This window comes from Macaca nemestrina, chromosome 6 (assembly GCF_043159975.1).
Source record: "Macaca nemestrina isolate mMacNem1 chromosome 6, mMacNem.hap1, whole genome shotgun sequence".
Taxonomy (NCBI): domain Eukaryota; kingdom Metazoa; phylum Chordata; class Mammalia; order Primates; family Cercopithecidae; genus Macaca; species Macaca nemestrina.
In genome coordinates, this window is record NC_092130.1 from 6,077,811 (window position 1) to 6,221,989 (window position 144,179).

General features: G+C 44.4%; 1 long non-coding RNA gene across 1 annotated transcript; it reads right to left on the reverse strand.

Moving 5' to 3' along the window:
• Positions 1-47,536: 47,536 nt before the first annotated feature.
• LOC105480905 (uncharacterized) lies at positions 47,537-112,434 on the reverse strand. Its single transcript, XR_986661.2, has 4 exons — positions 111,898-112,434; positions 52,300-52,385; positions 51,368-51,481; positions 47,537-47,744 (listed from the first exon to the last, which is right to left on the reverse strand). It is a non-coding gene; the product is annotated as an uncharacterized lncRNA (long non-coding RNA).
• Positions 112,435-144,179: the final 31,745 nt, after the last annotated feature.

Sequence of the window (144,179 nt, forward strand, 5' to 3'; positions counted from 1 at the left end):
GATGCATTATTCCTGTCTGAGAGGGTGTCTGAGGGAGATTAGCATTTGAATCAATGGGCTGAATAATGTGGTAAGGTACCATCCACTCTGTTGAAGGACCAAAGAGAAAAAAGTTCGAAGGGTACATTTGCTCTCTTTGTGTGAGTGGGGACATCTGTCTTCTCCTGCCCTCGGACATCAGTGCTCCTGGCTCTCAGGCTTGCAGATTCAGACCAAGGCTGATCCCCGTCAGCCCCCAGATTCTCAAGCTTTCAGACTCAGGCTGAATGACCCCGCCAGCTTTCTTGGTTATCCACTTGTGGATCACAGATAGTGGGATTTCTTGACCTCCATAGCCTCGTGAGTAATTCCTATTTTTTAAAAAACACCTTTATCTATCTATCTATCTATCTATCTATCTATCTATCTATCTATCTACCTATCTATCTATCCATTTCTCCTATTGGTTCTGTTTTTCTGAAGAAACCTGACTAATACAATCCCTTTGTGTCTCATCAAGGGCTTAGAATACTTGGCAGTGCTCCCTAAATAGCTGGCAAATGAAAGACTGAATCAGTAAGCTCACGAGGGAAAGAAGGAAGGAAGGAAGGAAGGAAGGAAGGAAGGAAGGAAGGAAGGAAGGAAGGAATGATGGAAGGAAGGAAGGAAGGAATGATGGAAGGAAGGAATGACGGAAGGAAGGAAGGAAGGAATGACGGAAGGAAGGAAGGAAGGACGGAAGGAAGGAAGGACGGAAGGAAGGACGGAAGGAAGGAAGGAATGATGGAAGGAAGGAAGGAAGGAAGGAAGGAAGGAAGGAAGGAAGGAAGGAATCACAGTAGTAGCAGCCACCATGGTTAAGACCCCTGAGTCGTTCCAGCCTCTTCCAGCAGGCAGGGAGACAATCCACTCTCCTGAAGCCACCGTAAACTTTATCTGGGCCCCACAAGGGCAAGGAGAGAAGCCAAAATCATTTCCAGGAATGTGGATTGACAAGACCAGCAGCCGGATGCAGGTAGTGTCCTCTCACATCTGTCCGTCAGGGGCCTGCAAACAAGAGGCATCGTCAGGAGAAACCTGCTGTTGTGAGGAAGTCAGGAGGTCCACTGTCCTGGAAACCAACTCTGCAATTGCTCAGTTTCAGAGGGCAGCCCTGCGGCTGATGAGTAGGAGACAGTGATTCTGAGAACTCCAATTCCATTCTGATGCCAGCAGCGGGAGCAGAGGGAAGGCATCTTCCCTTTCAACACAGGGACCTCTGAATGTGCCCCAAGGACTTGCCAATTTACAGGGATGGTGAACTGCAGAAGGGTAGATATGGGTGCTAGTGAATGATTAGATTTAGTCTGATTAAGGGAGGTGAAAGAGAAAGGGAACTTTATTGGGTTCCTGTGCTGTGTGAAGCTCTTGGAGTCCAGGTTTATGATCCCTGGTTTATAGATGGAAAAACAGGTGGAGTGAGTCAGAGTACTTGGCTGCAGGAACCCAGCACACAGGGAGCAGTCAGCTGGATGCCTCACCCACGCAGCCAAGCTGACCCTTGATCATGCTGCCTCCTAAGCAGGCCATGCAAGGACCCTGAAGAGGGGCCGGCTGGGAGGAGGCTGCCCGCTGCCCAAGGGGCCGTGGGAGCCAGCCAGTGATCTCTACTCTCATCACCAACTGGACCAAATTGAAGCCCAGTTCTCCTCATATTGACTTGAGCTAAGATTTGGGAAACAAATCTCCTCAGTTATGCCTTTCTTTGAAGGTCCTGATGAAATCAATGGCTTTTCTCTGCATCAGCACTAACTGTTTAGAAGTAAAATAAAAAAGAAAACACAGAAATGAAATTATTTACTTCAGAGACAAATTATAAAATATCTAACCACAGAGTTAACAGAACAAATACAGCACCTGTATGAATAAAGCTACCTGTGTTATTGAGAATAAGCCAAGAGAAATTTTAGACTCCTGAACAGAAACATGGAAAGCCACAAAAATGTTCATTCTTGACAAATTAACACATACATTCAATCCAATTTTAGTTAGGATCCCAACAGTTTTGGAAAAAAAATACATTTTTTGAGTTCTTAATGGAAGAACAAATGTCAAAACAATGCAATATATTCTTGAGGAGGGAAATTATCTAAACTTACTGTAAAGCTACCATAATAAAAACCATGTGGCATTACCACAGAAGCAAACAAACAACAACAACAAACAACAACACAACAGATAACAAAGATGAAACAGGGCAATGAACCACAAGAGAACAATGATACAGGATAGAATACTGAGAAACATACCCAAGTTTACAAGGAAATGTAATACTTATAGTGCCATTTTATTTTAGTGAGAAATAAATGGTATTATATATCTGGAAGAAAATCTAAACTGGACTATATTAATCACACCATTTTAAAAAATATTCAAAGTGAATTAAGAATCAAAATGTAAAAAGCAAAGTGAAAAATAACAGAAGGCATTTTAGGAAAACAATATTGGATGGAGAGAATCTTCTTAGGCAAGACAGGAAACCTAGCTGCCTTAAGAAATAGGAGAAATGGCTGACTTTGCAATATACTTAAATTTTTGTATAGCAAAGAAACCATAAATAGAGTCAAAAGATTTGAGGGGAAACATTGCACATAAGACCAACAGAGTTAATATTTTTCAATATATGAAGAGCTCCTATAAATTGATAAGTAAAAGGCAAAAAATGTCATCTAAAATGGACAAAGGATATTCAAAGACAGATTCATCTTGTCACAGGGAAATGCAACATTTTAAAAATGCAATATTGTTTTCACTCATTAGACTCACAATGCTCAAAAAGAGTGGGACATCTCTGATGTGGGGAAAATGTCATTCTCATACACTGGTGTGGGAGTGTTGATTGCTACAACCATCTTGCAAGGAATTCTGGAAATATTTATTATACATTCACAAACACCTTTCAGTACAGTAACCTCACTCTTTAAAATCTGTTCCTTAGATTTTAAAATATGAGTATGAAGATGTTCAGCACTGAATAAGGAAAAGGAAAAGATAGAAGTTGCCCTAGTGGTCTTGAGTGGGATGTGGTTGAGCACATCGAAGTACTCCCTTGAGTGCACAGTCATGCACCTGTTACAGAGCATGCACCTTCTGCCTGGGCTGACCTAAAGAGATGGCCATGATCCTTAAGCAGAAACAGCAAGTTACAGAGAAAAGGATGGGGCACCATCTTGCCTTTTGTCAAAAAGGCAAAACAAACAAAAAAACCAAATAGATGTCAATGTATGTATGAGCACACACACAAAAAATATTTAGGAACTTAACCTCAAGACTGATGAGATCTGAGGCCCAAGAACAGTGAGTTCCTCAGACAGACTCTCAATGTGGGTGGTGCTGGGGCTGGAGCTGTGAGCTAACTGTGAGCATCTCTTGTGAACTCTGTGCTCAGTGACCTCGCGTTGGTTCTTTGAAATTGGCCACGTTGGTAGCATTTGCACCCCTGAAGTTGGCAAATGCCGCAAACCAGGGTTTCCTCCCTTCAAGAACCCGTTGTTAAACCTTTATCAGCATGTCGCTGCCACAGGACTGAAAATGCCGCTTTCGCTTCGTCTCCAGAAGCCTACGCTCACATCCCTGCTTACTCTTTGTACCGGGAAACGCATGGGCATAGATAACTTGAGCGCACACAGGAGACCCTTCAGTTCTAATGTTCCAGGGGTCTCTGGCCCCTGGCGGGGAAATGACATCCTTTCCTGAGGACACTGTCGTCTGTGCAGCCTGAGACGGCGCTACGCTGCATCTTCGCCACTGGAGAGCAGTGTTGCCCCAGGCAAGCCGTCTGCCCAGCCAGGAACAGTTGGGAAGAGCTTCCAGTCTCAGCAGTGAGCAGGCAGCCTCTCAGCCCTCAGGGCCCTGGGACCCCTCTGGGGGGTGGAGATGGGGGAGAGGGAGGAATCAAACCTTAGCATCCTTACACACAAAGAGCATGGATTTCAAGAGTGGGAGTAACAATGAGACATTCAGCACATTACCATTCAGGCCAACGGGCTCTGATACCTACAAGCAGTGTGAGAAGTTAATACCCCACTAGCCTCAGTTTCCTCATCTGTAAAACGGGGCACACAGCAGTATCGACTTCACAGGGATTTGCAATGATTAACTGACATGGTGCCCTTATGCATTTGACAGGGCTTAGAAAGGTGCCTGGCGCCTGGAGACCCCCAGGAACGGCAGCTCCTATTATGATTGCTAACACAGTGTGTTTAGGGTCTCGTTAATATTTGTGCCCATCCTCTGAGGTATGAACTATAATTTTCCATTTTAGAGTGAACACTGAAGACACAGGGGGAAGGCTATGCAGTGACTGGGGGACAAGCAGGGCCTTGAATCCTGGCCTCAATGATGCCATGAGGCTCCCCTTCCTCATTTGGCACAGCAGCGACAATGCAGAGGGTCTGGAGCCTGCAGTGGGGTCTGAGCTCTCTCCCCAGCCCGGCCCGTATACCTGTGCAGGCTGCTGAAGCTCAGCATCCCCTCTCTGAGCTCCTGTAAAATGCGACTTGCACTCACTACCGCAGAGTTACTGTGAGACCCAGTAACACAGCGAATACGAAATTCTTCAAAGCAAATAAACCACCCATTGATGTCTTCATTCAACTCATGCTTGTCGCACTCCAAAGGTATGCCAGGCCCTGGGCAAGGCTGTTTCGTGAAGCCCCAGGCTTTGCCCAGATGGGCTCACAGCCTGTGAAGGGAGGGCTGATGCAGCCTCAGTTTTCTCCTCTGGCTACAAACAGTTTTACCCGGCAGGATCTGGCATTAGAGAGGGTAGGCAGGGCACCCTTCCAATGTCCCACCACCACCACACACACAGGCACACACTCACAAAGGAGGTATTGGGTCTTCACTTGTGGGCTCCATGTTGGGGAGCAACAGAGGTGTCTGCTTGTTGACAGGCAGCGACTCAGCATGGCAAGGACTTGTCCGGGGAGAGGCTGGAGTCCGTCCCATGTCCAGCTGCAGCAGGAGCGCTCTGAGCTTTCCCCATACTTAGGCGGTGTTCGTTCCCCAGCAAAGTTCTTGGTGTCCATTGCTGTCCCCTGGAAAGAGGCCACCGGCACAGGAGGCCACAGTCAGGCAGCCATGTCCAGTTCCTGATCCTGGCTTTCCCACCTTTGAGTTGGGGACAGCACCAGCCCCTACACCAGTATCGAGGACTGACTGAGGTTCTGCAAGCAGCAGGCCTGGAGCCCAGGGAGTGCTGGCAGGACAGCGGATGCCCACATGGTCACTGCTCGTTTACGAGACTCCGCTCCCAGCTCCCGCCCGAAGCCCAGTGCCGCTTCTCCTTTGCAATGTCTTATAAGGTAAACAGGTGCTAGTGATCTCCACCTGTAGAGCTGTCTGAGGACTGAATGAGGCAGACGTGAGTGCCAGGCACATGGTCTGGCAACACAGAAGCCAGACAAGACCCAACCTCTGAAGCTGGCACCTCCACCCTTCCTGGTGCTCAGGCCGAAGCCACACTTCCACCTCAATGCCCTCGCTCCTGTCCCATGCCAGTTGGTCTGCAAAGGCAGCTGCCTCACCTCCAGCCTGACTGCTACTCCCCTACATGCCCTTCCAGTGCCAGCCATGTTATCATCATGCCTGGGCCACGCCAGTGGCTCCCGGGCCTCCTGGCTTCACTCTCCACGAGGTGGACAGAGTGGTTCTTTTAAAGTCGAAATTTGATCCTGTCTGTCCCCTGCTCCGAGCCCTCCAGTGGCTTCCATCTCACTCACATGGAATAAAATCCAAAGCCCTCACCTGGCCCTACAAAGGCCTCACCACTTGCTTCTTACCCACACCTCGGAGACTCTACACCTTCTGTTCCCTGTGCCCAGCACACCCTTCCCCATGCAGCCACAGATGGTTCCTCCATTCACCCCGGTCTCTGCCACGGCCGCCAGGACAGAGCTGCCCCTTCCTTCCCTGTTAGGTGGAGGCTGCTCTCCCCTGCACTTCCTTGGGACTTCCCATCTCTTCACCTTGCTGTCTGGTTCCTTTTAGCACCCAATGCCACATGACGGGTTTAGCACCGTCACCATGCCCCTTGTCACCATGCCCCCTGTCACCATGCCCCCGTCACCATGCCCCCCGTCACCATGCCATCACCATGCCCCCCGTCACCATGCCCCCGTCACCATGCCTCCATCACCATGCCTCCATCACCATGCCCCCCGTCACCATGCCCCCTCACCCGTGAAGCTCCAAAAAGGCAGGGGCTTGGTTTTGTTTTGTTTTCTCCAAGCCTCCGCCTGGCACTATTCACTAGCCCTCCGCCTGGCACTACTAGTAGGCACTCAATAAGTACCTCTTGAATGAATAAATGAATCAGTAAATGCAGGATTGAGTGAGTGAATGAATGAAAAGCGCCCCATTAACCCATGGATGTGCTCTGAAGGACTGGTTCAGAATCAAAGGATTTTGGTCAATTACCCCATAGGTACCAGTGTCCTCTCCAGACCCAAATTCCTCCAAAGACAGACTCACCTCTCCTTAGGGACACACAGAATGTTTACTCCTAAACTCATTCCAGAAACTCTGGTGGTTGGGTCAAAGAAAATCAACCCGGAAGGGCCCAACCGACCTCCCGTAAATGGAGCCCCTGGTGACCCTGCCCTTCCTCTCGGTAGGTGGCCTTGTGGAGGGAGAGTTAAAGACTCTACTGACACAGTCCTGGGTCATAGTCCTTCTTTCTCCAATCAGTGTGACTCGGGCCTGTCGGAGCCTCAGCTTCCCTCTACGGATAAGGGGCATGAGCCCACTCCACATGCCTAGCTTGCGGTGATGTTGAAGCAGGAACGGGGCCGTTTTGGTGACAACCTGCCATATGCTGGGTGCACGCAGAGCACTTAGCCTCTGGGGACGTTCAGCAAATCTCAGCTCCCCTTCTCCACTGTGGCCCCAGCCATGGCGTTCCCTAAAAGGGGAAGCGAGGGCAGGAAAAGAAATCGCTTGCCTAAGGTTATGGCGATATTTTGCAAAGCTGGGGCTGGATGAATCTCAAATTCCTGAGTCTGAGCCCAGAACTCACCCACTGCCACCCACTGAATGTGTTGACTTTTAAAGGCTGTCTGAAGATGTGTTTCCCCTGCTGAGCACTGAGGAGGGGAAAGGATGAGGAAAAAAACAGTGCCCAAGTGAGCTCCTTGCCTGAAGAAATCTACTGAGGCTGCAGTCGACTTGGGGACTGGCATCAACTTGCCCCTTGGCATCAACTACTTCACTTGACTCAATTCTAACACAGCTCTGGGCAGTAGGCATCACTGTGCCCATTTCACAGAGGTAAAGCTGAGGCTCCAGGAGGGGTAACCACATGCCCAGAGTCATACACAACTTGCAGATGGCAGAGATTAGATTCAAGCCCAAGTCTGCCTAAGTCCCAGCTTCCCTGCATTGTGCTGTCCACATCCCCAAGTCCTCTGATCACTGCCTTTCCAGCCAAACCAGCCAGGACTGAGACACATGCTTTCTTCCCACAGCTGGGTCTCCAGCTCAGCTCCCGGAAGGTCCTGGGCAGGTGACAATGGTGTGAGAGGGAGCTGACAGTCAGTGTGGGGGACCGCAGAGTGAACACCCTCTGAAAATAGGCTCCACTCAGTCTGAATGTTAACCCAGGGTTCTGTTGTAAGAGGAAAGGCAAATCCAAGGTTTCATGGAAAATCTCCCGACTTTTCCATGTTGTCAGTTACGTTGGTGCTTGGTTTTGGGTCCTTGAGCCTCCGTCCAGTCACTACGGCACCCAACACTGGCAAGACCAACCCTGGCACCAGCCAGTGAGGATTCTCTGTTTCTGTTTCATGCTTTCCGTTATGGGCTGAGTCATGTCCCCCCCAAATTCCTATGTTGAATTCCTAACCCCTGGTACCTCAGCATGTGGCTGTATTTAGAGACAGGAAGTTTAAAGAGGTGATTAAGTTAAAATAAGGCCATCAGTGTGGGCCCTAATCCAAAATGACTGTTGTCCTTATAAGAGGAGATTAGGACACAGACAGGTACAAAAGGAAAGACGGCGTGAGGATGCGGTGAGAAGGCAGCCATCTGCAAGCCAAGGAGAGAGGTCTCTGCAGAAACTAACCCTGCTGACGCCTTCATGGCAGACTTTTAGACTCCAGAACTGTGAGGAAATGAAGTTCTGTTGTTTAAGCATTCAGTCAGTTTTGTCATGATAGCCCTAGCAAACTTTCCTTCCTTCCTTCCTCTCTCTCTCTTTTTTTTTTTTTTTTTTTTTTTTGAGACAGAGGCTCGCTCTGTCGCCCAGGCTGGAGTGCAGTGGTGAGATCTCAGCTCACTGCAAGTTCCAGCCCCCGAATTCATGCCATTCTCCTGCCTCAGCCTCCCGAGTAGCTGGGACTACAGGCGCCTGCCACCACGCCCCGCTAATTTTTTTTGTTTTTTTTGTACTTTTAGTAGAAACGGGGTTTCACCGTGTTAGCCAGGATAGTCTTGATCTCCTGACCTCGTGATCCACCCGTATCGGCCTCCCAAAGTGCTGGGATTCCAGGCGTGAGCCACTGCACCTGGCCCTTTCTCTCTTTCTTTCCCTGTCTCCCCTCCCCTCCCCTCCCTTCTCTTCACTTCCCCTCCCTTCCCCTTCCCTCTCCGCCCTCTCCTTCCCTCCCCTCCCCTTCCCTTCCTCTCCCTCCTTTCTTCCTTCTTCCTTCCACGCCTCCTCTCTCTCCCTCTCTCTTCCTCCTATACCTGGTGGGACATAATGTGATCAAATTAAAGAAAGAAACGATGGCTGCAGGCTACATTGGGGCAGACCCGTCTGGAAAAACCGGTCCGAAGCACAGATCCACCCCCACGCGCTTCCATGAGACATTCCACTCAGCTTCCTTCAGGGACCAAGGTGGACTGTGCTTGGGAACAGTGCAGGGGTGAAGGGCGAGGCCCGAGGGCATGTTCTCTACAATGATGGCTGCAGGGCAAGGTGGTGGGGCTCCGGAGGGCTCTTGTGAGCAGGGCTGAGGAGAGAATGGAAAAGAGAAAGAAGGGTGGGGAAGGAGAGGCAGGAGATGCCTGCCTCCCACCCCCAAATCTCTAAAATTCTACTCAGTGTCACAAAAGGGTGCGTGTGAGTGGATTTCTTAATGGTGCTTACATAGGGGCTGCCATCAGGGTCAGGGGGAGACAAAGACCCCGCAAGCTGGTGCAGGAGGTGAGGAGCGGGTCTGCGGGGAAACTGGATGGGGCAAGCCGCTAGGAGGCCTCCACCGGCGCCCGAGCCACGTGTGCACAAATACCACCACAATCAGCGCCCCCACACCCAGTGAACCGGTGCGCGCTTCCTCCCATTGCAGCAGCGGGAGACTCAGGCTCTGAGCAGGATGGGGAGCCGGGCCTTGCCGCCAGCGAGCTGCAGGGCTGGGACTCGACCCGCGTTCCCCGCGCAGCCCTGACATCGCGGCCACCCTCTCTGGAAACCAGGGCTTCAGACTCTAGCAAGCTTGGGCCGCAGAAGCCGGGACCGCAAAACAAAGAAGCTCGCGTTTGCGGGGAGCGGCCTGGCCACCAGGGGGCAGCGTGCGCCCTCCGATGCCGCCGCTGGGCCGCCTTTGTCGCGGTGCAGCCCGGCCCGCACCCAGCAGCCGCCCGCCCAGGGACCCTCACAGGCCCCCGCGCCCCCGCGCCCCCGCGCCCCCGGGTCTGCCGCCTGCGCTGCTCCTGCCGCCAGCGCCTTCTCTCCTTTGACTGGCGGGTTGAATGTCGGCCGTCCCTCTGGGCCTAACTGGAAGATCTGCCCACGCAGCCTTCCTTCGGCTTCCGCATGCAGAATCGGGCATCCTCCGCCGCCCGGCCGCAGCCCACGCGCCCCTCCGGCAGCCCCCGCTCTGCGGTGAAAGTCTTCCCAGCGTCCAGTCCAGCACGAATGCAGATTCTAGCATCCCAGTGCCGTCTAGATGGAGCCCAGACGCCTGCAGAAATACGGGGGCTGCCGGGCCTCCTGGGTCAGGAGAGCTGTCAGGGCAGTGTCTGTCCCATGCTGGCCACACCGGGCTGGGGGCTGGGAAGGTCCCTTTAGTTTATGGATCTTTCTCCACCAGCCCACGGCAACCTCCTCGGGCCAGGACCACGTCTGAGTCGCCCCTGCCCCCCAGGCCCAGCTTGGTGCTTGCTGGTCGAGACCTCTGTGGGTTCCCAGGGGTGCCCTGGGGTCCCCTCTCAGGCATGCCCGCCCTCCCGTGTTTCTCCTGGTCTGGGGCGCCTGTGCTTCGAGTCCTCTATGCACCCAAGGAACCCTCCCCTGAGACAACATGGCAATCAGCAGAGCTGGGATCTCAACCCAGGCTGGCTGTTCCCATGGGTGCTGTGAACCCCAGCCTCCTGTCCCCGCCCACGGGCCTCCTCACACACAGAGGGAAGAGTGTGCTGCTGCTCTGCACTGAAGCTTACACCCAGCCGGAAGATGTCCTTCGTGTGCATTTCCTCATTTCACCCTCAAAAAGCCCCACAAAGTCTAAATGCTGCCACGCCCATTCCACAGATGAGGAAGCTGAGGCCCAGAGCTGGGGAGAAACCTGCGCAAGCTCAGCCTCCTGGAGGGGCCTCCCAGAGCTCTGCCCCCTTCCTGGAGCCTGCCCACCCCCATTTGCTGTCCCCTGCCCTCTGATTCTGAAACATTCTCCTGCCCTCTCTCCTAGCCCCCAGCCTGTTTCCTGAGAGGGTGACACAATATGTTCTTGTATAGTTTTTCATGACTGCTACTGCCTGTCTCTCCTCAATTCTGAGCGCCATCCAGGCAGGAACCATGCTAATTTTGTTCACCATCCTATTCCTGCTCATAGCAGTTTGCCTGACACATAGTAGCTATTCAATGAAATGTGTTGAACGAATGACTGAAAATTCAAAACATCCTTGAGGGAGTATGTTATATCATCCTCATCACCATCCTATGTTACAGATAAGGAAGGAATCTGAGCTCGGAATTAGAGCTAGAATTAAAAAGAAGGAAAATTTCTGAAACAAATTAATCAAGAAGTCTATCCAAGTATTGTATTTGGTTAAAGAGTTTATAAATATGAAATTACACATATGTATATTGCAAATACCTGGCATGTGTTAATAACAGAAATAGAACGGACAAAAATCGTCAACTTTATGAAATGCACCACATGAAGACAGAGGTGATGGACGGAGGAGGCTTTGGAGCATTTACGTTGCTGTTACAGTAGGTGTGCTGTGAGCCAAGAACACAGTTGGAATTTGACCAAGTAGAGCAGAGAGCCAGGCTGAGGCTAAAATGTCCCAGCACTGTGCAGGCTTCCCTGGTCATGCCCCACCTCCCTCCTCCTGCTAATGGATTTATGAAAATAATAACACAAGCTACGGGTAAATAAAGTAATCAGGGGGGCCCTGCCAGCCTTAGCCTTGCTAGCTACACCTAGAGGAGAGGTTGGGAGAGTTTGCAGTGAATCTGAGTTGCTCATGAAATGCCTGTATTCAAAAGTAGGTTTGGAGCCCTTAAGAGACCCCATGCCTGCTGGGCATGGTGGCTCACACCTGTAATCCCAGCAGTTTGGGAGGCTGAGGTGGGCAGATCACGAGGTCAAGAGATGGAGACCATCCTGGTCAACATGGTGAAACCCCGTCGCTACTAAAAAAAATACGAAAATTAGCTGGGCATGGTGGTGCACACTGTAGTCCCAGCTACTCGGGAGGTTGAAGCAGGAGAATCCAGGAGGTGGAGACTGCAGTGAGCCAAGATTGCGCCACTGCACTCCAGCCTGGCGACAGAGCGAGACTCTGCCAAAAAAAAAAAAAAAAAAAGAGAGAGAGAGAGACAGAGAGAAACCCCGTGCCTGCTGGGGCACCCTCTTATACATTGCCCTGTGGAAAGAGTTCAGATTGTCTCCATTTATGAGTGAGAGGAGGTCATGGAGGGAGAGGGGTCAGCAAAGAGGGGCCTCCGCTGGCCTTAGCCTCACAGCAGGTGGCAGGGAAAGGGCACCCACCCAGCTCTGCACAGCCGCCTGGGCTGAAAACTGTTTCCGGGGCAGGGCAGGAGCTGAATCCTAGCAGGCTTTGCCGTCTCCAGCTCCAGTTGTGTGCCATTAATTATTCGTCCAGCATCAGGGACACCGTCCAAGCCTGGCGACATCACCGGTTTTTAAATTATGATGCTTCCCAACAGGAGGCTGCTGGAGACCGAACTGTGAGCCACCTGGGAGAGCACGGCGTCCTCACACCCTCTGCCCATTTGTCGACCCCGCAGCACAGGCCAGGCCCTGGGCTCAGAGCTCCGTGAGCAGCCTCAGGGGAGACAAAAGAGCTGAATTCAGACCTCTGATTTGCCTCTTACTGGCTGTGTGATGTGGGGGAAGCTACTTGGCCTCTCTGGGCACTTTTCCTCATTTGAGAAACGGGCCAACTACTCACAAGGCTTGGGTGTCATGTAGATGAGAAATTGTATGTAATATGGAAATATGCCTGATGTCATCAAGGCAAAAGGACCACTAGGCTCCTGGCCCGCAAGCCAAGGCTTTCTACAGATCAAAAAGCAGAGATAGTAGCGGTGTGGGGAGGGGTGGGTGACAAGCCTTGTGGCCTTTGAATGCTGGGCACTGAACTTGGATTCGATCCTAGGGGCCAGGGAGTGTTTGAAAGGAAGTGTTCAGATTTGCATTTCAGGAAAGGCTCATGGGAGGCTGGAGTCTGGGAGAGGCAGGCACGGGAGATATGCAGGTAGGTGTCTGCCAGGGTGATGGGGGAAGCTGGGGGACACAGGAGCAGGGCCAAGAGCCTCAGAGCTGCTCTGTTTCCATTCATGTCCCTTTTATGGGTCACATTTGTGCTGCGCCCGTGAAGACCCATATCCCCTGGCTCTCTGCAATTTGGAGGCCTCCCCACTTGGCTTTTATCCTAATCTTTGAACCTGCCTCTTTCTGCCCATTCCCAATGAAACATCAGAATTCAAACATTTTCTTTTGAAGGAGGCTGTGTGGTATCCAGAAGGGGAACTGAGGAAAATGTTGTCCTGAGTTTCACTCCCTGCCGTTCCTACTACTCACACTGTACCTTGGGCAAGCACCTCGAGTTGGGAGAGTATCCAGGTTAGCCAGGGCACCCAGTGGCCTCACAAAGGCCCTCCTGAAAGGCAGGCAGGAGAGAGAGATGAAGATGCTGTGCCGCTGGGCTTTGGAGATGAAGGGAAAAGCCACGAGCGGAGGAATGTAGGCGACCTCCAGAAGCTAGAAAAAGACGATGGAAAGCATTCTCTCCTAGAGCTTCCAAAAGGAACGTGGCCCTGCTGATACCTTAATTTTAGCCAGTGAGACCCCTTTTGTACTCCTGATGTCCAGAATTATAAGAGAATAAACGGATGTTGTTTTTAGGCAGTACATTCATATGTTACAGCAACAGTAAGAACATAATGCCTCCTATCTCTCTGGGCCTCAGTTTCCCCACTGGGGTTGTGGACACAGGGCATGCTTCATGCTCAGGCTCTGTTGAGTGGGACCCAAGGCTGTGTGGAGACCAAACAGACCTTTCCCATTTGGGAGACCCGGACTGTCCCAGTGTCCACCATGGTAAAGGCCGATGCCTGTCCCATGGGTTGTGGGTGAGAGGGACAATAGGGACTGGCAGGGCCTGTGGAAAAGCACAGAGCAAAGGCTTTGGCTACCGGGTCAGCCCCATGCATGTGGCCAGGTGAGAAGTCAGGCCTCAGGTGACCGGATGGCCCAGCTCTGCTTAGAGAAGCCAGAATGATTGGTTTTCATGTGAAATCTCTAGCCCTTAGATGTTGCCAACCAATGAGAAAGAATTCAACACTGAGCGAGCCAAGCCAAACACATCTGCAGCCCAACCTGGCCTTGGGGCTGCAGCAACACTGCCTCCAGCCTGTCCATGCAAACTCTGGGCTTTGGAACCAGCCAGACTCGGGCTGGGATTCCGGCTCTGCCACAGCCCTGTGTCCTTGGGCAATGTACCCACCTCTTTGAGCCTCAGTTTCCTCATCTGTAGAAAAAGGGTAAAACTGCCCACCTCACTAGGTCGGATGAAGAATAAATTGTGGAGTGCATGTGAAGTGCGTGCAGTAGGCCCCAGCTGGGAATTCACTGGCTGTGACATGTGCGTCATTGTCACTATGATTATTTTATTGTGTGGGTGGGAGGACAGCTGCCCATGCCTCTGTACCCTGTGCTGGTCCTTCCGGTAAGAAGGGCCTCTGTGTCAATTCATGACGGCAACTTAGAGACTGGGCCCTACAGGAAAGAGCCCTGCAGCCCGCTGTCTCTGAGTTCATACCTCGGGGGACGTGGGGAGTGTAGTGAGCTCACAGCACACCCAGCCGAGTGCGGGAATACTGTGCGGGAAGGTGCTACAGACAGCAAGGCAAGTTCACTGCTGCATTGAATCCCAATAGCATCCATCGGCATCCCTATCTGTTCCTTTACAAAGCAGCACTTTCCCGCCTCCTCAGATTGCCTCTGCCCCACCAGGCAGACTGATGGACAGCTCTGTGGCCGCCACGCCCCCTCACCCCAGGAGGTAGCGTTCTCAGTGCTTCCCAGATTTTATCCATTACACTAGAGCCAATGTCGTCTTCTCCAATCTTTTACTTACTATTTTACTTTAGGTTGACTCATTTCTTATATACATTTAGCTCTATCTTAGCAACGCCACATGTAAAATAATGAGTTGGATGAGTACTTTTTTCTTATGCATGTTGAGACCAATGCATCTCTGTTAAAATTTACAATTTTGTCATTGGAAGATCAGCCCGCCTGCCCCCATGACGGCGGGGGCACTTGCTTTGGGTTGGGTGTGATGTCACCCTCCCTGTTTCTCCCTGTGGGGTTTTCTCCCATCCTTGGTTGCTGCCGCGGCCCCTGCCTTGGGGACTGAGACATCAGAGGGAGCAAGTAGAGACAGTGATCATGACAATGTTCCTTCCGGCATCCTCATCTGTTCTCGATTCTTTAAAGATGGATTTTACAGTGCGTTTGACTCATTCATTCATGCCTTCCGCCTGTAAAATACTTTCCAGTCCTTTCATTGCAATTAAATGTGTGAACTAAGTATGTGGCTTCTAGAGCTCCCACTGCCTGTGAGACAGTGCTTGAGCTCTGCGCATGGTATTAGAGGCTCTCCACGGCCCCCTTCCCAGCTCTCTCTCCTCCCATCATGTCCCCGTTTACTGGTTGTGTTCCAGCACCATCCAGCCACTCAGAGTCACCCTTGTGGAATCTCACACATGCTGGCCTCATCGTGAGGAGAGGCCCCTTAGCCTTCGCTTGCTGAGCAAACTCCTACTCAGTTTTGAAAACCCTACCAGCACCACCTCCCTTGTGGAGCCTTCCATGACTCACTGTTTCTCCAAAAATACTTTGGCTTTTTGGCATCTCCTTTGCCAGTACTGTGGGCTGAACCTACAATATTTGTTACCTGGCTCTAATGATAGTCACCTCCCCTCCACCCCTCCAACTTCCCCTCCAATCTGATCTCCACTGCCAGAGGAACCCTAGAAAGACATCAGTTGGAGCATGTCATTCCCCTGTTTAAAATCTTCCAGCAGCTCCCATTGTACACAGAATGAAATTCAAGCTCTTGATAAAGGCCCCCAAAGCCTCGTGTCACCCGGCCTCTGCCTCCTCTCTGGCCTTACCTCCAACCTCTCTCCACCAGCTCCCTGGCCCAGTCTTTCTGAATTAGAGAGAGTCTGCAACTGCTCTCTAATCTAGAATGTTCCATTCCTCCCTGACCTCCACTTGTGTACTTTCCAAGCCCTGTCCTACACACACCCTCTTTATCCGCTGGTCATCACTCGGTCTCACCTGGACTACCACCCCTCCTCGGTGACTTCTCCAGTCTGCCTCCCCCACCTGGATGGGCCTCCTGAAGGGAAGGGGTTGCATTGCATTCATCTGCATGTCCTCAGGCTGAGGACCAGGTAAGACTCATTTACCTGTGGAGACAGGCTCTGCCCCACTAGTCCCAGAAGCAAGACCAGCTCCTCTAGTGACGTGGTCCTCAGCCAGCCTTCCTGAGGGCTGGTGGAAGTGAGCATGAGCACCCCTGACCGCGTACAATGTCCCTTCTCTATAGTGGTCATTGGGGGTTTGACGCAGCCTACCTGGAGATCAGGTAGTGGATGTACCAAGAGAGCGGCCAGCATGCTGATCTGGGTGGTGGAGACACATCCCTTTGAGATCAGCCAGATGTGAGCAGAACAGTCACAAGATAGGGAGCCAGGAGAGCCAGGCTGCAGACCCAGCTCCACTCTGAGTTTAGCGCAGCCCCGCAGGTGCCCTGCCTTGCTGGGTCCATTTCCTGGAGGCCAGGTTGGAGTGTGCCAAAGGCCCTCCCAGCGTGGGGCTGGTACATCTCAAATTTTCTAGACCCTTCCTTCACCCAAAAAATGGGGACTGTATGCCAACCACACCACCAATGAATAAACAGGGGCAACACACACAAAAGCCTCACTCAGGGCCATCCCAAGGAGCCAGGACCCCTCCTGGGACTTCCATGGGCCCCAAGCATTCTTGCCTTCATAGGCCCCTTCCTCGAAAAAAATTTAAAATGTATATTTTACAGCTGCACTGGTATAAAGACAAATATAATTCAGGCTGGATGAGAGTCACTATTCTCTTCTTGTTTTAAGTAAACGGAAACATTTTTGTGGGCCCCTAAGAGTACCTACTTCTCCTCCCCGCCCCCCTGCATTTCATTTCCCCCCTAACCCCCACAGCACAGGGTCCTGGGCTTTGTGAGGGGGCTCTGACTTCAGCATGGCAGATGAGGGGTCAGCCTTGCTCACTGCCTAGCAGGTGGGAGAAGGCAGCCCTGTGGCAGGTCTGTAAATGAGCTCAGTGTTTATTGAGCACCTGTGCTCTCTGGTACAGCCAGTGTTCATTTCTCAGTGCTATTCACTCCCTTTGTTTTGGCTTCATTCATGTCTGCCTGAGAAATTGGCCTTATTTGAAATAGGGCTTTTGAAGCTGTAACTAGTCAAGGGCTGTAAGATGAAATAATCCTGGCTTTAGGGTAAGGCCCTAAATGCCATGATTGGTGTCCTTATAAGAAGAGGAGAGGGCCAGGCACAGTGGCTCACTCCTGTAATCCCCAGAACTTTGAGAGGCTGAGGCCTCAGGTGGATCACCTGAGGTCAGGAGTTCGAGACCAGCCTGCCCAACATGATGAAACCCCGTCTCTACTAAAAATACAAAAAATGAGCCAGGCGTGGTGGCAGGCGCCATGTAATCCCGCTACTTGGGAGGCTGAGGAGGCAGAATCGCTTGAACCTGGGAGACGGAGGTTGCAGGGAGCCGAGATCGCGCCACTGCACTCCAGCCTGGGTGACAAGAGCGAAACTCCATCTCAAAAAAAAAGAAAGAAAGAAAGAAAAAAGAAGAAGAGAGGACACAGAGAGACACAGAGATAAAGAGGATACAAGGATGGAGGCAGAGGTTGGAATGACACCTCCACAAGCCAAGGAATCCCCAGGATTTCAGCAGCCCAGAAGCTGGGAGAGAGGCCAGAACAGTTTCTTCCCTGGAGCCTCCAGAAGTAAGCAACCCCGCCGCCACCTCGGTTTCTCACGCCTGGCCTCTTGAGCTGAGTGAGAATACATTTCCGTTGTTTTAAGCCACCCAGTTTGTGGCCATGTGTTATGGGAGCCACAGGCAGCAAATCCGCTCAGCTAATCCTAACCGAAGCCCTGTCTCTGAGGGGCCGTCCTGAAGGTGCTCTAGTTTAGAGATGGGGAAAGAGGCTCACAAAGGTTTGGTAGCTTGTCCAGAGCTACCCAACACATCAGACGCTGGCCAGAACAGGACCAACACGCAGGGACTTGAGGAGCTCAGGGCAGCAGATCTGGAAGTGGTGGGAGCTGAGTACCCGAATGTAATTCAGTTAAGACAAAGGACAGAAAACAGACGTGGAACTGACAGTCTCTTCATCTCTTCCCTCTCCCTTCCAATCCAACCTCATCAGATGCACAGAGAGAAAGAATAGGGGCGCCTCTGTGTGTGGGGAGACAGGAGGGGGGTGGGTGGGGGCCTGGTTATTTTTTGGCAGCAAGGGAACTTAATTAAGAATTGAGTTCACAGCTTTCCTGCTGAGAGTTAGCCGAGGGGTGCAGGATGAAGAAAAGGCGTGGAAGCCAGAGCAGCCTGCAGACAGTGACTCCAAAATAAAGAAACTCACACAGAGCCTTCCAGCAGGACAAGGGAGGGGGCGTGGATACTATTTTGGGACCTGGTCATGCATCACAAACCCAATTTGATGATGCTCTGTTTTCACAGGCAGAGTTCTTTCTGAGCCTGAGCTAGAACAATCTGGGGACTGTTGTCCTTGGTAGCAGCAGAGACTGTCATTGGACAGAGGGTGTTTAGGCAGAGCCTTTCATTCGGTGAAGAGCCTTGCCCAGGGAGTCAAGATTCCCTGGAACCCTCCCCAGTCCTCCAGCAACTCCTTATCTCTACTACCAACTTTCTCCTCAACCAGGCCTTTCCCTGTGGTCTCCTGAGCTCTGGAGGCCGTAGGTCCTTGCCCCCACTTTCAGATTTCAGAAAGCTTCCTGGAACATCTATCAAAAACAGGCAGCTCTGCAATGAATGCAGCTTAGAGAGAAGTTTTGTTTGGCCTGCACTGCTTTAAAATAATGTGAACCAATATTCTGAAAATGTGAGATTGTATGTAGAAAGGACAGCTGTGTGGCAGGCCCTGCGCTAAGTGCTGAGGGTACAGTGAGACCGAATAGAAGCCCGGGCAGACTCATGGCAAACACGTGTGTACGCACACCAGTGACTGTATTTGGATGCTGATAAGGGCCACACAGGGTGATTAATAAGACAGGAAGAAGTGGCTACAATACACTGGGTGGTCAGAGAGTCTTCAAGTTGAGGAGGAGGCAGACAGGTAAAGGAGAGAGGAAGGCATTTGTTACAAGTAAGAGCCGGTACCAATGGAGAAAGAAAAAGGAGGATATCAATTTCAGGTAAGGGCATGCAATCTGTGGGGCTGGAGCTTTGCATTCAGAGGGAGACCAGTGAGAGAGGAGGACAGACAGACGGGTGAGGTCAGAGGACTGTTGTCCTCAAAGTCACAGGCTCTATGGTCAGGGCTAGGAGTGCAAAAGATGGAGGGACTACTCTGGTGCCATAAAGAGGTCATTGTTGTGAATTTCTTGTCATTGTTATCACTGTAACTGTTATATTAAACAAGAATGCCTTTCAGAAGGTGGTCAAAAACCACCTTTCTCTGTGTCTCCTGAATTAGAAGGAAAGTCCCCATGCCTCTCCTGCCACTCCCTCCTGTGTGGCAGAGGCAGACCTAAGCCACTTAAGTCCCTAGCCACAGCCTCAATCCAGGAACTAACAGTGTCCATCCATGATATTAATCAACCTCTCCCTCTCCTCTCAAAGGTAAAGCTGCTGCCCCTCTACCCCTTCCTCAGCTAAAGCCAACCTCAGTGGAAGGGACAGGTGGGGTCAACCAGTAATCTTCTCTGCTGACTGCACCTGCACCTCCTCTGCACTTGCCAGCTGCTCTTTCATAACCCACTTAGGATGGAAAGGAGGAGAGGGAAGGGGAGGCGACATTTCCTACACAACTAGGCAGCTTTGCATTCTCTGGTTGGGGAAGGTGTTAAAGCTGAGATTGTCCACCGAGGGTGTTTCCATGGGTTCTCTGGGGGCTCCTCTGCTGGGATCCTCTGCTGGAACTCATATGATAGAGATGCCTTTCCTTTTGCTGTCTCCAGTCTCCTTTTAGGCCCTTGTCCCTTAGCCATCCCTTTATTTAGTGCTAGCTGCCCCTTCCAGTAGGTCCTCCCAGCAGAAGTTAAAGCCGTGCCCAGCTGCCCTCCACATCTGGTTCAAGGAAGTACTCACACATTTCTTGGCATGCCTTAAGGTAAATCAGTTACATCATTATCATCATCACTGTCATTGTCACCACCATCATTATCATTGTCATGATTGTCATCATCATCATCATCATCATCAGTCTAAACCACATTTGTCTAATAGACAAACATTTTCTTAAAAGTCCAGATAGCAAATATCTTAGGACTGGCTGTCCATTATGTCTCTGTCATAACTACTCAGCTCTGCCTTCACAGATCTGCTTACTAATCACAGACACTAAATGAATGATTAAATGAATGAGTGTGGCTGTGCTCCAATAAAACTTTATTTCTAGCCAGGCGTGGTGGCTCATGCCTGTAATCCCAGCACTTTGGGAGGCCAAGCGGGGTGGATCACTAGGTCAGGAGATCAAGACCATCGTGGCCAACATGATGAAACTCCATCTCTAATAAAAAATACAAAAAATTAGCCAGACGTGGTGGCACACACCTGTAGTCCCAGCTACTCAGGAGGCTGAGGCAGGAGAATGCTTGAACCCTGGAGGCAGGGGCTTCAGTGAGCTCAGATTGCACCACTACACTCCAGCCTGGGTGACAGAGTGAGACTCTGTCTCCCAGCATGGTGTTTGAGCATGGTGTTTAAGCTCTGAGGACAGACTGCCTCCTCAAGTGGGTCCCTGACCCTCGTGCAGCCTAAATGGGCGACACCTCCCGTTAGGAGCTGACTGACACCTCACATAGGCAGGTGCCCCTCTGGGATGAAGCTTCCAGAGGAAGGATCAGGCAGCAATATTTACCATTCTGCAATATTTGCTGTTCTGCAGCCTCCACTGGTGATACCCAGGCAAACAGGGTCTGGAGTGGACCTCCAGCAAACTCCAACAGACCTGCAGCTGAGGGACCTGACTGTTAGAAGGAAAACCAACAAACAGAAAGGAATAGCATCAACATCAACAAAAAGGACATCCACACCGAAACCCCATCTGTAGGTCACCAACATCAAAGACCAAAGGTAGATAAAACCACTAAGCTAGGGAGAAACCAGAGGAGAAAAGCTGAAGATTCTAAAAACCAGAGTGCCTCTTCTCCAAAGGATCGCAGTTCCTCACCAGCAACAGAAAAAAGCTAGATGAAGAATGACTTTGACAAGCTGAGAGAAGTAGGCTTCAGAAGGTTGGTAATAACAAACTTCTCCGAGCTGAAAGAGGATGTTTGAACCCATCGCAAGGAAGCTAAAAAAACTTGAAAAAAGATTAGACAACTGGCTAACTAGAATAAACAGTGTAGAGAAGACATTAACAGACCTGATGGAGCTGAAAACCATGGCACGAGAACTACATGACGCATGCACAAGCTTCAATAGCTGATTCAATCAAGTGGAAGAAAGGGTATCAGTGATCAAATTAATGAAATAAAGTGAGAAGAGAAGTATAGAGAAAAAAGAATAAAAAGAAATGAGCAAAGCCTCCAAGAAATATGGGACTATGTGAAAAGACAAAATCTATTTTTGATTGGTGTACCTGAAAGTGACAGGGAGAATGGAACCAAGTAGGAAAAAACTCTTCAGGATATTATCCAAGAGAACTTACCCAACCTAGCAAGGCAGGCCAGCATTCAATCAGGAAATACAGAGAATACCACAAAGATATTCCTAAAGAAGAGCAACCCCAAGACACGTAATTGTCAGATTCACCAAGGTTGAAATGAAGGAAAAAATTTTAAGGGCAGCCAGAGAGAAAAGTCGGGTTACCCTCAAAGGGAAGCCCATCAGACTAACAGCAGATCTCTTGGCAGAACCTCTACAAGCCAGAAGAGAGTGGGGGCCAATATTCAACATTCTTAAGGAAAAGAATTTTCAACCCAGAATTTCATATCCAGTCAAAGTAAGCTTCATAAGTAAAGGATAAATAAAATCCTTTATAGACAAGCAAATGCTGAGAGATTTTGTCACCACCAGGCCTGCCTTACAAGAGCTCCTGAAAGAAGCACTAAACATGGAAAGGAACAACTGGTACCAGCCACTGCAAAAGCATGCTAAATTGTAAGGACCATTGATGCTAGGAAGAAACTGTATCAACTAACAGGCAAAATAACCAGTGAACATCATAATGACAGGATCAAATTCACACATAACAATATTAACCTTAAATGTAAATGGGCTAAATGCCCCAATTAAAAGACATAGACTGGCAAATTGGATAAAGAGTCAAGACCCATCAGTGTGCTGTATTCAGGAGACCCATCTCACATGCAGAGACACACATAGGCTCAAAATAAAGGGATAGAAGAAGATCTACCAAATAAATGGAAAGAAGAAAAAAAAGCAGGGGTTGCAATCCTAGTCTCTGATAAAACAGACTTTAAACCAACAACAATCAAAAGAGACAAAGAAGGCCATTACATAATGGTTAAGGGATCAATTCAACAAGGAGAGCTAACAATCCTAAACACATATATGCACCCAATACAGGAGCACCCAGATTCTAAGCAAGTCCTTAGAGACCTACAAAGAGACTTAGACTCCCACACAATAATAATGGGAGACTTTAACCCCCCACTGTCAATATTAGATCAATGAGACACAAGGTTAACAAGGATATCCAGGACTTGAACTCAGCTCTACAACAAGCAGACCTAATAGACATCTACGTAACTCTCCACCCCAAATCAACAGAATATATATTCTTCTCAGCACCACATCACACTTATTCCAAAATTGACCACATAGTTGGAAGTAAAGCACTCCTCAGCAAATGTAAAAGAACAGAAATCACAACAAAGTGTCTCTCAGACCACAGTGCAATCAAATTAGAACTCAGGATTAAGAAACTCACTCAAAACCACTCAACTACATGGAAACTGAACAACCTGCTCCTGAATGACTACTGGGTACATAACGAAATGAAGGCAGAAATACAGATGTTCTTTGAAACCAATGAGAACAAAGACACAACATATCAGAATCTCTGGGACACATTTAAAGCAGTGTGTACAGAGAAATTTATAGCACTAAATGCCCACAAGAGAAAGCAGGAAAGATCTACAATTGACACCCTAACATCACAATTAAAAGAACTAGAGAAGCAAGAGCAAACAAATTCAAAAGCTAGCAGAAGGCAAGAAATAACTAAGATCAGAGCAGAGCTGAAGGAGATAGAGACACAAAAAACCCTTCAAAAAATCAATGAATCCAGGAGCTGGTTTTTTGAAAAGATCAACAAAATTGATAGACCACTAGCAAGACTAATAAAGAAGAAAAGAGAGAAGAATCAAATAGACACAATAAAAAATGATAAAGGGGATATCACCACCAATCCCACAGAAATACAAACTACCATCAGAGAATACTATAAACACCTCTACACAAATAAACTAGAAAATAAAAAAAAAATGGATACATTCCTGGACACGCACACCCTCTAAAGACTAAACCAGGAAGAAATTGAATCTCTGAATAGACCAATAACAGGCTCTGAAATTGAGTAATTAATAGCCTACAAACCAAAAAAAGTCCAGGACCAGACGGATTCACAGCTAAATTCTACCAGAGGTACAAAGAAGAGCTGGTACCATTCTTTCTGAAACTATGCCAATCAATAGAAAAAGAGGGAATCCTCCCTAACTCGTTTTATGAGGCCAGCATCATCCTGATACCAAAGCCTGGCAGAGACACAACAAAAAAAGAGAATTTAGCCCAAAATCCCTGATGAACATCGATGCAAAAATCCTAAATAAAATACTGGCAAACCGAATCCAGCAGCACATCAAAAAGCTTATCCAACATGATCAAGTGGGCTTCATCCCTGGGATGCAAGGCTGGTTCAACACATGCAAGTTAATAAACATAATCCATTACATAAACAGAACCATCGACAAAAACCACATGATTATCTCAATAGATGCACAAAAGGCCTTCAACAAAATTCAACAGCCCTTCATGCTAAAAACTCTCAATAAACTAGGTGTAGATGGAACATATCTCAAAATAATAAGAGCAATTAAGGCAAACCCACAGCCAATATCATACTGAATGGGCAAAAACTGGAAGCATTCCCTTTGAAAACCAGCACAAGACAGGGATGCCCTCTCTCACCACTCCTCTTCAACATAGTGTTGGAAGTTCTGACCAGGGCAATCAGGCAAGAGAAAGAAATAAAGAGTGTTCAATTAGGAAAAGAGGAAGTCAAATTGTCCCTGTTTGCAGATGACATGATTGTATATTTAGAAAATCCCATCATCTCGCCCAAAACCTCCTTAAGCTGATAAGCAACTTCAGCAAAGTCTCAATACACAAAATCACTGTGGAAAAATCACAAACATTCCTATACACCAATAACAAACGAACAGAGAGCCAAATCATGAGTGAACTCCCATTCACAATTGCTACCAAGACAATAAAATACCTAGGAATCCAACCTACAAGGGATGTGAAGGACTTCTTCAAGAACTACAAACCCCTGCTCAATGAAATAAAAGAGGACACAAACAAATGGAAGAAATTTCCATGCTCATGGATAGGAAGAATCAGTATTGTGAAAATGGCCATACTGCCCAAGGTAATTTAGAGATTCAATGCCATCCCCATCAAGCTACCAATGGCTTTCTTCATAGATTTGGAAAAAACTACTTTAAAGTTCATATTGGAAACAAAAAAGAGCCCACATTGCCAAGTCAATCCTAAGCCAAAAGAACAAAGCTGGAGGCATCACGCTACCTGACTTCAAACTATACTACAAGACTACAGTAACCAAAAAAGCATGGTACTGGTACCAAAACAGAGATATAGACCAATGGAACAGAACAGAGGTCTCAGAAATAACACCACACATCTAAAACCATCTGAACTTTGACAAACCTGACACAAACAAGAAATGGGGAAAGGATTCCCTATTTAATAAATGGTGCTGGGAAAATTGGCTAGTCATATGTAGAAAGCAGAAACTGGATCCCTTCCTTACACCTTACACAAAAATTAATTCAAGATGGATAAAAGACTTAAATGTTAGACCTAACACCATAAAAATCCTAGAAGAAAACCTAGGCAATACCATTCAGGAAATAGGCATGGCCAAGGACTTCATGACTAAAACACCAAAAGCAATGGCAACAAAAGCCAAAATAGACAAATGGGATCTAATTAAACTAAAGAGCTTCTGCACAGCAAAAGAAACTACCATCAGAGTGAACAGGCAACCTACAGAATGGTAGAAAATTTTTGCAATCTACCCACCTGACAAAGGGATAATATCCAGAATCTACAAAGAACTTAACTTTACAAGAAAAAAACAACTCCATCAAAAAGTGGGCGGCGACAGAGCAAGACTCTGTCTCAAAAAAAAAAAAAAAAAAAAAGTGGGCAAAGGATATGACAGACACTTCTCAAAAGAAGACATTTATACAGCCAACAGATACATGAAAAAATACTCATCATTACTGATCATTAGAGAAATGCAAATCAAAACCACAATGAGATACCATCTCACACCAGTTAGAATGGTGGTCGTTAAAAAGTCAGGAAACAACAGATGCTGGAGAGGATGTGGAGAAATAGGAATGCTTTTACACTGTTGGTGGGAGTGTAAACTAGTTCAAGCATTGTGGAAGACAATGTGGTGATTCCTCAAGGATCTAGAGCTAGAAATACCATTTGACCCAGCGATCCCATTACTGGGTGTATACTCAAAGGATTATAAATCATGCTACTATAAAGACACATGCACATGTATGTTTATTGCAGCACTATTCACAATAGCAAAGACTTGGAACCAACCCAAATGTCCATCAATGATAGACTGGATTAAGAAAATGTGGCACATATACACCATGGAATATTATGCAGCCATAAAAAAGGATGAGTTCATGTCCTTTGTAGGGACATGGATGAAGCTGGAAACCATCATTCTGAGCAAACTCTCACAATGACAGAAAACCAAACACCACATGTTCTCACTCGTAGGTGGGAACTGAACAATGAGGACACTTGGACAGAGGGTGGGGAACATCACACACTGGGGCTTGTCGTGGGATGGGGGCAGGGGGAGGAATGGTATTAAGAGATATATCAAATGTAAATGACGAGTTAATGGGTGCAGCAAACCAGCATGGCACATGTATATCTATGTAACAAACCTGCACGTTGTGCACATGACCCTAGAACCTAAAGTATAATAATAATAATAAAAACTTTATTTCAAAAAATAGGCAGCCATAGTCTGTGATTCTGCAGACCCCTGATCTAAACAGACTTTGGAAGTAACATTTCCTGATTGCATGAGAATCCAATGACCAAGCGGCCCTTCACCACAGGACACAAACCTGCCTTGTCATAGACCCTCAGTCTGGGCAAATGTTCACACTTAGGCAGAAGCAGAGAAACTAACAGTGATCCTCATGTGCCCACACTTGGCTTCAGCTATCAGCTTTCTGCCATTCTTAAGACTGTCTTAAAAGAAAAAAAAAAATGAATGGCAGTGGTGGAGGCTAGGAGAGAGCCAAGTAGAATGTAAGATTAAAAGGAAAAAAAGAGCATCCAAGAAACATCTTCCCTCTGTTGGAGAAGCTTGTAACTGTCTCTTTAAGTCATTTCAGAAGCTCTGATGGTTTGAGGTCAGGGAACTCCTAGAGCTTCAAACCTCAAGGCACAGATATTTTCTGACACAGCTGCCTGGCCTTGTCTGGCTTCCTAGAATAGCTGAGGAGAGCTGCCAGGATGAGTCTTCAGTGTAAGTTAAATGACTTCGGTGATTCTTGCTGATGGTGGCATCTTGGGGCCATGGAAAGTTCCAGGGGCAACTGTGAGTTGGGACACCAGACCCACCACCTGTCTGACCTTGGGCAAGGCACTTTGTTTCCTGAGCCCCAGTTTGCACATCAGCGCAATGGGTTAATAGTACCTGCCCCCAGAGGGTGGTTGTGAGGATTGAGATAATGAACATCACGTAACATTTTCTTGGATGTTCCGAACTCCGAGGAGTATAAACGTGAGGCTGTTGTTTTTCTCCCACTCCTGCGTTCAGCTGTGTGTGGTTACAACTTGGTTTTCCATCCTTTGTCTCCATCTCTGGCAGATGATGAATATTACGAGTTCCTTTTCCCTGGATACAACCCAGCTCGTTTTCTTTTGATTTCTCTCCCTTGCAAAGCCACTAATGCCCTCATTTATTCATCGCATAAACGCACACTGGCATCTGTTCCATGCCATGGGTACAGTGATGAGGCAGACAGGTTCCCTGCCATCCGAAGCTCGGGCCGAGAAGGTGGCTGCACAGGGCCAACTGACCGGGGCCCTTGGATGGACAAGATTTGCCTATCCTTATGGGTTTACTAAGAAGGGTGGAATTGGCACCACAAAGCCACCTCAATCCTATCCCATACCTGCCCTACTAGCTAAGCGGAAGACAGGAAGGCAAGGAAGAGAAAATCTTGGGGACTTGGAGTCATTCATCTGCTAAATGCAGACTGCAGGGGCTCTATCCCTCTTCTCCTCCAGGCCCCACACATGTGTCCCTTGAGAGCCACTCCAGCACCTTCCACACTGAGGCCATCAAAGCCTCATTAAGTGTTGGCCAGAAACTCTGGCAGTGACAGCCAAAAGATTGAAAAGGACAAGAGCGTTCAGCAAGCAGAGTCATTTCTCCTCTTCCCTCTTCCTCCTCTTTCTTGTCCCCAGAAGAGGGGGCAGGCTGGAAGTGTCTCCAAAACAGGTGGCTGCCGCTCCTTGTCGTACAATGTAAGGGAGGGCAAGAAGGAATAAAAGAGTAGCCTGCACCCTCTTCCCCCTCCAAGTCCCCTGAGCCTCCAGCCTGGCAGGTGAAAAGGAAAAGCCGGGGGGAAAGGGAGGAAACGGAACTTATATCAGAGACGAGTTTGTACTTCCACCCAGGTGAGACTGGACTTTGCAGATGGCGTCCCACATAGGCCTCACCACAAACCTTCGTATGAGTCAGGACTCATGGTGGCTAGTTAAGGAAACCTAATTCAAATGAGAGTAAACAGAAAGAGGACTGATTACTCTCATAGTTGAAGAAGAAGAAGCAGTTAGCTCTTGAAGGGGAGGCTGCAGGAGCCAACGCTCCAGGAATTAATACCTCCAGCTTATTTCTCGCTCTCTCTCTCTGCCACCCTGGACTCCCAACTCTCATCTCTCCCTCTGCGTCTCATTGCATAATTATTTTATATTATTTGCTTGTTTTCCCAACAGCACTGGGCAGCTACTTAAGTGTCTATATTATTAATAGTTTCCTTTTTTTTTTTTTTTGAGATGGAGTCTCCCTCTGTTGCCCAGGCACGAGTGAGGTGGCACCATCTTGGCTCACTGCAACCTCCGCCTCCTGGGTTCAAGTGATTCTCCTGCCTCAGCCTCCTGAGTAGCTGGGATTACAGGTGCGCACCACCACACCCGGCTAATTTTTTTATTTTTAGTAGAGACAGGATGTCACCATGTTGGTCAGGCTGGTCTCAAACTCCTGGCCTCGTGATCTGCCCACCTCGGCCTCCCAAAGTGCTGGGATTACAGGCGTGAGCCACCACGCCCGGCCGATTATTGCCATAACAAGGTCTCACAAATTTGGTGGCTTACAGTAATTTAAATTTCTTCTCTTAAAGTTCTGGAGGTCAGAAGTCCAACATGGCCTCACTGGGTGAAGGTCAAGATGTGGGCATGACTGTGTTCCTCTGGAGGCTCTAGGGGAGCATCTGGTTCCCTGCCTTTTCTCGCTTCTGGGGCTCCCCTGTATTCCTCGGCTGCTGCCTCTGTCCTCCATCTTCAAAGGCAGCAACAGCCAGTTGAGTCTTCACATCGTATCACATAAGACCACTCTGACACAAACTCCTCTTCTACATCCCTTTTCCACCTTGAAGGACCCTCGTAGTGTCATTGGGCTCACTCACACACATCATAAAGAACAGTCTCCTTATTTTAAGGTCAGCTGATTAGTTACCTTAATTCCATCTGCAACCTTCATTCCACTTTGCCATGTAAGGTAATATATTCATCTGTTCCAACGATAAGAATGTGGAAATCTTTAAGGCCTATGATTCTGCCTGCTGTAATGTCTCCCAGGCCCCTCACAATTGACAAGTTCATACCTGACCCCTGCTCTTCCCCCCGCAAAACTGCTCCGCCTGCAGCCTCGCCAGTCTTACCAGAGGGCAAGTTCAGCCTTCTGGATGTGCAAGTCACAAACTCTCAGCTCCCCCCTCTTTCTCACATCCTGTCTCCAATTAGTCAGTGAATCCTGCTGGCTCCACCATCAGCGTCTCACCAGAACCTTCTCACTTACCAGCCCGAACAGTGGCCACCCTCTTACCCCATGCCTGCCAGAGCCTCTCCTCAGGTCTCCCTGACTCTACTCTGACACCTGCAGCCCATTCCCAACAGAGCAGAGAAAGGGGCCCCTTTAAAGCCTACATCAGATCACACCCCTCTCCACAGGTTGCCTCATATGATTCCTGCACTTACTGAGAGGAAGCTGTGTTAACTGCATTTCCAGCTTCTGTGCACTTGAGGCTTTTCATGTTTAACCTACACATCTATGCCAGGGACGCCTGGTTCTGGACAACCCAACAATATACCTGAGTCACCTCGCCTTGGCCTCCAGCCTCCCTCATTGCCTGCCACCCCCACCCCTCCCCTAGGGAGGAGCCCTGCTCCCGAGGACTCACCTTTCAAAATACAAACCAAATCAATCTGGAGTTCACAGCCCCAAACGCCTTCTTTACCAGGCACTCACATTCTGTCCACTGTGCATCTGCCCTAATCACCCAGGGCAGGTACCAGACAACTAAGATTGCCCCAGTGCCCCAGAGCCCATGGAAATTACTCAAACTGGCCAATCCTGAACTTGCTTGCCCTGCCTCCCCCATTCCATCCCACAGTGACCACAATAAAGGTTCCTGCCACAGGCCCCCTCTCCCTCTGCCCTGTGACCAACCCTGGTCTGCTTCCCCTTGCAAACCCCTGTGGCACAGTATGCTTGCTCCTTTTGGGAACTGTGAATAATAAAATATCTTTTCAATGGTATTTATTTCCTGATCTGCTGACTTCACTATACCTCAAATTTTCTACTAATACATTCTATTTTAGAACATAACTAGGAATCAGCAAGGTGAAGATTAAAGTGCAACTTTATCACCGATTAAAGCTATGCTAGGTGGGGCTTAGATGTGACAAAAAGTTTGTTAAAACTCCCCTGAATTGAATGTCAGTGTCCCCCTCTGAAGGGCAGAGTTCCGCTAAGATGGCCAAGCAAGCCGACCAGTATACTATCTTTCCGTAGACAGGCAAATGTAAAGGAGAGAAAAGAAAAAAAAGATATGGTTCAGCATCATCTCTCCAACTTCCCACCGGGAAGAGGAAGTAAGGGATGTGGAGAGGGGCCACTAATGCTCACAGAAATTCTCTCCCAGGGAAACAATACAAGTGGGGAATAAATGTTCCTTCTTCATTCTTACTGATGCTTTGGCATGAAGGGACTTGTTTTCATGGCCCACAGAGAAGCATATTTCTGCACCTAGATCTGTCTGGGGAGGGGGAATGGATATAGACCATGGAGGCATGGGTACTAGGGGGTACTGTGGAGAGCTGAGCCTTTGTAATATATGCCAAGGTGTGGGAGGCATTTCTGGCATGGCTTAACTGATCCCCATTTCCTGGTATCACCCCATTGTGTAATCTTCCCCCACTGAGTGCAGGCTGGACCTAATGACTTGCTTCTAATGAAATGAACATAACAAAAGTGTTGGACTATCATTCCCAAGACAAGCTTACAGAAGATGGTAATGTTGTCTCCCTCTCGTCCCTTATGCTTGGCCTGATGAAGCAGGTGTCATGTAGGAAGAGGCCCACATGTCAAGGAACTGAGAGTGGCCTCCAGTCAATAGCCAGTGAGAAACTGAGGCCCTCAGTCCAACAGCCTAAGTGAAATTGAATGCTGTCAACAAGCACATGAGGGAGCTTGGAAGCAGATCCCTCCCCAAGTGAACCTTGAGATGTGACAACCCTGGACAACACTTTCAGTGCAGCCTGTGAACAACCCTGAAACAGAGGGCTCAGCTAAGCCATGCCCAGGTTCCTGACCCCTAGAAACTGAGATGATAAATATTTTCAAGTGACTGTTTTGGAGTCATTTGTTGTGCAGCAATGGCTAACTAATACATAATTCCTTAGCACAATGCATGGCATATAAATGCTCAAAACAGATGCTGTTTTGTTATATCTGACTCCAAGATCACTTTCCCAGCTATCCCTCAAGAGTGGCTGCTTTATTTCCAAGATTAAACACATTTTCCAAATATTAATATTTTACTTTCTGTGGTTCTCAGCTGTCTGTCTCTGAGTCTCAAAATATTTAGGACAGAGGGTGAAGAAACGTTCTTCTTCCCTTTAGATTGAAAGGCATCAAGAGACCAAAACTTAATGGGTGATTTTCCCCCTTGCTGTGATTTTGCCGGTCCTGAATTTCCTCCTCACTCCCTGAATTTAGTTGCCACCCAGATTCAGCCCAAGCTAAATGGCTCTAAAGTGGTGCCAGATAAAAACAGCACGGCCCACATAGAAACAAGCCTCCCATCCCCACAGTTGCCATAGAAATAAGGGAAAAGGTGACTAATAAACAGCCTTGGCTGGATCTTGGTAAAATGGACCCCGTAATGATGTCTGTGAGATTGCTCTCATACAAAACCTCTGGAGCTTTATTCAGATGAATAGTTCCAAGAAAACTAGCTCCACTGGGCTCCCAGAAAGGTCACGGATAAACTCTATAAGACAAATCATGCTCTAAAGGTATCTGAGTGGTTCTTTTTACATCTAGTCATAATTTTCCTTGAGGAGCCACCCATTCTGCCCTAGGCTGTATCACTGATTCCAGATAGGCACATTCCCCAAGGCAGCATGTGAAGTTTCATTCTGGAATCAACAGTCACTTCTTGATTTGTTCTTCCTTTTTTTACATTCTTTCTTGTTTGTTTTGGTATAAATGTAGATTTCTTTCTTTTTTGAAAGTTCATTTCAGTGGGTCTCCTTGTTGGGACTTTCATATTATATCCCTGTTTTGTCTCCCAGCAAAGGTAGTTTCCTTCATTCTTCTCCATTCAGCCTTCTTCATGGGAAGGGTGACTGACAGATAAGAAAAGCTGTCAGACTGATAGACTACTGGAAAGGGGATTCAGTTCCCACTTGACAGCATGAATTCACCTTGGAAAATTGCTTGTTAAGGGCATGGAAAGGAAGATGGAGACAAAACTTTTGGCATTTTCTCCATTTGGTTATTGATTTGCACGACCTCATTCTTCTTAATAAAATGGGTGGGGCGTGCAGACTACTGACTCTCCTTGTTTCTGTCTCTTAGAGATTCCAGGGAGGTGTTGTACTTCCTTGGGAATTGTTGAAATGGGACAGCCTGTCCATGAGCATTCCCTGGGAGAATAAGAGGGAGAGAGGAGGAAAGGTCCCACACAAATAAAACTGCTAGATTATGGATCAAAAGAATTAACATTGTTGCTATTATTGAAATATTCACCCTACCCAAGGCAATCTACAAATTCAATACGATTTCTATCAAAATCCTAATGACATTTTTCACAGCAATAGAAAAAACAATCCTAAAATTCGTATGGTCTTCCAAAAGCCCTGGAATACCCAAAACAATCTTGAGAAAGAAGAACAAATTTAGAAGCATCATACTTCCTGATTTCCAATTATATAGAAATCAAAACAGCATGGTAGTGGCATAAAAAGTCACATAGACCAATGGAACAGTCTAGAGAACCCAGAAATAACCCAAACATATAGAATTTTTGACAAAGGCATCAAGAATACACATGGGGAAATGATAGTTTAATAAATTATGTTAGGAAAATTGGATATCCACCTGCAGAAAAATTAAATTGGACCCTTATCTCACACCATATACAAAAATCAACTCAAAATGAATTAAAGACCTAAACCTAGGACTTAAAAGTATAAAACTACTAGAAGAAAACATAGGGGAAAAGCTTTTTGCCATTTATCCTGGCAATGATTTTTAAAGATATGGCTCCAAAAACACAGACAATAGAAAAAAACTAGACAAATGGGATTAAATCAAATTAAAAAGATTCTGCACAGCAAAGGAAACAATCAGCAAAATGAAAAGACATACAGAATGGAAGAAAATATTTGCAAGCCATATTATTGATAAGGGGCTAATATCCAAAACATTTAAGGATCTCAACTAAATAGCAAGAAAATAACCCAGTTAAAATAGGGCAAATGACCTGAATAGACATTTTTCCAAAGAAAACATACATATGGCCAACAAAAGACATGAAAAAAAATGCTCACACCTGTAATCTCAGCACTTCGAGAGGCCTAGGTGAGAAGATTGCTTGAGCCAAGGAGTTTGAGACCAGCAACATAGGGAGACTCTGTCTCTACAGAATTTATATATATATATAAATTATAAACTATATATATAATTTAACAGATGGCAACTAAATATGACATACATAGTTTTGTTCAACTTCACTAATCATCAAGAAAAAACAAATCAAAACCACAATGAGATATCATCTCACACCTGTTACAATGGCTATTATTAAAAAGAGAAAATATAAGTGTTGGTGCAGAAAAGGAAATCTTTGTACATTGATGGTAGAAATATAAATTGGTACAGCCATTATGGAAAATAGTATAAAGGGTCCTCAAAAAACTAAAACATGTCATTCTCCCTGTGTGTATGTCCCCAATTTTGTCTTTTTATAAAGATATTAGTGATATTAAAATAGGACCCACCCTAAAAAATAATGTCTCTTTAACTTATCTCTGTAAAGACCCTATCTCCAAACCACGTTACATTCTGAGGTGCTGGGGGTTAAAACTTCAATGTATGAATTTGGGGAGGACACATAATTCAAACTCTAACAGTCCTATGATCCAGTTTGACTAATTCTTCATATGAAATGATCCAAATTTCAACAAAGAAAAAGGTTGAAAACATGTGCGCATGTCTCTGGTGGTCTTTATGCAAACATTCTGAAGGCAAATCCCTGTCTTAGGCAATGATGGGCAATTGTATATTCCCAGATTCAATGGCAGGTGTATAGTCTTACCCATATAAGTCTGTGTAGTCTGTGACAGTCTTACCCATATAAGACCCTGACCACAAGTATGGCTGCTTTGCAAGCTTATTTGGGAGGCCAGAATGCCAACTTTCAGTATGGAGTTATTGTTGCACAAATGATTACAACCTGGCTCTTCGAAGTTTAAGTAATTAACACCTTTGGTGATTGTCTCCGAAGGGATATCAGCTTGACTGAACATGATGGATTTTTAATTAACTCTTACTGTTGGCAACATGGGATTTCCCCATTAGTGTGGGCTTACAGAGAGGTGTTCCATTATGTTGCTAAATATGCTGTCACCTTGCTGAACTATGGTGAATCCACACTTTCGCCCTGCCATGTAGAAAATGAGAGTAAGTCCAGATGGCTTGCAGGAGTGATGCCAATGCAGATGAGCTTGTCCCGTGGACCAACAGGGTCAGGGAGTATATGGTACCACCCAGCTAAACTACTGTCATTTCCTGGGTAGAAATTACAGTGGGACTCCAGAGATAGGCCAGTGTGGAGGGAAGGAAAACATATTTGGTGTATGGAGGTAAAGAACAGACCCAATTATAATAGTAGTGAAAAATATAATATTAGCTATCTTTCACAAAAGGAAAAACTCAACCTCAGAGATGTTAAGAGGTTCGCTGGAAGTCACATGCCTTTAAGCAACTGGGCCTGAATTTAAACTTTAGTTTGATGCCCCATAGTTCTTTTTACCGTATAGTACAAGTCCAGCCCTGGAGTGGCCATTTGTTCTGTCCCCGGGTTTTTCTTTTGAGAATCACCATTCCTTCACTCTTGAATCATTGGCTCAAGTGTGGCTGACCTCACCTCTTTCACTATAGGGTTGGACACATGACACTGCCTGTTCAATCAGAGTCATGATAGTTATTTCAGAGGAGGTCATGCGACTCATCCAGGCCAATGCAATCTGGCAGAGGGGCTCTCTTCCCATGCTAAATTTGGAGCTGCTAGTGGCCATCCTCACTTAGGCTTGGGTGAGCAAGCCTGTCTAGAAATGGATTATGAAAGAAAATAGTCATGGCTAAAGTCGGAGTTACCCCTGGACTTTTCAGTTAGTTGAGCCAATACATTTTCTTTTTTTGCTTAAGTTTGTTTAACGTTTTTGATATTTGTGTTCAAAAGAAAGAGTTGAGATTAATTCAAGTCTTTATAGCTTATGTCCTTCAATGCATGTGATTGAATGGTACCAGAGGGATCAATCTGATAAAAAGGGACCATGAAGTGTAGGCAATGATGACACTGAAGGTGGCATTGCTGGTTGTGTGGTCTCTTGGGGCCTGTCCTGTGGTTGGCACAAGCTGACAAGTGAACTGGGCTTGTAATGAGTGGGGAGGTGCAAAATGGACCCCAGCCTCACTTTACCTGGTGTGTCTGATTTCATGAACACGGTTAAAACAGGATTGTGGTTCTAATAGTTACATCAGGCAGTTCCATATCACTTTATGCCTTACTCTAGAATTCTAGAAAACTTTCAATCGACATGTTTTAAAAATTCCTGGAATATTATTTAATGCAGGGGTTTAACAGTACCTGTTCCAATAGCCTTAAAGATTTTTTTTAAAAAACTGGAAAATATTAACATGCTAGTGGAGCCCATTTACATTTATTAACACAATTAATATGTTTGATCTCAGTTCTAATTATTTATTTATAAGATACATATATTAAACGTTTTCTATGTATGATCTCTGTTCTTTTTAAATTACCTTTGTATTTCATTTGTTATGTAAGAAGGTTTGTATCTGTGTTTTAGTGATTACCTTTACATTATTATCTTTACGTAATGCGTAGAGTCATTTTCCTTTAGACAATATCTGCTGGCTCTCTACTTTGAGGGACAATATTAGATTGCAATCTTTCCTTCTTTCCTCTCCTCACTTCTTCACCACCCAATAGAAAAATGTTGATTTCTTCTGTTCTTAACTAGACTTAACCTTCAGTTATTTGGTTTGTCCACTTTACATGACAATCTTTGATTCTCATCTATCAACTTTAGGGCACACAATTAGCTTATTTCATTCTCCCTCCCTCTTAACCTCCTTTCTCTCATTTTTAAAGTCATGTTTTTTTTCTATTATATGAACATATTTATCATACACATGCTATTCCTCTCCCTTCCTCCACTTGGCTCTTTTCATTTTAACACTTCAGGTCAATATATTCAGTGTTTCTCATCAATCATTTGCCAACATTGATTGACTACTTTGCTGTCTTGTAGATTCTTTACGAAGAATCCAAGGGTACAATTGTTCTTGAGTTTGTGCATATTGAAAACTATTTTTCTTTAGCCTTGATACTTAAAGAACAGCTTGGTTGCATTCACAGTTCTCCACTCACTCTTTCTCTCCTCACTTATCTTATAGATCTTATGACTGTTACTCCTTGGATTTCTTGCCATAAAGTCTGCTCTTAAGAAAACTAATGCCAACCTGACTTTTCTAATTTTGAAAGACGCTTTGGTTTTTCTCTTTCTTCCTCCCCTTCCTCCTTCCCCTCTTTCTCCTCCTCCTCCTCTTCTTCTTCTTCCTCCTCTACTAGGATATGTTTTGGGTTTAGCCTCTCTGAATTAAATTTTTGAATATTAGTTATGCTTCAGTGTTTCACTTTTCTTCTGGAATTCCAATTATTTATATGTTGAATCTTCTTCGTGTGTCTTCTATATCTGTAACTTTCTCTATAATCTTTTATCTATATTTATTTTTTAACTTCTCAGCATTTCTCATTTCTATATTCTAAGTCCCTTCAGAATTTTTTGTCGTATTTATTCTTCTTATGGTAATTTAGTCTTTGACTCTGAAATAATTTTGTCCTTCTGTTTCATTTGTTTAAAAAATTGCCCGTTTCCATTTGACATCTTTCAGTGGGTCTGTTGTAGTTCTGTTCTGTGCTGTCCTTACGTGGCTGCAATTGCTTACAGAATTATTTTAAACAGGCTAGAATATTATGCTGCAGCTTTCCTCTGCTTCTTCATGAGATTTTTCTGGTGTTTTTTTTCTTTGTCTGTGGAAAATCTTTTATTCTCGTTTTCTGTCATTTTTCTTATAACATTTTGAAGTTTTATGTGTTTATTTTGATATTTGAGTGTGTTGGATTTTCCTGAACTGGTTAACATTGGTTTCTATGGCAAGAGTGGTAGAGAAAGAGGCATTTAGGTGGCTTTTCCAGTTTCTCAATTCCAAGGTTCCTTCTCCTGATTCATAGTGAAAGGGCAGTTTCTTTAATATATGGCACCCCTGTGTTGAGAACTAGCTTCTGAATTTTTCATTCTCTTTTGTACAGAAATAGAGTGACCAACCTTCTTAAGTTGTCCAGGATTAAGGGCTTTCCCAAGATGTGAGACCTTCAATATGAACATTGAGAAAGTCCTAGGCAAAATGAGATGAGTTCCTCAAAAAATTAAATAGAGTTATAATACCCAGGAATTCTATTCCTAGATATATGCCCAAGAAAATTGAAAACATATGTCCACACAGAAACTTGTACGCAGATGTTCCCAGCAGCATTATTCAAAAGTCAAAAGTGGAATCAACCCAAATGTCCATCAACTGACAAATGAATAAACAAAATGTAGTATGTCCTTACAGTGGAATATTATTCACCATAAAAAGGAATGAAGTATTGATATATGGTACAACATGTATGAACTTGAAAAATACCATTTGAAGTGAAAGAAACTAGACACAAAGGACAAAGAAGTCTCAATTTGCCTAGGATTTCCCAATGTTCATATTGAAAGCCCTGCACCTTGGGAAAGCTTCCAGTAAGCTCATCCACCTTAGACTCAGAGGGCTCTTCTGCCCTCCACTTTCCTTCCTTTATTAGGACTCTGGCATCTAGGAACTCCAGCATCCTCAAGGTGCTTTCTTCTCTTTTCCCCCATGCTAGTGCGTTCCTAAGTCTGTCCCTTTAGTCTTGCGTAATTTCCATGCCTCTCCCTTTTGCTCACCCACCACATTTCAAACTTGATCTCAGTTACTCCCACTGAGGGAGGGTCTCTTTCCTCCTGGGTAAACCTTGGTGACATATTCTTTATATTATATGTTCGTTATATTCATGACCCCTATGGTTCTCCTTGCACTGGTCTGGGTTAGCCTCCAGCTTTTATCATTCAAATGTCTGTTTCTTGTCTCATGTATAAATTGGAGTTTGCAATCCTCTCCTCCTCTTAGCCAAGCTGCAGTCATATTTGAAGACTAATGATGTTTTATTTTCTCTTCTGGTTGGTTTCTGGAATTTTAGGAGATGTGGGAAGATAGAAATCCAGAGTGGTCTATCCAAGAAGGATGCAATTCTATGCATCCTTCAAATTCAGCTCAAATGTCATCCTTCTTTATGAAGCTTCTCCAATCCCTTCCCCTCATCACCACCAACTGATTCTGCTGTGTTACTGCATCTCCCCTGCCTATCCCCCAGGAACCCAAATGCCCAGAAAGATGGAAAATTTTATCAGACTGTTGATGGATCTCACACTCCGATGCCACGGTGGACATTGCTGTTGAGATTTGAAGAGCCCAAGCATCCTACCCAGCCAGTCAATCTGGCAATTACTCTCAGGTGGCAGACTCAGGAAGAACTATTCACCAGGCATCTTAGCATTGCCAGAAAGTGTATTAAGTACTTTCATGCCTGCATGCCTTTGCTTGTGCTGTTATTTCTGCCTCAAATATCCTTTGCCTACTTTGTCATCTGGAAAAATTCTATGCATCCTTCAAATTCAGCTCAAATGTCATCGTTCTTTACGAAGCTTCTCCAATCCCTTCCCCTCATCACCACCAACTGATTCTGCTGTGTTACTGCATCTCCCCTTCTGCTGTGTTACAGCATCACTTGGCTGAAATCCTCATGTTGTAATGCTTATTCTGTGGGAGGCGCCGTACACTCTCTCCCCTCATGGACCCTGAGTTTTTCCAGGTCAAGTAACATGCCTGGTTCTTCTTTGTGTCCTAAGCATCCAGCATGGTGCTCGACGTAGAGTAGGTGTTATCAAACCTTTATTGCATGAATGATGAGTACAATATCTTAAGTCAGGTTTGTGTCTAAGACAGCTCGGTGGTGTAGACAGCATTCACACAGGGCTTCTCTCATCATTCACAAAGGCACAGCTGACATTGCAGACTCAGGCCTCTAGTTAGGAAGCACGGGGCTCTTTTATTCTGCTTCATTATTTTTTTTTTAAAGAAAACAATATGATGCATCCTTAGTGCTCCCCAAAGCACACCAATCAGCATACTAATCACCCTGAAGTGTCATCTGAATCTTTCAATTTCATAAATTTGCATATTTTCCAAACAGTCCGTAGTTCCCCTCCCCCCTTTTATTAGCTATTCTTGGAAGAGCTGCACTCCCTCCATATTGCTCAAACTGACTTGATTTTTATTTCCCTTTGTAAAGACAGATTTGTGAGATGATGAATTAGTCATTGCCAATTTCATGCGTTTACGCTCTGTGCGTTTACACCTTATATTTATTCTGCCCCATTCTCCCCTTCTGGCTCCAGATGGTGTGGCAATACAGCCTCGGGTGTGGAAGGCGGAAAACTAATTCTCTCTCCCTCCCTCCTCCCACAGTCTCAGCTCCAGCATGACCGTGCCAGGTTTGAATGGCACATCACCCTCTGGCAAACATGGCTTTTTTTCTGCAGATTTCACTGGCACTTAGGAACCGGGAAATGCTAGCGAGACAATGGGAGCCGTCAGGTACAGGCTCTTGTTGCTCTCTCCACTGTCCCCCTCCCAGATGAAACCACAGTGGGACCATATTTTGATATAGTCGCAGATACGTTTTTTTTTTCTAAAGCCTTCATTTATTCAGGCATTGGGCTGCAAGCGTCTCAAGAGAAGATTGACACAATGGAACTATGAAACAAAAGAGTCAAATATTTAGGTTTTCAAAAGCCAAAAGTCCTGGTGACAGATGAAAATGATTTGGAAGAACATGTGATCAGGCCAAATCCGCTTTTTCTTGCCCTTTTATGCCTGAAATAGGCTTCAAGATAAATACATCAGACAAGGAAGAGTGCAGGTAGAAGAAGCGCGTCAGAGACGAAGATGTTTGTGATCTGTGAGAGGTGCACCATATCCTTCCCCATCCCCCAGAGCTAGAGCCAGAGGGCAGAGCAGACCACAGGCATGGAAATCCTGGGAGATTATTGGGAATATCTGAGCGTGGACAAGATCTGTTCCTTGCATTCTGTATGGGGCCAGGGAGGTGGCAGTTTTGTGTGGCTGCTAGCCCCCAGGTTCCGTTGAGGAGAAATGGTGACATGTCACATCTATACAAAGACCAGAGATAAACAGTCAGAATCTGCAATTAGAAATTTTCCTATTCATTCCCATGAGATGGAGGCAGGAGCAGCTAATGGGGGTTGGGCCTGGTGAGAGTGGGAGTCAGGAGTCAAGGAAGACATCACCGATATGGCAAAGGTGTATGACCGAGGATGATTTCGAGTGGTGGACTCTCAGCAAACATCAGCCAGGACACAGCACAGCCCACAAACAGATGACCTGCTCTCCGCAATGCCATGGCCCTACATTAGCTCCAAGAACACAGACATGGTAGGGGCCAGGGGAGCAAGGAAGCCCCTGACTTAGCCGAAGAGACCCTAAATTGATTGAGATGATCTGGAATCAGCTGAGATGATCCAGAATGAACTGCAGACTAGAGGCTGGAGGTAGCCATTAAGGCTAATTATAGGGCAAATAGGAAAGGTTTACTTCTTGCACATCCATGTTTGGGTTTGCAACTTACAAACTATCTATGCATTACCAAGCAAAAGTACATGGGTTGACTTCAACGTTTCTGTGAATCCTAGACTCGTAGAGGGAAACATAGAGATCATTCAGGGCAAACATATATTTTAGGGATTTGGTCACTTTAAACAGTGATCCTGCCAGTACCCCACTGCCACTAAAAAGAGGAACTGAATCTTCTTAACCTGCGAGTTTTCTAACACCTCCAAAAGTCATCGATTGTATCAGAAAAGCTGGTCATATTTCTCAACACAGGTGTCCACACAAAAACATTTTACAGGGGTGTTTTAAAGTGTCTGTGGGGTGTGTGTGTGTGTGTGTGTGTGTGTGTGTGTGAGTTTTTGCGGAAAATGAAGGGTAGAATGGCCTCTGGGAGCAGAAGGTCTTCAGCTTGTTTAGATGGTGGAGTTTCTGCAGGTCGTGGGCTCCTCACTATGAAGACGGGACAGCTGGACTAAGAATGATATTGGCAGGAATATGACCACTTATTTAAAGCTGTTAGTAAGGCTTAAATATAGTTACATTTTCAGGCTGTGAAACATAATGAATTATAAAAAGAATGGTCAAATTAAGCCCAATTGTCTCTTCCCAAGTTTTCTCATTAATTTTCATTTGCTCTCTTTGCATCCCATATGTCATCTATGCACAAGGCCAGTGGAAACTGGCATGGAAGGGACAGAGAAAGTGTATGGGAAAAGTGCCAGCCACTGTTTTCACTTGTTCTGCAAAATGGAGGTGGGGTAAGGAGGGAAAACTAGATTATTTGATTTTAGAAGCAATTTTCTTTAATTTGGTAAATGCTCATTGGGCACAAACTCAAAGCCAAGAACTCCAGCTGGCACTGAGGAACTAAGACAATAAGGGTGTCTCCATCCTGAGGACCTGCAGGGCTATAGTGGCAATGACTCGAGGGCCAGACGGTCTGGCCTGTCTGGAGACCCTATGGGGTGGACAAAGATACTGGAAACAGAGGGAGAGCAGTGCTAGCACCCAAGGAGGCCAGGGAGAGTCATGGATGAAACATCATTTGTCAATCACCATTTCTACCACTTAGGCAGAGGGAGGACTCCTTTACTGTATAGGCATAAATAAAATCCTGGGTCTTGGCCATTCTAAACAAGGTCTAGATAGCATATGATCATACCACTTTGGTACGGTCTCAACTCCTAGAGGGAGGAAAGTTAGAATAATTGCGTTGGCCCACAGTAGATTGCCAGCCAAGCTAGACTCCTACCTACCTTCCTGAAAGCCCTTTCAAAAGGCAGCTTCTTGCTGAGGCTGCACACGGGAAGGGACAGAGGAGGCATCTCACATGGTTGTCATAACCGCAGACTTTCCCATTCCGATGCAGGCTGGGAAGACTTCCCAGTGGTGGTGCAGGTCTCCCTGGATTCAGCTCAGGTTGCTCCTATCACCAGAGCCCCTGGTATTGGGAATGGTGGGGATGATGTGGAGATCAGTTTGCAAGGAAGCTGAAGTGTGAGCCTCTCATCACAAATGAGTATGGAGAAGGAGAGCAATTTGTTCACTGTTTCTGAGCTCAATAATAGGACACAGAAAAAGAAGGATGACTTCAGCAGCCACAAACTAAAGAGTCTGTGAAGAGGTCAATGCTACAACTCACACTTTCCTCCTGCCTGAAAAAGTTCCCACAACATTTGTTTTTGGTGGTGGTGGCGTTTTGAGACGGAGTCTCTCTCTGTCTCCCAGGCTGCAGTACAATCGTGTGATCTTGGCTCACTGCAACCTCCACCTCCTGGGTTCAAGTGATTCTCCTGCCTCAGCCTCCTGAGTAGCTGGGATTACAGGCGCGTGCCGCCATGCCCAGCTAATTTTTGTATTTTCAGTAGAGACAGAATTTCACCATGTTGGCCAGGCTAGTCCCGAACTCCTGACCTCAAATGATCAGCTTGCCTCGGTCTCCCAAAGTGCTGGCATTACAAGTGTGAGCCACCGCACCCACCCTCCACAACCCTGATTCTTGAGGATGGACTATCAGAGACACTGGCTGCTCTTTCTCGAATGAGTGAAAGCTCAGCACTACTAAGGCAGCTTATGCAGAATCTCTTCCTCTATTATAACCAGAGTGCCTGAGACTCGTCATTTCACCACTCTGAGCCTCCATTTTCTTTTCTGTGAAATGGGTGTGTTAAGCAGGGTTCAGTTGTAGAAAACAGAATCTACTTGAGCACAAATGGTTAGAGTACCTTTAAGTGGGTTGAAGAAATGAATTCTAGAGTAGATTTTCAAAATACCTGTGGAACTGGCCTGCTCAGGAAGCTGCTGCCTCTGCCCGGGGAGGAAAGGATAGAATCTCGAAGCTCTTTTCCAGGCTGGGATCCCACGACACTCCAGCTCCAGAATCATGTTGCCTTGGCCATGATGCACATCTGCAAGATGATGCCCTTGACCCCATGTAGCTTGGGTGTACATGCTAGAACCATTACTACAGCTGCCACAGAAAAGCCAAACACCCCCACCTTGCAGCCTCCAGGCAAAAGCGCACAAGTGGCCAAGTGCAGTCCCTGCTCCTGGTGTGCCATGTCTGATCTCAAATCCTGTTGCTTCTTGGCCAAAGGCAATCACATTGGGAATGGTAAATTGCCTATTGGAGATTGTCTATTTTAGGGCCCATCCTCTGTAGGTGGATGAGAGGGAAATGGGAATGGATGTTGGGAAACAAACCCACAGTTCTACCACCAGACTGCTTCTCACAGAGCCATGTAGGTAATTCAGGGGGATGATGAGGAGTGTGCCTGGAATGCTATAGGTTCATAGCCAGCAGCAAGCCCCTTCTATTTCCCCTGTGAAGAATCCCATCAGATTTGTTCTGGAGGTGATCAGGGATGCCTTGACCTATGGTGTGAGTGACTCAATGAAAAGGTGAAAGAGGTTCTGTTCAGGTAATAAACAACCATTACAAAGTCTTGCATTTTGTTTATTTATTTTATTGTGAAGATAGTAGCCCCTCAGTTCTGGCAAAGAAAATCAAATGTAAAATAGAGCTGCAGGCCAAGTACAGTAACAGCCCTGAGAGGTGATAAGAGATGGGAGAGAGAAGAGAAAGGAGAGAGAAAAGAGGAGAGAGAGACAGACCTGCAATGTTAGCAAGCAAAATACCCCAAAGAGAGTTTCATAAAAACAAGTTATACGGGACATAAGTTCTCTATACCTTAACTCACATTTTACCATTTTGTCCTTACTTCAATTAAGAAATATTGGTTGAACTCCTACCAGAACTGGGCACTGTGCAAGACTCAGTAGACGCAGTGGTGATGGAGCCACAACTATTGTTGACAGTGTCAGCTATCTCTTCCCCATGCCTGCAATTGGTAAACCTGGTTGGCCTCCAATCCAGGCTCCCCAAAGCTCTCCTCCTTGTGTCTGCGGCAGCAAAATCCCAGTTGCTAGTGCTTTAAAAATGCTGGCTTCCACTTCCTAAGAGATCCAGACTGAGGCTGACAACTGAAACCCCACAGGTGTGAGGATACAACTTGGCTTAATTTTTCAGAGGTCAATCTCTGAGCCCAGATTCAGAATCGAAGAGGGACAATAATAATGTGGGATGGTATTTTCTGTAGTAGAAGTTTCATTTTGTCTAGTGGAAATATAAAGGTTTATCAAATGAGATTATGCCTGAGCTGAGTTCTCAGAATGACTAGGAGTTGTGCCAAGGAAGACAGGCTGGAAGGGTGTTTCCAGCACATCCGTAAAGGCTCAGAGTATGAGACAATAAGGTGAATGTATTAGGGTTCTCCAGAGAGACAGAACTAATAGGATATATGTATATTATATATATATATAAAGGAAAGAAGTTTATTAAATATTAATTCACATGACCACAAGGTCCCACAACAGGCCGTCTGCAAGCTGAGGAACAAGGAAAGCCAGTCCGAGTCCCAAAACTGAAGAACTTAGAGGCCAATGTTCAAGGGCCCGAAGGGGTCCAGCATGGGAGAAAGATGTAGGCTGGGAGGCTAGGCCAGTCTAGACTTTTCACATTTTTTTCTGCCTGTTTTATATTCTAGCCACGCTGGCAGCTGATTAGATGGTGCCCACCCAGATTAAGGGTGGGTCTGCCTTTCCCAGCCCACTGACTCAAATGTTAATCTCCTTTGGCAACACCCTTATAGACCGTCCCAGGATCAATACTTTGCATCCTTCAATCCAGTCAAGTTGACACTCAGTATTAACCATCACAGTGAGCTAAGCTGGCATGAGCCAGTCAGGAAAGTATAGAAGTCCTTGTGCTACTCTCCTGATTGGCAGACCCAGTCATAGGCCAAGCGAGGACTGGCTGGGAACCTCCCAGAGCCAACAAGAGCTGAGAGGACTCAGTACTTCTGCATCGAAGCACTGGTTTATCTTTACTCCAGTTAAGTGCCTGAGAGTTCACTTGGTGTCCACTTCGGGCCTGACCCTAGATCAGAACTTTGAATTCAGAGAGGGCAGAGACCCAGTCCCAGCTCTTAGGATTCTTTCTGTGATGGTTCATTCCGGGTATCAACTTGACTGGATTAAGGGATGCCCAGATAGCTAGAAAAGCACAATTTCTGGGTGTGTCTGTGAGGGTTCCTGAAATAGATTGGCATTTGTATCCATGGAACGAGTAAGGAAGATCCACTGTCAACACAGTAAACATCGTCCAATCAGCTGAGGGCCTAGATAGAACAAAAAGCCTGGAAAAAAGGAGAACACGTGCTTTCTCCCTTCTGAGCCTGGAATATCCTTCTCCTACCTTGGACATCAGAGATCTAGGTTCTCCAGCCTTTAGACTCTGAGAGGTGCACTGGTGTCCCTCAGTTTCTCAGGTCTCAGACTGTGAGTGACACCATCAGCTGCCCTGTCTCTCAGCCTTGGGACTTGGGCTGAGCCATGCTGCTGGCTTCCCTGGTGCTCTGGCTTGAAGATGCCATATCGCAGCCTCCATAACCATGTGAGCCAATTCCCCCAGTGAGTTGCCTATTACATATCTGCTTCAATCTACATTTATCTTACTGGTTCTGTTTCTCTAGAGAACCCCAATCCCCAGTCTGGTAGGAAAAACAAATAGGTGGGTCAGTGCACAGTGGAGCATTAGGGATAGAGCCAGAGGCCAGGATCAGTCATCCTGAGAAGTATTTCAGAGAATAAGAATTGCCCCTGAGGACCAGATATGACCCATAGCTGTATTATTTGGGGGTCACTATGTTTTCACATTTAAAAAATGTAATTGCCTGTATTTTAAACTTTGAGCTGTCAAAGAAAAATGCAAATTCCTGATCTCTCTTGAAAAATTAGAAAGTTAAGTCCAGAGTGGCCCACCTTCTACTACAGTCCACGTGTTTTCCTGGAGCTGTGTAGACATCTCATTCAGATGGGGCACTTTCTCTTCACCCCGCCTCATCTGACTTTCCTCTTTCAATCGCATTAGCGGCGTGGTCCCCACTGTCACCTGCATTTGAGATCCCCGCACAAACCAATCCCCAGCCAGGTGCACGACACACCACCAGTGGGGACTTGGGATCATGGTCTCATTAGTGACCATGGAGTATCCCCCCTTCTTTTCACTGATAGCCTCCTGTGCTGGCCCCAACCCTTCTGACTACCTTCTTGTGCTCTGAGAAATCGGATGAACACTCAGACTTTCATTTAAGCATCAGAGGCACAAGTGAAATATCTGAGAAGACCCCAAACTGCAGTACACAGCCTCTCAATGACTCATGTTCAAGTTGCCATGAAGGGAGGGAGTACAGGGAAGATGTCATAGTGAGTACAGCAAGTATGTGCCCCAGATAGGTCCTAGCAAAGAAGTCACAGCATAGAGGCAACCACTGCAAGCAAAACAGAGGGTCACAGCACAGCCCATACATTACTTTTGCAATAAGCAGAGCCCAGTTCCAGCTAGGCTGGGTCTATTTTGTAGCAAATGAGTACATTTCTGACAGAGCCAAATATGGCTCCTTTCTTGGGTCTCATCTATCCAGACACCTGTTTTGCTCCATCTTCTTCCTCTTATCAGCATCCCTGGGGAGCAACTCAGCAATTAAAGCTTCACTACTATCCTGAGGTCTCTTGTTCCTCTGTAGCGTGACTCCTTCCCTCCATCTGAGCTTGTGTCTGTATCCACAAAGCATTTCCACCAGCTGCTTCACCACCGTTTTATGAATGGCAACATTGGGAGTGCAGCATTCCCCTGAGTATGGTGATGTGCCGAATGATTTTACAGGGCAGCTGGGTGAGTGTTTTTAGGCTTGAACTTACTTTAATGTGTGCCATGGACTGAATTCTGTGCCCCCAAAATTTATATGTTGAAGCCCTAGCCCTCAGTGTGATGGTGTACAGGAAATAGAACCTTTAAGAATGCAATTAAGGTTAAATGAGGTCACAAGGGTATGGCTTCGATCCACTAGGACTGGGGTTTTCATAAGAGGAGGAAGAGACACTGGCAGTGCATGCATGGGGAAAAAAAAAGTCAGGTGAGCTCACGGCAAGAAGGTGGCCATGATAAGCCAAGGAGAAAGACCTTGCCAGAAGCCAACCCTGCCAGCACCTTGATCTTGGACTTCCAGCCTCCCAAAAGGTGAGAAAACAAATTTTTGTTGTTTAAGTCACCCAATCTGTAGTGTTTTATGATGGGAGCCCTAACAAACAAATACAATGTGTACTAGGAAAAACTAGGTAATTGGCATCTTAAAATGCAACCTCACAGATTATGTTGATCAGGGTTAAGTTTTTGAGATTAATAAAAATATTAAATGAATAATAGTAATCGGAGCTATAAGAAGTGGTGAAAATTGTAAAGGTCTTATCCAAATAGTTGAAGATTAGGCAATAGTAGTTTATTGGAAAAGTGGCATTGGAATAAGGCAGTCCCAAATTTGAATTTCAGCTTTGCCCCTCCTTACCTATGTGAGTTTGGGAAAGTCAACTTTTCTGAAGTCAGGTCCCCAGTGGTCAAAAACAGGCACTAGGATTTTGCCTTTGAATTTTCTTTTCAATGTGTCTGTCAGCCCCAGGGTCTGGCAGCACCTCAAGCGCATGTCTTCATTGGTGTTCTTTCATGTTTTCCACGTGCAGCCCTGGACCTGCCCCCAACAGAATGAAGAAGGACATGAACTTTGTCATTTACTAGCTGTGCCACCTTGGGAGAAGTAATTCGATCTCTGAAACTCAGATTTCTTATCTCTGAAGCAGATATGATAATAACAGTATCTACCTTAATGTGGTCTTGTTTTGATAACGAAATGAGGTAATCCCTGTTAAAGCACTTAGTGCACTACCTGGCATACCTTAAAAGCTAAACAAAGTGTTATCATTACTATTGGTTCTTAGTGAATGTTAGCCAAATATAAGAGCAAATGAGTGTTTATTCAAATGGATGGATGTATAGTTGGTGAATAAGTAGGTGAGTGGTGGGTGGAAAGATGGATGGATGGATATATTTTTCAATCATTGAGTGTGTATGTATATTTATAAGTAAATTAGTTGATTGATGATAAGTAGGTGGATGAATGGATGGATAAATGAGTGGATGGGTGGATTAATGGATTCATTGGTTGATTTTTAAATCAACGATTATATGTATGTTCTTGGAAATGAACAAGTTGATTGATAGATGAGTGGAAGGATGGACGGATGGATGGATGGATGGATGGATGGATGGATGGATGGATGGTTGGATGAATTTTTCAATCAATGAGTGTCTGTATTCATTTATAAGTGAATGAGTTGATAGATGAGTAGGCAAATTGATAGATGATGAATGAATTTTTCGATCAATGAGTGTATTATGAATTAATAAGTTTATGAGTTGATTTATAGATTAATAGGTGGATGAATGGACAAATAGGTGAATAAACTTTTTGAATGCGGAGTGGTTACAGAGGATTGGTGGATGGATGGATGGATGGATGGATGGATGGATGGATGGATGGATGGATGAACAGGCTGTGGCTGATCCATTTGAACCATCATCTGCTTCTTCTGCATAGATAATGGCCACACGTTAAAAATAGACAGTGAAGGTGGTCTTGCGAATACAAGTTTTAGATGACAGTTAAGTGACAGTTGGAGACTGTTCTTCCTTTTTTATGGAAAGCCTGACTATGGGTTTATGGCAGTCTTCTTAAAGCCACAGAAGTGAGAGGATGATTTTGGGTCAAAAGCATTAGCATTTTCAATGTTCCTGACTATTTAACTTCCCCTTCCCAGAAGTATATTTGCCTCTAATCTGATAAGCAAAAGCTCCTTGAAGAGCAATTGGACTTGGCCCCCAGGTACAGCGTTATTTGCAGACAGGTCCTGGATGATCTAGCATACCTTTTTAATTACCAAGAGCCACCTGGAGATCATGAGCCTTTCTGTGGAGTCTGGGCAGGTTTTGAGTAAGATTGGGAAAACGCCAAAAGAGTATCTGCCACAGGAATTTTTATCAGAGCTATGGTTTCTTTCAAATAATCCAGCAGTGGTCTCACAGTCTCCAAAAGGGCCAGGTTTTCAGCAGCCAGATGTTTGTGGCATTGTCCAAAGAGCCTAGCTGGAGTCTCAGGGCATGCAACAGAGATTGTGCTGCAGGCCGAGTGCCATGAGCCCACAAGTTAAAAATAAATGTGGTCGCTTACACACACACACCTGTTCTCTCTCTCTCTTTCTCATCCTCTGCTTTTTTTTTTCTTTCTCTTTCTTTTCTAACTTCAGTGACTATCTGTCACCACTACTCAAAAATTCCATGGCAGCATTATTGCTCTGCAATATGCAGCTTCTTCCCACACCTACACATCAGAGGCTTTGAGGTTTTTTGTGGGGCTCCCACTTCTCCACCCTGTCCATTTCCCCTCTGTATCAGAGGCTACAACAGATTCCACTCAGAGACTGGAGTTGGAGGCAGGCAGGCCTGGCTTTCAGCTCTGGCTCTGCTTCTTACTCTCTGTGAGGTCTTGGGCTGATTACTTTAAAGCTCTCTGAATCACTCTTACCTTGTCTCCAAAATGACATTAATAAACCTTTTCTCATAAGCTTGTTTTAAAAGGAAATTATGTACACTCTGCATGCTTCTTTGCTCATTTTAGAAACTTACAAAAATGTTTAACTGATTACTCAGTATCCCGGCAAGCTCTAAGTGAAAACTCAAAGGGTTTACCTGAGGGGAGGCTAATGAAGAGGCTATTTACAGAGGTGTGGGCAGGGTCAATAGGACCCATGGGCAGATCCCGTTCCTCTGACCTGTATCCTTTCAGGCCCAAAGGGGCAAGAGAATGGAAGCATGTTCCCAGGACCTGGAGACAGCTTTGGACACAAAGGTGTTGTGTGACAGGACCTACAACAGTAGAAACAGCCAAACAGAGGTAAGACAGGAAGCAAGTGAGGAGGGAGATAGACGCCCCACCTCTCTTTCCTCCTGCTCTAGGACCAGACCTCCCATTGTCCCTGCCAGAGCCTCCCATTGTCTGAACCCCCAGGATGTTGCAAGACCAGGGAGCCAGATGACATAGCCCATAGATGATGTGGGCTCAGAGCAGACTGGGGAGAAGATTTGAGGTGGGGACATGCAGAGAATGACTAGCACAATGGCCTGTGATATTTTCATCTTACTGTGTCTCCCAATAATGCAATATTAATAGGACCTCCACCATTAATCATAAGAATATCATAGTTGGCACTTCCTATGACGGAAAACCATGCACTTGACATTCATCATCTCAACCCAGTCCTCTCTGCAACCCTATGAGGTAGGTGCTGTTTGTGTTCCTATTTTACAGATGAGGGACCTGCAACAGGTACTGATTTGTGAGGTCTCCCTGGCCCCCTTTTCTGTCCAGACACCACTCAAGATGTCCTCCCAACAAAGAAGGCAGAACCTAATTGTGGGTGGCCAGGATGTTACCTGGCATCCTTGGCATACAGACAGCCAGGCTTGGTAATTATGTTTATGCAGCTATATCCAAGTCATGGTGCCCACCACCCCTTACGTCACTCAAATATCTTGAGCATTCAAGCTAGCATTGATTTAAAATCTTGCAGAGTGCCTGAACTTCACAGAAGCACTGACATTTTGGCTTGCACAGAGACCACTGTGCTGGTATCCACAGGGTTTCAACGCAAAAGCCTTCCTCTCTGTGAAAGCTGCAGCCCTAAGATGCTTCCAGAGACCCAGGGAAGACAAGATAGCTCCTGAAGGAGCTTGTCTTATCTTTTTTGTTTATAATTTTTTAAACCAATAATAATATGTAACTTCTTTTTACCTGACTTTAAAGAGCCATTTTCTGTCCCTGGAAAAACCTGCATATTCTAATTACTAACTCATAAAGAAAACAAAATTGTGTGAAATTAGGCAGAGTAAATTATTCATGGCCGTGTTTTCTGTCATCATTTTCCACTGGCGCCTCCCTTTGAGAAGGAAACTTAATGAGAGAGTGAAAAATTCCCCCTTCATCTCTTTTCTCCATAGAAGCCTATTTACTATCGTGGTTGAACTATGCCATGGTAGAAAGCAAAATAATGATTACAATAATTACAGTCATAATCATAGCCAGTGGGGTTTTGTTTTGTTTCTTTCTGTGAAAAGGAAAAAACAAGGTGGTGATACTTCGCCCAACCTTCCATTCTCTATTTATTGACAATTGCTTATTGAGAATCCTACTGTGTGGCAACTCCTGGCTCTTTGGCAAGACTCCCAGCCCCACCCCAGTTGGGAGCTTTGTTTTTTTACCTGACTGTCGCTGTCATAGAACCGTGAGCTCCTGACATCTGGAACAGTATCTCATCCAACTTTCCATTCCCCCAGGACCTGGTATTCTTCTCATCACCGAAAAGGGCTTGAAAACTAAGTGAGGAATAAAAGTGTGAATAAAAGGGATATAAAAAATGGAAAATAAAAACTACAGATACTCTTGGTGGAGTTTTGCAGGATGGATAATAGAGCAAACACTCAGAAGATGAAATTTATTTTTCATTTTTTATTGTGCCGTAAAAACACATAACACAAAATTTACCCTTCTAACAATTTCCAAATGAACAGTAGAATATTGTCAACCACATGCACACTGTTGTGCAACAGATCCCCAGAGTCCTCAATTCTACCTTAGACCCATTAGGCAACTCTCCCTCCCCCAGCCCCTGGCAAACACCATTCTACTTTCCATTCCTATGAGTCTGACTACTTTAGACTCCTCACGTAAATGAAACAGTGCTGTATTTGTCCTTTTATGACTGGCTCATTTCACTGGACCTAATGCCCTCCAGGTTTATCATAACATCTGACAAGATTTCCTTCTTTTTTTAAACACTGAATAGTATTCCATTGTGTATGCTACATTCTCTTTATCCATTTATCCATTGAGGCACATTTTAGGGTGCTTCCACTTTTTGGCTATCGTGAATGATGCTGCTATAAATACTGGTGTGCAAAAATCTCTTCAAAATCCAGTTTTTAATCCTTTTGGATACCACTATGGTTTGGATGTCCTAACACTCATGTTGAAATTTAATTGCCATTGTAACAATATTAAAAAGTGGAACCTTTAAGAGGTGATTAGGTCATGAGAGTTCCACCCTTAAAATGGATTAATGCTATTATTGTGGGAGTGGGTTCCTGATAAAAAGATGCAGCTCACCCCTCATCCTCTTTCTGTACTTGCTTACCCTTTCACCTTTTGCCATTGGATGATGTAGCAAGAAGGCCCTTGTCAGACATCAACACCATGCTCTTGGACTTCCATCCTTCAGAACTGTGAGAAAGACAATTATTTTCTTTTTAAACTACCTAGTTTCAGGTATTTGGTTTTAGCAGTAGAAAATGGAATAAGAAAGACACATACCCAGAAGTGGGATTGCTGGATCATCTGGCAGTTCTATTTTAAAATTTTTGACAAATTTTCATACTGTTTTCCACAGAGGCTGCACCATTTTACAGTCCCACCTACAATGCACAAAGTTTCCAATTTTTTCCAGTCTCACCAACACTTGCTATTTTCTGTTTTTTCTTTTTCTTTTTCTTTTTTCTTTTTTTTTTTGATAGAGACCATTCTAATACATGTGAAGTGATATCTCATCATGGTTTTGATGTGCATTTCTCTAATGATTAGTGATACTGATCATCTCTTCATGTGCTTGTTGGCCATTTGTATATCTTCTTTGGAGAAATGTCTGTTCAAGTTTTTCACCCATTTCGAAATCAGGCTGTTTTTTCATTGTTGAGTTGTAGGAGTTCTTTACATATTCTGAATATTAACCCCTTATCAGACAAACGGTTTGCAAATATTTTCTCCCATATGTAGTTTGCCTTTTCAGTCTTGATTTTTTTTTCCTGCAAAGAAGCTTTTAAGCTTGATGTCATCCCCTATGTTTATTTTTGCTTTCTTTGCCTGTGCTTTTGATATAATATCTAAAAATCTTTTTTCAAACCCAATGCCATAAAGCTTTTCCCCTGTGTTTGTTCTAAGAATGTTATAGTTTCAGGTTTTATGTTTGTCTTATGTTTAGGTCTTTAACCCATTTTGAGTTAATTTTTATATATGGTATGGAATAAGTTTTTTTTCCTTGAATGTGGATGTCCAGTTTTCCCAACACCCAATACCATTTGTTGAAGAAATGATCCTTTCCCCTGTTGTGTAGCCTTGGCACCCTTCTTTTTTTTTCAACTTTTATTTTAGGTTCAGGGGTACATGTGCAGGTTTGTTATGCAGGAAAATTATGTGTCATCGGCGTTTGGTGCACAGATTATTTTGTCACCCAGGTAATAAACACAGTATCCAGTAGGTAGTTTTTTAATCCTGACCCTCCTCCTTATCTTCCACCCTCAAGTAGGCCCTGGTGTCTGTTGTTTCCTTCTTTGTGTTCATGTGTACTCAATGTTTAATTCCCATTTATAAGTAAGACCATACGGTATTTGGTTTTCTGTTCCTGCATTAGTTTGCCTAATGGCCTCCAGCTCCATCCATGTTGCTGCAAAAGAAATGATGTTGTTATTTTTTATGGCTGCATAATATTCCATGGTGTATATGTACCACATTTTCTTTATCAGTCTTCCATTGACGGGCATTTAGATCGACTCTATGTCTTTGCTATTGTGAATAGCATTTTGATGAACATACTCATGTGTGTGTCTTTATGGTAGAATTGTTTATATTCCTTTGGGTATATACTCAATTGTGGGATTGCTGGGTTGAATGATAGTTCTGCTTTAAGTTCTTTGAGAAATTGCCAAACTGCTTTCCACAACAGCTGAACTAATTTACATTCCCACCAGCAGTGTATAAGTGATTCCTTTTCTCCACAACCTCCCCAGCATTTATGTTTTGACCTTTTAGTAATAGCAATTCTGACGTATGTGAGATGATATCTCATTGTGGTTTTGAAGTGCATTTCTCCAATAATTAATGTTGTTGAGAATTTTTTATATGCTTGTTGGGCATGTGTATTTCTTCTTTTGAAAAGTGTTCATGTTGTTCATGTCATTTGCCCACTTTTTAATGGGGTTGTTTGTATTTTGCTTGCTAGTATTTTTAAATTTAATGTTTAATGTTTAATTTTATTATTATTATTTTTCCATGAGTTATTGAGGTACAGGTGGTATTTGGTTACCTGAGTAAGTTCTTTAGTGGTGATTAGTGAGATTTGGGACCCCAAAGTCCATTGTATCATTCGCATGCCTTTGCATCCTTAATGCTTAGCTTTCACATATCAGTGAGAACATACAATGTTTGGTTTTCCATTCCTGAGTTACTCCACTTAGAATAATAGTCTCCAATCTCATCCAGGTCACTGCAAATGCTGTTAATTCATTCCTTTGTATGGCTGAGTAGTATTCCCTCATATATATATGATGGTAACTATCTATCTATCTATCTATCTATCTATCTATCTATCTATCTACCTATATATCTCACGATTTTCAATTGTGAACTGTGCTGCTATAAACATGGGTGTACAAGTATCTTTTTTGTATAATGACTTCTGTTCCTCTAGGTAGATAACCCAGTAGTGGGATTGCTGGAACAAATGGTAGTTCTACTATTAGGTATTTAAGGAATCTTCATACTGCTTTCCATAGTGGTTGTACTAGTTTACATTCTTACTACATTCTCACAAGCATTGTAAAACTGTTCCATTTTCACCACATCCATGCCAACATCTGTTATTTTTTTATTTTTAAATTATGGCCTTCTTGCAGGAGTGAGGTGGTATCTCATTGTGGTATTGATTTGCATTTCCCTGATAATTAGTGATGTTTAACATTTTTTCATATGTTTGTTAGCCATCTGTCTACCTTCTTTTAAGAATTGCCTATTCATGTCCTTAGCTTATTTTTTGATGGGATTCTTTATTTTCTTCTTGCTGATTTGTTTGAGTTCCTTGTATTCTGGATATTAGTCCTTTGTTGAATGCATAGTTTGTGAATATTTTCTCCCACTCTGTGGGTTGTCTGTTTACTCTGCTGGTTACTTCCTTTGCTGTGCAGAGCTTTTTTAGTTTAATTAGGTCTCATTTATTTATCTTTGTTTTTGTTGCATTTGTTTTTGCATTATTAGTCATGAACTCCTTGCCTAAGCCAATGTCTAGAAGAGTTTTTCCGATGTTATCGTGTATAATTTTTATGGTTTTGTGGCTTAGATTTAAGTCTTTGATTCATCTTAAGTTGATTTTTGTATAAGATGAGAGGTGAGGATTCATTCTTCTACATGTGACTTGCCAATTATCCCAGCAACATTTGTTGAATAAGGTGTCCTTTCCCCATTTTATGTTTTTGTTTGCTTTGTCAAAGATCAGTTGGCTGTAAGTATTTGGCTTTATTTCTGGGTTCTGTATTCTATTCAATTCGTCTATGTGCCTATTTTTACACCAGTATCATGCTGTTTTGGTAACTATAGCCTTATAGTATAGTTTGAAGTCATGTAATGTGATGCCCCCAGATTTGTTCTTTTTGCTTAGTCATGTTTTGGCTATGTGGGCTCTTTTTTGGTTCTATATGAATTTTAGAATTTTTTTTCTAGTTCTAAGAAGAATATGATAGTATTTTGATGGGTCTTGCCTTGAATTTTTAGATTGCTTTTGGCAGTATGGTCATTTTCACAATATTGATTCTACCCATCCATGAGTATGGGATGTATTTCTATTTGTGTCATCTGATTTCTTTCAGCAGTGTTTTGTAGTTTTCCCTATAGAGATCTTTCACCTCCTCGATTAAGTATATTCCTAAGTATTTTATTTTATTTTATTTTATTTTATTTTATTTTATTTTTTGCAGCTGTTGTAAAAAGATATTGAGTTCTTGATTTGATTCTGAGCTTGGTTGTTGGTGGTGTATAGCAGTGTTACTGTTTTGTGTACATTGATTTTGTATCATGAAACTTTACTGAATTCATTTATCAGATCTAGGAGCTTTTTGGATGAGTCTTTAGGTTTTCTATGTAAACAATCATATAATTGGCAAACAGTGACAGTTTGACTTTCTCTTTGCTAATTTATTGCCCTTTATTTCTTTCTCTTGTCCGATTGCTCTGGTTAGGACTTTCAGTACTATATTAAATAGAAGTGGTGAAAGTGGACATCCTTGTCTTGTTCCAGTTCTCAAGAGGAATGCTTTCAACTGTTCAGCATAATGCTGGCCGTGAGTTTGTCATAAGTGGTTTTTATTACCTTGAGGTATGTCCCTTCTATATCAATTTTGCTAAGGGTTCTTATCATAAAAAGATGCTGGATTTTGTCAAATGCATTTTTGGACCTATTAAAATAATTATGTAATTTTTGCTTTTAATTCTGTTTGTGTGATGTATCACACTTATTGATTTGTGCGTGTTAAACCATCCCTGCATCCCTGGTATGAAACCCACTGGATCATGGTGTATTATCTTGTTGATATGCTACTGGATTTGGCTAGCTAGTATTTTGTTGAGGATTTTTGCATCTATGTTCAATGGGGATATCAGTCTGTAGTTTTCTTTTTTGTTATGTCCTTTCCTGGTTTTGGTATTAAGGTGATACTGGCGTCATAGAATGATTTAGGGAGGATTCCCTTTTTCTTTATCTTTTGGAATAGTTTCAGTAAGATTAGTACTAATTTTTCTTTGAATACCTGATAAAATTCAGCTGTGAATCCATCTGGTCATGGACTTTTTTTGTTGGAGAGTTTTTTTTATTACTGTTTCAATCTCACTATCTGTTATCTAGTCTGGATATTAGACCTTTGTCAGATGCATAGTTTGCAGATATTTTCTCCCATTCTGTACGTTATATTTTTATTCTGTTGATGGTTTCTTTTGTTGTGCAAAACCTCTTTAGTTTAATTAGGTCCCATTGCCAATCTTCGTTTTTGTTGCAATTGCTTTTGGCATCTTCATCATGAAATCTTTGCCAGGGCTTGCATCCAGAATGGTATTTCCTAGATTATCTTCCAGGGTTTTTATAGTTTTAGGTTTTACATTTAAATCTTTAATCCATCTTGAGTTGATTTTTGTATATGCTGTAAGAAAGGGGTCCGGTTTTATTTCTCTGCATATGGCTAGCCAGTTATACCAACACTATTAGTTGAATAGGGAGTACTTTCCCTATTGCTTAGTTTTGTTGACTTTGTCAAAGATCAGTTGCAGATGTGCAGCTTTATTTCTGGGCTCTCTATTCTATTTTATTGGTCTATGTTGGCACCCATTTTGAAGATCATTTGATCAGAAACACAAGGGTTTATTTCTGAGTTCTATTTAAGTCTATTGGTTTACATGTCTGTCTTTACACCAGTACCATACTCTTCCTATTACTGTAGTTTTGTAACATGTTTTGAAATTAGGAAGTGTGAAGCCTCTAGCTTTGTTCTTCTTTCTCAGGATTGTTTTAGCTATTCATTATCTTTTGAGATTCCATATACAATTTAGGATTGGTTCTTCTATTTCTTCAAAAAATGCCATTGGAATTTTGATAGGGGTTGCATTGAAGCTGTAGATCATTTTGAGTAGTATGGGCATTTTAACAATATTAACCATTACAATTCATGAACATAGGGTGTCTTTTTATCTAGTTGTGTCTTCTTTAATTTATTTCAGTAATGTGTTGTAGTTTTCAGTGAAAAAATATTTCATCTCTTTAATTAAGTTTACTCTTAAGTATTTTACTTTTTAAAAGCTATTTTAAATGGGATTGTTTTCTTAACTTTCTTTTCAGATTGTTCATTACTAGTATACAAAAATGCAACAAATTTTTATGATTTTCTTCCTCCTGCAAGTTCACTGATTTTGTTTATTCTAACGGCATTCTTTTGTTTGTAATCTTTAGGGTTTTCCACATATAAGATTTTGTCATCTATGAACGAAAATGTTTTTAATTTTTTCGTTCTAATTTTGATGACTTTACATCTTTTTCTTGCCTAATTGCTCCAGCTAGAAGCCAGTAATTTCCTGAGTGGCAAGAGTGGACATCCTCACCTTGTTCTTAATCTTAAAGAAAAGCTTCCAGTTTTTTTTTTTTTACCACTAAATGTGGTGTTCACTGTGGGCTTCTCATATATAGCCTTTATTATGTTGAGGTAATTTCCTTCTATCGCTAGTTTGTTGAGAGTTTTTATCATAACAGTGCTTTAAATGTTGTCAAATGCTTTTTCTGCTTCAACTGATGTGACCATGTGATTTTTATCCTTTATTCTGTTAGTGTGTTGTATTATATATGATTTTCACATGCTGAACCATCCTCACATCCCAGGACAAATCCCCCTTGACTGTGATGTATTGTCCTTTTAATGTACTGTTGAACTTAGTTTTCTAGTATTTTGTTGAGGATTTTTACATCAATATTCGTCAGGGATACTGGGCTGTAGTTTTGTTGTTGTTGTTGTTGTTGTTGTTGTTGTTGTTGTTTTGTTGTAATTCTTGTAGTTTTCTTTCTTATAGATCTTTGTCTGGCATTGGTAGCAGAGTAATGCTGGCTTCATAAAATGAGTTTGGAAGTGTTCCCTTTCCTTCAAGTTTTTGGAAAAGTTTGAGAAGAATTGATATTAACTATTTTTAAAATTCTCCAGTTAAGTCTGGTCCTAGGCTATTCTTGTTGGGAAGCTTTTGATTACTGATTTCTCTGTTCAGATTTTATAGTTCTTCATGATTCAGTCTTGTTAGGCTGTAAGTTTCAGGAATTTATCAATTTTTTTCTAGGTTATCCAATTTATTGGCATATAATGGTTAAAAGTAGTCTCTGATCATCCTTTGTATTTCTGTGGCATCAATTGTAATGTCTTCTTTTTCATTTCTGATTATGGAGACAACAGTGATTCTATCTTGAATGCTAATCCACCATGTTGATTTCTGATTAGCCCCAGTCATGTGACGCCTCCTGAGTCCTACTTTATTTACTGTCCCTAGAATACAAACATGTGAACCTTGATGTTATAGCACAAATTATAGGTCATAATGCATGTAGCATATGTGCCTGTTCTGAAGGGTCGCCCTTAATTATCTCCCTGGAGCATGCACCTCCTTTCCCCATGGCATTTAAGCCCTAGATCTGGGGAATAACAATGCAGACATCTATCTGTTTTGCAGTCACCCAGGACTACACTTCTATCTGTAAGTTTCTCCAATAAAACACTCATTACTGACAAACTGGATTTGTCTGTCTTGTTCTTTGGTTTCTTGGTTCCCGTAGCATTTGGGGATCACTTTGCATATATGACCCTTTCACAGAACACTGACTCTCTTTAATTGAGTCTTCTCTTTTTTTCTTATTCTAGCAAAGAGTTTGTCAATTTTGTTGCTCCTAAAAGAAAACAACAACAAACAAACAAACAAAAAATGGGCCAGGCACAGTGGCTCATGCTTGTTATCCCAGTACTTTGGGAGGCCAAAGTGGGAGGATCGCTTGAAGCCAGAAGTTTGAGACTAGCCTGGACAGCAAAGTGAGACCCCATCTCTACAAAAACTTTTTAAAATTACCTAGGCACGGTGGTGTGTGCCTGTAGTTCCAGCTACTTGGAAGGCTGAGGTGGGAGGATCACCTGAGCCCAGGAGTTCAAGGCTGCTGTGAGCTATGATAGTGTGACTATACTCCATACTGGGCAACAGAGTGAGACTCCATCTCCTAAAAAAATTTTTTAAAACCAACTCTTAATTTCACTGATTTTTTATATTGTTTTTCTACTCTCTATTTCATTTATTTGTGCTCTGATCTTCATTATTTCCTCCCTTCTGCTAACTTTGGGTTTAGTTGTTCTTTTTTTAGTTCTTTGAGGCATAAAGTTAGGCTGTTGCTTTGAGATCCTTCTTTTTAATGAAGGCATTTATCATAATAAGCTTTTCCTCTTAGGATTGCCTTTGCTCCATCCCATAAGTTTTGGCATGTTGCGTCCTCATTTTCATTTGTCTCAAGATATATAATAATTTTTTGTTGTTATTTCTTCTTTGACTCACTGGTTGTTCAAGAGTGTATTGTTTAACTTTCAGATGTTTGTGAATTTTCTAGTTTTCCTTCTGCTATTGATTTCTAGTTTCATTCCATTGTAGTCAGAATGTGAAATAATTATTGGCAAGTGAAAATGTATTTATAAGTCTTTCATTGAATCCTCAAGGATCATGGTTACTAAAAACATGCTTGAGAGCAAAGAATGGTAATTAGAAATGAATTCTGGTGCTTATTGTAAGTAGTGCTTATTGTAAACAAATTCAGATGTGTGGCATGTCTTTGATATGCTCTATTTTATGTAGCTTGTATCTTTATTTATATGTTATTTTTGTTTATGTACAGATAAAAGGGCTCTACTAGCTCTCTTCCCAACATTACCCTCGGTCTGCTTTTTAAAACTTGGCTTCTCTCTTCTGGATTCTTACTCTACAGGGCACTCTGTTCTCACTCTGGGTCAGGCATGGTACCAAGTACTGTAGTTACAAAGATGAACCAGTCACTGCGCGTGCACTTAAAGGGCTTTCAATGTTTACACATAATGCAGTGATGGAACAGGTGGGCAATTCAGAAAGGGAATCTACTGTGTTGCAGGAACTTTAATATGTCAGCTCATTTAATATAATAATATCCTGTGACATAGGGATTCTCTCCAACAAGTAGAAGAGAAAACATAAAGCTCAAAGAGGACACTGCTTTGTTTAAGGTTACCTAGCCAGGAAATGGGATAACTGAGACTTGACTAGGTCTATACAATCTCAAAACAGACACCTTTACAAATGTATTGTCTTCCTACCACATCTCCCATGGAAAGGAATGACTCCATAAATTGCATGCTTCCTGTATGAATCCAGGGATTCTTTACAGAATCTCAAATAAGGCTAGAAAACATTGACAACAAAAAACCCTCAAAATTATTCCCATATCTAGAGAATAAAGTAACTCTTTCTTCCCTAGTCTTTATTTAAGATGTGATGGAATCACTTTTGGCATCTGCCTAGAATTTTTCTGAAATTAGTAACTTTAATTCCCCATTAAATTCTGGAGGAAATGTAATTTGGAAGTCAGAGAAGCTAAATTCAATAAAAATATGTATGGATTCATTTTATTGCACAATTGGTATGCTCCTGCTGGATATATTTCTTCTAGTATTTTCAAAATTAAAAGCACATCACATACTGTGCTATAGACAGAACCAGGAGTCCTGTAGAGAACTCAACCTTGGAGAAAGTTTTAGACCCTTGGAATTAGAAATGACCTCAGGACAGGTCATCCAGCCCATTGCAGGAACCCTCTCTACAAGATTCATAGTGTATGGTTGATATGGTTTGGATCTGTGTCCCCACCCAAATCTCATGTTAAATTGTAATCCTCAGGTTTTAGGTGGGGCCTGGTGGCAGGTGATTGGCTCATGGGGGCAGATGTCTCATCAATGGTTTAGCACCATCCCCCTGGCACTGTTCTTGTGATGGGGAATTCTTGCAAGATCTGGTTGTTTAAAAGTGTGTAGCACCTTTCCCCTCTCTTTCTTGCTCCTGCTCTGGCCATGTGACTTGCCTGCCCCCACTTCACCTTCTGCCATGATTGTAAGTTTCCTGAGGCCTCCCCGGAAGCCAAGCAGATGCCAGCATTATGCTTCTGGTATAGCCTGCAGAACCATGAGCCAATTAAACCTCTTTTCTTAACAAATTACCCAATCTTAGGTATTTATAGCAATGTGAGAACAGACAAATACAATGATTCTTTAGCTGCTGCTTGAATACTTCCAGAAACAAAGAACTCACCATCTCTTGAAGACCCCTGTTTCGTTGTTGAATAATTCTACTTGCTCCCAAGGTCACTCAGCATCAAACTAGGAATCAGAAACACTGAGGTTCTAGTCCCAGATCTGCCACTTAGTAACTGCATAATCTTGGGTAAGGCAACTAACTAGAATCCTTTTTCTTCACCAAGGCCCCGTGGACATGCCAAATAGCTGTCTTGTCTCCCCCATTTAGGCTTCTCTTCTCTAGGTTGAAAATCTACCATATTTTCAACTTCCCCTTATATGTTGCTTTCAGATCTCTGAGAATGAATGCATTGAGCATCTTTCTTGGTAGATATTTCCCTCAAAAACAGATTCTTCCAGTTTCCAAGGCATATGATTTCCCCAAGCCAATGAGTGACACCTCCCAAACAACCAAAGTAATCAGATTTATTATCCCTTGAGCCAGCTGGATGGTCTCAAAGCCACTTTCCAACCCATTTCTGCAAGTTTCAACCACAATATATTTTTTTCCAGTCTGCTTATCTTTTTCAATAATAATCACAAACATTCATTTATTACCTAGCCATGCCAAACCAGTTGTCATTCATAGAGATTCTCAATTAATCATCATGATAGTCCAGGAAGATGGCAAAACGGGCAGAGCTGCTTGCTGCAGTCCCTTCCTTTGATGAACTAACCCACCATCCATTCTGCGTGGCCTTGCAGAGATGGTTGCAGTGCCTTGCCCCTCCTCTATCTCAGTCACATGAGAGGACCTGTGACCTGTGGAGTAGCAATTAGAATTTTATACTCTATTTCATATTTAGATGCTTCATATTTCCACCTCCAATCAAAATGGAACAATGGAGAGCAGATTTAACCTCCTAGTTGAAACAACTGAAAAAAAAAAAAAACTGGACAAAAGAGATGAAACAATGGTTTTCAGCCATGGGAATCCAACAGTACAGGACATTTTAAGCCTGTTTCCCTTTGTTATTGCAAAACGGTTGCCAGCATCTCCTAGGGCTACCTGTTCTTTCATCCATGAGAAGGAGAAGGGAAACATCTGTTCTGTCATTCCAAGCAAGAGTCACAGACAGATAAGTCTAATTGATTGGACCAACTGAGGTGACGGGACAACCACAATGGGAGTGAAATGAATGTGTGCAGGGGGATGAAATGGGCTGATTGGTGCTGCCCTGCAACTGGGAGTGCAGCAGGATCTCCCCACAGTCCCTGTGCTATGTGGAGAAGGCATGTCTTCTGAATAAAAATTAGACAACTGTTAGAAAAATACTTAAGTGAATTCTGAGTAAACAACCAACGAGAGTCCATTACAGTTTGTAACAATAGCAGACCAGTTAAATAAATTATGATACATCCACAAAATGGGCTGTTTTGCAGCCATTGTGAATGATTATGATATGGATCTATATTTATTTTTGTAGGAAAATGTTCGTTTTAAGTAAAAAATTAAAAAGTACAAAAAGGCTTACATAGAAGCATCCCTATTTTTTTCTCAAAGGATGGGAGTATAGAGAGAAAGATAGCAAAAATATCTGGAAAGAGTGTGCCAAAATATTAATAATGGTTGAGTGGTAGAAATATATGTGTTTTACTTTTTTCCTCCTTCTTAATTTTTTATGTATTTGTTTTATTTTATATTTTTAAATTTTATTTTCCTATAATGAACATTCATAATCACAAAATTAATTAAAGAAAAAATTTTCAAGGAAAAATATCCTCTTCCAGAGTTGGAGCCTATGTTTATTTTTGCTTTAACCAGATGCTTCATTTTAACAAAGCAAATACTCTCAAAAATCCCCATTTCTCCCTCCAATCATACAGACACATCCAAAAGCAGCATTTTGCTAGAAGAAGACAGATGAGCCGGGAATAATGTAAAGGTTTGAGAAGAATGAGTTCAACTGTCTTCCTTTCTCCAAAGTTATTGGTTTTTGGACAACCAAAGGTTAAAGGGTTCAGAGGAATCTATGATCAATGCAGCATAGAGTTTATAAACTAGCTCTTCTTGGAAGAGTAAAACAAGCACCCAGGAAGTTGGTCAGTAGGCAGGCCCCTGCTGAGTGCTCATCTTGGAAACACAGACACTCATCTTCACTGTTCATCCCACAAGCTGAGGCATACCCTTGGCCACAGCACCAATTCTATCTCTCACTTTGGTCCCAGTCCTCATGGTGACATTAACAGCAGCCAGTTACGGAGGGCTCCACTGTTTCCATACTGTATTTCACTTAATAGTCCTAACAACGTTTTGAGCTAAGTTCTCTCATTTTCTCACTTACAACATACTAAAACTGAGTCCATGGAGGTGAATTGATTTCTGTGTGGTCTCACATGTAGAAGAAGAGCCCAAACTTGAACTCAGGGATGTCTGGGTTGAACACTGCTCTTTTTACTGTAGCATACCACCTTCATCTTTGAACTAAATTACCAACAGAACATAGAGTATTTTTTCTCAATATAATTTGGAATAGTCTACATTCACTATTAGGTTGAGTTCAGATTGAGGGTGATGATAATGAATTCAAGTGCATCTGGATACTTTCTGGTCCATCTCTCCACCTCCCATGGGGTTGCAGGTGTAGTGATTCTCATAAGACCATTAGCAAAGGAAAATCGAAGCATCATTTTAACATTGTTTGGGCTCCTGGAAAAGCTGATTGGGCTATATAAGCCTAGCTTCAAGGTCTAAGCAGGGAACTGTATTTCTCCCTAAGCTAACTAGATTTTATAATCTTGACATTATCTCATAAAACTCTTGGTATAGGAACATGGCAATGGCCATGATGCTTAGGCATGAACGCCGAGAGACAGTGTGTGTGTGTGTGACTCTCTCGTTTCTCTTGGGAAACTAAGATGGCAGGACTAGGCAGCTTGCCCTCCAGCTGAGTGAAAGAGAGACTTTGCATGACCTTTTCACACTCTAGTGAAGCTGCTTTGGCTCTAGGCGATCCTATTAACCCTCCTCTCTTGGATGGGAGCAAGGAAGAAGGAGGGATGAAAGAAAGGATCAGGGGATCTTCTACTTTCAGAAGCATATGGCGTCATTTTGCACACACCATCACTTTGAGGGAATAACCTATCTGGGGGGAAACGTGACTGTTTGGACATTCCAGTGTGTGTTAGGGAGTCATGCTTGGCTTCTAAGGCATTTCTTAAGGCATTCTGAAGATAAGCAACCCGTAAGTGTAATCAGATAGTTGTTTTGTGGGAATTCTGTCCCCATCCTCCTCCAAGCATAAAAAAACAAAAAAGATAGTCAAGCAGGCATGATCTCTGAGAGGTCTGTGAGCCAGACAATTGAACCAGAACTAGACAGGGGCATTGAACATGCAAGGCAATGGTAACAGCCATCCCAGAACATCAGCTCCATTTCCCTTCAAAGCAGTTTGAATTAATTTTTAATTCACTTTCTGCCTTGTCAATTATGAATGGAGATGCCAGCACCAGCATCACAGCTGGAGTGTGGCAAGCCCTAAAACCGATTTTGGAAGACATATGAACAACGATCCAAGGCTCAGCCCGCAATGAGCAGCAGCCGCGGGCCTTTGGAAGAAACATTTTCGCCTTATGTTTTTGAGACATAAACAATAACCAATTATGTTGAACTGGAATCAAAATAAGTGGCTGGTGTGTCCAATGGGATATTGCGGAAGAAAGCAAAGAAAGTGACTGCATGTAGTATCTCTACACTCGCTCATTTTCATCTTTACAATTATGAGGCATATCACATACATATGTTTCAGAATATAATACGTGTTGTTTAAATAATAATATTTGTGCCCCACCTCCCAGTTTAAACACAGAACATTGCCAGTATATCAACAATCTAAACTTGTCCCTCTCCAACTCCACTCTCCTCCCTTCTTAATACCCAGGGGGTACTCAAATCCCAAATTTTGTGTTAATCATTCATTTACATCTCTTCATATTTTGTATATTGATTTGTACTTGCCAGTTTTGACCTTGACATAGTTGGAATCCTAATGTCTGAATGAATGGCTGTGTCAGTTTCCTTTTGATCAATACTTTGACTGTGAGATTCATAAATGTAGCTCTATATATCCACGGTTCATTTCTAAAGCTACAAAGTGTTTTATAAGTTGTTTATCCATTCTCTTGTTAATGGACATTTGGGTTGTTTGCAGTATTTTGCTGCTGTGAGCCATGTGGGAATGCACATTTAATTTGGGATATAAACAGCGAAATGGAATTGCTGGCTCATGCAACATCATGGCAATGCCTATACTAAGGCTTACCAGATAATGTCAAAAATTTCCCCAAAGTATTTGTATCTTTTTTTTTTTTTTTTGAGACGGAATCTTACTCTGTCACCCAGACTGGAGTGCAATGGCTCGATCTCTGCTCACTGCAACCTCTGCCTCCTGAGGTCAAGCCATTCTTCTGCCTCAGCCTCCCAAGCAGCTGGGACTGCAGGCATGCACCACCATACCTGGCTAATATTTGTATTTTTAGTAGAGACAGGTTTTACCATGTTGGCCAGGCTGGTCTTGAACTCCTGATCTCAAGCGGTCTGCCCACCTAGGCCTCCCAAAGTGCTGGGATTATAGGCGTGAGCCACAGCGCCTGGCTTCATACCAATGTATACTCTTACTAGGAGTATCAGTTTTTGCATTGTTGTTCTGCATGCCCTTCAATATTTAATAGTAACTGGTTTTTAAAAATTTTGCAGATGTGCTTGGTATTGAATGGTATCTCATTGTGGTTTTAGTTTGAATTTCCCTAGTTACTTATAAGTTGATTATTTTCTACGCTTTTAGCCCATTTGTATTTTCTCACCTCTGAATTGTCTGTTCAGATTTTTTTGTCTCTTGTTCTATTAAGTTGCACGCTGGAGGGATGGCGGAGGTGGAGGTGTTTCTTATTGACACCGAGGAGTTCATCATATATTCTGCACACTAAAACAGTTCAGGTTTAAAATAAATTTCCCTCTTTGAAAATTTTCTCCACTCATTATGGCTTCTCAATTTAATACGGTTAGGTGGATTGATACTCTTCTTTATTGCCTGCATTTTTATTTTTTATTTATGAAATATTTCCCTACTATAAATTTCTAAATTCATTCTCAGTGGTTTATACTTTTCACATTTAAATATTTTATCTGTCTGAAACACATTTTTAGATAAGGAAGGCATTTGATATCATTTTCCTCATATGAATAAGAAATTGTCCCGGCACTAATTAGTGAATTGTTTCACAATACATACGTTAATAATTTGTACATAATTTAAGTTTTATGAGTATTTATATAATCTATGCATAATTAAAGCTTCTTCCTTTCTATTCCTTACAACTCTCTTTTCTTTTCCTTGCCTTCTGCACTGGTTTAGACCTCCAGAATAAAGACTGTTCACTGGTAGAGATGCCTTCCTTGTTTTATCTCAAATTAAAAAGACATGCTTTTAACATTGCACCTTCAAGTAGGACATTTTGTTGTTGTTTTCCTAAACTTCATCAGGCAGAGGAAGCTACGCTTTATTTCTACCATAAAATTGTTGTTTCGTTTTTAACCCACTTACACCTGAGGTTGCAATTTTTTTGAATTTTTGCAATCAGACCTTAGTGATGACCTTGAGCAGTAGGATATAAATAACACGTGCTTAGCGTTCCAATAATGGAACACTAGGCATAAGTGTAAACTTTGGCTTAGCTTTGTCAAATCCTTCTCCTGTGTCTAATATGATTATTAGACAAATGAGAATTTTTCCCCTTTTAATCTGGTAATCTTGTAATTTAGATAAATAGATTTTTCTACTGTTAATCTTGCTTTTTTGAAATAAAGCCAACCTAGTTATGGTATACTCTTATACATTGTTGGATTCAGCTTGTTGTCTAGTATTTGGTTTAGGAACTTTTCATGTACATTCTTGAATAAGGTTGGTTCATATTTTGCTTTTTAACATAGTCTTTCTCTGGTTTAAATATCAAGTTTGTAACAATTTAAGAGGGGTGTTTCCTCTGCTTTTCCCTGAATTTGTGTGAAGTGTGAAATTATCTGTACCGTCAATCTACAATCAATTCCCATAATAACTCTTGTGCCACTCAAGGTTTTCACTTTTCCTTGAGTCAGTTTTAATGATCTATATTTTTCTATTATTTGTCTATTATGCCTGCTTCTAAATATATTGATTTAAAATTATTCATATGGTCTTCTACTGTTTCTAAAATCTCTGCTGAATTTGCATTTATGTCTATTTTCCTACTTTTCATATTTTTTAAAATTTAAGTATTTTGTCATATTTGAGGTTTTTCAATATTGCTAGAAGTTTCTTAATTATTTAGAGTTTAAAAAAAAACAACTTCAGGCCAGATGTGGTGGCTCACCCCTGTAATCCAGCACTTTGGGAGGCCAAGGCAGGTTTGGATGGCTTTAGCCCAGGAGTTCGAGGCCAGCCCGGGCAACATGGCAAAACCCTGCCTCTACAGAAAATACCAAAAAATGTAGCTGGATGTGATGGCGCGTGCCTGTAGTCCCAGCTGCTCAGGAGGCTCAGGTGGGAGGATTGCTTGAGCCTGGGAGGTCCAGGCTGTAGTGAGCAGTGATCGTACCTCTGTACTCAGATTAAGTGACAGGGTGAGACTCTGTCTCAAAAACTAAACCCCCCCCAAAAAAAAATCTAACTTCAAGTTTTTTATACTTCTTTCTCTTTGTTTTCTATCTCGTTTTATTTTATATTTGCATTTATTTCTATAATTCCACTCTAATTGCTTTGAGTTTATTTGCTTGTGCTTTTTCCAGCTTCTTAAATTGAACACTTAGTTCATTTTTTCTCATCTCATTTACTTCTTTTCCAATATCATCATAGCAGTCTATAAAATTCCTCCTAAAAAGCAATTTAATGTCATCCCACATTTTGTTAAATAGCAATTTTATTACCACTCAGTTCTAAGCATTTACAATTTTTTCTTTATTAATTCGTCTTTAATTCATAAATTACTCAGAAGTTTGTTTTTAAATTATAAAAATTTGTAGATTATATCAGAGTCCAGCGAGTCAAATTCTAGCTCTTAAATTTCTCCTGTCACACCTATCCCTCTCATCACAAATTGAATCCAGCATCTTTCCCACCATTGACCCTAGCCATCTTCTAGGCTTTCTAGGGAAGTCTGGAAGCTTTCCCCACTTCAGGACTCCAGGCAGCCACTGCCAATCAACCAGGGATGAAACGTTAAACGTGGAAACTATTAAGGATCCCTGTTGTAGGCCCTGGGGAGCTATTTGGGCCTGTGTGCCAAAGCTGCGAGGCTCATCTTTGTGGTTAAGAAAATTCACTCTGATCTCAGGACAGTAAAAAAATCACAGCCTTTCCAAACCCTAGACTATTTTAAATTACAGGTATATAGATGCATCAGTTAGATCAAAGGCAATTACTGGAAACCTACTGTGTTTAAGGCAATGGGCTGTAAATAATGAATAGGACTACTGCTGCCCTCAAAGAGTTTACAGTCAGCCTCGTAACATGACCTGTTCAACTCAAAAAGCCTTCACTGAGTGCGTTGTGTGTGTGTGTGTGTGTCTATGTGTGCGTGTGTCTATGTGTGTGTGTGTGTGTGTGTGTGTGTGTGTGCGCGCGCCTGACACTGCTTTATGTGTGCAATCTCGTTTCCCAACCACTCTGGGAGTGAGCTGGTATTATCTCCACTTCCCAGATAACGAAACAAGGCTTAGAGAAATGAAGTAGCTCGCCCACGTTTGCCCAGCTAGCATTAGAGCTGACATCCAAAGCCACATGTGTCTGACAGCACTGCACTGTGCTGCCTCCTTGGAAAAGATTACCAGGTTTTCTTTTTTTTTCCCCCTTTCCATTTTGTCCACATGCTCCTCAATGGGAGAGCTGGATGGGAATTGATGGATAGGCAGTCACTGGCTTCTCTGCTGCAGAAAGTACATCCAATCTTCCAGCTGCCCTGAATTACATAACAGTTAGTTGACTAAAAGAATCTTGCTTTGGGGGCCTGTTGTCTGTTTCCCTTATCTCTTCAGTACACTTTGGCCAACCAAGCAGAATGCTTATCTTGTAGCATTAGGGTTTTGGAAAAATGTATTCTCTCATGCTGAGTGCCCTTCCCTGGGGGCCTGTGTGACACAGAGTAAACAAGTCTTTCTGACCTTTTTTCTCTCTAATCCATACTGCCCAAGGCAGAGAAGTGGCCAGAAGTCTTGTCTGTGCCATACAGAAGGCAGTTAGGGCTGTGCAAATGCATATGTTACCGTACGGTTCACATTACCTGAACACCGGCTATATGCCATGTGCATACATGATTACACATATCCCATTTCATCTTTAATTATTAGAATAAGTGTTATTATCCCCATTTTACCAGTAAAGACAGGGGACTCAGGGAATAGGCATGATTTACCCCCCACCACCCAGCCACTAACTGCCAGAACTGAGATTTAAATCTTGGTCTGCTGGACTCTGTCTCCTCTTAAAGACATGTATTTATATACCATATGCTACTTCAGTTTCTGCAGATGTAAGGAGAAACAGTGAAGAGATAAAGGCACCCGACAGATGCATCATTATACACTAATGAGCTTGTTCTAGAAAGAAAAAAATACATATGCTATACAATCTCGGAACTATAATAAGATTTGTCCTCAGTCTTGCTAATCAAAGCATGGCCCTCAGACCAGTAACATGGCTTTACCTTGGAGCTTGGAAATGAACATTCTTGGGTAACACCTCATACTTATTGCATTTTAACAAGAGCCCCAGGTGACTTTTTTTTGTATATTGAATTTTAAGATTTCTACAAGACTCCAGGAAGCCCATTAAAATAACCGTTTTTCATTTACAACCAGGTCTTTAATTTTGTATAGACACAACCCGGTGGGTCTAGGCATGTACTCATTTATACATCTTCTCAAAAATACCAGTCTGTCCCTTGGAAACTAGCACAGTCTGAATGTCTGTCTCCCTCAAATCTCCTATGTTGAAATCCTAACCCCCAAGGTCTTAGGCAGCGGGGCCTTTGAGGGGTGATTAGGTCATGGGATTAGTGCTCTCATAAAAGAGACCCAAGAGAGGCAGCCTGTTCATCTCTTCCACCAAGTGAAGACCCAGGAGAGGTAACACCTGTGCATCAGGAAACAGGCCCACACCAGACACTGACTCCACTGAGGCCTTGATCTTAAACTTCTCAGCCTCCAGAACTTGAGGAATACATTTCTGGGCGTTTTCTTCTTTTGTTTTGTTTTGTTTTGTTTTGTTTTGTTTTTGAGACGGAGTCTCTGTCTTGTCACCCAGGCTGGAATGCAATAGCGTGATCTCAGCTCACTGCAACCTCCTCCTCCCGAGTTCAAGCAATTCTCCTGCCTCAGCCTCCTGAGTAGCTGGAATTACAGGCACCCACCACCATACCCGGCTAATTTTTTTCTTTTTTTTTTTTTTTTTTTTTTGTATTTTTGGTGGATACGGGGTTTCACCATGTTGGCCAGGCTGGCCTTGAACTCCTGACCTCAGATGATCCACTCCCCCGGCCCCACAAAGCGTTAGGATTACAGGCATGAGCCACCGTGCCCGGCCAATTTCTGTTGTTTTTAATCTACCCAGTTTATGGTATTTCATTTTAGCAGCCTGAACAGAAACTAAGTCTCAATTAAGAGTAAGATACTATCAATTAGCTGGTTAGACTCGTGGTTGCTTTTTTTCTTTTTTCTTTTTTCTTTTTTTTTTACATTTTCCCTTTCCTTTCTTATTTTTTTCTTTTTTTTTTTTTTTTTTTTTTTTACGATTTATTGTTTGATTCATAGGCTTACATGCCTCTTGTCTCTTCCTTCAACCCACTCCCCAAATGATGCTTCTTAAACTCAAACATAAGCATGCCAATTCCCAGCTTAAAAGTCATCAGCAACTCCCTGTTGTTTACAGGAAAGTCTCAACTTTCTTGGCTTCAATGTCCTCCAAGTTCTGGTGCCATTTTAATTTTCCACCTCATACCCACACTTGAACTACCATCAAGTACTGTCATTACTCATGGATCTCAGAATACCGCACATTCTTTACATGGCAGGGAGACTGCGTGCATTGTTCCTTGCCTTGCCTGGAATAGGCACCTGGCCCTCTGCTGCCTTTCAGGCTCCCACTGGAAGGTCCGTAAAGCCTACCCCATCCACTAGGAAGGGTTAACTGCTCCTTGTCGCATCATCTCACATACCGTAAAAGTGGTTCTCAAACTTTAGTGAGCATCAGAATGACAGTGAAGGCTGGTCACCCCACGCCCAGGGTTTCTGATTCAGTAGGCCTGGCTGGGGTCTAAGTACGTGCATTTCTAACAAGCTCCAGGCTGATTCCGACGCTGCTGCTCTGGGCTCCACGCTTTGAAGGCCACTGTAATACAGGAGCACCAACCACATCGTATGGTAATTAGTAGTTTTCCAAATCTGCCTCTGCCACAGGATTCTGAGTTCCTGAACAGGCTCAGCTGTGCCCATCCCTCACAGCCGTGCCCTCTCAGGAAATGAATGAGGGACTGGACCAGCACAGCGGGGTGTGTTCGGAAACAGTCCTGACTGGGATCGTGTCTCCCCGACTTGCTATCATGAAATGATTTCCTCATCTAAGAAGAAAATGTATCTCATGAAGCTATTGTGAGGGTTGAAAGAGAAGAGATGTGAAGTCCCTAGCAGATAATATGTGACCAGTCAGTATTAATGAGAGGAAGGGTGGGAGAAAGGAAGGAAGATAGAAAGCAATGAAGGGAGCAGAAATCAGCCAGCATTTTGGCATCCTGGGCTGTGAGCTCGGTGTACAGGCAGCATTGCATGGGGACATTCTAGCCCCAACCAAAGCGTGAGTGGAATTTTACAGGCAGGTCCCAGAGCAGCGGCATGATTTTGAAGCATTCAAGCTCTCTAAGCTCGTAGGCTTAGAGGTTACAGGGAGTGTTTTCCACTCTGATGAACAACAGAAGAGACTCTCAGATATTCCTAAGTAGAACACTAGCAGGAGAATGTGTTTCAGCGGGGATTAGCAATCCCAGGTGCAAGCTGGGTTTAAGGAACGGACCAAGCTAGCAAATGAGACCAATCCCAGCATGAGGTCTGGGATCTCTGGCTAGGGAGGCTGGTGGCTGGAGATTAAGCTCTATCAAGCTCTCTTATGTAAAAACTCTTGAACAAAAAGACTTGAGCTTCTAGGTTGCTGAACACGTGGGCTGGGAAGGTAGAGCACCGAGAGAGGGTGTGCAGGCTTCACGTCCCTCCTCCCATACCTCGCTCTCTGCATCTCTTCCATCTGGCTGCTCATCTGTAGTCTTTGTAATGTCCTTTGTAATAAATGGGTAAACATAAGTAAGGTGTTCCCCTGAATTCTATGAGATATCCTAGCAAATTAACCAAACTCAAGGTGCGTGGAGGGGGTAAGGGTCATGGGAACCTCAGTTTGAAGTCAGTGTAGGTGACAACCTACTCCTTACCTTTTGTTTGTTTGTGTTACAACCTACCACTTGCATCTGGTGTCTGAATCAGAGGCAGTCTTGTGGGAGTGAGCCTTTAACCTGTGGGATCTGACACTATCTCTAGGTTGGTTTTTCCTTCAGACCATATAAGGTATCATAAGGTATTAAGGCATTGATAATTGTGGGGGTCGGGGGGAACATTATCCAGCGTACCACAACTAATAAAAGCAATACTGCTGAAAGCTTTGACAAACTGGACTGGGTGTTTTAATTATATCATTTCTTTTTCTTTTCCATTTTTTTTTTTTTTGAGATGAAGTCTCACTCTGTTGCTCAGGCTGGAGTGCAGTGCTGCTATCTCAGCTCACTGCAACCTCTGCCTCCTGGGTTCAAGAGATTCTCCTGCCTCAGCCTCCCAAGTAGCTGGGATTACCCGCCACCATGCCTGGCTAATTTTTGTATTTTTAGTACAGATGGGGTTTTGCCATGTTGGCCAGGCTGGTCTGGAACTCTTGACCTTGGGTGATCCACCCTAATCCACTCAGCCACCCTACAATGTACGCATTAGAGAAGAGGGCCACACATTGTCATATACCAACTAAGTTACATAGCAAGGATTTCAACCTTGACACCTCTGTTGAAAGTCTTTTTTTTTTTTTTAAACCATGATGATGGTTCTAACCCTGGAGAACATCCTAAGTAGAGAATATTCGAGTTGGTACCTGCATTACCTCCTGTCTTCACCCTGACATGAGTTCTTCTGTCCCCAGCTTAGGGTGAGGAAACTGACTGAAGCAAACGAAAGTCCACCAAAGAATTCATATGTGACAGAATATGAGGACTCTTGAGCTCCCTGCTTTCCCCTCAAACACTGTAGGTCCCATTGTCACGTTCAATGGTGGCCCCCGTTGGCCCCAGGATGAATGGCCTGCCATAGACACATTTTGTTGGCACTGTCTTCATTTCAGCCAATCTGCAGGTGCCAGTACACAGGGGCTTACACAGCTCACCGCCAGCATGTAGATGTCAGCCGGAATAACTATATTCTACTTGCTAAATTGGATTTCTTTCAGAAAAGGCTAGGACGGCAGATAAAAGCAGATTTTATGGCCATCCAATCAGAGGAAGCTGAATTTCATTTGAACAGGTGAGACTGGATGTCTTTCAGCTTTCTCTTTAAAACCAGAGGGAAGCACTTAGATGCTGAGGCCAATTCATCAGGCTTTAGGAGGCTTTTTTATTAGTCGCTTACAGAAAACATTTTCTCCTTACAGATGGTTACGTATTGCAACAAAAATTCCTGTCTAGGCTCCATGCCTAGCTCAGACGTGAAAAGCCATGGTGCGGGGGGAGGTGGGGAAGTAAATGGCAGCATCTCATTCCAAGTCAGGAAAGAGAGATCCCAAAGATGCCAGGGTAAGTCAAAGGGGAAAGAGGAGACTTTCCAACACGTGGTGTTGGGGCAATTCAATATCCATAAGCAAAAATGAATGTCAACACTTAGCTCACACCATATGCGAAAATCAAAGCAAAATTGATCACAGACATACATGTAAAGCCTAAAACTATAAAGCATCTAGAAGAGAATGGACGAAAATTTCTGTTACCTTGGGTTAGACCAAGATTTTTATAGAAAAGCACATAGAGCAAAACTATAAAAATAATTGGTAACTTGGACTCCATTAAAATTAAAAGCTTTTGCTCTTTAGAAAACACTTAAGAAAAATTTAAAAGCAAGCTTCAGGCTTGTAGGAAGTGCTTGTGGAAAAACATATCTGATAAAGGACTTGTATCCTGAACATATAAAGAACTTACCACTCAATGATTACAAAATCAACACCATTAAAAATGGACAAAAGAGTTAAACAGACACTTATTCAAGTAAAGATGCAGATGGCAAGTAAACACATGAAAAATGCTCAACACCATTAGCCATTAGGTAAATGCAATTTAAAACCAAAATGAGATACCTCTAGACACCTATTAAAATGGCAAAAACAAACAAACAAAAATCATCAACAGCAAGTGCCATAGAGGATACAGAGCACTGGAGCTCTCACGCATTACTGGCAGGGATGCAAAATGGCTCTCCTGGCCACTTTGAAAGAACAGTTTGACAATTTCTTATATAGTTCAATATACATCCACCTTATGAAAATACATGTCCACCAAAAGACCTGCACGCAAATGTTTATGACAGCTTTATTCATAATCACCCCAAATTATAAACAATCCAAATGTTCCTCAACTAATGAAAAGATAAATTGTTACTGCTATGGATTGAATGTCCCCTCCAAAACTCATGCTAAAATTTACTTGCCATTGTGACTGTATTAAGAGGTGATTCGGCCATGAGGGCTCATGAAAAGGGTAATGTCATTATGAAGGGAGTGAGTTTGTTATCTCGAGAGTGGATTGTTATAAAAGTGAGTTGGGCACTCTCTTGTTCTCTGACTTTTGCTCTCTCTTGCCTTTTCACCTTTCACTATGGATGACGCAGCATGAAGGCTGTTACCAGATGCAGGCACCATGCTCTTGGACTTCCCAGCCTCCAGAACCACGAACTACATAAACTTCTTTTCTCTGTAAATTACCCAGCCTCTTGTATTCTGTTGTGTCAACACAAAACAGACTAAAACAGCTGTGAAGCAATAAAAAGAAATGAATGACTAATATATGCGATAACATGGATGGTCCTTGAAAGCATGATGCCAATTGAAAGCAGTCAGACACAAAAGGTCACATACTATATGGTTTTATTTATATAATAACTTGGAGCAAAAAAAAACCCAAAAAATATTTGGGCAGAAATCAGGTGAATGGGCTGGGAGCAGGGGCAGAATGAGGAAGACTGTCGATTGCAAAAGGGCATGAGGGAACTTTCTAGAGTGAGGGAAAAGTTCTACATCTGAATTGTGGTGGTGGTTACATGACTTGAAACTTTGGCAAAATGTATTGAATTGTGTACTTAAGGATAAATTTTACGTTTTGTAAATTATCAATAAAGCTGACTTTGAACAAAAAGAGTGAAAGAATTCACATCCTACTCTTTCCTCCTCCCTATAATAATATATAAAAGTTATAATAAAGGTGAAAATAACAATGCCAGCACAATTATTCCAGTAGTAGAAATTTACACTGTAGCACATACATTTAATACAAGCATCAGCCCTGTATTCCCCAGAGCACAAAGCTTGTGGAATTGGATAATACTTCCTTTATCTTCCGTTTCTATCACAAAACAAACACAGAAAATAGACTTTCATTTTCCAAAACGTTCTTTTTCTGAAAAAAAGATATTTTATTTCCTTATATTCTGTTTCAATCCACAAAGGAATAGAGGCAGCTTACAAGAGTGCTTTCAATAAAGTAGAAGCTATAAATAAAAAATCAGGGCCAAAGAAAACACATGTCACACAAAAAAGGTCTAAAAGAAGAAGGAAGTTGGGACGTGGAAGGGCAAATCATAAGCTTTTACTCACTCATTCAACCATGATTTTCCTGATGGACCATGGAGGGGAAGGATGGAAAAAATGAATGAGCCAAATAATTTACACAGTACATAAACAGAAATCTTTTAACTCCTCAGTGGGAGAAAATAATATCGATGCAAGACAAGCCACCAAAGGTATTTCAGTAGCTTCCCCCATTTCTAACTGGCTTTGTTCTAGGAGGCAATTAAATTGGCTCAAAAAACAGAAGCAAACATGATCTTAGAGAGAAACTTTCCCACATCTGGTGCCCTCTGTGTTGCCATGATGCTGTCCAGGTGGCCTCCTTCCCTAGGGCCAGCCTGTCCTAGAAGAGAAGCAATACAGGCTATCGAAAGGACCTCAGACAAGAAGGCAGACTGGGCTTTGGTCATGACTCAGATACTGCCTGGTTGTTACATGGCTTTGTGCAGGTTGCTTGACTTCCTGTGCCTGAGTGTCCTCATCTGTAAAATGGACACACCTAATGTAATCATCTCGTGGGACTATTGTGAGAATTCGCTTACCAGATGTAAAAGTCATTTGTGAACTTGTGAGAAAGGAGAGAGTGAACCAGAGAACAGAAGTGTCTCCCAGGAGGGAGCATGCCACAGGCTGCACCTGATCTTTCCAGGCTGCTGGGAAGACAAGAGGCAGAGGGAGAATACTCTTTAACACCTCACCTGACCAATGTCCTCCACCATGACCAATCCATGGGAATGCCCCGCTTCCTTTTTTTTTTTTTTTTTTTTTTTTTTTTTTTGAGAGTCTCACTCTGTCACCCAGGCTGGAGTGCAGTGGCATAATCTTGGCTCACTGCAACCTCTGCCTCCCAGGTTCAAGCGATTCTCCTGCCTCAGCCTCCCGAGCAGTTGGGACTACAGGCACGCACCACCATATCCAGCTAATTTTTGTATTTTTAGTAGAGACGGAGTTTCACCATGTTGGCCAGGATGGTCTCGATCTCTTGACCTCGTGATCCACCCGCCTGGGCCTCCCAAAGTGCTGGGATTACAGGCATGAGCCACCGCGCGCGGCGGGGAATACTCCTCTTCTTGAGCTTGAAACACCCTGTCTTTGATCCAGACCCATCTGTGAGACTAGATGGGTCTGGATCAAAGGTGAAGGTCCAGGAGAGAGGGAAAGGGTGACCGCCTTTTAACAGCAGTCATGAACATTTTTCATGTGGCTATGGACTCTTCATAAACAAGCTTTTAAATGGCTGCATTGAGATGAGACATTTCACTAAATTGTTTCCCTATACCCCCTTCTCCCAGATCTTGCTGTTATAAAGCACACTGCAGCCAGTATCTTCATGCACTCAGCTTCTCTGAGAGCCTCTGATTAGTGGATGGGTGACCTGACACACTGAAAGAACATGCTACAGGATAAAACAATAGCTCTTATTATGGATTGAACTGCATCCCCTTAAGATATTTCAAAGTGATCTTACTTGAAAACAAGATCACAGATGATCAAGTTATAGTGAGGTCTTTTTTGTTTTTCTTTTGAGACAGGGTCTCACTGTCATCCAGGCTGGAGTGCAGTAGCACAATCGTGGTTCACTGCAGGCTTGATGTCCTGGGCTCAAGTGATCCTCCCACCTCAGCCTCCTGAGTAGCTGGCACTCCAGGTACAGGCCACCATACCTGGCTAATTTTTTTGGATTTTTTTTTTAGAGACTAGCCATGTTGTCCAGGCTAGCCTAGAACTCCTGGGCTCAAGCTATCCATCTGCCTTGGCCTCCCATAGTAGTAGGATTACAGGCATGAGCCACGTCATCTGACCATGATGAGGTCACTACTTTGTGTCTGCAATTGGTTCCTTCCGGTGCGTTCTTGGTTTCACTGACTTCAAGAATGAAGCTGCAGACCCCCGTGGTGAGTGTTACAGTTCTTAAAGATGATGTGTCCTCCTTCAAATGTCCAGATGTGTCCGGAGTTTCCTCCTTCTGGTGGGGTCGTGGTCTTGCTGACTTCAGCAGTTAAGTGCAGAACTTCCCAGTAATTGTTACAGCTCTTAAAGGTGGTGCGTCTGGAGTCCTTCCTTCCTCTCGGTGGGTTCTTGGTCTTGCTGACTTCACAAGTGAAGCTGCAGACCTTTGCAGTGAGTGTTACAGCTCATAAAGGTAGTGCAGAGCCAAAGAGTAAGCAGCAGCAAGATTCATTGGGAACAGCTAAAGAACAATCCACCCACTGGAAGAAAGGAAACCAGAACACAGTCCGCTGATGGTTAGGGTGGCCAGCTTTTATTCCCTTATTTGGCCCCACCCACATCCTGCTGATTGTTCATTTTATAGAGCGCTGATTGGTCCATTTTACAGAGTGCTGATTGGTCCACTTTTACAGAGTGCTGATTGGTGTGTTTACAAACCTTTAGCTAGACACAGAGCGCTGATTGGTGCGTTTTTACAGAGTGCTGATTGGTGTGTTTACAATCCTTTAGCTAGACAGAAAAGTTCTCCAAGTCCCCACCAGACCCAGAAGCCCAGCCAGTTTCACCCCTCAAGGTGGGCCCTAATCCAATGTGACTGTGTCCTCATAAAATAGAGAAATTTAAACACAGAGACAGATATGCAGAGAGGGACAGTGATGTGAAGACACAGGGAGAATCCCTTCTACAAGGGAAGCAGTGCCTGAAATTACCAGCATCTAGGTGAGAGGCATGGAGCAAATTCTGCAAAGCCCTCAGAAGGAACCAACCCTGCGGACAGTGGACCATGGACTTCTGGCCTTCAGAATGGAGACAGTACATTTCTGTTGTTTAAACCACCGAGTTTGTGGCACTGTGTTATTAGCAGCCTGAACAGATTATCCAGATTCCCAAATGCTGGCTCAAAGCCAGCCCATGAACAAGTTTATAGTAGTCTGCAGTCAAACAAGAAAAGAAAGGACACTGTAGAAAATTCTTTATAATTTAGACTCGTTCAATGTTTTATTGTCACAGATTACCCTTTTTTGGTACTATGTGGCAGGTTTATTATTACATCAGTACCTGGTCAAACAGAAAGTTTTTTAAAATCTGTATTACTCCAAGAAAGTGAAAGGCGTAGAAAACCCCGGAATAAATCCACTGAAGGGCCCTTTCCACCTCTGTTTTGGTGAGTCTAGGTGAGCAGTAGAACCCTGGAGAAGGCGGGAAAGACACACAGCCACGCAGAAGGCAGTCTCTAGATGGCAACCGCCGTGAAGGACTTTGTCTCCACAACATTCTAGCACAGACCTTTCGACACAGACTTGCTCTGTGATTCCTACTGATTGATTAACAAGTTAGCGAGATGGAATGTGACTTCTGAACCAAAGGGACGCCTGACATTGGGCGAAAGAGCCAGGCATGCTGATCATGGCAGGGCAAACACCTGCTGGGAGGGCTGCCACTGCCCTGCTGGGTCTGTGGTGCACCTCGCTACTCAGTCACAGCCATCCTTCTCAAAACCCTCCTCCACAAGGCATCCTACACAGCTACTAGGAACTGAACTTGGCATTTGAGCTGAGTCCAATGTCTTCACTAAATACCCCAGTAACAAGTACTCCCTGAAACTCTACCAATCTAGGAAGTGTGCTAGGCTGTCACTCTCCCAACTGGAATTTCTGGCTCCCTCTCACAAGCCAGGCTGCTGACAAGAAGCCGCCTCCATGCCTTCCTCTGAATTACGGTGATGCAGGGCATGTTCTCCTTTAGCACAGAAGAGCATTCGTCCCTTTAGCCCTTTGTCCCAGTGGCCTGTAGCTGCCTCCAATGATCAGGTACTGGGACCAGAGTCCAGACATCTGCTGTGTTGTGTATGACAAACACTCCAGGTATGGGTGGGCATCCCCAGCATGAAATAATCTGTGTCAGGATCCAATCTGGGTCACTCCAATTGGTCTGTTCATGGCATCCTGGAGACCAAACCCCTGAAGCAAAATTGCCTGCACTTCCCACCACTACTTCTCATTCTGGTTAGACCTGGTGTATTAGTTTTCCATGGCTACTGTAACAAATTACTCAGGGGCTTACAGCAACAGAAATTTATTCTCTCACATAAGTCCAAATTTAGTATCACTGGGCTGAAATCAAGGTGTCACCAAGGGCTGCACTCCTTCTGCAGGCTCTGAGGGGAGGATTCATTTCTTGCCTCTTCCAGCTACTGGTGTCTGCCAGCATTCTTTGGCTTATGGCCACATCGCTGCAATCTTCTAGGCCAGCATCTTCAAAACTCTTTCTGCTCTTATGGTCACATCACCTTCTCCTCTCCCGTCTCAAATCTCTTTCTCTCTTACAAGGATACATGTGATTGTACTTAGGGCCCTACCGGATAATCCAAGATAATCTCTCTACATCAAAAACCCTTAACTTAATCACCTCTTTTGCCATTTATGATAATATTCATGTTGCCATAGAAGGTAATATTCACTTTGCCATAGAAGGTAATACTCATATTCCAGGGATCAGGACTTGGATCTCTTTTTTATGGGGGAGGGTGGCATTTTTCAGTCAGCTGTCCGTGGGCTATATGGGGTTCATGTGAGCTCATATTAAGGCTGGGGTAGGAATGGGGAATCACTGATGAGGCTTCAGGACTGGTAGAGATAAAAATCAAGGTGGTGGGCCGGGTGCAGTGGCTCATTTCTGTAATCCCAGTGCTTTGAGAGGCCGAGGCAGGTGCATCACTTGAGGTCAGGAGTTTGAAATCTGACCAACATGGTGAAACCCCATCTCTACTAAAAAGTAGCCAGAAGTGGTGGTGCACACCTGTAATCCCAGCTACTTGGGAGGCTGAGGCAAGAGAATCACTTGAACCCGGGAGGCAGAGGTTGCAGTGAGCCAAGATCGTGCCATCGCACTCCAGCCTGGGCAATAAGAGTGAAAATCCTTCTCAAAAAAAAAAAAAAATTAAGGTGGTGTTGGGCTCATCCTGCAAATAGGATGAAAATAAAGCTTTGCACAAACTCTAGCAACCATGGTCTAGAGAGAAAGAAGCTCATGTGTATTTATGCAAGACCCTATTGCAGCCTCCAGGACAACAGAAACAGTGTTGCCCACAGCCTTATGGAAAATTTTCTCTGTTTTCCATTAACTTCCCCTCTCTTGAAACAGGAAACACGGGTTATCTACCTGAGGTTTAATTCCTTGCTCCTTTCCTTCTTAACAGAACCCACATATTCTTTGGAGACCTACTCCCCTCCCTTAAGGACTTGGCTACCTCATCCCTACGAGCTGCAAGATTGGGCTCTCATGAATCTCGACCAACCATCGTGGGTTCAATCATAGTGGGAAGTGCTGCACCTTTTAGTGAGCACATGGGGAGCCAATGCAAGAACACTGTTTACTTACTACAGATGTCAGAGTGCAGACAGGAAAACACGAGTCCTTAGTGAGTTAACTGTGCTGCTGAAGCAGCCAACCCAGAGCCTCCTCACTTGCAGAGTTCTTACGATGTTGAGCTAGTACATTTCCTTGTTGTTTAAGAGAATTCAAGTTGGAGCCCAAAATATTCTAAGCCACTTTCGGTGGAAGGACCTGATACTGCTTGGGCAAACCCACTTTTCCTTCTGGCAGCACAAAAGAGGAACTGTCAATATCACAGAGAAAAGCTTGCATTAGATTTCAGATCAGGGTCCATATTTATGTAACAAGTTGGAGAAAAATGAATTCACCAAAAATCTCTTTAAAAGTGATAGCTGAGGCTGGGCGCAGTGGTTCACGCCTATAATCCCGGCACTTTGGGAGGCTGAGGCAGGTGGAGCCTCAGGTCAGGAGATCGAGACCATCCTGGCCAACATGGTGAAACCCTGTCTCTACTAAAATACAATAAATGAGCTGGGTGTGGTGGCACATGCCTGTAGTCCCAGCTACTCAGGAGGCTGAGGCAGGGAAATCACTTGAACCTGGGAAGCGGAGGTTGAAGTGAGACGAGATCCTGCCACTGCACTCCATCTCAAAAAAAAAAAAAAAGATGATAGCTGAGTCAGTGAGAAAACTAGTTTGATAAGTGTTTAAAGTCACAGTGGTTATTGTGAAGCATTTAAGTTTCACTGGAACAGAGGAGAAGATATTAATTTGTTGCCTCAGAGAAGGTGGAATGTTGAAATAAGAGGACAAAAGAGAGAGAAGGGATTCAGGAGACGCAGAAAGCTAGGAACCTGCGTGGTGTCACAACTTCCTCTGGAAACTTCTCATATCTCCCCACATCCCCCCTTTCTAGTACAGCTCAGAAAAGATGCAAAATGCTAATAAAAGTAATAAAAGTGGACCACTTGTAGAAATCAGTGATGCAGCTGATTTTGGTTTCTATAGGGTCATAAAGGTAATGGAATAAATAGCATACAAGGGAGTAAGAAAATGAAGACAGAAAGAAACATAACAAATAATTTCCCATCAACTTCTCTGAAATCAATAAGAGACATTTGGTTTTCATGAGACTAGTATTGGGGTCTGAGCACCAGGGAGCTTTAGATTATATCTAGGTTCTAATGCTGTTTCTGTACCACAAATCACACTGAGCTGTCTGGCCCAACCTCTCCCCAGATCTGGACCACTAGTCCGCTAGTGGGCTTTGTTTTGAGCATTTTGTTAGTCTGCCCCATTCTGTGGCCAGTGCAAGCCATGCTTACCAGTCCCATTTGGAAAAGCATAGCCTCCAATACTCATATCCTTCCAGTACGACTTTGGTCTTCACGCCTTGCTTGCTGCTCTCTTTCTTTTTTTCTTTCCTATTCTTTCTTTTTTCTTTCTTTCTTTCTTTCTTTCTTTTTTTTTTTTTTTTTTGAGATAGAGTCTTCCTCTGTCACCCAGGCTGGACTGCAGTGGTGCAATCTCAGCTCACTGCAATCTCTGCCTCCCAGGTTCAAACAATTCTTGTGCCTCAACTTCCCGAATAGCTGGGATTACAGGTGTGCATCACCATGCCCAGCTAAGTTTTGTATTTTTAGTAGAGACGGGGTTTCACCATGTTGCCCAGGCTGGTCTCGAACTCCTGGCCTCAAGTTATCCACCAGCCTTGGCCTCCCAAAGTGCTGGGATTACAGGCGGGAGCCACCGATCCTGGCCAGCCCTCTTTTTATGCATCCATGACATCGTGTTTCCTAGACTTCTCAGCACTTTGATGGTGTGAATATAGCCTTTCCTAAGGAAATGCCTTCCTAGCAAAATTTCCCAACATGAGCACTCAGACCTGCCATTTGCTTAAGTAAGCAGTCATTTGTACAGATGAAATGAGCAGTTACATATGTGCAGATAGGTCCTAATAGGTACCGTATGTTTCAATTACCCATTTTCCCAGCCCCCTGGATGGATTGGTTATTAATGCAACAGATGGAGCAATTTAGCACCAGCAAACTCCCCAAATGCCACCCTTCCCCTCCCCTTGCCAGACCCACAAGCTTTTCCTGGCATCCTCCACTTCTTTGTCATTGCAGAATGAATGCCACTAAGCAGTATCCAACACATGCCCTTAGTTCGGCTGACAGTTAAATTGCATTTCCTTAACGAGAGTGCCACTTGGGAAATCAACAAGCCTTCATTGTCAAGGAGACTCTCAACTGACAAAAGCTGGGTTTCTAAATTGCATCCTCTGTAAAAGCTGGTCTGTTTGGAGTTCTGTCAGCTCAAAGTCTTCGAAGTGTCTGAAGTTCAGGGATAATTGATGTTTGGGAAGATGACCCAGAGTTCTTATGAAATCCTGGGTTTTCTTGTGAGCCATCATGAAAATGTTGAGGATGTTCACTGTTCAGCACACCCCCATAATACCATCAGAGATGCTCATAAATCTTTAGAAATGAAAGCAAACAGGAAATCATATAGGCTAACAGCTTTCAGGCTGTTTTCCCTGCAACGCTGGGAGTCCCTGGAGAAACCTATAGGTGGGAGAAGTCTGAGTGGGCTGGGATCCTGCCCTTCACAACTCTACTTTGGCCAGACCTGTGCTATTTATACCTTATAGACTTTATTATTTATCGAGCTTATTCATGTGAATAAAAGATTCCACAGCCAAAGGAAGTAGAGAAACCAAACAGGTTATTGGTTTCTGACCTGGCCCTCCAAAATCTTTTAAGTTCTTGAAGTGATGGGGCAGGGGAGGCGGTGGAACAGAACTATTTTTAAATATTTCACAAAGCTTAATAGAGCTTCTCCATGTACTGAGTGCACCCTGAAATGTCAAGCAGTGATCTCATCCACCCCTCCCACCCCCTGGCTTCATTACCACCTTCACAGCCGTGACTCACAGTCCATGTCTCCAGCACAGACCCCTTTTCCAGAATCCGGGCCTAAATAGACATTTGTTCAAACCACAGCCACATTGGGAATGCATCTCAAACTCAGCATGTTCAGACCCAAAGCTGTGTTCCCCTCCCCACCATCCACTGCCTCCACAAATGGTCCAACGTGACTACCCCAGCAAAAGGCAGCTTCCTCTCTTAAGCTGCACACAACAGAACCCGTAAACCACCCAAGGATGGTCTCATCTCATCCAAGGATGGTCTCATCTCATCCCAGGATAATGCCTCTCTCCTTGAGGATCTGGGCCATCACCGCTTCCCCTCCATTCTCCCTTCTCAACAGCTCTGTAAAGCATTCACATATTTCCATTTCCTCTGATATCACCATACTGCAAGAACTACTCGAACAGACAACTGGTTTCTTTGCTTCTACTCCCTCTTCTTTACTCCAAACTCCTCCCCACTAAAGTAAATGGAAATCAACATTTTCCAAGACGAATCTGACCATGTTATACCTCCACTTTGGTCCCTTTAATGTCTTCACATCTTATGACGAAAAGCACAGTCCTTCACATGGCCCAGGACTGCGCAAGGCCTGCTGTCATCGTTTACCACATGCCCCTTGTAACCCACGGTGCAGCCACTCTGTCTTCTTATCAAATTCCTGATTGAGCCGGTTGATGTCAGTTGAAACATTTGGAAAGGCTCTTAGGGACCCCTGTGCCTCAGAAGATTCTATCAGTGTCGGGAGAGTGAATCAATTAAACTGCCCACCTTCCTCCTTCACTGGGCCCTAACTCTCCACTGCTGGGTGCACCATGGTGGGTGAGACAGAGAGAGGCAGAGGCCACAGCAGGGCTGGATGCTGAGTCACTGTCACCATGACAGTGGCTGGGCCTTATGAATATGGAAACAGTGCATCATATTGCCAGGGCTGCTCCTGCTGTGATATGAACCAAGCGACCCAGCCCAGAGGCAGCCGGGGCCCCGTGGGGTATGTTTCATAATGTTACATTATTCTCTTTCTCAGCTCTGATACAACACAGGGCAGGGAAAAGACCGTGGACTTCGCAGTGAAAACAATCTGTTTTCCAATCTCAACTCCCACCTCATGAAATTTCTGAGACTCTTTTCTCACCTGTAGACTCGGGACGATTGTGGCATCTGCAGCTTCAGGTTGCAGTAGGACCATTTTTCAAGCTTTTCTTGGACAGTAGGCGGAGAAGAATGCACGTGCGGTTCCAGAAGGCTGGGGTGCAGGTTAAAGCAGTCTACTGCATACATGAAATACCCTCGAACTAGAGCTGCTGTTAAAAAATTAACTTGAGACGTGCATTCTAGTTCATAGTTTGTTTTAATTGTTAAAAATTTCCCTCGGCTGGGCTCGGTGGCTCACATCTGTAATCCCAGCACTTTGGGAGGTCAAGGCAGGCGGATTACCTGAGGTCAGGAGTTTGAGACCAGCCTGAAGAACATGATGAAACCCTGTCTCTACTAAAATTACAAAAATTAGCCGGGCGTGGTGGCATCCACCTGTAATCCCAGCTACTCAGGAGGCTGAGGCAGGAGAATCGCTTGAACCTGGGAGGCAGAGGTTGCAGTGAGCTGAGATCACACCACTGCACTCCAGCCTGGGTGACAGAGCAAGATTCCATCTCAAAAACCAAAAAACAAAAGTTTTCCTTTACAAAGTATTACATAAAAACTCAAGTTCTAGAAACAGCTTTATCATGCAAATATGTATATCTTCTCAAATACCACCCATCTTCTGAAACACACCACCAGAGTCCCCCTGGGGGTGCCTGAGTACTCCATTTTGAAAAGCACAATTTGGAATTGGCAACAATGACCAAAATTACTACTCAATTTATTGAGTTAGGCACTTAGCTTGAATTTTCTTATTTGATCATCTCAAAGACATTAGGAGGTAGGAATTATTTCCCTAATTTTACAAAAGGAAAACCAATGCTCTGAGAGATTAAGTGTCCAGCCCAAGTGTGTAACAGTAGCAGCGAGAATTGGCACCTGGTTTGTCATAGCCAAAGGTCAGAATTTTATGCACCAGGCTATATGAGTTGCTGATATGTGTGAGGGGCCTGTCCCAGTGGCTGGCACGTAGTAGGGACCAAGGGCAGTTCCCACTGTGACTGCCCCTGAGCATGTGAGTCAGGGCACACCACCAGGAGCAGGCACTGAGAAGCCACTCCTGCAGGTCACCAGGGTGGGCCGGGCTGGCATTTGCCAGGGAGGTGGCTGGAATAACTTCACCTCTTGCTCCCCAGTTGAGCCTAAATCTTTCTGCCTCCTTCCAGATTGGGTAGTCTGAAAATCTCCCAGGTGTTTCCCAAAACTAGCCAGCTGTTACTATTTAATAGTGAGCCTGGGGAGGGTAATGGCAGTGTCTCCCCTCGATCACCGGGATCAATGGCCCCAAAGAGAGAAGTGGCTGCAGTCAAGAGTAGAAGCCATTTTGCAGGCCAAGGCAGCCTTCGTGGCCTTGGGAATCTTAAACCACCCCATTAAAGGGATGTAATGCAAGTTTTTCCCTCCAAGTAAAAAAATAAAATAAAATAAAGGATGTTGAGTTTCTGAGTAGAAAAATATAAACCATAAGGTTTTTGCTATTATCTGCTAAGTTGTCATAAAGAGGATCACAGTTTGAGTGTGATATTACTTTTTCATACATTCTCTCTTCCTGAGCCATCGCTTGATAATAAACACTCAGGTTTGACAGCAACACCCTTATATCCACCCATCCATCCACCCACCCAACCACTCGCAAGGGCCAGGAAATGCTTTTGTCACTGCAGAAGGGCCTTCCACATCCCTGACTTCTTCCACCAACCAGAGACTGAAGACACAGATATGTTGCCTCCTTGGCCTGGCCTCACTGAGCTCCACACTTGAGATGCACTGAGGCTTATGAAACAGAGCTGCCTCAGTTTATGCAACACAACCCTAAACTGACACACTTCCCTCTCCTATCCCCAACTTGCTTCTCTTATAGGATCTGTCCTGGCATCACCATCTAGACTAATTAGATGAGGTTAGACACAAGTAAAAATCCTGAAAAGTTCTACATATACTGCATCTCTCAGAGTAACCAACTAGTTGGTGAGGCGAAGTTCCTCTTTACCTCCTGGCAAAGAGGAAAGGCATAATTGATTGATCAGCATTTTGCAATCCCTAATGAAATAATAGATTTTGGCATTCATGATCAAAGGCCACTAACATCAGGAAAAAAAAAATAATCGGATCTAAGCTACTTCCTGTGCATAGCACCACTTATGCAGTGGGGCTGGCAAAGTTTCAAGCCTGGATCCGAGCAGCTTCTAGAGCCAACTACCAACTTAACAGGAAACACAGAAGACACAGGAGCTTGTTAAGTGCCACCAAGGGAGTGCAATTAGCAACGTCCAGACTGGGAAACGTGGAAGACACACGACTCAGTTCCTTCGACAACAACAACCAATGACAAGACAGTGGAGAAAGGATCTGTAGACATTTTTAAGGCTTAAGAGACATGTTAACTGATTCAAAAAGATTAATTTAAGAAAAACATGTATAAGACAATTGGGAAGTACCAGCACCAACTAGGTGTTTAATGATATCAAGAAATTATTATTGATTGTTCTGGGCTGTGATGATGGTATAATGATTATATTTTTAAAGGGCAGTTTTGCTTTTACAACTACATACTGAACTATTAAGAGATAAAAGTGCTGGACACAGTGGCTCACACCTGTAATCCCAGCACTTTGGGAGGCTGAGGCAGGTGGATCACCTGAGGTCAGGAGTTCAAGACCAGCCAGGCCAACATGGCGAAACCCCATCTCTGCTAAAAACACACACACACAAAAGTTAGCTGGGCTTGGTAGTAGCAGCCTGTAATCCCAGCTACTTGGGAGGCTGAGGCAGGAGAATTGCTTGAATCCGGGAGGCAGAGGTTGCAGTGAGCCAAGATCATGCCACTGCCCTCCAGCCTGGGCAATGGAGCGAGACTTTCTCTCTTTAAAAAAAAAAGAGAGATAAAAGAGTGGCATGGTGGCTCACACCTGTAATCCCAGAACTTTGGGAGGCCAAGGTGGAAGGATTATTTGAGTTTAGGAGTTAAGAGACTAGCCTGGACAACATAGTGAGACCTCATCGCTAAGAAAAAATATACGTATATAAAAAAGAGATGAAAGGATAGAATGTCTGGGATTTACTTCAAAATCATCTGGAGTGCAGATGGGAGGCTGTGTACATGGCAAAAGCTTGTTCACAGTTTCAAGTGTTGAAATTGGATGATGGATATATAGGCATTTGACATACTGTTCTATTAATTTGTATATATTTAAAATATACCATATATATCTTTTACAACTTCAAAAATAATGTCTTAAACAAGATTCATTAACACATTTTTTTTCAACACCTACTATGTGTTGTGTGGGAGCTTAAAATACATTAGCAACAGGCAGGCGCAGTAGCTCACGCCTGTAATCCCAGCACTTTGGGAGGCCGAGACGGGCGGATCACGAGGTCAGGAGATCGAGACCATCCTGGCTAACATGGTGAAATCCCATCTATACTAAAAAATACAAAAAACTAGCCAGGCATGGTGGCGGGCGCCTGTGGTCCCAGCTACTTGGGAGGCTGAGGCAGGAGAATGGCGTGAACCCGGGAGGCGGAGCTTGCAGTGAGCCGAGATTGCACCACTGCCCTCCAGCCTGGGCGACAGAGAGAGACTCCATCTCAAAAAAAAAAAAAAAAAAAAATTACATTAGCAACAAAACAAAATGCTTGCCTTCATAGAGCTTCCATGCTGGTGGTGGGAGACAGACTGTGCCCAGTACACATAATAAATAAACACAAGCACAGCAACAAGCGCTGGACGTCAGGGGAGGGGGCGGGCTGTCATTTTTAACTGGGTGGCAGAGACATTTGCACGAAGACTTTATAGAGACAAGGAAGTCAGCCGCATGAATACCTAAGTAATGGCACCCCAGGAAAGGAATTAGCCAGTGCAAAGGCCACGAGGTAGGAGTGTGGCTGCAAAGTTTGAGCAATAGCAAGGACACCAGTGTAGCTGCAGCAGAGTGAGTTTGGAGAAGAGTAGTTCTAAAGAGGGGTCAAAGAACTAAAAGGATGGGGGAAAAGTCATGTAAGGTCCTGTAGACTCTCTTAGGGACTTGGACATTTATCCTGGGCAGGATGAGGAGCCGTGCAGAGTTCTGAGCAGGAGGAACATGACTCAACTACATTTAAAAAGAAGCCCTTTGACTGCTATGAGAATAGACTGCGGGGTGCAGGGAGGCTCCTGCGGTGAAGGGCCCGGTGACTCAGACCTGGGAGACAGCAGTAGAGATGGACAGAAGTGCTGGATTCTGGATATATATATATCCAAATATATATCTGGATATATTCTCGATATATTTGCTACCAAGATTACAAGTGGAGTTTGAGAGAGAAAGAAGTCATGGATGACTCAAAGGCTTAAAGCCAGAGCAACTAAAAGGATGGAGTTCTATGTCAACTCCATTGACTGAGATGGATTTGGCATAGAACTAGGTATTTCTCTCTCATATACAGTGAGTTCAAAATAAACCATCCAGAGTTAGTGTGGCTGTGCCTTGGTCTTAGACACAGACTGTCTGCAGTTTTTTCCTGCATCATGCCCTGGGATTTGGGCTCATGCTCCTGGCCCAAGGCAGAGTTCCAGCCATCTCATCCGCATTCTAAACAGCAGAATGAGGAAGGAGGGGAAAGGGAACAAATGGCATGGCCCAGTTCTATTTTAAGGACATTTTCCAGAAGCTGACACATGATGCTTCTTCCTATATCCCATTGTCCAAAACTTAACCACATGTCACAGCTATTTCCTGGGATGCTAGGAAACAGCCTCTATTTCTGGTACCCAATGAAACACTGGAGGTTTTAGTACCAACAAAGATATAGAGAATGGATATTACGGTAACCATGTGCAGTTTGTGACAGACCATTCATCCAGTTGCCTCAAGTGGAAGCTCAATGAATTTAAGTTGCTCATACTCAAATGGTGTCAGTTGTATCTCCTCAATAGAAGAGAATACTCTCATCGCTGGACTTCTGAGTCAACCAAACATGAATTTAAATCCCTGCTGTGCTCCTTACTAGCCATGTGACCATATATTTCCACCCTTGTGATACTTTGCATAAGCTTCCCCCAGATCAGGAATGCTCCTAATTCTCACCCTTCATCTAGCGCACTCCTGTGCACTCCTAGTCATCCCTCAATACCCTTCCCAAATGGCCCCTTAAGGTCATTTCTATAGGTAAGCCTTCCTTGATTTTATCAGAGTGATATGTATCCACCTTCCTAACTGACCTATTCTCCCCTAAGCACTATATCTAACTCATTTCTAACTCATTTCTGTATATCCAACACAATCAATATTCAGAAATGTTTCTTTTATTTGAACTGTGTTTCCAAATTTTAAATGTTTGCGTGTAGTAAGAAATAAACGACAGCTATTGTTATCATTGTGGTGACTCTCATTATTACAGTTATTTTGCTGTCATGTGTACACAATGTATATGGTAGCCTGGCTCTTACTCCATATCCCTGTAAAGCAAGTCAACAGAGTGAAAATTAATCAATGAAATCTCAATGAAAGAAGGGTCTTTGGAAAGTGACCAAAATAAGAAGTTGTGGCATTTTTAGGAAGGCTGGCCACCCTGTCACAGCTAAATGCGCCTTCATTTTCTCAGTGTGTGGAACCCAGAGCAAAATCCAGGCACGTCTGGTCAAACTTCTGTCCTCTTTCCAAAGCCTTAAATCAAAGAGAAATTTGCTTGCAGCATCAACTCTGAGTCTTAAAAAAGCAATGCATTAACATCAACAATGGGATTAATTAGGCTTCCCTGGAAACTGTTCAAACAAAGAATTGCGCAGTTCTCTAGGAAGGTCAGGCATTTCATTCCTCTCTGCAGCGGTTCAAGTGATCACCTCTGCGCAGGCCCACGCTCTGCCACAGGTTGAAGTAACATTCACTCCACTGCCCTGGGCTCTGATGGAATCAAACACTGGTTCCCAGGGGTGGTGCTCTGAATGGCCAGGCCTTCAAGGGTGTCAGCCAGGGGTGCCAACTTCCAGGATCAAGGCCTAACGAAAAGATGAAGGGCTTTGAAGTCCAGCATGGTAAACCCCGTCATTTTCTCCACTGGACTTCATTTTCCTCCTCTGTGAAATAGGCCTGATATTCTCTATAGTGCAAAGTTGCCATCAAGGTTAAAAAAGGTAATGTGATTTTCCCAAACTCCAGCAGAGAACGATCCCAATCTCATAAAAATTGCGTAACTTTTTTTGCTATTAATTACTTAATATTTTCTTTTAATCAATGTATTTTATAAGGAGAGGCTATATTCTTTAAGTAGAAAGAAATATTTTCTAAAATTACATAACCCAAAACTACTAAAACAGCTATCGAAATATTTTTTGAAAATTTTATGTACCACTAAAGATCATCCTGCTAATTAGTAAGGTATTATACAGGCCAAGCTTCGGGGAAAAGTGTGATGTTGTCTGTAGAAGAGGGGATCTCCTCTGGGACACAAATGTGTGGATCTTTGTGAAGTTTGGCAGTTGTCCTCCCAGCCCTCTCTTGCCCCTCCTTCTTCCCACAGGGTCTCTTTGTGGTCTCCGTGCTGAACAGTCTCCTCACCATCTTAAAAGTCCTTGCTTCCTGGTAGGCTGATGTGTGCTTACACTGAAATGGTAGGAGACACAACCCTTGTCCAACCCATCAGAGGAGGTGCACGAAGCCACACCACAGCTGTGGTTCCCATGTGTGCAGCTCTTTGTGATGACTGGGTGCCCTGAAGGAAGCCAAACTACTCTATTTTTCCCCAGTGGTTTTTCCATTGAACCACTGTGTGTGTGTGTGTGTGTGTGTGTGTGTGTGTGTGTGTGTGTGTGTGTTTTCTGTTGAAAGCCTACTATAATACTACTTTGTTTTTGGACTAATGTGTACTCAGTGAGAGCTCTTTTGGATGCAAGTGACAGAAAAACCCTTCCTGTGCACTTTGAAATAATGATAATTTATCAGCTCACAAAACTGAATAGACTACCTTCAGGCAAGGTTTGATCCAGGGCTAAAATCATGTGACCAGGATGAATTTTTCTTTCCATTTATTTGCCTTGTTCTCTTCACCATGGCTTCCTTCTCTGCAGGCTTTCCCATCATGGTCATAACTGACTACCCTGAGCTCCCAGCGCTCATGCGTCTAGGCTTAAAGGCAGCAGAAATAGACAAGCCTCCCTAACCCAGCAATCCCTGCAGAATCCTGCGATCTGTTCTGATTGGAAGTTTTAGGGCACATGCCCACCCCAGGATCAATCACTGTTTCCAGGGGATGTGGCCTTTGATTTCTCTGCCCAAAGTCAGTCAACTCTGCCAGAAACACCGGCTGAACGTGGAATAGGAGGTGGCCTCACAGAAGGAAGTTGGGAGGTGGTTACAATAAGAATGAATGGTGTTGGGGGCAGAAACCACACTCATTCAGCCTAGTGGTTAGTATCATGTGCAGCTGCTTATAAAAGAGGAGCAAAAAAGGCTTTAAAAAGATAGAAGAATAGTCCTCTCTCACACAAAATACATATGGATTTGGGTATTGCAAAGCTGGTGTGATGGTCCCATGGTGTCATTAAGAATTTGCATGTAGCCACTCTCAAATTCCATCATAATCTTAGATGGGTGCTGGAGGAATAGCCTGTTACCCTGGGTTGGGAGTGGGAGGAAACAGATACACAGGGAGAATGGGAGGCAAATGGGACCCCTCCCTGCTGAGTTCACAACCACCAAGTCTCATGGGCATACCTAGCTCCAATGGAAGAAAAGATGGAAAAATGTCATCTTTTTTTCCATGCAGCTGAAAATCAGGATTCTGTTATCGTGGGTATTACTTCTGCAACATCACACAGGCGAAAACACCAAATTCAAAGAGGTGAAGCAACTTGTGCCCCTCACACAGACAGGAAGCACCAGATCTGGGATCCACACTGATCTCAGCCTCTTCATTCCACTCGTCCTGGTTCCTCATTACTGCAGTAGCCCCTTCTGAGAAGTGGGAGGAATCAGAACGGCACCCCTGCATCCAGCCTGGAGCGGGGCTTCATACCTATCTATTGATGACTGCCAGGACCATGGTAGGCTTGGGGTGGAGGGATTAGAAGACCAGGTGGTGGTAGTGGTGGTGGTTTGAATACAAATGAGGGCACACACTAATAGATTCTCCCAAGCAATTAATTCTTAAATCAGAAATTGCGTATCAGAATGGATTCACCTGTTTAATACGGAGCTCAGCGCTCTCCTGGAGCAAAGTCACATTGCAGCTGGCCTCCCTGCAGCTCAGTAGTTTGAGATTATTTCCTGTGAAGCCAGCACCTCCATCACTTCCATCTTCAGCTTTAGCATGCGCTAAATGTGCCTTTAAACTTGTATTGGGGGGTCGGTCACTCACATGCACCCTCCCTGTGTTTATTAGCATGGATCCGTGTTTTAAAACATTTTTTAAAAATGTTAAATGTCTTTAGACAAGACCTGTGCCACAAACTGTTCCCTGCGGCCTTCCCAGGAGTTGTCAAGTCCCACAAGGCTGGCTCCTGAAGGCCCCTGCTTTCAAAGGGTTTCAATTTGATACGGCTTTTTAAACCTGGCTGTGGAGGGTTTTTTTGTTTTGTTTTGTTTTGTTTCATTTTTTCCAGGACAGCAAACAGCTGAGTCAGTGTGGAGCCATGCATAATCTGTCTTCTGAAGCATATCTTTCCAGACCCTGCACTTCCCCTGTCTTTTATTCTTTGTGCTCCCCTACCCTGTCCACAAGGTGAGCTCCTTCTGTGTTGAAGAACCAGACCTTCCAACTTTGCACCCCCTACGCACGCCTATCTAATCTTGCGTTCTGATCCACTCTATTCCCTGCAGCAAAACCCAGGTAGCCGCATGCTCCTCTTCGGGGACTTTCTCCAGGCTCTGCCGTCCTTGACCTTGAATCTTCTTTTCTCTTCTCCAGCTGCTGCCCTGGGGTCTTAACTCAAACCCCACTTCTGCCTGGAGACCCTGCCTCCCTCTGTAGGGAGGCCTGCCCCAAGTCCCTGTGCCCACACCCAGGCCCTGCTTCTCTGGGATGGGGGTGGGGAGGGCGGGAGATCAGCATCCCTTGGGGGATTTCTCTGGTTGGTGGAGGAGGGAGACCTGCCTAAGGATTTGACTTGTACAAATAAATCCCTTGTCACTTGCACTTTCCAAGTGACTTCCAGTTCCACATATTTCACCTGACAAAGGCCTGAGGAGAATGACTATTTTATTTAGGAAAAGTCATTCCTGGGCCCCTTGGAGTTTAACACAAGGGAAGTCCGGCGTCTAGTCTGAGCAGGAGGGAAGCTCTATGTTTCTCTGCATAATGAAGTCACAGGAATAAGGCGCTTTCTCTCGGCAGCCACGAGCCAGGAGGAGGAGTCTGGGTATTGAGAAACGCAGAGAAGAGAGAAGGTTCTGACCACATGGAAGCAGGCTGGGTTTTAGGGAGAAAAGTAGCCCACGGAGAAACTCTGGGCGATTGTGGGGTAGAGCAGGAACAGGGACTGGATTTCACTTTTTGTAGGGTTTTCCCGTGGCTTTATTGGGGTATGTCTGACAAATAAAAATCGTACAGTAAGGTCGGGAGTGATGGCTCACACCTGTAATCCCAGCACTTTGGGAGACTGAGGCAGGTGGATCACCTGAGGTCAGGAGTTCGAGACCAGCCTGGCCAACATGGTGAAACCCTGTCTCTACTAATAATACAAAATTAGCCAAGCGTGGGGGCGCACATCTGTAATCCCAGCTACTCAGGAGGCTGAGGCAGGAGAATCACTTGAACCTGGGAGGCAGAGGTTGCAGTGAGCCAAGATCGTGCCATTGCACTCCAGCCTGGGCAACAAGAACAAAACTCCATCTCGAAAAAAAAAATCATACAGTAGTCTCATTTAATGTCATAGGTACATTCTTGGAAACTGAGACTCGAAGTGAAACAATGTAAATGAAACTCATTTTTCTATAGGCTAATTGATGTAAACGAGAGTTAAGTTTGTATGGCATATTTCTGGTTACAAAAACCTCATCAAACTTCTAAATAAAGACCAAAACACTGCTAGTATTAAACACTGAAAACCATGGTTTTCGAGGATGTGGTATATATATCTAACATATACAATGTGGTGATTTGATATGATTTATACATGATGAAGTGATTACCACAATCAAGCCAATAAACACCTCCGTTACCTCCCTTAGTTACCATTTAAGAACACAGATCTGCTGCCGTAGCAAATTTCAAGTATACAAGAGGGCATTTTAAACTACAGCCCCCATGCTCTACATTAGATCCCCCGATCATATTCATCCTATTACTGAAAGTTTGTCCCCTTTGAACAGCAAAGTGATTGGATTTTAAACCGTTTCCTGCTCTGAGTTCTAAGGGCCTCCCTTTCTGACAGCTCCCTGTCCCCCAGCCCAAACCTTCAGGACAAATCTGTTACACGCCATGGTCCTCATGAGACGAGCTGGGAAGGAGGAGGAGGGGCAGAGAGGAGTTCACAGCCTAGGGCAGCAAAGCTAGTGGAGGTCACCAATCCAGCTCCAGCTGGATAATTGGTGTAAGGGACAAGGACTTGGTGTAAGGGACATTGGGAGAATATAACGTGTCCCTCGGGAGTTCTCAAGACTCCCCAGAGTGAGTGATGGGGGCTCAAGCCTATTTATTTTGCCATTAAGTGTGGTTCCAGAAGACTGGGTCTACTGGAATGCGTGTTCTCAGTGAGAAACCTGATAAAAGCTCCCTGCCTCCGCAGAGTCCTCTACACACTGTTCAGAGGAGGAGGCACGGAGGTTATTAGCGGTCTGCCGGCGCTCATGCTCCCTGGCTGCCTGCTATCTCAGGAAGGCTCTGCTTCCCCCATGAGGCAGAGATAACTAGAAATTGCTGCCGAGGCATCTCCTGAATCAAGGGGGCTGGTTTCTATTCTTATCTCTGGCGCCGCCAGGTCGTGCAGCCGAACCACGGTAATTCTCAGCTGTTCAGCTCGACCTGAAAAGGAGGAGGGACGGTATCCACTCTTCCTGCACCCAAGCGGGGTGGTGAACACTCAGCCCCCACCAGCCATCTGCCTCTCAGAAACTAATGAGGAGAGGTCCAGAGTCTATACTCAGAAGGTCTGGGTGTGGCTTCTGACCTCCTGTCTCCAACCTGGGGTGTGGCGAGAGGAAGTCACATCCCCTGTCTGGAGCAAGGGCGGTGCCACCTTCCCTCGAAGGGTTGCAGGAAGAGATGCAGATGAGCAGCTGGCACAGGTGATAAGCACCTTAGTAATTGCTGTTGTCGCTGAGGGTCCAGGTGGGCTTTCTGCCGTTGGACAGGACCCCAGCCAGTGACAGACAGGAAGCTCTGTGCCCAGCACTGAGGAGGGGAAGCTGCCTGGAGTTAGCAACGATGCCAGAGTCCAGCACCTGATCCTGCTCTAAGGCAGGCGCTGGCACCAGGGGAGCAGGTGCTATGGTTTGAGTGTTTAGTCCCCTCCAAAGCTCATGTTGAAACTTAATCTTCAATGTAATAGCATTAAGAGGTGAGGGCTTTAGGAGAGGGGCCTTTAAGAGGGAGTAAATTGATCGGCTCATGGATTAATAGATTAATGGACTAATCGATTGCTGAGTTATCATGAGAATGGGTCTGTATAAAAGCCGGTTTGGCTTTCAGTGGCCCCTCATGGCCCACTCACCCTGTGATGCCCTGAACCACTTCCGAACTCTGCAAAGAGACCCCACCAGCAAGAAGGCCTCACCGGATGTGGCCCCTTCACCTTGGACTTCTCAGCCTCCAGACCTGTAAGAAATAAATTCCTTTTCTTTATAAATGACCCAGTCTCAGGTATTAGTTATGACAACAGAAAACAAACTAAGACACTAGGTTCCCCAGGGTGGTGAGATGGAGGGAGATGAGCAGCAAAGTATTCTGTGTACACAGAACTCCACCCTCACCCCAGACATGGGCCTCCAGCTGCCCAGCTGGAAGGCAGCCTAGCCAGTGTGTGGTGAGGCTGGGCTTCAGCAGGCCCTCATGCCTGTCATATTGGAGACAGCGATGCCAAAGACCGTCTGCAGCTGAGGAAGGGTGGGAGAGGCTGCACCTGACCCACCACTCCTAGATCCTGCTACCATCACCACGAATGAGGCACCAGGCTAGAGGGAGAAGAGTTTGGGCTTGGGAGTGACATGAGTCCGGGCCAAACCCTGATTCTGCCACCCCTTAGTGGTTTCAGGGCCTTCTACAATCCCTCTCTCCCCTGAGCCTCTGTTTGCTCATCTGAAAAATGAAGATGCTGCTTAACAAGGCATGAGAATTACATGAAGCCCCGTTCTTCCCATGGCAGCATATGGCCTCTCCGGGACTCCCAGCTTGTGGAGCCCCCACCAGCTGTGCCTCCCCTGACAAATAATGAGATCGTCTCAGTTACTCTCCACGGGAAGGGTCAGCCTGGGAGAGCTCTGTCCTCTTCCTCTCATCTCTCCTCAAAGTAGGAGTCGGGGAGGAGAGGGAACACCCCTGAATGGGCTCCAGACCCTAAGATGAAAAGGTTTGCACTCATTCATCAATCACTATAGAGCTCAGCTTTCTAATCAGGTTTGGAAGAACTTGAGTGTCCTGGCCAGCCAGACAGTCCAGGAGTTGAAAGCTGTGGTTGGGAGGGGAGGCCTGTGGCAGATTTTGTCTATAGAGTGGAATGTTTAAGAGAACGATGGTGTTCAAGCCAGGCAAACTGTCTCGGGGGCTATGCACCCTGGAGCCGCAATGATATTGATAGGCTTACAGTGTCAATTAAAGTCTGGAATGCATTCCAGACTCTTAGCACAGTGACAGTGACTGACATCCGGTAAGCCCTAAGTAAGTAGCAAGTTGTTTTTTTTTACCAGATGGGTTCTATTAAAAGGGATAGAAAACCCCATCCCAAATTGACTTAACAACAACCAAAAAAAAAAAAAAAAAAAAAGCTGGGGGTGGGGGTGGAATTTATTGGCTTTACAATTTAAACATCTGGAGCTAATAACTTCAGGCACTACTTGATTTAAATGCTTGAGTCCCCAGAGTATGTTCCTCTGCGTCTCTCTCTTGGCTCCATACCCCACAGTTTTTTCCCCCATCATGGCAGCAAGACTTCTACAGCAGCTCCTACTTCCAAGCCCAGCAGGAATGGTGTAAATGCTTCCTGCAGGGGTTGTGAACACAGCCCCTGGGTTTGCTCTGATCCAATTTGATGTCTTGGCCCAAAATTTGTGCCAATCAGTGAGTGAGCTGGTCACTGAGCCAAGTAGGGAGTGGGGGATAGAACATGCCAACGGGCCTAGATGGGTTCTAAATCTGGAGACTGATGGTGAGGCCCCTGCAAATCCCATGCCCTGAAAATGAGGCTGGAATGGGTCCCCAAATTAGAATCAGGAGCCATGACTGAAAGTAGGGTAAATGGATGCTGGGCAGGCATACAATGACCATTATTTCATAGTGATTAGCATTGACTAAATGTACTTGGTGGTTCTAACAATATTAGACTTTCAGAGCCAGGTCCTTATGTTGCCTTGATGCCCCAAAATATGTCCTTTGTCCCCCTAGGTGGAGGCTGGACTTCATTCTGGGGGTGCAGGTGGTCTTTTCCCTGTATCTCAGTCCCCTGACAGACATCACCTCCAATTATATACCAAGCATCCCCATCATGCCATGGAATAGCATCTCATGAAACACAAGAAAATCCGCTGCACTCATTCATCACAAAAATGGCCCCATTCTTGGGAGAGTTTGTCCGCGTAACCACAGAAATCCAATTATCTTCTCTTCAGAAAGTGTACATGTGGAGACCACTTTCTCTAATTAATTGGTTCTATTGCTTGTGCTGGGCCCTTCAGGAGGCCTGAGATGAGAGCTCTGCCTGGGAGGCTGATCAGGGACGTGAGATCTTGGCTGCCCAAGGCCTTCCATTAGCTGAGCACAGCGAAGCACCAATCTCGGGTCAGCTTTACCGAGACAGCCTCTTGCTCTCTGCACTAAAACATGTGTTGCCAGCACTTGTAGGCAAGGGTCCTGTCTTCCTCTTTTTTCCTACTTTATTCTATGACCTAGAAAAATGCCTCTACTCTGGGTGACAGGGTGGTGTGCGGAGGGTGGCTCTTGTGTGCACTTATTCGCTTGTCCCTTCAGCTCCTGCAAGTCCCCTCTTCCCTGTCTGCTTCCAATCCCAGTCCTAGTTTCTCCAGAGTTCCCCGGAGAGGACCTTGCTTGTGCTCTTCAAGTTGCCCAGACTGGGTCCTGCAGCTGGCTCTGATTTTGGGGTGCCACAGCTTCTGGGTCCTGGCCAGTGCTGCTGACTTACTTGGCACAGGCACCAGCCATGATGATTCCTCCATCCTGGTAGTTCCTGGCTGAATAATGATCCCCAACAATGTCCATATCTCAATCCCAGAAACCTGTGAATGTTACCTGACATGAGATTTTGCAGGTGTGATTAACTTAAAGATCTTGAGTTGGAGAGATCACCTGGATTAGCCTGGAGGGCCTGTATGGCCTGATATGATCACCAATGTCCTTAGAGAGACAGAAGATGAGAACAAGGAGAAGCCTATGTGAAACGAAAGCAGAAAGGTCCGAAAAGCATAGTTAGATAGAATGAAAAAGATCTAGTATCTGATAGCACAACAGGGTGACTACCGTCAACAAACATTCATTGTGCATTTTTAAACAACTAAAAAAGTGTAATTGGAATGTTTGTCACACAAAGACAAGTGATGGATACCCCATTTTCCCTGATGTGATTACATGTTGCGTACCTGTATCAAAATATCTCCCGCACACCATAAAGATTAAAAATAACAACATTTAATTAAAAAAATAAAACAGAGATTGAAGTGATGTGGCTATGCCCCGAGGAACACGGGCAGTCTCTAGAAGCAAGGAATGGGGAGCAGAAGAATTGTCCAGAGGCCTCTAGAGGAACCAGCCCTGCAGACATCTTGATTTTAACCCATGAGGCAGATTTTGGAATTGACCTCCAAATCTGTAAGAGAGTAAATGTGTGTTGTTTTAAGCCACTGCATTTGTGATCATTAGTTACAGAAGCAACAGGAAACTAATCCACTGGCTCTGACTGGTTCTCTTGAAAAGTGAAGGGGGGGATGGAGAATGGCTTTCACCCCTGTGAGTAGCACTTGACAGTGGGGACCCCAAAGAAGTGTGGCTTGGGCTCCAGTGTCGTGGGAGCTCACAGGAAGCAGTGCTTTCAGTTCTTATCTGTTTGAAGTCATGGAGAGTGTGGCCAGGTATTGGGCTGTGCTGCTGTCCTGAGACTCAGCATTCTCCTCCATTGCTGGGGTGTCAGCCAAGTCAGTGAGTCCTGCTGGTGCTATGTGCCCTCACTCTGATCTATTATCACCAAGGGGTTTCTCAGCCCCTGGACAAAGACCTTGAAATAACCTCAAAATAACCATAGGAGCAAGGTTTGCCATATCAAGGAACCACTGCTCTTAGTTATAAAGAGTGTGTTCCATGGATATCAGGGAGCCCGGGTTTACCTCCCTACACTTGTGAGAGAAAAACATATGCAACAGAAGGTAAGAAATGAGGCCTGGTTGTCCGTAACCTTGAATCTCAGCATCTTCTCTACTCAGCCAAACATTCCCCTGCCACTTGTGAAAGAGTTGAAAGGATTTTAATAATAATCCTAACACTTGCTGAGTACCTACTAAATGCTTGGTGCTAACTGCTTTATGTGGAAGATCACATTTGACCCTCCCAATAATTTCACAAGGAAAATACTATTATTATCCCCATTTTACAGATGAGGAAATAATGGTCTACCCTAATTCAAGTCTTGGGATTGTTATGAGACCAACAGGTTTGTATGCATGTTGTTCAGTAACGGACCAATTATCCTGACACAGCAGGGTTTGCAACAGAGAAAGAGTTTAATGATAGCAGGGTGCTGAGTGAGGATATGAAAGGAGACCCCCAAAATCATCTCCCTGAGGAGTTCTGGGCTGGGGATTTTAAGGGGATTATGGAGGGTGAGGAGCTGGAAAATTGGGGTCATTGATTGGTTAGGGTATCGGGGGTGAAATCAGCAGTATGTGGAGACCGCCCTTTTTGGTGAGTCACCTTCTTATGGGCTCCTTCAGACCAACTGACATCAGTAGTTTCACTGGCATGTAGGATCTGAAAGCATATCTCAAAGGGAAAACTTAATGTTTCATAATATTAATGTTGTATAGCTGCTCTATGGAACAGTCAAGGGGAACTATGTAGTCTTGTAACAGGATCTACATAATTCTAGAGCAATAGAAAAAACTATGAGGAAGCAGGTCAGAGAGCAGGCTGAACTCGTGATTAATGCTGAATGTGCTGCAAGCCTGGTTTATTTTCGTTTCTTCCTCTTTCTTCCTCTCTGATTAATTTTATAAAGTTTATAGAAACAATTTCAGAATCAGACTATGTTTGGAGAGTGTTAGATACTGTACCCCTAGCTGTGGTAACTGATAAACACCAAAATCTCTGTGACTAAAATTTATCTCTTATTTACAAAAAATCTAGTTGGTGACCAAACTCCATGTAGTCATTCAGGGATCCAGGCTTTCCTTTTTGAGGCTTTCCCATCCCAACACCCTCAGAGTCCTTATAGTTCAGCTGTGAATGGGGAAAGTGAGAAAGGGTTCCCCTGAGAGGAGTTTCATGGCCCAGATCTGGAAGTGGTGACATCACTTCTGGCTACACTCATTGGCCAGAACTCAGTCATATGACTATGACTAGTTGCAAGGAAGCTGGAGAAATGTGTTTGGTCATGTGCCTGGGAGAAAAGGGAACCCAGAACATTGCCACTGCCTCAGAAGAAAGACTCTCTAATAACTCCCCAGTTTCTAAATTGGGCAAGCACATAAATGGTGATTCCATTAACCCAAGAGAAGAAGATGATCCACTGTATACCTATTAGAATAATTAAAATCCATTAGAACACTAACAACATGAAATGCTAGTGAGGATGTGGAGCAATAGGAGCTCTCATTCATTGTTGGTGCAAATGCAAAATGGTATAGCCACTTTGGAAGACAGTTTGGCAGTTTCCTACAAGCTAAACATAACCTTTCCACATGATCTAGCCATCGGTCTCCTTGGTGTTTACCCAGAGGAGTTGAAAAGTTATGTCTACACAAAGCCTGCACATAGATGTTTATGGCAGTTTTATTCATAATTGCCAAAACTTGGAAGCAAACCGATGTCCTTCAGTAGGTGAGTGGATAAAAATAAACAATGGTTCGTCTAGATGATGGAATATTATTCCATGTTAAAATAAATGAGTTTTCCAAATATTAGAAGGAGCCTAAATGCCTACAGGGACTGATAAGTAAATTGTGATACCTCCATATAATGAAACACCATGTAATTATGAAAAAGATTAAGATAGCTCAGTAGGTTTGGCACAGAGTGAGTGATATATTGAAGTGTGAAAATATGAAGTGAGTTCCAATTTGTAAGTGTGTATTTGGGTGAAAATGCCCCATTTTCTTAACAGTAATTATTTCTTGAAATAAAATTATGGGCTTAAAGAGTAAAGGGAACTTTTACCTCTTTATTTAGAAGTACGCATTAACTGTTCTTGTAATTTAGTAAGAAGTTAAATAAATAAGTTGACATGCAAAAGAGACATTAATTTTATAAATAAATGGAGGGACATAGAAAGAAAAGAAAAATAGAGCTAATAAGCTAAAATAAGGAAACATGTTAAATTTTGCTGAATAATAAAAACAAAGGAATGATGAGTTCCTTTATCAAAAAATAGTCAAACGACAAAATGACATTAAAATATCACACCTTATGCTGGCAAAGGTGCAAGGAAATGGACATTTTCTTGTATAATTAACGACATTTAAATTTATATAAGTCTTTGGGGATGAAGTTTGGCAATTTGTACCAAGGGCAATAAGAATATTTATGCCCTGGGACTCACAGTAATCTTAACTCTGAAACGTAATGTTTGGTCACAATTCAATCTAAATGAAAGTTCTTATACACAAACACAGTGAAAATCTGGGAGTAATCTGAGATAGAGTAGTTAAGCAAAATACGGGACAGTTATTGTGGGGAATTAAACAATTATGGTATTTATAGGCACCTAGTAAGAGCTAAGTAAATGCTAGCTGCTGCTATGATTATTATTATTTTTCCACTCAAAAACTGAATCATTAAAACAGTGAGCTTTGTTTTTTTAAAAAAATGTGTTTTAAAAAAGAAATGAGCTTTCAAGCTATAAAAAGACGTGGAAGAAGGTTCCAAGATGGCCGAATAGGAACAGCTCCAGTCTACAGCTCCCAGCATGAGCGATGCAGAAGACAAGTGATTTCTGCATTTCCAAATGAGGTACCGGGTTCATCTCACTGGGGTTTGTCGGACAGTGGGTGCAGGGCAGTGGGTGCAGGACAGTGGGTGCAGCCCACTGAGCGTGAGCCAAAGCAGGGCGAGGCATCACCACACCTGGGAAGCACAAGGGGTTAGGGAATTCCCTTTCCTAGCCAAGGAAAGCTATGACAGATGGCACCTGGAAAATCGAGCCACTCCCACCCTAATACTGCACTTTTCCAATGGTTTTAGCAAACAGCACACCAGGAGATTATATCCTATGCCTGACTCAGAGGGTCCCATGCCCACGGAGCCTCCCTCATTGCTAGCACGGCAGTCTGAGATTGAACTGCAAGACATCAACGAGGCTGGGGGAGGGGCGCCCACCATTGCTGAAGCTTGAGTAGGTAAACAGCAGGGAAACTCCAACTGGGTGGAGCCCACTGCAGCTCAAGGAGGCCTGCCTGCCTCTGTAGAAACCACCACTGGGGGCAGGGAACAGCCAAACAAAAGGCAGCAGAAACCTCTGCAGACTTAACTGTCCCTGTCTGACAGCTTTGAAGACAGTAGCGGTTCTCCCAGCATGGAGTTTGAGATCTGAGAATGGTCAGACTGCCTCCTCAAGTGGGTCCCTGACCCCTGAGTAGCCTAATTGGGAGGCACCCTCCAGTAGGGGCAGACTGACACCTCACACGGATGGATACCCCTCTAAGATGAAACTTCCAGAGGAATGATCAAGCAGCAACATTTGCTGTTCAGCAATATTGGCTGTTCTGCAGCCTCTGCTGCTGATACCTATGCAAACAGGGTCTGGATTGGACCTTCAGCAACTCCAACAGACCTGCAACTGAGGCTCCTGATTGTTAGAAGGAAAACTAACAAACAGAAAGGACATCCACACCAAAACCCTATCTTTACATCACCATCATCAAAGACCAAACGTAGATAAAACCACAACGATGAGGAAAAACAGAGCAGAAAAGCTGAAAATTCTAAAAATCAGAGCACCTCTCCCTCTCAAAAGGAATGCACCTCCTTACCAGCAATGGAACAAAGTTGGACGGAGAATGATTTTGACTAGTTGAGAGAAGAAGGTTTCATTCAGATATCTCCAAGCTAAAGGAGGAAGTTTGACCCCATCGCAAAGTAGCTAAAAGCCTTGAAAAAAGTTTAGAAGAATGGCTAACTAGAATAAACAGTGTAGAGAAGTCCTCAAATGACCTGATGGAGCTGAAAACCATGGCACGAGAACTACGTGACGCATGCACAAGCTTCAGTAGCCGATTGGATCAACTGGAAGAAAGGGTATCAGTGATTGAAGATCAAATGAATGAAATGAAGTGAGAAGAGAACTTGAGAGAAAAAAGAGTAAAAGGAAATGAACAAAGCCTCCAAGAAATACGGGACTATGTGGAAAGATCAAATCTACGTCTGATTGATGTACATGAAAGTAATGGGAAGAATGAAACCAAGTTGGAAAACACTCTGCAGGATATTATCCAGGAGAACTTACCCAATCTATCAAGGCAGGCCAACATTCAAATTCATGAAATACAGAGAATGCCACAAAAATACTCCTCGAGAAGAGCAACTCTGAGACACATAATTGTCAGATTCACTAAAGTTGAAATGAAGGAAAAAATGTTAAGGGCAGCCAGAGAGAAAGGTCGGGTTACCCACAAAGGGAAGCCCATTCAGCAGATCTCTCGGCAGAAACTACAAGCCAGAAGAGAGTGGGGGCCAATATTCAACATTCTTAAGGAAAGAATTTTCAACCCAGAATTTCATATCCAGCCAAACTAAGCTTCATAAGTGAAGGATAAATAAAATCCTTTACAGACAAGCAAATGCTGAGAGATTTTGTCACCACCAGGCCTGCCTTACAAGAGCTCCTGAAGGAAGCACTAAACATGGAAAGGAAAAACTGGTACCAGCCACTGTGAAAACATGCCAAATTGTAAAGACCATCGATGCTAGGAAGAAATTGCATCAACTAATGGGCAAAATAATCAGCTAGCATCATAATGACAGGATCAAATTCATACATAACAATATTAACCTTAATTGTAAATGGGCTAAATGCTCCCATTAAAAGACATAGAATGGCAAATTGGATAAAGAGTCAAGACCCATCAGTGTGCTGTATTCAGGAGACCCATTTCATGTGCAGAGACACACATAGACTCAAAATAAAGGGATGGAGGAACATCTACCAAGCAAATGGAAAACAAAAAATGGCAGGGATTGCAATCCTAGTCTCTGATAAAACAGACTTTAAACCAACAAAGATCAAGAGAGGCAAAGAAGGCCATTACATAATGGTAAAGGTATCAATTCAACAAGAAGAGTTAACTATCCTAAATGTATATGCACCCAATACAAGAGCACCCAGATTCATAAAGCAAGTCCTTAGGGACCTACAAAGAGATTAGGACTCCCACACAATAATAATGGGAGACTTTAACACCCCCACTGTCAACATTAGACAGATCAACGAGACAGAAAGTTAAAAAGGATATCCAGGAATTGAACTCAGCTTTGCACCAAGGGGACCTAATAGACATCTACAGAACTCTCCACCCCAAATCAACAAAATATGCATTCTTCTCAGCACATCGCACTTATTCCAAAATTGACCACATAGTTGGAAGTAAAGCACTCCTCAGCAAATATAAAAGAACAGAAATGATAACAAACTGTCTCTCAGACCACAGTGCAATTAAACTAGAACTAAGGATTAAGAAACTCACTCAAAACCACTCAACTACATGGAAACTGAACAACCTGCTCCTGAACGACTACTGGGTACATAACGAAATGAAGGCAGAGATAAAGGTGTTCTTTGAAACCAATGAGAACAAGGACACAACATACCAGAACCTCTGGGACACATTTAAAGCAGTGTGTAGATGGAAATTTATAGCACTAAATGCCCACAAGAGAAAGCAGGAAAGGTCTACAATTGACACCCTAACATCACAATTAAAACAACTAGAGAAGCAAGAGCAAACACATTCAAAAGCTAGCAGAAGGCAAGAAATAATTAAGTTCAGAGCAGAACTGACAGAGATAGAGACACAAAAAACCCTTCAAAAATCAATGCATCCAGGAGCTGTTTTTTTTTTTTGAAAAGATCAACAAAATTGATAGACCACTAGCAAGACAAATAAAGAAGAAAAGAGAGAAGAATCAAATAGATGCAACAAAAAATCATAAAGGTGATATCACCACTGATCTCACAGAAATACAAACTACCATCAGAGAATGCTATAAACACCTCTACACAAATAAACTAGAAAATCTAGAAGAAATGGATAAATTCCTGGACACATACACCCTCCCAAGACTAAACCAGGAAGAAGTTGAATCCCTGAATAGACCAATAACAGACTCTCAAATTGAGGCAATAATTAATAGCCTACCAACCAAAAAAAGTCTGGGACCAGATGGATTCCCAGCCAAATACTACCAGAGGTACAAGGAGGAGCTGGTACCATTCCTTCTGAAACTATTCCAATCAATAGAAAAAGAGGGACTCCTCCCTAACTCATTTTATGAGGCCAGCATCATCCTGATACCAAAGCCTGGCAGAGACACAACAAAAAAACCCAGAATTTTAGACCAATATCCCTGAGGAATATCGATGCAAAAATCCTAAATAAAATACTGGCAAACCAAATCCAGCAGCACATCAAAAAGCTTATCCACCATGATCAAGTGGGCTTCATCCCTGGGATGCAAGACTGGTTCAACATACGCAAATCAATAAACATAATCCAGCATATAAACAGAACCAAAGACAAAAACCACATGATTATCTCAATAGATGCAGAAAAGGCCTTTGAGAAAATTCAACAGCCCTTCATGCTAAAAACTCTCAATAAATTAGGTATTGATGGGATGTATCTCAAAATAATAAGAGCTATTTATGACAAACCCCAGCCAATATCATGCTGAATGGGCAAAAACTGGAAGCATTCCCTTTGAAAACTGGCACAAGACAGGAATGCCCTCTCTCACCACTCCTATTCAACATAGAGTTGGAAGTTCTGGCCAGGGCAATCAGGCAGGAGAAAGAAATAAAGGGTATTCAGTTAGGAAAAAAGGAAGTCAAATTGTCCCTGTTTGCAGATGACATGATTGTATATTTAGAAAACCCCATCATCTCAGCCCAAAAACTCCTTAAGCTGATAAGCAACTTCAGCAAAGTCTCAGGATACAAAATCAATGTGCAAAAATCACAAGCATTCCAATACACCAAGAACAGACAGAGAGCCAAATCATGAGTGAACTCCCATTCACAATAGCTTCAAAGAGAATAAAATACCTAGGAATCCAACTTACAAGGGATGTGAAGGAACTCTTCAAGGAGAACTACAAACCACTGCTCAACGAAATAAAAGAGGACACAAACAAATAGAAGAACATTCCATGCTCATGGATAGGAAGAATCAATATCGTGAAAATGACCATACTGCCTAAGGTAATTTATAGATTTAATGCCATCCCCAACAAGCTACCAATGACTTTTTTCACAGAATTGGAAAAAACTACTTTAAAGTTCATATGGAACTAAAGAAGAGCCCTCATTGCCAAGACAATCCTAAGCCAAAAAACAAAGCTGGTCACGCTACCTGACTTCAACCTATACAAGGCTACATTAACCAAAACAGCATGGTACTGGTACCAAAACAGAGATATAGACCAATGGAACAGAACAGAGCCCTCAGAAATAATACCACGCATCTACAACCATCTGATCTTTGACAAACCTGACAAAAACAAGAAATGGGGAAAGGATTACCCATTTAATAAATGGTGCTGGGAAAATTGGCTAGCCATATGTAGAAAGCTGAAACTGGATCTCTTCCTTACACCTTATACAAAAATTAATTCAAGATGGATTAAAGATTTAAATGTTAAACTTAAAACCATAAAACCCTAGAAGAAAACCTAGGCAGTACCATTCAGGACATAGGCATGGGCAAGGACTTCACGACTAAAACACCAAAAGCAATGGCAACAAAAGTCAAAATTGACAAATGGGATCTAATTAAACCAAAGAGCTTCTGCACAGCAAAAGAAACTACCATCAGAGTGAACAGGCAACCTACAGAATGGGAGAAAATTTTCACAATCTATTCATCTGACAAAGGGCTAATATCCAGAATCTACAAAGAACTCAATCAAATTTACAAGAAAAAAACAAACAACCCCATCAAAAAGTGGGCGAAGGATATGAACAGACACTTCTCAAAAGAAGACATTTATGCAACCAACAGACACATGAAAAAATACTCATCATCACTTGCCATCAGAGAAATGTAAATCAAAACCACAATGAGATACCACCTCACACCAGTTTGAATGGCAATCATTAAAAAGTCAGGAAACAATAGGTGCTGGAGAGGATGTGGAGAAATACGAACACTTTTACACTGTTGGTGGGACTGTAAACTAGTTCAACCACTGTGGAAGACAGTGTGGAGATTCCTCAAAGATCTAGAACTAGAAATACCATTTGACCAAGCCATCCCATTACTGGGTATATACCCAAAGGATTATAAATCATGCTGCTATAAAGACACATGCACACGGATGTTCATTGTGGCACTATTCACAATAGCAAAGACTTGAAACCAAACCAAATGTCCATCAATGATAGACTGGATTAAGAAAATGTGGCACATATACACCATGGAATACTATGCAGCCATAAAAAAGGATGAGCTCATGTCCTTTGTAGGGACATGGATGCAGCTGGAAACCATAATTCTCAGCAAATTATTGCAAGAACATAAAACCAAACACCGCATGTTCTCACTCATAAGTGGGAATTGAACAATGAGAACACTTGGACACAGGAAGGGGAACATCACACACCAGGGCCTGTCGTGGGGTTGGGGGAGGGAGGAGGGATAGCATTAGGAGATATACCTAACGTAAATGATGAGTTAATGGGTGCAACACACCAACATGGCACATGTATACATATGTAACAAATCAGCACGTTGTGCACATGTACCCTAGAACTTAAAGTATAATAAAATTAATCAATTAATTAATCAATTAAAAAAAGAAAGAAAAAAGACATGGAAGAGCCTTAAACAGATATTAGTAAGTGACAGGAACCAATTTGAAAAGGCTACCTACTGTATAATTCCAAACATCTGACATTCTGGAAAAGGCAAATCTATGGAGGCAGTACAAATGTCAATGGCTGCCAGGATTCGGGAAAGGGAGGGATGAGTAGGAAGAGCACAGTGGATTTTTAGGGCAGAGAAACTCCTCTGTATGATACTATAATAATGGATACATGTCCTTACACAGTTGTCCAAACACATCGAACATACAACACGAAGAGTCAAGACTTTGAGAGATCATGCTGTGTCAACGTCGTTCACCAATATAGCACTCTGGTGGGGGACGTTAACAGGGGAGGCCCTGCACATGTTGGGGCAGAGGGTATATTGGAAATCCCTGTACCTACTGCTCAATATTGCTGTGAATCTAAAATTACTCTAAAAAGTAAGGTCTCCTATAAAAAAAACACAAAAAACATAAAACAAAAGAGAGAGCGATGAGGTGACTAGGGAGAAAGAGAACAATCAGATACATACATGGCAAGTTTACAGAGCCAGTAGGAGATTTGATAAGGACTGGATATATAGGTCCTTAGCCTGGGGTCAACCAGAATCAAAGAGGAGGCATCATGTGCATCTGAGGGAAGCTCAAGTCTTCCGGGTCTCTGCTCTCAGCCTTAAAAGACATCAACCCCAGGGTGTCCACGGGGCCAAAATGGAGCACCTCAGACCTGGTCCCATCACCCCCAAACTCCTCACAACTGTCCCAGCCAAACAGAAGCACCACAAATGAGGGCCCACTGTGAAAAGAGCTGGCCAGCATGGGGAGCAACTTTTGGTTATCTCAGAATTCTCCAAGGGAGAGAACAGTGGGAGCCCGAAGTCCAGAAATGCCATCTCCATCATTCCCTCTTCTGTGCATTCTCTCATTTTCCTCCTTCATAGAGCCGCAATACGTGCAAGTCGCTGGCGCTCATTGGACCACTCTAGTTCCTGCAGTTCATCAAGATCACAATGAATAGAAGACACGCCAAGGGCTGCAGTTTTATAAAGAAGGAAGGGCGTTCAATTTCAGCTTGGAAGATGAAGGGAGACCAGGGCTCCTGGCAATCGATTGTGAGAGGCAGGTCCACACTGCTCAGAGGAGACCGCAGGGCCTCTCGGCAGGCCCAACCCCAGACACTGATACCACAAAGATGTCGCAGTCTTTCTCTCTTAATGATGTATACAGAAATCCTCCCCTTCCCCAATAGTCCAATGGGGTCACATTCTAGAACACAGTCATCTTTGTCCCCTGTTACTCACTAGAATAATTAGACCCAAACCCTGTGCTTCAGATAACCCAGCATGGAGAGCACCGGCTGTGCTCTGGGACCTTGTTTGAACATTGATGAATAAGACAGGCACCTGCCCTCAAAGACTGCACAGGCTACGAAGGGAAACACAGGTGAGGAGGATGAAGATGAAGACAATGGCAACAGTGATGCACTTACTGTTTGAAGTGAAAGGAGATGTTTTGTTGGTATCCAGGTGGCACTGGGATGCAGGTCCAGGAAACCCTCCGTCAAGTCCTGTTGCTCACTTTCCTCCCTGTTCAACGCAGAACTATCTGCAAGGAGCAAGAGCCGAGTGTTCACAAGGAAGTGCTTAATCAACTGGGCAACTATCTGAAACCAACAGCCCCACCACCTCCCTGAGAGCAGAGTTCTCTGGTAAAACCTGGACTGAAATAAGCAACTGAGGTTGGAGGTCTTGATAAGCCTTTTCTCCACCTGAGCACTCCCCTTCCAAATCTAAATCTTGGGCTAGCATGAGCTGGGGCTGAACACATTCACCCACACAGCTCCCTGGGAGGGAGAGAGATGTGCGCCCTGGGGAACAGGCTCCACCTGTCTGAGACCAGAGTGCCAGAGAGGACAGTGCCCTGGGTGTTAATCACTGAGGCACAGTTTCCCCTCAGCTCCATGGAAGGCCCTGGCTATCAAGAATCAGCACCCCTTCCTCTTTTGTGGTGGAGCTGAAAAGGGACTGGGAGAGAAGCGGTGATGCCTGGGGAGAGCAAATGAAAGGACTCCTCCTCTGCAGCGTTCTAGGAGATCCCGTGACTTAGCCAGTATCACATAGCTACTCCCTTGTGGTGGGAGGCCCGCATTCTGTGTGCACCGCAGCACAGCCAAGGGCTACAACAGTGGGCTGTGCTAACAGCCTTGGAGCGAAACAAAGGAGGTGTTGGTTCTGCTAGAAATGGGAGACAGGTGGAGCCCCATGAAAGGGTACCCCAAATGAGAATGCAGGAAAAGCATTTCTGGAGGAGGACCCCAGGATCAAGGCAGGGCATTGGAACATGCTCCTCCCACAGCATGTCTGCCTGGTGGGGAGGCACTAAGTGTCCTTGTCTCTGGTGTAGTGTCTGGGCCAAGCCTGCGGGGAGACCCAGGAGACAAGCTGAGACCTGGGCGTTGTAGTAAGGAGTTTCGACTCTATTCCATAGGCAGCTGAAAGGGGAGCATAGGCTTATGGGGAGCAAGGCCACGTTGTTTCATGGGTGATCTGGCAGTGTGGAGGATGGGAGACATTGCAGGTGTGCTAGGAGACAAGGAAGAGGCCAGAGCTAGGGCCATGACAGTCGGGATGGAAAGGGTTGGTCACAATGAAGAGTCCTTTAGAGGATTGGCCAGGTGAGGTTACCGATTAGATGGCAAATAGAAAGAGGGGAAGAAAGAAGGAAGCTGGGGATTATAGCTTGGGGTCCTTGGATGAGAACTCATTAAGACAAGAATCAGAAGGAAGGAAGCAGAACTGGGCAAAGGAAGAGAAGATGGGGAAGAGTGTTTAGAACCATCCGACACTTGCAGAAAGGGACTGTATGTCATCAATTTAGGACACATTTTCACTCAGATTTTAACATCTCTGAAATTGTAAATGCATCTTGCAACTGATATTTCCAGCAAGCCATGTATCATAGTTTAGTTGGCAGCATTTTCTCCTTCCTAGTGGTGTGTCAAAAACATGTTTTCATAATTGATGGCAACTTAAATTGTATGAGATGATCTTGCTGAGTTGGGGAAGTGGCTTCGAGAGGTGTGGAAGCCTAGAACTCTGAACTCTCTCCTGCTTTGTGGCACTTAGGTGACCTTGAACACAAGTTCCTTGTCTTGCTGGGACCCTGTGTCCTTGTCTCTAACGTAGGGCTCATCACTGGTGCAGTAGCATTTGCTTAAAGGAGCTATCCTGGGCTCCCTGGCTAAGCTCAGAAGGTTTGGAGTTGAAGCTGTTTTAGGATTAAACCATTTTACTGTCATTCTTCCCCTACCAGCTGTATGCATTGTCTTATCCCTTAAAAAGCCATCTAGCACCCCAAATCCATCAACTGATACATCTTTTTTTAAAAAGTGTGTGTCCATTCGATGGAGTAGTATTCAACCATAAAAAGGAGCAAAGTACTGATTCATGCCACAGCAGGATGAACTTTGAAAACATGCCAAGTGAAAGAAGCCAGTCACAAAGGACCACATATTATATGATTTCATTTCTATGAAATGTCTATAAAAAGCAAATCTATGGAGACAGAAAGTACATTAGTAGATCAGTAGTTAACAGGGGCTGGGAGGTGGAGAGGAGATGGCTAAGTGGCAGGGTTTTTCTTTAGGGTGATGAAGATGTTCTAAAATTGATTGTGGTGAGAATTGTGTAATTCTGTGAATGCACTAAAAGCTGTCGAATTTTATACTTTAAATGAATCCATTGAATGGTGTGTGAATTATATCTCAATAAACTGCTAGTTTTTAGAAGCCACTGTTTTAGAGTGCTTCCCTTTCTCCTCAGCCGGCAAGTAAGTCCTGTAAAATTTGAGGTCTGTGTCTGCTCCATGGAGCTAGAGCATAGGAGGGGGAGCCTGGAGCCCAGGGCTGGAACTGAAGACCTCAGTGTGGAGCACTGGCCAGGTGACAGGGGAAGGCTCCCAGAAAGGAGGCTCCATGTCTCCCAATCATCCGTCCCATCCTCCCCACTCCACACCTCCCACTCCATTAGGGAGGAGGGAGTGGGCTGCAACAGAGGGCCAGTAGCAGAATGTTACAGAGGGGGAAGAAATGGGTTTGAGGCCTTTCCGGTTCAGAAGGTCTGTTTTGGGATGGGGTGCTCTGGGCGTATCAAGGTATGAGAGTAAAGATTTGCAACTGTGGGCTCTGAATCCCGATGGTCTGATTTTGAATCTTGGGTATTCGTCTCCTGTGTGAGCTCGGGTCACTTACTCAGGCTCTCTGTGCCTCAGCCTTCCCATCTGTAAAGGGGAGATGGGAATCCTGTCTTCCTCCAAAGTTTTTATGAATGGGACCCAGACTGGGGTGAGAGTACGGGGTCTAGGATGCAAAATGTAAGGAGAAACTCCTCTCACTGCATGCACAATGTGAGCGTCTCCTTACATTTCATTCAAGATTGATTGAAAGAAGAGCTTTGCAGGGTGCCTGGCAAATCGAGAGCTCTCACCTGCTGGCCCAGAGGGAGGTTGGGGCTGGGTGGATAGGTGCTGGCCACAGAGGCCACTCTCACTGGCCTGCCTTCTCTTCTCATGGCCATGCTCTCCTTCCCGCCTTCTTTTCCTTCCCTACTGAAGCTCTATAATGTTGTACCAACACCCTCTCCTCCCCTACACACAGCCTTCCCTTCCCCTCCTTCCACTTTCTCCCCCTTTTCAGGATTTAATGTTCTCTGAGATATTTACACATTTGAAATTACTCAAAAAGGAAGGGGGTATATTAAATTGAGAGCCAAAAATGCCGTGGGGAGAGAAGCAAACGCTCCCACAATTAACAGCCTTGGGAATAACAGCTTTGCCAGCAGCTCTCCCGCCCTCCTGAGCCTGCAGCTCTGCAGGGCTGCCTTTGCTTGCTGTTGTGAAGAACAAAAAGGGGAAGAATTCTATCTCTTTCCTCCACTCTCTTCTCTTCCCTCATCCTTCCTTGACACTGACTTAGCATAATTTACCTGTGTTTCGGCTTTGGTTTCATTCATTTTTTTTTTCAATAAGCACCTTGCATTTGTGATTTTATTTTGTTTTCCCAATTGTCTTTCAAGGTTGAAATTATCCCCACTTCACAGGTAAGGTATCTGAGGTTTAGAGATGAATAAGACATGATTCTTGACTCCAGGGAATCCAAACATTAGTAGTGAAGGTGAATACACCAGTATCCCCCTTTGGATGGAGGAGGAGGACATTCTCCCAGCGTATCCCTGAGGGCTATCTCCTAACCAGCTCTCTATCAGTATCTCTGGGGGAAATAAAGCCCCAAGAGGTTTCAAAAGACTTAACTTTGGTCACCACACTGGTGAAAGCTGTAGTTGGAGTCGAATTTAGTTCTGGTGAAGTTTCCTGACTTTGTAAGAGGCAGGCGGTATCTTCTCTACTGGGAATATTGTCTGGGCTTTGGACAAGGCATTGCCACGACTACTCCAAGCATCCGAGAGGAGTAACATGGTCCCCCTCTCCTGGCGCTCACTGACGGTGGGAGTGCAGAGTAGGTTTCATCTTTTGCTGTGCCCACTCACTCATGAACCCTATACTGGGAACAGCACCTCCCTCTTCCTTAGGAAAAATCCTTTCCCTTACTCAGTGCCTGGTCCTTGAGTGAACTTGACTCCACTCCTAGCATAAGAGGTGCATATACGACCAGGGTTAGCGAAACAAAGCACCCTATCACCTGGCCGCATGATTGGCTCAGGATGGGCATATGACCCACCAGAGTGAGAGAAATGCAATTTTGTAATCTTTTCTGAGACAAGGCTGTTCTCAGCACAACGTTGGCCTTCTCAGCACAACGCAAGGAAACTCCAACTGAGATTGGCGTCGCCATAGAGGAAGGCAGCGCCAGAAGTAGAGGCTGCATGCTGCAGGCATTCTCTGACACCTGGTGACGCCCCTTGTAGGAGCAGCCAGGAAACTCCCTCTCCACATATGCTGGGGCAGTGAGTGCCTATCCTGTAAAACCCAGAGTCCTGGCAAGAGGGATTAGGGCACAGATGTCAGACCTGAGCAGGACAGATGGGGGATGTGAGAGCTGGGAGAGGAAGAGGAGAGTCATCCAGGATGGGAAGACTGGGGAATGGCCCATGGAGGAGGCAGCATCCACCAGGTGGATATTGAAGGGAGAAGGATCATGCCAAGTGCCAGAGAAATCTTAAAAAGTAAGCCTGGTTCCCACAATGTGACCCCTGTGTGCTTTCCTGCCTCAGCTCACCCCTCATAAGCTCACCCCCAGCTCGTAAGAGCCCAGCCTTGCCAGAATGTGTCCGTGAAAACCATTGTATAGGCTGTTCTCTGCTCTTGAGAGACCCCTCGTCTGCCTCCTTAGGATCTGAGCCCAAAGCCATTTCCAGGGACAGTATATTCATTAAGCACCAGAGGCACCATGCCCTAAAAATATCATGGGCCTATAAAGTGTTTCCATTTCAGTTTATCTTAAAAAGAAAAATGTGGATAGGGCCATAATGAATATATAATAAAGAATACAGCCAGAAATATATTCATCTTTATCACCAACATACCAATATAGCCATAAAATAACTTTTTAATTTTGTTTAAGAAAGGAAAAGACCCATGGAAGCAAAAGTGCTTAAGACGCATTAAAATCGCGATGTGGTCCTGCCCATGTCCCTTGGGGAGGCCTTTCCTGATGCTTCCTCAAGGCATTCCTTCCCCAGCATTGGGAAGGAAGACTATAGCCATTCACAATAAATACAATTGAGTGGCTTCCCTAACTGAATGGTTCAGTGGCTTCAGGAGAGGTGTGATCCAGCTGCTCTAACAATGTAAATGTAAATGGAATCTGACATTTCTGCTTCTTCAGAAATCAGGAGGTCTTTCTTGATTTATTATTTGTTTTCATAAAGTAATTTTTTATATTTCCTTTTATTTTTATAATTACTTGTTATCTCCCACCAGGCTACACACTCCATGAATGTATATTTCACGAACACCCAGTACACTGGTGGAAGAATGGATGAACGAGCAAATGAATGAATAAATGAATGAGTTTAATTAACTTTCGTTTTGAAAACTATGTTCCTTCTTCTGCAGCTTTGTATTCTTTAAGCTTCAAGACTCTTCCCTCAGCCTCTGGCCTGGGGGAGATCAGTTTCTCCTCTAGTCCCTAGATAAGAACTGACCTGTTAGGTAAAGTCAGCCGCACAGGACTGTCTATGGAAAGAGACTCTGTATCAGTTTCAATTATCTTTCTCTCATTCTATCTTCATATCACTGAGGCATGAGGAATAAGGGAGTAAGTTTAGGCAGATTTATCTACATTTGGGAATAGCATTGGCACAGGTTTCACCCTAGCTCACTTATTGAAAATGACACCGTTAAGGTTTATCACCTGGAAATTTGCCTAACCTCGGAGTTATTTTTTCTTGATGTGCATTTGTAAAGTCCTTGTAACTTTGGCTGGTTTGTTCATCCGTTCATTTATTTAATTAATATTTATTAGCACTTATTCCATGGATGCAGTAGACTTTATCCAAGATGATAAGATGAAGAGTGCTGACCAGAACAGAGTGAGTTGCTTACAAATGTCCCTTTCTCTTCTCCTGCCGACCTCATCTTACCACCCCCAGAGAATTTCTGCTGACAACTTCTTTCCCATATCACCTGTAACTTCATATTGTCCTCCTGAACTGCTCTGAGAATTCAAAAATTTTATCCCTCCATTAAGCAGAGTAATTCACTTCTCTCTAGCTCCTGCTTCATCTAACAATCCATTTCACTTCTCTCCACCTCTTGCTTCATTTAACAGGATCCATTCATTCTCTTCCTTTTTTTCTGTTTGCTTTTCATTTTCCTTTGAGAGAAGTTGTAATTATAGAAAAGTATTTTGTTACAGAATTATTTGTAGTCTCGGAACTTCATTTTAATATTCTCTTTATGGGTTTTGTTTCTCAAGAGAAATACTATAGGAAGGAGAAATTTCTCAGTGGCATCTACGTACATCCTGGGAACCTAAAACCGACAGACCAGAGTGATTATCCAAGGAAAGAGGTTCCTCCTTTCTAGAAGTTTTGGGTCATTAGATTAGGGAAAATGTTGGGAAGGAAGACTATAGCCTTTCACAATAAATACAATTGAGTGGCTTCCCTAACTGAATAGTTCAGTGGCTTCAGGAGAGGTGTGATCCAGCTGCTCTAACAATGTAAATGGAATCTGACATTTCTGCTTCCTTAGAATGGTTGCAGTCCCCATAGGCTCATGGTTGTAAGATGCCCACCAGCAATGTCCTGGGTCACATGCTTCCTTATTCAAATCTAGTGTGTAAAAAGAAAATCTGCCTTATTAGTCAATGTGAACCAAAAAAGTTGAGTCCTCTTGGCTCTGACTGACCTGAGTTGGGTTGTGTGCTCATTCTTGAATCCATCACTGTGGCCAGGCTAAAACCAATAAGGACTCAACTGTGGAGCCATTGGTGGAGTCAATCCCCCTTAAATTTCAACAATCAGGAAATTCAGGTGCACCTGGTAAGGGGGACTGAAGAAACATTCAATTTACAGATATCTACTGAAGGTCTCTTCCAGTAGCAAGTTCTGAGGTCATCTCATGGGAAAGCCACATCAGAAAGTGGACATTGAAAGGTACGTAGGATTTCAGGGGGAAAGAAATGGAGGAGTGGGAGGGTGAAGAGGTTTGAGAATGAATTCCAAGTGGAGGGAAGTATGTAGCCAAAGACACAGAGGTGGGAAAGCAGAAATTCCTAAAGTGAAGGAGAGAGAAGATCCGCCAAGTCTGATCAAACCTGGTAGAGACACAAGATCCTAGGGAAAGGAAATGGGAGGGGGTCTAGAAAGCTCAGAAGCAGCCCTGAATATATCTGGCTAAGGAGCTGGACTTTCTCTTGAGGGCAATGAGGAGCCATTGAAGCATTTAGTGCAGGACAGTGGCAGAGTCAGATTTAGAGCTTAGGAAGATTACTTGAGTGGGGCCGTGCAGGAGATGGACCACAGTGGGAGAGACCAGAGGCACTGAGGACGTTACCAGCCTGGATAGTAAGGTCATTCTTGGGGATTTTGAAGCTCAAAGTTTTCTCATTCCAGTTGTTGGTCAGAGATGTTGCATTGGGAGCCTCAATCTTCCAAAAAATGTGTCAAATCTTTCTGAGAGTCATGAGCAGGGAAGTTCCTGGCATTGGACCTGGGGACACCCACCAGACCTGTTACTTCTTAACTGTGTGACCTAATCAAGTCCCTTAAGCTCTTTGAACCTCAGTTTACTCATCTGCAAAGTGGGGAATATATTCTCCATCTTGCAGCAGTATGAGAATTAGGGTGCTGTATGTTAGTACTCAAGAAATGTCAGGCTTTATCGATGTTAGCAATGGGATTTTCTTGAATCACCTCTCCCCAAGGCCAAACTACGTCCTTTGTACACATTAAGAAGCAAATCCTTACTGGGTGATACAAAGAAAAATGACTCACATTGGTTCAGGACTTTGCACTATGTGCAATTAATTATCCAGTCTAAACTCCTAGTAGTCAGTGGGGAAGATACCAGCTCCATCTTTCAGGTGAGGAAATTGAGGTTCAGAGGGAAAGTACTTTCCCTAGTTCCCCTAGCAAGGAAGGTGGCAGAGTGAGGATTCCTAGCAACCGACTCCACAGCCCATCCTGTTCCCACCCCGACAGAGAGTCCCCAGGATTTTCCAGCATGGGCCTCAGATCCTGTAGCACCAGGGTGTTTGCCCCGTGCAACTGTGATCTGCCAGGATGGACAAATCCCAGTAGGCCAGACGAGATGCTGTTTACCAAGATGGGCTGGAGATGAAGACATTTAGCTGGAGTTACAGAATACATCACCCCCTCTCGATCTTCTGAGAGATTGCAGCTGACTGCCTAATGTTCTCAACAGCCCATTATGCTGTCTGACATACATAGGCCGCAGCACGCTGATCTCCTGGAGCAACCAACCTTCCTTGATAGGCTTGGAGGAGGCTGTGTTTCCTCCCAGTTTGTGTGTGGTTTTGTTTTTCTTTGTTTATCCCACTGTGACGTGTGGAAGGACCAAGGACCTGGCCTCAGGGGCAGCCTCTACCACTTACTATCTCTAAGACCTTGGACTAGTCACATTTCCTCCCCCAACCCATTTTCTTTTTGTATTGATTTAATTTTTTTATTTCAATAGCTTTTGGGGTACAAAAGGCTTTTGGTTACATGAATGGATTATATACTAGTGATTTCTGAAATTTTAGTGCACCTGTCACCCAAGCAGTGTACGTTATACCCAATATGTAGGTTCTTATTCCTCACCCCCTCTTGCCCTCCCCCTTTTTGAGTTTCCAAAGTCCATTATACACTCTGTGTGCATTTGTGTCCTCATAGCTTAGCTCCGACTTATAAGTGAGAACATATGGTATTTAGTTTTCCGTTCCTGAGTTACTTCACTTAGAATAATGGCCTCCAGCTCTATCCAAGTTGCTGTAAAAGACATTATTTCATTCTTTTTAATGGCTGAGTAGTATGCCATAGTGTATGTATACCACATTTTCTTTATCCACTTTATGGGTCAACGAACACTTGGGCCCTAACCCATTTTCTCATCTATAAAAGAGGAATATCAATCCTACCTCACAGAGTTGGTGAGTGTTCCACGAGATAATATCTGTAAAATGCCCAGCACATGGCCCAGCCCACAGGGGTGGTACTGGGAAGAGAAGTGAGCTACTGTGAGAAAGAGGGAAAATTATTCACTGTCTGAAAGAACACAGAAGTCTATTCTCTCCCCCAGAGCAGTGCAGAAATGACAGAGCAGCTCTGGTCTACGTGGTAAACCAGGGGCCAGGTTGCTGGCATTTTGGGGTGGTTGGCTGAGTGGCTGGAGCTGAGGCATGCAGTAAGCATCCCAAGATCCTAAGGCTCCAAATAGAAGCATCAAAGGATGCTGGGAACAAAGACTTGTTTGGCAGCTGTGGACCCAGTTTCAATCCCATTACTCTGGAGGAAGAGAATAAATTTTGGTGGACACTAATACAGGTCCTCTATATAGGTTTTCAATAAACAGTTCTTGCTATTTTCAAGATGCTCTTCACCAAGTCAAATCAGTAGAGAATTTCAAGAGACAGCAGAAAGACTAAAAATATTCTTTCTTTAGTTAAGTGAAAATTTAGGGTTGATGTCATTGGCTAAGTTCAGTCATTGACATTTTCTTTCCTGAATTGATGGCCCCATAAGTTCTTCTTAGCTTTTGTTGGGCAATCATACCTCATCATCTTTCTGAAAGACTATTTGAAAATTAGAAATCTCAACAATGGATCCTTTGAAAGAAATCATAAGGCTCAACTCTTAGATAAGAGTGCCTGGTAAGATAATTTACAACCCAGGATAAACCACCGGAGTTTATTCACCAAGGAGCTGAAACAATGTGGAGGAAGGCATGGGCTTTGGCATCAGGCAGCATTCGGTTTGAAGAGGGAGCCAGCATGCTTTCTGCAAGACTTCCTCTGTAGGTGGCCATCAGCATTGATGGGGGCTGTCTATTCCCTAGGGGTCTCCTCTTTTCTGCAGGATCCACATCCAGAAATGATGCTGAGTGGGAGTTTCAGAAATCTCCCTGCACCTGGCAAGATTCCCTAAACCCTACCAGTGCTGAGAGCCACCATATAATCTATCTTGGGGCCACCAGGGACAAATGTTATCATGGCCTTTAGCCTTGATCATCTTAGAACTTCTGTGGCCCTCGCCAGTGGAGGCTGTTCTCTCTCACACCCCGCACGCCGCTGTGCCTAGAGGCAGACAGGCATTCTCTAGGTTCCTCATGACTGTATATCCTCCTCCCCAGCAATACCCCAAATACTATAAATTATTCTATCGTAAAGACACATGCACACATGAGTTCATTGCCATGCCAGGCTGCAGGTATCATTGGCCATGTGGCGTGTCCACTGTGTGAGTCCTGCAGTGGGTGGAATCTCTCTTGGTTGTGTTGTTATTGGATGCGAGACATTTAAATTCTGTCCTCAGGCCTTCCCAGATATTCTGCCAACTTCCAGACTTCTAATAAATCTTTTTCTGCTTAAACTACTGGAGTAGATTCTGTCATCTGCAACTAATCATGCTGGCTGACACAGTGACTTCGCAGCAACACATGTGCTCAACGGTGGAAAGAAGGACATCTCAGCAAGTGCCCCTACAGGACAACAGTGAGGACCAGATGTGCATCTCATCACCCACCTCGTCCTGCACATTGGCACTATGAACCCTCTGGAAGTTACATACAGCTTCAATGCAAGGAAGGGGCACTGATAATAATTGTGATTACCTTTCCACCACTTAGCAGAGTGGTAAGTAAAAGTAGGCATTAGATCATGATACAATATTAAAGAAAGTCACACTTAATGCTTAATTTAATGACCTGAGATTTATACCCGAAAGACATGCTTGTGTTCACAAAGAATACGCAAACCAAAAGATTTCTAAATAGTTTACTCACACCCTTAAGGTGACTTCTATCAAAAAGGAGAAAACAAGTGTCAGCAAAGATGTGGAGAAATTGAAACGCTTGTTCACTGTTGATGGGAATGTAAATAATACATGATTCCACTCGTGTGAGGTACCTAGAGCAGTCAAACCAGAGTCACGAAATAGAATGGTGGTTACCAGGGGCTGAGGAAAAGGGGGAAAGGGAAGTTATTGTTTCATGGGTGCAGACTATCAATTTGTGAATATAAAAAGTTCTGGAGGTAGGGAGTTGATGTGAATATACTTAACACCACTGAACTGCAAACTTAAAAATGGTTTAGAAGTCCTCAACAAACAAGGCATAAAGAAAATACCTCAAAATAAATAAGAGCCATCTATGACAAACACACAGCCAACATCATACTGAACAGGCAAAAGCTGGAACCATTCCCCTTGAGAACTGGAATAAGATAAGGATGCCCTGTCTCACCACTGTTATTCAACATAGTCTTGGAAATCTTGACCAGAGCTAACAGGCAAGACAAAAAAATAAAGGACATCCAGATAGGAAGAGAGGGATTCAACTATCCCTGTCTACAGATGACATGATTCTATATCTAGATAACCCCATAGTCTTGGCCCAAGGGTTCCTTAAGCTGATAAACAACTTCAGCAATGTTTTAGGATAGAAAATCACTAGCATTCCTATACACCAACAACAGCCAAGCTGAGAGCCAAATTTGGAACACAATCCCATTCAAAATTGTCACAAAAAGAATAAAATACTTAGGAATACAGCTAACCAGGGGGGTGAAAGATCTCTATAATAAGAATTACAAAACATTGCTCAAAGAAATCAGAGATGACACAAACAAATGGAATGACACTCCATGCTCACGGACAGAAAGAATCAGTGTTATTAAAATGGCCATACTGCCCAAAGCAATTTATAGATTCAATGTTATTCCTATCAAAGTACCAATGACATTCTTCATATAACTAAAAAAAACTATTTTAAAATTCACATACAACCAAAAAAGAGCCCGAATTGCCAACACAATCCTAAGCAAAAAGAACAAGGCAGGAGGCATCACACTACCCGACTTCAAACTGTACTACAGGGCTACAGTAACCAAAACAGCACGGTACTGGTACAGAAACAAACACATAGACCAATGGAACAGAATAGAGATCTCAGAAATAAGGCTGCACACCTGCAAATGATCTTCAACAAAGTTGTCAAAACAAACAATAAGAAAAGGACTCCATATTCAATAAACGATGCTGGGATAACTGGGTAGTGATAAGCAGAAGATTGAACCTGGAGCCCGTCCTTACACCACATATAAAACCAACTCAAGATAGATTAAAGACTTAAATGTAAAACCCAAAACTATAAAAACCCTGGAAGACAACCTAGGCAATACTCTTCTGGACATAGGAACAGGCAAAGATTTCGTGATTAAGATGCTAAAAGCAATTGCAACAAAAGCAAAGATTGACAAATGGGATCATATTAAACTAAAGAGCTCTTGCACAGCAAAAGAAACTATCAACAGAGTAAATAAACAACCTATAGAATGGGAGAAAATATTCGCAAACTATGCATCTGACAACAGTCTAATATCTGGCATCAATAAGGAATTTAAACAAACTTACAAAAAAAACCCAGCCCCACTAAAAAGTGGGCAAAGGACATGAATAGACAGTTTTCAAAAGAAGACATCCATGCAACCAACAAGCATATGGAAAACTCAATATTACTGTTCATTAGAGAAATGCAAATCAAAACCACAATGAGATAACATCCCACACCAGTCAGAATGGTTACTATTTAAAAGTCAAAAAATAATAGATAATGGCAAGGTTTTGGAGAAAAGGGAGCACTTATACACCGTTGGTGGGAATGTAAATTAATTCAACCATTGTGCAAAGCACTATGGTGATTCCTCAAAGATGTAAAAACAGGACTACCATTTGACCCAGTAATATCATTGCTGGGTATATACCCCAAATAATATAAATTATTCTATCGTAAAGACACATGCACACATGAGTTCATTGCAACACTATTCACAATAGCAAAGACATGAAATCAACCTAAATGCCCATCAATGATAGACTGGATAAAGAAAATATGGCACATATACACCGCAGAATACCATGCAGCTATAAAAAAGAACAAGATTATGTCTTTCACAGGAACATGGGTGGAGCTAGAGGTCTTATCAAACTAATGCAGAAACAGAAAACCACATGTTCTCACTTATAAGTGGTAGCTAAATGATGAGAACACAAGGATACGAACAGGGGAACAACACACACTGGGACCTACCAGAGGATGGAGGGTGGGAGGAGGGAGAGGAGCAGAGAAAAAAGTATTGGGTACTAGGTTTAGTACCTAGGTGACAAAATAATCTGTACGTCAAACCCATGTGACATGCATTTACCTGTATAAGAAACCTGCACATGTACCTCTGAACTGAAAATACAAATTTAAATAAATAAATAGTAAAAACAAAACAAAACAAAAAACTGCAAAAACACAAAAGATGCTGGTGAGGCTACAGAGAAAAAGGAATGCTTATACACTGTGGGTTGGAATGTAAATTAGTTCAGCCACTGTGGAAAGCAGTTTGGAAATTTCTCAGAGAGCTTGAAACAGAGCTACCACTCTACCCAGTAATCCCATTACTGGGTATATGCCCAAAGGAAAACAAATCATTCTACCAAAAGACTCCTGTTCATGCACTCATGCTCATTGCTGCACTATTCACAATAGCAAGGACATGGAATAAAACTAGGTGCCCATCAATGGTGGACTAGATCAATAAAATGTGGTACATATATACCATGGAATACTATGCAGCCTTAAAAACATGAAGGAAATCATGTCCTTTGCAGCAACATGGATGCAGCTGGAGGCTATAATTATAAGCAAATTAATGCAGGAACAGAAAACCAAATACTGCATGTTCTCACTTATAAGCGGTAGCTAAACATTCAGCACCCATCGACATAAACACAAGAACAGTAGACATTGAGGACTCTAGAGTGGGGAGGGAGGAAGGGAGCACGGTCAGCAGCACTTACCGAGTCCTGTGTTCACAACCTGGTGCAATATATCCACATAACAAACCTGCACATGCACCCCCTGTGTCTAAAATGAAAGTTGAAAAATAAAATAAAACCTAAATAAAGATAACGAGAAACAATAGCAAAGACTTGGAATCAACCCAAATGTCCATCAGTGACAGACTGGATTAAGAAAATGTGGCCCATATACACCATGGAATACTATGCAGCCATAAAAAAGGATGAGTTTGTGGCCTTTGTAGGGACATGGATGCAGCTGGAAACCATCATTCTTAGCAAACTATCACAAGAACAGAAAACCAAACACCGCATGTTCTCACTCATAGGTGGGAACTGAACAATGAGATCACTTGGACTCGGGAAGGGAAACATCACACACCGGGGCCTATCATGGGGAGGGGGGAGGGGGGAGGGATTGCATTGGGAGTTATACCTGATGTAAATGACGAGTTGATGGGTGCTGACGAGTTGATGGGTGCAGCACACCAACATGGCACAAGTATACATATGTAACAAACCTGCACGTTATGCACATGTACCCTAGAACTTAAAGTATAATAATAAAAAAAATTAATTTTAATAAAAAGATAACGAGAAACAATCACATTAAAATGGGGACATTCTTTGAAACAGCAGTCCTACCTGTTCAGCTATTAACTTGTGAAATACTTATATTGTGTCTTCAAGAAAATACAGTATTTTTTCCAACAACAACTAAAATGATTTAGAAGGTGAATTTTATGTTATGTGTATTTTATCACAATGCAAATATTTTTTAAACCTAATTTCTAAACCTTTCGTGGAGACAAGCTAACTAGAGTCCCAGAATGATAGCCCAGGCAGGGGGCACAGATATCATCCCTATTCCCATTCCCAGAAGGGAAACCCAGGGTCGACAGGGGAAGTGACCTGTCCAAGGGGACAGATATTTCATCCAGACCTGGGCCCTTTTCACTCCTGCCCTTGCACTGTGACAAGGTGCCCAGGTGGCAGTCAGGCGGTCCCCATCCTTAGATGCTCTGTCCTTCCTCCCCAGGCTCTGCTCTGGCCCCTGGCTGCTGGATAATTGATGATGACTCAGACCAAGCCAGAAATGGCAGTAGCAGGCCCCAGACGCTAATTAGATCCTAGCACTCCCAAAAGGATGTGCTCAAGCCTGGTCCTTAGGATGGTCACCGGCGAAGACACGACGTCATGCCAATATCAGGGCTACCCTCTCTGGAGCTTGGATCCATGCTACAGCCTTTGTGAACACTACCCGCTTGGGTCCCTCCAGTCCTGTGAAATAGATGTTATTATAAGAGCTATTTAGCAAATGAAGAAGCTGAGACTTAGAAACGTGGAGCAACTCAGCCAAGGCCTGATGGTTTGCATGGGGCAGGGCCAGGACGCTGTGCTGGGGCAGAATGGTCCTGTGCCCAGTGCCACGCCTGACACTCAGTAGGTGCCTGGCATGTGTTTGTAGTAGTGAACTCGTTATTTTTTGTCCGTGAAAGGCTTGAGAGAAATACTGCAATTTCTTAGCCCACCTCCAGATAATAGAATCCAGGGACAACTGTACTAAGTGCGGCAGCTAGCCACAGGTAAATCACTGATTTATTTAGAAAGACTGGTTTACTATCTTCATAGATCAGCTTATGGGTTTCCCCTTCCAAGCTGTTCTAGGAACCGCTTTCCAAGGAAGCAGCAGCATTAGGAAAAAAACAAAAAACTGTGATCTAATTTATGGGCATTGCCCTCATTTGCAGAGAATGAATATATTCATCTGATTACCTTTCTCAAAGCAAATGATAGAATATTAGTCAGAGCATCCTTAGAGATCATTGCATCCACTGTCTTCCTCATTGCACAGATGAGAAAACTGAGGCTCAGAAAGGCTAAGAAGCCTTCATTTGATGGCAGAAGTGAATGGGAGCCCAGGCATCCAGCGTCCACTCTGCTGCGTGGCCTTGGCTGTGACTGTGTGAGACACTGAGCAAATCTCTCAGGTGACTGAAGTAAGTTACTTCTCAGAATCTGAACTGAGGTCCTTTGGGTCCACCAGGGAGTGGGTGGCGGCCACCTCTCACACTTAAAGCCTCAAACTGCAGGCATGAGCCAGGCTCTTGCGGTCATCTGTGAGGAAGGTGTCAGTACCCCCCTTTTGCAGATGAGAAAACAGCCTCCACAGCTGAAGCTCCTCGCCCGGGGCCCTGCCCACTCAGTGGCGGTATTAGTTTCCCAGGGATGTCAGACAAAGAGCAACAGAAATTTACTGTCGCGCTGTTCCGAGGCCAGATGTCCACGATCAAGATGTCACTGGGTTGGTTCCTTTTCAACGTCGTGAAGAAAAATGTGTTCCTGGCACCTCTCCTGGGCTTGTGGCTGGCTATATTCTCTGGGTCTTCTCATGGTGTTTCCTCTGTGTGTCTCCGTGTCCGGATTTTCCTTTTATGTAAGGACTCAGCCCTATTGGACGAGGACCCACTTTCTTTAACTCGATTACCTTCTTTAAGACCCTGTCTCCAAATATAGTTCCATTCTGAGGTGCTGGGGGTTAGGACCCCAATGTATGAATTTTGGGGAACATGATTCAGCCCATAACAGTGCAGGAGCTGAGATTGGAGGGCAGGTGTGTGAACTGTGAATGTCTGGGCTGCCCCCTCCACAGCCTCTACCTGCTGGCAAAGTCTAGGCTGGCTGCTGGTTTTCAGGGCACCTCCTGATGAGTTGTGAATAGAACCCAATAGATTCCCCCAGAACCATCCGGATGGCAGAGGTCCCCTCCATCTCCAGCTGCAACTTCTCCAGAGTCTCACCATCAAATAATAGAGAGATTCACAGAATAAGAAGCTTCATTAACTCTGAGACAGGTGAAGACATCCTCAACCTTAGAACTTATAGTAAGAGACAATAAAATTAAAGCTGGTTGGAAAAGCTATTGTTCAACTATCAAACTGACAAAAATCAAAAAGTTAGATAGTGTCCTGTGTTGGTAAGACTACAGGGAAACAGTCACACTCATCTATTGCTGGTGGGAGTGTAAGATGCAGTGCACTCCAGGGAACCCTTGGGGTTATACCTGCCATAGTCACAAATGCATACTTCAGACGTGTCTGGAAATTACGCTTCTGAGTATTTATCTCATAGCTCTACTGTCAGGCTCTTGCAAATTGATGTGGGTACAGAGTTCTAGTTTATTTTATTTTACTTTTTTATTTAATTTAATTAATTTATTTATTTATTTATTTATTTATTTATTTTTGAGACAAGGTCTCACTGTGTCACCCAGGCTGGAGTGCAGTGGTGCAGTCTCAGCTCACTGAAACCTCCGCTTCCCGGGTTCAAGCAATTCTCCTGCCTCAGCCGGGACTACAGGCATGCGCCACCATGCCTGGCTAATTTTTGGATTTTCAGAAAACACGGGATTTCACCATGTTGGCCAGGGTGGTCTCAAACTCCTGGCCTCAAGTGATCTGCCTGCCTCAGCCTCCCAAAGTGCTGGAGTTATAGATGTGAGCTACTGTGACAGGCTTTTTTTTTTTTTTCAGAGTTTTGTATTACAGTATCATGATATCAAAATATTAAAAATCTAAGTGCCCACTAATAGGAGACTGCTTAAATAAATTATGTTAAGAGCCATACAATGGAATACAATTCTTAAAAAGAATAAAACAATTATTAATGAACCGATATGAACAAAGAAGCAGAAAACCACAATGTAGAACAGAGTACAAAACATGCTACCGTTTGTGTAAAAATACGAGATATATTTATACGCTGACAAACACATGGAGCACCTAAGGATGGTCCCACAAATAAACTGGTAATAGTGGTTACTTTCTGGGAAGAAAACTGGATGGCAAGAGAGCAGGTAGGGGCAGGCAATGGGCCGAGAAAGGCATACTTTAAAGTCTGTTCTATATGCAAGAATTGCCCTTTTAAAATATATACAATTACAAAGAAAATTCTTACCAGCAGGCTATAGGTCCACCTTGTACTTTATTCCTCCAGGCAAGGCTTGAGCCTTTTAACACTTACTCAAATGATTTCAATTAATTTTTATTCTCATTTAATTAATTCGAATTAAACCAACGCCAGCATGGAAGGAAGCTACTGACAGAGAAGTCACACAGATCAAATGTCACTTCTTGGCTTTCCAGGTCTCTGACTTCTCCCTGCACTAGGCAGAATTAACCCTTTCCTCTCCTGCATTCCCATCACCACTTGGGCCTGTTATAACTCAAGCCATAGAGAGTGCCAGGCGTCCATCCGTGCGTCTGGGAGGGAGTGTGGCTCAGCAGTCAGGCTTTGGTGTTGACACAGGTGGCTTTGAAACCTGGTCTGACCATGCACATGCTGTGTGCCCCTGGCAGCTGGACCAACCTCTCTGTGGTTGGTCTCCCTCTGTAACACGGTGGGAAATATTGGTTGCTTGGTGTGGTTGTTGTCGGGTGGGTTCGATGAACTGGGGCAGTGAGAAGCCCAGCACAATGCCTTCATCAGCCAAGCACGCCATCAGCACCATTTCTGCTCAAGGGCTCCACATTCACGAGTGCCTGTAGTATGCAAAGCACTGAGGGGGATCCTGGGAGACACCAGGGAATAAGGTGAGTCCCAGCTCTCAGGGAGCATGTGTTCCAGTCTCGTGGTGGTTCGGATTGCCATCATGCTTTTGGATGTGTATCACGGCCTCTAACACATAGAAAGGGCAGGACAAAGGACAGGCCTCTGGTCTGGCTGTGCATGCAGCTCTGGTTCAGGTTCCTAGCACCAGCTCTAGACCCGCACAGGACCCCACTCATGAAGGTCTGCTCAGCTCGGCAGCGACAAGCATGTGAGACACCTCCTCTCGGGGTTGGAAACTGACGATGTAGATGAGACCCCAGCTAGCTCCCCTTCATACTCCCAATAGGGCAGTGGGAACAGGAGGCCTCAAGGTCATGGGCCTGTTGTAGCAGGTTCTTGCAAAAAGATTGGCAGCCTATGCCCATCCCACCAGAGAAGCCTGAGGAGCCCTGGGTTCAGAGCACCCTGGAAGGCCTATGTCGTCCACAGTTGGGGCTGCAATGTGGGTGGCTCCTCTCAGAGAACATCAGGGCACCTGCTCTGGTGGGACTGCTGGGACACCACATCCCTGATGCCAAAAGGAAAAGAGCTGGCCGGGTGGATGGGGACACAGGGATGCTCTACTTGGTCATTTGGGGTTTCTTGGCCATTTTAGGAAATCTCAGACGTCTATAATTCCATAATTAAGAGTTCCCTCGTATGCCCTAAAATGCCTCCAAGACAGAACTGAGATGCTGAGGTCACCTGGGGACTCAGTGGGCTCCCAAGGCAAGGGGGTGAAGTTTGCCATGGAGCAAACCCGTGTGCACGCCTCCAAAAGCCCCCACAGGGGTGTGAGGGGGTGTTAGCAGACAACTGGCTGGCCCATATTCACGGATTTTGGACAAAGTAATGTGAGTTTTAATATTAATGTAGCTTTTCGTTTATGTGTGAGAAAAAGAAAAGTGGCCAAGTTGAAGATCAAGAAAAGGAGTCAGCATTTTCAAGACCTAAAATTTATTCGGTGTCTTAAAAACATCCCTTGATTAACCCAAAATAACGTTATTCGCATTTTAGACGTGAGAATACCAGAGCTCAGGGACACAGAGTATATTATTAATTACCGTAGTCCCCAGGGAGGAATTGGAGGCTCAGTAGAGGGGCCACATGAGCTGCTGAAGGTCAGACTCGTCCCCCAGGAGGGACATGAGGAGCCCTGTCCCTGCTGTGTATTCAGACCATGCTGCAGAGTTTGCCTCTAAGTGAGAGCTGCTCCATCCTTCCTAAGCAAACCACACTCTGACATCCTGGTTGTGCCCAGAAATTCTCTTTGCCTGTTAGTCTAGGATGATAGAGTACAAGGAAGAATGTGACACAGCCTTCACCCTCCGGAGACTGGTGGGCAGACCTGGAGCTGACTCCCACCCTGAGCACTTGCCAGCCATGCAACCCTGGGAAGATTCCTTTATCCCTCCCAGCCCACATTCCCTACAGACACTAGAAATCATAATTTCCTTATCCTCTTGGGTTGACGTGAGGATTAAATGAGACGGTGTACGTAGAGCCCCAGAATACAGTCAGTGCTTAACAAATGGTGGCCGACCTTGTCATTATTAAAAAGATGGGCTGTCCTGGAGAAGTCAGCCTAACAATGTCACATTTTCGGGAGTTTCATCTGTTGGTTACAAATTCCCATGGGGTAAGAAGTGCATGGGAGAAGGAGAGCAGGAAGGGGAAGAAATAAGACTATGTCTGGTGTAGGGGGGCATAGCACAGGGCTCAGCGTGACTTGTTTAATGCTTAATTTGGCCAATTTGTCTGGAAGTTTAGGATTTGGTGCTCACCATAGCCAGTGAGGCAGGAACCATTATCTTGTCCATTTGACAGATGAAGGGCTGAAACTTCAAGAGGTAGAGCCACTCAGCCGTCAGCAGCCTGTTTGTTCAGTAACTCACTCACTCATTCAATTAACAATGCTTAATGAGACTCCTATGTTCAAGGCTCTGAGCTAAAGACAAGGGTACCAAGCGCTCTTATGATGCTGTGGCCTAGTGAGAGACACAGACGGGAATTGAATTATCACACAGACACGTGCCTGGCTGCAATCCACATGATAAGTACAGTGAAAGAAAAGTCCACGAAGCTGGGGCAAGGGCTCTGGTGGGGAGAAATTTTCAAGGTCAAGGGGACTTTGGCAGGCATTAACATCCTGTCTGCTCCGGGACAAGTATTCCGGTTTCCAAGATGGACAGTGTGGCCTTTGTCCCTACTGTGTATTCAGACCATGCTGCAGAGTTTGCCTCTAAGTGGGAGCTGCCCTGTCCTTCCTAAGCAAACCACACTCTGGCATCCCGGTTGTGCCCAGAGATTCTCTTTGCCTGTTAGTCTAGGATGATAGAGTACAGAGAAGAATAAGACACAGCCTTGGCCCTCTGAAGACTGGTGGGCAGACGTGGAACTGACTGCCACCGTGGCACTTGCCATGGAGTATGGAGAAAGCATAAACAAGCTTCTGTGTGGCCTCCCAGCTTGCCACATATTCTGGGAAACAAAGAAGAGGATCCCTGGCCAAAGAGGAGCATCTCTCACTCTGCAGACAGTATGCCGTCTCCGCAGCAGCCTTAGGACCCACAGGGGATCGGGCCCTTCCTCGCTGATTTGGAGACACAACCAGCAGAAGCTGTGTGTGTCCAGCTCCTCGGGCTGTCCATGAGAGATGCCATCAGGCCTCCCTCTTGGGGGCCACCCAGTGAATATTTCCTCTTATTTAGAGAGGTTAGGTGGTTGCTGGAGCACAAACAAGCTTCCACTATCACAACAACACACACTCAAAAGCTAGCTCAGGTGCCTGCATCCAAACTGCTGTGCTACCAATTCCAGCTGCCTCAGCCCCCCTGAGGTCTCAGGGCTTCAACTGCATTAGGGATAGCCTGGAAACTGCAGAAAGTGTCACTGTAAGGTGGCACTTGGCTGGGGAGTGGGAGCACTGGGTCCCAAAGTGGGTTGACGTCCCTTGGATCCCTTGCCAAGAAACCCCGAGTGGGAGACAGCCTGGCCATCGCAGACAGAGAGGAAGCCGCTTGGTAGGGGGTTATGGGGCAGGGGGTGTTGGTGGCAGGGGTCGTTGGAGGTGGGAGAAGACAGCTGAGGATTCTGACCTTTGTCCTAAGCTGCTAGGGAGATGGAAGGGTTTTCCTGGAAGTCACATGATCTGGTGTCTGTCTGGAAAAGAAGTTTCCAGCTGCTCTGGGAAGAATTGCCAGGGGAGGGGTGTGGAGGAGGGAGATGCAGAGTGTGGGTGCAGGAATAGGATACCAGGAGGATGACATGAAGGGATCCAGGAGCTAGGGAGGAAGAAATCACAGCTGTAGGCTCTGGGGTTCGCCCTGCCCCTCCTTCTCCTAAGCAGGCAGTGGGGAGCCACATTTTCTGATAGCGCCCAAATATTCAGCAATTTATCTTAATTAGAGAGAGCAGGGCTGAGAGTTTTGTTTGAACGCTGAGAGCTGACAATATGTGATAATGACCATGAATGGATTATGAAACTCAAGTGTCTACGAGATGAAGGATGCGAGAAGCAGGCGAGGGAATCGCTTTGTTGGGGTCACTAAGAAGGGGCAAAAGAAGTGTGCACCTTACTCTGTATGGTAAATCTCAATAAGAAGCAGTAGCAGTAGTTATAACGTTCTGGTTTTCTAATCAGAATGTATCCCCCTTCCCTTTATGTTATTGAGTGGCCATCCTCCCTTCACACGATTTAATTTGAAACATCCCTTGACTGCAGGGTAGATCCTCACAAAAGAACAGGGAATAAATGTATTCCGATCTTAGCTTTCAAATTTCTAAATCCTAGGTCCAATTGCAAAAGTATAAAAAATAAAGATGCATTGTCACAGCCAATTTTCCCCTTCCTGAAGTTGCAGTATCAAGGAGGATACAGAGAAGGAGGGAAAGGAGAAAGGACAAAAGAGGTGACAAGGATAGCAAAGCGGAGGCTCAGAGAGAGCCCAGGACAAGAAGCCAGACCCAGGGGCACTGGCCTCGGAGGCCACCCTCTTCCACCCACATGAGCGCTGCCTTCACCTGGAGCTGGTGTGGCCCCCTGGACCGTCCAGTTTCTATAATAGTGGGTGCTGTTTATCAGCAGCACCAAGGAGTGGGGTCAGCTGTGCTTGCTGTGGGTGAAACAGGAGCACCCATCCCTGCCAGCTCACACGGTACCCATCAACATCGCACCAGCCCCGGCGCCAGTCAGCCCCATCTGACTTACCTGGGCAGACCACCGCCCCCTCAACCTCCTGGGACCCTCATGAACACTTCTCCCACTTCTTGTAGGACCTGAAAGACCGCAGGGAGGCTGTGGGAGACACCAAAAGGCCCTCCATCAACAGGCAGGTGGGACTGAGCAGAACCAGTTCGAGGTCTCCCATTCACTGGTCATTTTATATCTGGTTTTCTGATATGTTGGATTTGGGGGCTTTTGTTTTGTTTTCATAAGAAAGTCAAATTACAGATATCGATCTGAGACCTGCTTTTCCCAAGTTCATGACACACTGTAGAAATATTTCCTTGTCAGAACCCATAGGACTACCTTGTACTTTTCAACAGCAGCAAAATAATCCATAACATGGACACCGCAAAATTTTTAATCACCCTCTACTGGTGAACATTACATTTTTCCATTCCTTACCATTGTAAGACAAAGAGTCAGTGAATATCTTTGCATGGTCCTGTGTGTGTGTGTGTGTGTGTGTGTGTGTGTGTGTGTGTGTGTGTGTGTGTGTGTGCGTGCATGTGTATATCTTTGTGGTTTTGGAGTATGAAATTCTTAAATCAAATTTGCATAGCTTCTGATATTCGGCATTATAAAAAAGATGTTATTGTCATGCCCATGCTGTAAACGATTTCACCTCAACTTAGAGGGGAAGGGGCTGGCCGAGATCACCTGACTGGTGGAGTGGTAGAGACAGGCTCTGAACCCAGGCCTGCCAGCTTTCAAGATGGGTCGTGGGTGCACAGTGGCCTGGAGTGGAAGAAGCCTCCGTTGCATGGCAACAAGGGGGCTGTGATGAGTTTGGAGGAGACAGGCATGCTGTGTGCTAGGCTGGGTGTGTCTTGGTCCCTAACGGCTCAGCCCTGTCTCAGTCCCACATCCTAGAGCCACCCACCAGCCTCCTGAGAGCAGTCCCTGTCCCCCAGAGGCAGGAACTGCCAAATCAACCCATCATTCTGGAGTCAAGGTTACCAAATAAAACAAATTCGCAGCCTGACAGCAGATGTCTGAGACTTTCTCCTTCAAGCGCCATTACAGACCTTTCGGGGATGCAGCTGCAGAGGGGGCGCGGCGGCTGCTGTAGCACTCAGCCAAAAACACGGCCCCATTAGTGAGGTCTGATTAATTTTTTACCCAGATTTACTCCGAGGGCCTGTTAGCAAGGAAAGAACCAAGACAGATCTTGGGGCTCTGTTCCATTTCCCCGTCTGAAGCTGGGAAGACAACTCTTTCTTTCTCAGAATATATGACTTAAGGGCAGTATTTAAAGGGAGAGGGTCAGAGATCAAGCAGAGTTCCATACAACTTGGCAGGCAGAGTCTGAGTAATTAATTAATCTCCCTTCCATTCAGCAGGCCAGTCATGTAGCCTGTCCTCTGGACCATTTGTTAACTCACTGTGACCCACACTGACTTCCCTCACGCCTACCAATTTATTGCACTGGGCAACAAGTGTCTACTTACCTTCCTTTCTTGGAATGTGAGCTCCTGAGTGTTTCTGGAGGGCAGAGACCACACGGTTTTCCTCTCCATGCCTTGCACAAGGTCAAATGCAGAGTAGGTGTGCCTCAACTGTTTTTCGGATGGGTGCTGACTTCATTCTTTCATTTGATAAATGTTCTACAACTACAGTGCACCGTGCTCTGCTCTAGACTCAGAGTTTGTCTGATTTGGTGGCCAATGAATAAGTAAGCAAACAAAGACATTTGATGGTTCAAGCAAAGAGTCCTGGATGGGAGTTGGAGATTTGGGGTTTCCTCTTGGCCAAGTCCCTTTCTAGCCAAGTCCCAGCTCCTCTCTCTCAAATGAAGATTCTTCAAGCAGCTTTGAGGAAGAGCTGATAATCATTACCAGAGTGGGTTGCCCTTGAAGGAGACACATGTGTTGCTCACCGAGCACCAGATGTTAGACAAATGCGATCAGTCTGGGGGAAATTAACTGTTTGTGCTGTTCACAGACGGAAAAGCAGATGCATGATGGGTAAGCTCATTGCCACTGGCAGGCAGATGACAGAGGCTCAGACCAAGGCACATGGGCCAGGAGGGAGCTGTGGACCTGGATTCAGGTAGCCCTGGGCTCAAGGCCTCGTTCTGCCACTTCCTAGCTCTGACCCCTCTTGGAAGCTATGAACCTCTCTGACCACGTCTCACCTCGTACAACTCTTATGAGTATTAAAGGAACCAAAGTCAAGACGGTGTCATAGCACAATTATTAGTTCCCACATTCTGGAGCCCAGTCGCTTGGGATCAAGTCTGTCTGTAACATTTCTGGACGGAGGACCTTGAAGAGATCCTTCATTATCCATTTTTCATGTAAGAAATAAAGTAATTTTTTTTGAAAGTGTAATCAACTCTCAATAAATGGTAGTCATTAACATAATTGCCTGGCACACAGTAAGGCCTAAAATCTACCCCTTGGGGAGGTTCATTTGCATAATTGACCATGGTGCGCCCAGTGCCTCATGGGAGTATACTGGAGGGCGTTGAGGCTGCTCCACTGTCTTTAGGCTTTAGAGTGTGAGATCTCAGGATGAGGAAGGATCAGAACGGCTCTAGAGGGACTGGGAGGACTCTGGGCCTGGAATGAGGCAGTACCACCCTACTCCATAGTAGAGTGAGGGTGAGGACGTCCCTCCTCAAAGGTCTGCGAGAATGGGTGTGATTTGCCATAGAGCTAGCAGGTCTTGCTTATGTTGATTCATTCAGACAGAGCCCGGGACATGTCTCAGGGACCATGGGACAGAGTGTGGCCAGGTCCCAGGCACAGTTGCCCTCATCTGTAAATGGCACCTTAAGTCTTCTTGGTGTGATAAAAGTGTCTTTAAGGATGTCCACTGGTTTTTTCAAATGAGTACAGACCTGTTGCCAAGGATCTGCTGAGTTTCAGATTTGTTACAAGGCTTCAAGGTCAGTTTTCATGGCCATATTGTCCAGGAAATCTCACTGGTGCTACTTTTCGGGAGGAAGACAGTGAGTGAGTGAAGGAATGGGGGAGAAGCAAGAGACAGATGATGGGGTTTGGACACAGACACCTGTGGTATGTCTGCTATAACTGTTGAAGTTTGTCTTTCTAAAAAATGGGGGAGGGGAGAAGTGAGAGGGGACGCCAGAGGGAGGAGGATTGTTCTAAGTTTCCAACTTAGCGGATAATTACAGCACAATCTAAAGGTCACTAATGCAGTGTCAGACAGAGGGCAGAGGAGTTGCATCCAATCAGTTCTGTGAGGAAAAGAGGGTCTGGTCAAAGAGGGCTTCTCAGAGAAGGTGACGTGTTATTGGCATCTGGAAAGTTGAGTGTTTCTCAGACGCTTTGGAAAGGTGACTAGGCCTGAGGCACAGCAGCCACAAAGGTCCCGTAGTGCAGCAACCAAAGGCAGCAGAAGCTCCTCTTAAAGGCATTTCACAGCAACCACAACCTCAATTAGCACAGGAGATCAGACCTTTCTACCCATTGAGCAGCTGGAGCTGGAGCCCTCAAGAAGCTCATGCTGTGACAGGCCTTTCTCTTGTTTAGGACAAGCAGAGGCAAAAATGGATGTGTGCCCAGCCTGGAAAGCCAAGTCTGGGGATGGGAAACGACTGTTTACTAGTCGCCAGGCACTGGGCCAAGACTGGCATTCACATCCCCATTGCAGCCTCGCGACAATCTTGTTGGGTAAGGACTATCACCCTCACTTTAGAGATGGAAAAACTGAGGCTTAGAGAGAGGAAAAGTGATTTGTGCAAAGCCACATCTTGGTTATAATGTCATGGTGGTCTTCATGCGGCTCAAATTCTGGCTAAAACTGACTTGAATCCAAGTCCAAAGTCTTCCCCTAGATTTCTGCAAATTCCCTAGGAGCCTCCCTTGTCTGGCCTCTTGCCCTTCCTGGGCTCCAGTTTCCCCCATGGCATGCCCACATGCTGCTGCATGTCCCCAGACCTGAAACTGCCCCACCCCACAGAGACTGCTGCATCCCTCCCACCTCCATGCCCCCATTCCTTCCAGGACTAGAGCCCTGCCTATGGCATCCTGCAAAGCACCAGCTAGAACACTGCAACTCCCAGTAGCCTTTAAGCTGCACAGACCTCCTGCCATCCTGGAACCTCCAAGGCAACACCAGCAACTGCCTCCTCCAATCTCCCACAATGTGAGGAAAACGGCCTCGTGCAATCCCACTGGGATTCACCAGTCCCAGCTGGAAAGTCCGTTCCTATTTTATGCATTTGGTGGCTTTTATAGACCACTTGTGAGGGATAAAGAGGAGTCACATCACACTCCCAAGCCACCTCTTGCTGTTTTCATGTCTTCTTTCTCTCCTCCCATTTCCCACTGTTTGTTATCCCCTCCCTGTCCAAATTCTCAGGGATTTCTGACATTTCTCCCTCTGTTAGAGTAATTTACCCACAGTCCTGCTCCCCAAACTTCAAACCCATCATGGTCTCAGCAGAACAAAAAACCCCCCGACTTCATAGAATGCTCTTGATTTAAAAAGCAGCTTTGGTTCTCTGTGTGTGGTGGGGGATGGGGAGAACCAATCAATAGCATGCCCACCTAGAGCCGAGGCAGGCCTGACAACTGAAGGATTCCCTCACAGGGATTGCTGCCCCAGGTGCAAAAGGGGCGTCCATTGTCCCCATGCTATTAATGCCCAAGCAGGATTTATTTCCCTGGATTTGGCTTTCCACAGCTTCCACTCTGGAAACCACTCATGACATTTCCTTCTGGGCACCACAGAAAGCTGTCTTCTCACCCTTGGCACTGAAAGGCCAACCACCAGCAGGCACTGCTCCGTGGCAGGAGCCCTGCAGAGCTGGGGGCTCTTCATGCTTCCTTTAAAGTGCATGGGCTTGGCTCGAGTACAGGGCAGCGGCAAATTCAACCAGGAAACCAGAGGGAACAGGAGGAGCCGGGGGTCCTCGGGGTCCTCGGGGCAACCTCTTTCTTCAACAATGATCCTGGAATGTGTCCCAGCCACAGTGTCGTCTCAGCAGAGCCTCTTGCAGGCTCCCTGCCAGCTCTCACACTGTGGTTTTAAAACTCCAAACTCCGAGTGGTTCTCTCTGGAAATACACACAGCCCCAGCTTGATCTCACCCGCTCACCAGCAAACTAACCTCGGCCTTCCAGGCATGTGTCCACTGGAGGGAGCAGGTCCAGCTCTCTGATCCCTTCCTCCTCTCCAGGGCTTGTAGGTCTCTCAAAAATCATAGTAGCTATCACACATCCTTGTCACCTAAACAAGAAAAGATCACCCCAAGGAGACCAGGGGTGTGGACAGTGGCTGTGCACATCCCTTGACCCATTCTCACTGTTCAGGTCCTTCTCAACTGGGCCCCAAACCCAGGACAGTGGCAAGAGGGTAGGGTTTGCAAGACCCTCCTAGTTGGCCAAGCGTCCTTCATGTATGGTGTGTCTGCTCTGATAAGCCCTGGCTCCTGCCCACCCACTGGACGCACCTGATTCCCCTATCTCCTCTCTCTCACTCACTGTGCATCCCCCAACCCCCCACACACCACACACCCTGGCCTTCTCTCTGTTCCTTGAACACCCCAAACCAGAGCTGCCACGGCTCAGATCCTGCTGTACCCACCACGTGAGCCCTACTCCCAAACCCTCCCCGGCTGGCTCTGTCTTGATCCTCAGCTCGAGTGTCCCTTCTGCAGAGGCTTTCTTTGACCATCCAGCCAAAGGGACGACCGTCCAGCCAAAGGGCCCCGCACCCACCACCCTCCCACACATCTGGCCCATCTGTCCTGGGCCACGGCTCACTTTTCCTTTCCTCACATGGTGCTGCTCGTCATCTGAACTGACTCTCTTCCATTATTGACTTGCTCTTCTCCTGGCTGGGTGATCAGCTTCATGAGGGCAGTACCATGCCATTTTCCCCACTGCTGCATCCCCAATGCCTACAACACTGTCTGAACACAGGGAAGACACCCAGCTCATATTTGGATGAAGAAATTCCCAAGTGAACATGTGAATGAGTGAATGAGTGAATGAAAAAGATTCCCGCAATGCTTTGCCACCTTTTTGTACAAACCAAAACGTATTAATGTTTGAACACTTTTATCTACCAGGCCGCATTTGTTTCTCTCTTCAGGAATGTTACACAGCTGGTGAAAGCACCCAGACATTCTGGAGGGGAATAAAAATTAGAATATCACCTCAGAATTTATCATTTGAGACCAGGTGTGGTGGCTTATGCCTGTAATCCCAGCCCTTTGGAAGGCCGAGGCGAGAGGATCACCTGAGGTCAGGAGTTCAAGATCAGCCTGGCCAACATGGTGAAACCCTGTCTCTACTAAAAAAAAAAAAAAAAAAAAATACATGAAATTAGCCAGGTGTGGTGGCGTGTGCTGTAATCCCAGCTGCTTGGGAGGCTGAGGCAGGAAAACTGCTTGAACCTGGGAGGTTGAGGTTGCAGTGAGCCAAGATCGCATCATTGAACTCCAGCCTGGGTGACAGAGCAAAACTCCATCTAGGAAAAAAAAAAAAAAGAATTTATCATTTGAATATACATTATCTTATTTATTTATTTTTTTACAGTGACCCTGCATGATAGCTGGTGTCATCATCATCTTCACCGAGGAGGGAACAGAGGCTACAGAGACACTGTGTGACTTGCCTGGAGGCACACAGCCCAGGCACGGTGAACCCAGGCTCCTAGGGAAATCTGTTTGGAGATACTCTATGCAGTGTCCCCCTGTTTAAGAACATTGATCTCTGTCCTTTTTTCCTGCAAAAAGTTTACTGTTAATTATTTTCTCAGCTATTTCACATTCAGTGATGTCAAATACCACGCTGGGTGCCTAGACTCGGGTCCTGCCCTGAGTTCACACCTTGATTAGAAAACCGGATTCCAGTGAATACCTAGTTGTGTGGTTGTTATTCTTTTCTTTTCTTTTCTTTTTTCTTTCTGTTTCTTTTCTTTCTTTCTTTCTTTCTTTCTTTCTTTCTTTCTTTCTTTCTTTCTTTCTTTCTTTCTTTCTTTCTTTCTTTCTTTCTTTCTTTTTTTCAGATGGAATCTCACTATGATGCCCAGGCTGGAGTGCAGTGGTGCAATCTCGGCTCACTGCAACCTCCACCTCCAGGGTTCAAGTGATTCTCCTGTCTCAGCCTCCCAAGTAGCTGGGATTACAGGCGCCTGCCATCATGCCCAGCTAATTTTTTGTGTTTTTAGTAGAGATGGGGTTTTGCCATGTTGGCCAGGCTGATCTTGAAGTCCTGACCTCGGGTGATCCACCTGCCTCGGCCTCCCAAAGTGTTGGGATTAAAGGCGTGAGCCACCGCACCCGGCTGGTTGTTATTGTTTTCTGTCCAGCATCCAACTCTCCTTTCTTTGGTCACAGCCCTTGATTTTCCTCCAGGGAATCCTGCCTCACCCATCCCACGCTCAGTCCGTGTGACTGATGGTGCTGTGCACATCCACCTGCGGGGAAATGCAGTCCTTGCCTGGTCTCTTCACGTCACAGTGCTTGGGGCAACTCAGGCACCTGGCCCAAGCCAGGCCAGCAAGCATCAGTCCTGACACTTTTTTCAGGAACTTTTCGGGGGAAAAGCTCTCTTTTTCCATGGTGTTAATCATCTGGTGCAATGTAAGTTTGAAGTTACCAGTGGCTATATTAAAATGAGCCCAACACAAACATTGGGCAGTTTCTCACTGATCTGTTATTAGTAACTGGATCAAGATGTGTCTGAGTGTTATGAGCCTTAGACACTTGAGTTTTGTGAGCCTTAAAGTGTCTTTTTGGTTAAGACTTGTCAGGGTTGGCTTTTTCATTATTGATATTTTTAACGACAAATAAAATTGCATATTTTTGCATCAAACAACATGATGTTTTGATATATGTATACATAGATCATATGGCTGTATACATATATTATGTATATTATACGCATGATATATGTATCATATACATTGTGAAATGATTAAATCAAGCTAATTAACATATCTATCACCTCATATACTTGTTTATTTGTGGTGAGAACATTTAAGTTCTACACTCTTAGCAATTTTCAAGTAGATATATTATTTGTTCTCAACTACATCATCCTGCTGTGAGGGTTGGGTTTCTGACACTCGCAACCGAAAGATCCTTGGTGAATATAGAGTGTGCGGGGTCTTTACTATATCATGCCCTGGGAACACACAGCATGGCAACTCACCATTCAGAGGCTAGAGTGGGTCTCAAAGAGGAAGGGACATTTTGAGAGGAGGGGACTAGATTCTGCCTTTTTCTTTTAATTTTTTATTTCCATAGGTTTTGGGGGTAACAGGTGGCATTTGGTGACATAAGTTAGTTCTTTTGTGGTGATTTGTGAGATTTTGATGCACCCATCACCCAAGAAGTATACAGGAAACCCAATTTGTAGTCTTTTATCCCCCACCCAGGAAGGGACATTTTGAAACGGGTCTTAAGAGATGGACAGGAGTTCTAGGGCAGACCTCTAGGTCATAGAAACAACATACACAACAATAGCATCATGAGACTAGGCAGCCGCACGTCGGAGCACAGAATCAGGGGCGAGGGGATAGAGAGGGGCGGAAAGGGGATCTGGAGCTCCTCTGTGAAGGGCTTTGTTCGCACTTTCCTCTTGAGGCAGTAAGTTCTCATTCAGGAACTTTCAACGAGAGAGGCCAGGTTTCTGAATCAGCAAACTGCTCAGAATCCCGTGGAGAAGGTGAGTTAGCCTCCTTGCTCCTGGAACCCTGTCAGCTCCACTGGGAGTGGGTTAGCTGCCCCAGCCCACCCCAGCCCACAGCTGAGTGGCGTTGGCATCCACAGATCATAATTAAGCCATGCTGGGCATCATTCCAGAAACACCCAGCCACAACTGAGGAAAACTGTAATTCTGTTAGAGCCTCAGGTTTCTTTCAGACTCAAGAATTCTCCTCTCCCTCATTTCCACCTTGGAGACAAAGCGTGGCTGTCCTGTAATTGGGTTCTGTATGTTGTGGGATCTGGGGGGGCTATGTTCATCACTCTGGCCATGCCAATGAGTTTCCTTCTGGGATGCCAACTGAGTGCTCAGATGAGAGGGTGCCCATCCCAGCTGCCTCTGTCTTGACAAAGGAAGACCCTGGGCAAAGGAAGAAGCCGGGGAAGAGGGGGTAAGACACAAAGATCAGCTCCATCAGGACAAACTGTGTCTTCATTAACATGTTATGTAGAGAGAGCTGGGGTCTTGCCCTGTCACCCAGGCTGGAGAGCAGGGGTGCAATCAGCTCACTGCAGCCTCGAACTCCTGGGTTCCTTGAAGTTTCCTGTCTAAGCCTCCCTCCAGAGTAGCTGAGACTACAGGCATGCTGTAGGTTTATCAGATATGATTTTTTTTTTCCAGAAGCGAGGTCTCCCTATGTTAGCCAGACTGGTCTCAAACTCTTGGCCTCAAGTGATCCTCCCATCTTGGCCTCCAAGTAGCTGGGAGTCACCTTCATGCCCCAGTCTTCATTAACATCTGAA